This window comes from Dipodomys spectabilis, unplaced genomic scaffold (assembly GCF_019054845.1).
Source record: "Dipodomys spectabilis isolate Male_0828 unplaced genomic scaffold, ASM1905484v1 ptg000077l, whole genome shotgun sequence".
Classification (NCBI taxonomy): domain Eukaryota; kingdom Metazoa; phylum Chordata; class Mammalia; order Rodentia; family Heteromyidae; genus Dipodomys; species Dipodomys spectabilis.
In genome coordinates, this window is record NW_024870754.1 from 671,838 (window position 1) to 797,913 (window position 126,076).

The 126,076-nt window shown below is 37.9% G+C and overlaps 1 protein-coding gene and 1 non-coding gene across 2 annotated transcripts; one reads left to right on the top strand and one right to left on the bottom strand.

The window, feature by feature from the left end:
- Window positions 1–23,320: 23,320 nt before the first annotated feature.
- On the top strand, window positions 23,321–91,208 carry Pcdh19 (protocadherin 19; the record flags this gene model as incomplete). The annotated part of the gene is made up of 5 exons (XM_042683062.1): window positions 23,321–25,467; window positions 28,277–28,417; window positions 29,143–29,470; window positions 82,594–82,652; window positions 91,036–91,208. Coding segments are annotated over exons 1-5 (2,848 nt in total), but the record flags the coding sequence as incomplete, so codon positions are not given.
- A 14,436-nt stretch (window positions 91,209–105,644) lies between these two features.
- On the bottom strand, window positions 105,645–105,748 carry LOC122110457. Its single transcript, XR_006147868.1, has one exon. It is a non-coding gene; the product is annotated as a small nucleolar RNA U13 (small nucleolar RNA).
- Between the last annotated feature and the right edge of the window lie 20,328 nt (window positions 105,749–126,076).

The following is a 126,076-nucleotide window of genomic DNA, read 5'->3' on the forward strand; positions in this document are numbered from 1 at the left end:
TAAATCCTTTGTTGAAACTTCTGCATAATTGGCACTCTCAAGTGTTAACTTCTGGGGTCATGGGGAAATGGGAAAAAAAAGTGGTAACTGGCTATTGAGGGGAAAATCCCCCAGTAGTTGCAAAGCTTAGCCTCTCAACCGATCAAACCATCAAGCAAACTTGAATCCACAGTTAAGAAATAAAGAAACACTAAAAGTGTTACCATAACAAGCTTCAGCTAATATTTAAAAGTAATCTCTTGGCCACGTGCTGGTAATCATAGCCTGTAATCCTAACTATTCAGGATGCTGAGGTTTGAGGATCATGGTTCAAAGCCACACCAGCTAGGAAAGTCTGTAAGACTATTATTTCCAATTAACCAACATATCTCAAAGTAGAGCTGCGGTCAAGTGGTAGAGCTACAGCCTTGAGTGAAAAAGCTCAGGGACAGCGTTCAGGCTCTGAGTTCAAGCACCAGTGCTGTAACCCACTCGAAATAGGTAATCTCTTCCTTGGAAACTGAGATTCTGGTCACAGAACTTCTGTAGGAGGCTCTCTGGTTCTTGAGTGAGGGGATAAGAGAAGGAAGCAATTTCCAAAGTAGTTCCTGGTGCAGGAGGAGGCAGATATAGGAAGGATATAGGTGGAGAGAAAATGGCATGACATATATCCCAGAGTCTTCAGGCAGTAGTGTGCTGAGGCTTTGGCACTCAGAAAAGCCAGACAGTGATTACCTCCTTTGTAATAATAGACAAGAGACATGAAGCCTGCTATTGTGCTGCTGCTGCTCTGAAACTTTGTGAATTCATTGATCTGACTTCAATAAACCATAATACTATTGATTTGGTGTCAGATCACTGGTAGGCACTTGAGTCACAGCGTGAGTGGATGTGATGTTACATTTAAATTGTCCTTTTGTTTGCTTTCTAGTTGTCAAACTCTCTTGATAGAATGGGTGCTGCCAAGTGCCTGTACAGTCTTTATTAGAGTTAAAGTGCCAAGAGCATGTGCTTCGTCATTAAACAAAATGAGTGGCTTTTCCCCAAATTCTATTGGTTAAAAATTTATAATATTTGGTCAACTTGATGTCTCTGATAAGCTCTGAAGGGCATCACATTATGCCCTCTTAATTTGAAGGTTAGAAGTAAGCCATCCTTTACTCTCCCTTCTTCTTGTAACTGGACTCATGCTATCCCAGCCACATTCCTGGAGATACTGGGATTGAGAATATGTTTCATTGACAAGAAAATCCAACAGATTGGGAAGGATCTTAGGCTATCACAAATAAAGAAAGAACTAGCAGAATATGTGTGACATATTATTCACAGGTTAAGGTTACAAACAAGACCTCATATTGGTCAAAATGTAGTAAGTATTTCCCCAGTGAGGATGAGGGGGCAAAAATTGAGAATATGTGAACACTTAAAGGATTTCAGTTAGATAGTTTTATTCTGTAATTATGCATTGAAAACCTGGCAACTAACAGACAACATATTTAGTCCTAGGGATATAATAGTGGATCAAAGAAATAAGATGCCTATGCTCAAATCATAGTTTAGGTTGGCTAGAAGAACCAAAAAGTCTAATGAAGAACCCTAGATATAATGATTGATAAGGGGGAAGTACTATAATATGGTTGGAAGTTGTGAACTTTGTAGTGTGGTAGATCTGCAAGTGAATATAATTAGCTGCTTGTTGCCAAAGTACTTCTGTTCTTTGAGCCTTAATTTACTGTCTATAAATGGTGATAATGATGGCACATATCTCAAAGGGTTGTTGCTAGACTGCAATAAGAATGAATGTGCATGTTGAATGTGCATATTAGTGTCAGTGCCTGACACTAGTGGAAATGACTAGTGGTGGCCCAGAAAGTACAGCTACAAGTACATGGAGTGAATGAAGGATGATGAATACAGGTCCGGATCCAGTACCAGTTTGGACATTGTTATAGTAAAAGTGAGAAATGATGGCATCCAAGACTAGAGTGGTAGTAGCAGAGATAGTGAGGTAGAAACAAAGGCTGATGTTAGAGGTTGACTGGATAAAAATAGGAGTAACTGAGAGTATAATCTCTGTGTTTCTTACTATATTATTGTTTCTCTTTGTAAATTAAGGGATAAAAGGGCTTGAGATAAATTAAATATGAAATATCCATAGAACATTCAAGTGTGTATGAGATGCCCAGAAAGTATGCCATTGAATATACAAGAACAGATATCAGTCAAGAGTTCAGGACCAGAAATACAGAATTGGAAGGCATCAACATAACGACTAAAACATTTTAACCATGAGCTCTCTCAGTGGCTTAATATAAGATACTTTAGACCATGTAATTTATAAACAACAGATATTTATTGCTCATAGTTCTAGAAGATGGGAAGTCTATGTTCAAGGTGCCAGCACAATTGGTATCAATCAACTAAGGGTTTTTTCTCATAACTGGTGATTTCTTGCTTGTATGGCAGAATGCACAAGCAGCCATTCTTGGATCTCTTTTATAAGAACATTAATTCTGCTCTTGCCCAGACAATACCAAGCACAGAACTCCTTCTTGTCCACCTGGCAATGCCTTCTTCATATCCCTTTATGAAATGGAGCTATCCAATCATTTGAGTTGGATTTTGGCACTGTAAAATACAAATGTCTTGATGTCCTCATGTATAATAACATGAGTTGTTATTTAGGGATGTTCATGCTGAGAGGGGTGGGCAAAAGGTAGGGAATGGGAGAACTCTATTTTTGAGTATGAATTGTCACTGGAGACAGAATGAACAAAATGAAATTTTTGGGAAACAATGACATTGTGAATTGGGAAGCAACGAAAGAGGAGTAGAAGAAAGGAGAGCTAAAAGAACTGTCTGTGTTATTGGAGTAGAAAAGCCCCAAGGCAAATACTGTTCAAAGAACCCATGATGAATCAAAAATCCCAGGAGGTAAGAGAAAAAGTCAGAAAAGAAAGTAGAGAAGGTTAGAAGTACCTGTATACCCAGCAAGAAGCTTATTTCCTCTCCAGTTTGTAAATGAAGGCCAAGCAGCAGGAGACAAAACAGTCCATTTAGGAATGACAAGGACCACTAATCCAGGATTTACCTATAGTTGCTGGAGGTGAAAGCCCCTGTCACTAAATTATTTCAAGTGAATGCCCTGGCTCCCCTGGCTCAAGTAAGGATGAGTATCTGGCTGGGCCAACTCGTTGAGTTCACACTCCAGGCCCAGACAGTGGAACTAAAATCCTGAAGTATATTTCCATATTTGTCTAATATGGACTCAGGCAAGAGCCTGGGGTGAAAATTGAAGCCTCTGTTTGTTTAAGGTAGCTTGCAGAATTTCAATGAGGTTCATTTTCATGACTGAGTGGCTGAAATGAGACCCCCTAATCACTCTGTGAGTTTGAATGCAGCTTTGTACTAGCTGTTCTCAGGGGGGTGAACTTTAACCTTTTTGTCATTAGTGTGTATAGTACTTATGCCTTACTTGGTCTGCACTTTTCCCATCATTCCCAGTGAATCAAAAAAAGTTCAACTCTGAGCAACGGGAGGTTAAATACTGGTTGATGGGAATGTTTGTTTGCTTGGTTTCTCTCCTAATCTCAATGCTGGGAGCCGGTGCCTGCCTGGCAATTTTGGAGCCTTGGACCATCTCAAAACAGCTATAGTCACAAGTCTCCAACCTACAGCCTCTCTCCAGGGTTTTTCTGCTTGGGAGACCTGCCATTGCTTGGTAAACAGGGCTCACCAGCTAGCATCTGCTCTCTGGAAACTAGTCTGAGTCTTGCCTCAGTTCACCAACTAATCTGCTTTAGACAGGCATATGATCTTGTAGGATCCATGAGAAATGGTCTTTGTTAAAAGACCACCAGATTTTATGTCCTCTTCCTCCACCATGGTGTGAAGCATCTCTTTAATATATACTCCAGACCTGGACAAATTAACACCTAGAATTTCTTTTTTTTTTTTTTTTGTTCGGTCGTGGGGCTTGAACTCTGGGCCTGGGCGCTGTCCCTCTGTCCCTCAGCTCTTCAGCCCGAGGTGAGCGCTCTACCACTTGAGCTACAGCGCCACTTCCAACACCTAGAATTTCTAAACACTGAAAAATTATGGTATTTTCTCTATGTAACTAAAAAGCAAAGAGTATACTAAATTGTAAAATAAGTGTATGAAGCCCAAAAATTATTTTTATTTTTAAATAGCAAACATGAAATGATTTCAAAAACCTTTTGGTGAGTTCAAATAATTAGTGTATACTTCCATGGTGACACTAACAGCATCAGAGGAGAGGGGCCATTTCTGAAGAAAGACTGCTTGAATTGTACATGCAGGGATTCCATATTGTAAAGCTCACATGCTCTTTCAATGTATTTTAGATGCTGTCCCAAGCAAATATCTTCTTTTCCAGTGCTATTGTGATCCTCTTCTAGGACTATTCTAGACAATAACTCACTAGCTATGTACATATCACCATATAGGTTTACTATGATCAGACTGGAGTGAAATAAACTCCAAGATATGGAAATGAGTTTTTTTAACGTACTATATGAAGTTATTTCTTCTTTCAATCATTCTTTTTTTCCTATAGTTTATCCCCTGTTGTCACTGTATTTGATTTTGGTACCCTGGGTATTGTATATACATTTATCTGAATTAGGGAAGTAAAGTGGAACAACAAAATGGTGAGACAAAGGACAAAAGACACACCAATGCAATAGCAATATTCACAAGATGATATGTTGGAAATGAACTTTACAACTTGGCTGGGGGGGGGCGGGTAGGGAAGGGGGATTGGAGGAAGGGAAAGTGGGAGAAAAACGAGACAGGGTACAAGAAATGTACTTATTACCTTATGCATGTGACTAACTCCTCTGTACATCACCTTGACAATAAAATTAAGTTAAAAATATTATTCTACAAAAAAAGAACCAGAGAAATCCCAATTGCAGAGGGTGATCCAAATGGATGAGCTACCCAATTCCCTCTTAATGCTTAATTGGAGAAATCAATCTGGTTAACAAAGAAAATGATCATTCTGACATTCCAAAGTCATCAAATTTAAAATTTTCCTGGAAGGTATGGTTAGCACCCAGATTTTCTCTTTTTGGAGAGCTTGGATGACAATTTTTACTTTGCTGCTTAATTTTAATATGAAACAAGATTCTGTTTCCTTTGAACAAAGCTATTACTGAAGTGTAGGTGGTTTGGTCTGAAAGGGAGGATGGATTTACTCAGCCCTGTAGTGTGGCAGAGTAATCCATCATTAAGTTCACAGAGGGCCCAAATGAAACTACTCAAGGATTAGCCCAAAGGGATATTTCTTGATTTGTTCTCTATGTTGCTTTTCTTTTCATTTTAGTGAAGGTAATAGTATTGCTAATGGGCAATATACTTCTTCCCACATGAGCATGTGGAACACCAATAATCAACTTCACCCAAAGAAGGATATAAAGCCTCCAAAAGAGGAAGCTATAATCCAGAGCATTCACATTTATTCAAGTTAATTTAAACCTCATTTTTTATTGGTCTTAAATAAGATAAATTTATTGGTGTACTTTTCCTTCTATGTATGATTCTGGGAAATTGAACAAGATTCACTATACTGTGTATTCAGTTGTTAAATGAGTTTTGAATACACAAACAGTTACTTGAAGTGGTGAGAGCCTTAGGTTTCTGTTTATGATATGGAGACTAAAGGGAGAGGGGTGGATGGAAAAGCCCTCAAAGTCTATGTTTTACTATTGTGGTTCAGTAAGGTTATTTCTATTTAAAGGACAGCACATTTTATTTTTCAAAAGTGATTACCTCTGAACCATCTATTATTTGTATTAAATAATGTAATATACAAGTTGGATTGGTGTTTTGAAACCTAACCTATAGTTTTGTAGCATGTAATATTTTTACTTCCTTTTAACTCTCCATCCTACACAGCAAGCAAGCAGCCAACCACAAATACCATTAGTGATTAGGGGGAAATAAACTACTATTCCATTTTTCAAACTAGTTCTAGAATCAGGTGCACAATTCAACAAATACACAGTGCTTCCCAAAGTTATATTTTATAATTGTGTAATACACGTGGCCAAAGAAAAGATTGTCAGTTTACCAATAGGGAAAATGAAGCATGGGTAAATTAAATGACATTCCCTGGTGTAGCAAGTTGAGCATTACTGTCTGAAACAAAATTTATGTCCATCCATAATACTCCTGCACATGTAATCAAGTTAGTCATATATGAGAATGGAGCATACCTTAAATCCAATGACTAGTGTCTTTGCAAGGAGGATGGTGTTAGAGACGCAAAGAGATTATGTGATGGGAAGAAGTCCATGTGATGGCAGAAGCAGAGATTGGAATGATGCAGCTACCACCTAAGGAACAGGAAGGACGACTGGCAACTACCAGAAGAGAGGAGGAACAAATGTATAGATATTTCTCTAGAATCATTAGAGGGACAGGGCCTTCAGACAACTTCATGTCAGGCTTCTACTTTCTTGAACTGTGAAGGAACACTTTTTTGTTGTTTTAAGATACCTAGTTTGTAGTAGAAACCAGAGTTTCTTCACACATAGTGAGCTCATAGATTCAAACTGGTATTTCTGAACTCTAGTGCCACAATTGTCTTTCCATGATACCTTAATGCTTCTCTGTGAGTGGCCTTTCTTCCTGTACTTTCACTCTTGTCATTATCTTAGAGACATGTTATTTCATGTTTTATGGCATTATAGCTATGAGGAAGTAGGTGGTAGATTAGAATGTTAAGAGGACAAGAGCAAAATCCCATCCATTTGTCCAGAAGCAAAACTTGCTGTATTGTGTAACATATTATATATGAAGAACACATTATTCCTTTCTGGTTTTTCCCAGTGAGACAGTCTCAAAACAGAGCTGTAATGAGCAGTAGCTATCTCTGTGGTCAAGCTTGGATGCAATTATGGTAATGATGATGATAAATGTTTATTGTGTCCACAGTGCAAGGCATAACTTGTTTAAAATACATAAAAGACTTGGCCCTCACTATCATAGTGTCTAACATAGTATTGGCACAGTGTGGCAATTGGCCTTTAATGGTCAGTTAATACTGTGAATTGATCTACTTGGACAACAGAGCATAATCCTATGTACTTCTGAATTTCTTGGTGAATTTTTCTACTATGCTAGTCTCCATGCTTATGCTGTGCTTGGAGACTAAAAATGATACAGACTCAGGTATTTTGTTATAGTAGTATAAATGGATTAAGATAAAGACCTATTCATTCTGAGCTATGTTTATTTAATTTTAAAAAAGGTTATCCCTATACTTTTCTTGAGCAGAAAGAATGCAGCAGAATGTAAATTCCTTTTAGCTTTTTGCTAAGACCCATAACCAAATTCTACCATGATGATAAGTTAAGGTGACCCTAAACTAGGTAACAAGGCCTCAGCACAGGATGCCAGAGCAGTCAGTTTCCCTAGGTTTTCTACATCTTTCTACATCTTCCTATCACTGAATGGGCTTCTGATATAATTAACAAGGAATTCTCAGTCTCTCTTGATATCAACATGCTATAAGATGAGAGGTTAACAAAAAGAGCTGAAGTATAGTACAAGATTAATCATGTTATAGCACTGGTCAGAACTAGGATACTAATACAGAATAATTGTGACTAGTAAGAACAAGAAAGCTTGTTTAAAGATTTATTACTAACAACCTTGTACATTTCATTCAGTAACCCAGAAACCAAAACCATTTCCACAGTCAACTGTCTTCCAAAATATTAGAAAGCTTTCAAATAAAACGAGTTTTCTCAGACAAGAGAATTAATTTACTGTCAGTGGCTGGCTGACAGAAGTGAAACAAAGATAATCCCTGCTAAAATATACCCTACCCCAGGTGTGTGTGTGGGGGGGGGGGCACAGCTTTATTTTCAGAAGTTGAGGCTAACTTCTAAGCTTGGATACAGCTCAGCAGTTACAAATATGAGATCACAGGAGCAATGAAAAGTCACTAAATCAGACTTGGTGCTGTAACTGAGATTCCATCAAGCTTATCCCAAAGGTTGTCTAGTACAACTCCATCAAGGCCCTTTGACGCACTGGCAGGAGGGTTCTGGACAATTTTTAATGGTACCTAGACCAAGTCAGTATCAGAAAGTTTTTATGCCACTAAGAATACCGGAGATGGATCTAGTCTGTTCTTTTGTGAGATCTTGTTTCAAAAATGTATATCTGAGCTGGGCACCAGCCTTAAGGTGAAGAGTTACAGCTCCCTGGTCCAAAGTTCAAGCCCAATGACCTGGAAAAATAATATATATCTGGAAGAGAGTGGGAAAATGAGGAAGGAGAAATATGTGAGAGATAAGAATAGTACTTCTCTTTGGCTTGACTCTATTTTTCCATATGTAGTTCTCAGCTGAGCGAATGAATAGTATAAATCCTCTCCGTATGGCTTTGACAAACTCAAAGTTGTGGAGTGCAGAAAAACCCTCAGAAGAGCTGGAATGCCATCTTTTCCTTTTCATCATTCAAAGTTGTCAATATTCTAGAAATTAATATTATATTATTGTAAATTGAAGATAGTATCATACCAATAACAATGGTAAAGAAAAATGAACAGAAAGATCACAGGCAAAGTTGACATAGGAAGTAGTAAGGACAAAAACAAATTGCCTATGACATTCATCATAGACAAATAACAATGATTTCTTTCTAGTACTAAGTTCCTAGATAATATTATATTTTACAAACTATTCTCACATTTGCTAATGCCAAAGAGACTCCCAACAACACTGGAACATGAGTTAGAGAAAAAGCACTTTCTGCAAGTTTTAGTTACTATAGAATCTATTTAGAACAAAATGCTTCCAGAGTCTGACAAATGGACTATTTTATTTCATGGAAGATTTTTCTATAAAAAAATGCCAGGGCAACACACTCTAGTTTTCCAAGTCAACCCTTTCTTTTTATAATTAACTTTTCCATCTCCAGCTATTTCTAGCCAGATTTTTCTAATGTGAATCTTTCTAGACCTGGACCCAGAGCTCAAGTCAATCATCCAAGCTATAACTAAGGCAGGTTGAATGGGGATTTAGAGTGTAAAAATTATGAAGAGACAAACACATTAAGTAAATTAATTAAGTGTGTTGTACTAACTATAAGGACTCACTCTAGCCCAAAGTGTGTTAGAATGAACCCTGGGTGTTCTGATGATCTCAAAGTCAAACATCTTGCTCACTATACTCTATTGTCCTCTTGTCAAAGGTGGCCTCCTGATCTGCTGGTTCAAAGTTCACATGTTCAGCGGGGCGCTGGTGGCTCACACCTGTAATCCTAGCTACTCAGGAGGCTGAGATCTGAGGATCGAGGTTCAAAGCCAGCCCGGGCAGGAAAGACCGTGAGACTTCTATCTCCAATAAACCACCAGAAAACCGGAAGTGGCGCTGTAGCTCAAGTGGTAGAGGGCTCGCCTTGAGCTGAAGAGCTGAGGGACAGCGCCCAAGCCCAGAGTTCAAGCCCCACAACCGACCAAAACAAAACAAAGTTCACATGTTCAAAGTCTACCTGTTCCTATGACATGGCATATTTTGTGGACACATCATTTTCCCTGCTTCCATGAAACATTTTGGAATTGAATTACTTGTACACAATACTTTAAATATCCAGCTACCATGGCTGGTTCTACCTCTTACAATACCTTACAATATCTGGGTTTCATTGCTGCTATTCAATCTCACCAGCCCTTGTTCCTGAGCTCACAGGAGTTGAGATGTTTTGGTGTATGGTATACTAGAATTTGATTTTTTTTTTTTTTTTGTCGGTCGTGGGGCTTGAACTCTGGGCCTGGGCGCTGTCCCTCAGCTCTTCAGCTCAAGGCGAGCTCTCTACCACTTCAGCTACAGCGCCACTTCCGGTTTTCTGCTGGTTTATTGGAGATCGGAGTCTCACGGTCTCTCCTGCCCGGGCTGGCTTTGAACCGCGATCCTCAGATCTCAGCCTTCTGAGTAGCTAGGAGTACAGGCGTGAGCCACCAGCGCCCGGCTAGAATTTGATTTTTGATTGAATCAGTGAGTTAGCCTAAAATGTAGGCAAAGTGGATCAAGTTCGAGACAGCCAACTTTATAATTTTTTCCATCCTTATAATTTTGAAGGAAACCACAATTCATAAACATGGTATTTATTTTGCAGCACAAAAGCTTTTGTTCACTCCATTGGCCTTCAGTTAAAGGTTCTAACCACCAAGGCTCAGCATTTACAACCACAGCTCCCAATATGCTTCTATATAAAACACTACAGTCAACATGTAAAATATGAAGTGCTGTATAGATAGTATCTCACTTTACAGGTATCATTTGATGGAGTCTCACAATCTTATGAAATAGATACCATATTAATATGCTAAGGGTTATTCAACTCGTAAAGACTTTCCCACAGATTCTAGGTCAATAGTCACCAACCTTTAATTGGTTTATTTCAGTGTTGAGTATTGCTGCTCTGTAAATACATTCTTATATTTATAGTTCTCCCTGCCCTGCTTTTTTTTGTTGTTGTTGTTGGTGGTAACGTGGGGCTTGAATCTGGGCTTGGGCGCAGTCCCTCAGCTCTTCAGCTCAAGGCAAGTCCTTTTACCCCTTGAGCCACAGCGCCACTTCTGGTTTTCTAGTGCTTTATTGGAGATAAGAGTCTCACGGACTTTCCTGCCCAGGCTGGCTTTGAACTGCAATCTCCAGATCTCAGCCTCCTGAGTAGCTAGGATTACAGGTGTGAGCCACCGACGCCTGGCTCGCCCTGCTTTGTTTTTTAATAATGTGTTTTTTATTTTTATTGTGAAAATACCCTACAGAGGGGTTACAATTACATGAGCAAGGTAATGAGTACATTTCTTATCAAGCATTGTTGCCTCCTCCTTTGTTTCCCCTTACCATCCCTGCCCTCCCATCTCACGCCCCCACCCGCCCCCAAAGTTGCAAAGTTTGTGTTTCCACATAACATCTTGTACATCTCATTGTTGCAATGGGTCCACCTGTATCCCTATTTAAACAATTTGTTTTTTCCCTTCCCCTCCCCAAATTATACCAACATCAAATACAGTGAAAACAGGGGTTATACCATGGGGGGGGGGGGGACATACGAAGTAACAAAGAAATATCTTATAAATATGTTAGAAACAATCGCAAGAAAGAAAAAAAACATTTGAATCCTTATCTTGGGGTTCATTTCGCCTAACATCAACTTATCTGACCATTTCTGCTTGTCTCAGACATATACTAGCTATTACAAATACGGGAAACCATGGGACCCATGTTTCTTTGGGCCTGGCTTAACTCACTTAATATAATTGTTTCCAAGCCTTTCCATATGCTTTTTTGAGACAAAGTCTTGCTGTGGAGGTTGGCCTTGAATTCATAATCCTCCTGCCTCAGCCTATTGAGTGCTATGATTACAGGTGTGCACCACCCAAGCCTGGCTTATTCTTTTGTAATATTTACAACTAGTTAGGTTCCATGTCTTCCATTAGATATTCTCAGTCTTAATCATCAAGTGTAAGTATTCACTTAATAATTCCTGATGATATTGGCTTGCTTAAAATGGAGATTATGCCCAGTACTGATAGCTCATACCTATAATACTAGTTACCCACGAGGCTGAGATCTGAGTATTGCCGTTCAAAGCCAGCCTGGGCAATAACGTAATGAGACTCTAATCTCCCACTAAAACACTAAAACACTCCCAGCAAAACACTGGAAGTGGAGCTGTGGCTCAAGTGATAGAATGCTAGCCTTGAATTAAAAAACTAAGGGACAGCAACCAGGCCTTGAGTTCAAGCCCCAGCACTGGCAAAAAAATGAATTTATATCCATAAGTAATTATGCTTGATAGACTTATCAATCATATATTTCACAGAATAATGTATCAAAACATGAAAGATTTTTATGTGCAAGTATTAGTTAGTAGAATGTAAAATTAAGGAAGTAAGAAAGAAATAGTCTTCACCATAACCCCTTTTCTTTCAAATAAATCTGCTTCAGAGGTTGAGTTATCCTTTTATGTCTATCACTTTATTTTAGACCAATAATTTATGGGCACTTGCAAAAAACATGTATTAGTAGCAAAGGCTGAATATAATTATTTCATACTTATATAGTAATTTACATTCATAAAGCTGCATTACAACAACTGTAATGTCCACTGAGATTAAAGAAGACCTAAACAGGAAACCTGGGAGAGTCTTCAAAGGCTTCCTGATGACCAGGAACTGCCTCTGGTAGGAAATCTTAGGTTAAACTCTATGGTAGAACTTTTTTTTTTATCTTTATTTATTTATTTTTATAATTTTTATTTTTTATTGTGAAAATACTGTACAGAGGGGTTACAATTACATGGGCAAGATAATGAGTACATTTCTTATCAAGCATTGTAGCCTCCTCCTTTGTTCCGCCTTCCCATCCTCCCCCCTAGTCCTCCACCCAATCCTCCTCCCCCCCACCAAAGTTGTAAAGTTCGTTTTCGACATAACGACTTGTACTTCTCATTGTTGCAATGGGTCCACCTGTATCCCTATTTAAACGACTTGTTTTTCCTCTTCTCCTCCACAAATTATACCAACATCAAATACAGTGAAAGCAGGGGTTATATACTGTGGGTGAGGGGCATACAAAGCAACAAAGAAATAATCTTACAAATGTGTTAAAAACAATCACATGAAAGAAAAAAAAACATTTGAATACATATCTTAGGGTTCATTTCCCTAACATCAACTTATCTGACCTTTTCTGCTTGACTCAGACATATACTAGATATTGCACATAAGGGAAACCATGGGACTTATGTTTCTTTGGGCCTGGCTTACTTCACTTAATATAATTTTTTCCAAGCCTTTCCATTTCCTAACAAATGGGGCAATGTCATTCTTTCTGATGGAGGCATAGAATTCCATGGCTCCGCCTAGCACTGTCTGGTAGAACTTCTTTTGGATCAGATTTCATGGATCTCCATATTCCAAAGCTATGTATGAACTCTGCTGTTTTAGATGTGTGACAGCATTTATTTCTCAGGGAAAAGAGAACTAAATTAAACATCTTATTTTACTCTACTTGGTTAGGAAAATCTAATGCTGTGTTAAAACAGGTTAATGGTCTACTAAGTAATATTTAGAGCCTTCAGTTATAAAAGCAGGATGACATGTGCATAAATTTCCTGTAATGTACAAGAAAATATGTGAAATTAGATATTTTGAATTCTCTTTTGACTATTGTAGGTGATTAAGTCTGTTGGGGTTAAATCTGGCAGGTTCACAGACTATGACATCAAGTATGATGCTCCATTAAAAATAAAAATTCCATATATATATATATATATATATATAGGCATAACTTCTATCTTTGCTACATCAACAAGTATGGGGGAAGATGTTTTCATTTATATTGAATAGAAGAAAAACCCTCTCCTTTTTTTCAGATTGCCTGATCTCTGCTATAGAGCATACAATTTGATTACCTTGCTAGTACTCACTTATACTGCATGACTAACAAAATTATTAATAGCTATAAAATTATTCAGGTCCTTAAAGAGGCAGCCACTATCTTCCCATCTATGTTCTCCCACATCAGTGATTTCTAAGATCATTAGAAGTTGCACACTGATTTTAATTTTAGGTGTCTTTTCCATTAATTTAATTAAGCCAACTCTTGCTCTCCTGCAGTGGCACACAGAGTCTGAAGGGTTTGCCTGTAAGTTCCATCACCTCCTCCACGGATGGAACAAATCAGGTCTAAGCTATTCTCACTTTTCAACTTCAGGCTGAGTCTGTCTTTTCCACTTTACTGTTTCTTCCTGAATGACCCTGCTCTTGACCCTGGGCATGCAATCTGAGAGCTGAATGGGGGTGGAGTGCGGGGAGGATGTGATTGAGCTCAGCAGATGGATCCCAAGAGCACAATGGTTTACCAGCTCTCCTATGATTGTTGCCAAAACGCCTTCCTGTTTTCAAAAATGTCTCGCCCCCTGCTCCTTTGTTTTGCTCTGCTAGGAGACTGCAGTTCTGATTTTGCTAGGAACCAAAACTGCTGTTTCAAGGAAATGCAGCTGCTTGCTTTGGTGGGTGGCTCGGAAAAGGGATTTTTTTTTCTACCCTATCTCCCCATTCTCCTTCCCATCCTACCCCCAATGTGAACTCTACTGGCTGGCTCATCATCTCCCAAAGCATTGATTTTAAAAGCTGACTATTTTCTTTTGATTGTTTGGCTGGGGTTGCTACGAAGTCGTTGATGGATCTCATTTTGAGCGATCATCCTGTCCACTCTTTTTGGTCAGCCTTCCAGAACTGATTGCTGTTCCTTGCCCTGCCCCCCACAATGAAACTGCACAGCCAGACCACAATCCTTTCTGAAGTTCCACTGTTTCCCAGGGCAGAGAACATGCAGAGCTTCACGGGCCTCAAGCTGGGCCCACTCCCCAATAAGACAGTTACTTCTCCTACCAACCCATCATTAGGCACTGCCTGCTACTGATGTCTCTGCATTTTGTGATCTTTGCTGAAAGTGAAGAGCCAAGCTAAGTTGAGCTGGTGTCTCCTGTGATACTGGACACTCTCCCTGCACCTCACAATTTGAAGCTTTTGAAAGAAAGATCATTGGCCCTGTATAGTCATTTGGGACCCAGCTGTAAGCAACAGACACAAATTAATATGCTTTCCCCCCAAGTCCAATGCACTGATATGTAAACTCTTGGACCTCAAATTGGAATGCCTTCCCAGCTGGCAAGCCATTGTTTTTTTTCCATATTCAAAAAAGGCACATAACTTCCTTGCTGCTAAAATGATTCTTCTGTCACTTCTGCTCTATGTGTCCCCTTTGAGGTGCTCTTTCTGCTTCCTTATGGGATCTCTCTCTTTTAGTTTACTCGCCACTGCCCCAGGGCTTGTCAGCTTGAACAGATACTATGCATTGTGCTGTTAGTGCTATACGTGACATGCCTTTGGTACTTACATTGCTAGTCCAGGTAATGTAACTGCAGCTGTCAAACTGGCAGTTCTTCATGTTTATTAGTTTTCCTTCTTTCCTTCTCAAGTTGACATTAGTCAACTAGTAAGTTTCCTAGTTCTGTGAAAAATCAGTTGTAGGAGCCATTGGCACTCCCAGAGAGCTACACAAAGCCTTTCCTGTGTTCTGGGGGAAATTCTGTATAGGAACCAAGAGCAAATAGGCCCAGCCTGGCCACTTAGGATTAAAATTATGCAATTATTTGGCTGTTATCATTCACTCGAGATTAATGTAATACCCACCGAGTTTATCCACCCACCCCAGCTCCAACACCATATATTTCAAGGTTTTAAAAGATCCAGTTTGTTTTCTCTAGCCCTGTGGGCATCTTAAAAAACAACTCAGCCATAAGACCTGACAACCAGATTGATTTTTAATTTTTTTCTTGGGAAACTGATCGTCAAGTCCCATCTTCAAGGGAATACATTTTGTCAGGGGTCTTTCAGTAACTTCAACTGTAAGGAAACAGAATCATTAGGGTATCAGAATAATGAAAGGGCAGAAAGTGAACTCAAAAGACCAACAGGCTTTATTTGGGAGTGAAGCCTGAGAAGGGCAAACAAGTCTCTTTCAGCCCAGCTGATGGGGGAGTAGTCTAGTTTTACAACTAGTCTAGTTTTAATGTTAGGCAGAAAGAGTGAAGTCGGGCTGGGGGGTGGGGGAGGAGGAGCAGTTGGAAGCAGGGTGAGATGTGAGATGTGAGATGGTGAGCAATGTTATTGTGATTGAGGCATTTCAAGGTCTCAATAGCATCTGTGTTTATCAGGGATATCAGCATCAGATGTGGTACATTTCTTCAGGGGTATGTGGAGGGGAGATGATTTCACCTGGGGTCTGCAGCAAGCACATCTCTAAGATATGGCTGTGAGGTGGGAAAGTGAATGTTTTCAGTTGAAATCATTTGCTATCATCAACCATTCTTTTCAGTGATATTTGTCTTCTTTCCTGTCCCATTCAAACCACTCCAAAAGCAGCAGAAAAGACTATGTGATAAATCTAGGCTGAGAAACAAAAGCTCAACTCTCATCAGGAGCTCTAATCTGAGGGAGTTGCCCAAGTTATAAGATCCCCAATATCCTAGTATTAGGCTGCAACATTACAAGGGGTTGGGGGCAGTAATAAAAGATGAATGAGTAAATAAATAAATAAATAAAGGACTGACCTAATTGAAAAAAATGGATTCGCTTAATAGGGGGCATCCTTAGCCTACTTATTGGCAACTATTTCCTTTTTTGGCATTGTGATTTCTATTTTAACTGGTTTTCAAGGTCTCTGATTTGAGGATTTTAATTTTTCAAGCTGTCAAAAGGCATTGCCTCTGAGGACCTGTGGAATGTTAGCCTTACTCTTCCCCTTGGAAGGAGAGAGGCTGCAGCTGTGGGAAAGGTTGGGCATGAACTGATCAGAGGGCCTTTGAAGGGAGAGCTATCTGTTTTCAAAAGTGCTGCTGCTGGTGGGAATAATAACAGTGGGCATCAGGTTGCACCTAGGAAACTGGTGTTTGGGATCTACTCAGAGAGGAGAGATTTCACATGAAAAGGCCGAGGCAATAATGCTGAGAGCCCAAATGGTGCTGTCAAAACATCACAGGTGATCACTGCAGGGTAGTACAAGTGTTAGAGACAAGTGTCATTTATTGAAATGTATCTGCTGATGTAGCCTTTGGCAATTAAATGGTCCTGGTGATGTGTGTTTATTTAGGGATCATTATGACTTTGGCAGCAGCAGGGGTTTAGTGGGAGGGGGGGTCTAGGGAGGGAGGAAAATAGCATTCCTAAAGAAAAGGAGAAGTCATGGAGGTGGGTTGGACAGAACTTGCTCAGGGATGTTGGCCTTGTCAAAACAAGAAGACATCGAGTGATTAATAGCTTTCTTCTCAGTTTCTTTCCCTCCACTGCTCCCAACCTCTTTTGTGTTTCTTGGAAAAGGCAGGGGTAGGGGCCACAGTGAACATTTTTAGCACTTTAATGAACACTTTCTCTACTTTGTTTATCTGCTGCACCTCCTGCTGTCACTGTTTTCTTCTGCCAGAGTGGGAATGGGGGGTAGGGCTTGGCTGGAAGGGAGAAGAAAAAGTACAAGGGACCTCAAAGACTTTTTTGGCTCCCTTCTCTAGTGTTCTTGATGTTTCAGGAGGGTCAGAAACAGCATCCAATATAGTGGGAAGTGCACGCCACCCATGCCCAGCAGGTCCACATTCCTACTTGCTGCTCTTTGTGGCCCTGAAGGTGCTTCTAGGGTCAGTGAGGGAAGGGGAAGGGGAACTAACTAGAAATAGGGAACACATTTGGGATGGAAAATATTTGAATTTCAGCAAGTTATCAACAGGCTATGCCTTAACTTAGTTCCTTTTCAAGACACATTTATAGTTTGTAGAATTATATTATTATTAAATTAATCAACTGAATTTTAATCTTCAGAAGGGCAAGGCCCACCTTTAGAAAACTTCTAGGTCCCTAAAACAATATTGGGCACACAGCAAGAACTTGTTGATTTCACAATGGAAATGGTTAAGTCTTATGTAATGAAATCATATTGGCAAAACTTTGAACTTCACTTCTACATCTGCAAAGATTCTACCTCCCAGGGATATTGTAAAGATTAAATAAGATGACATTAATAATGATACATTCCAGTTTTGTCCCGTGCCCTTCATTTTCATTTTCTGTACTCTAGGCATTTTAACCTAAGGGGGGAAATCAGATACTCAAGTAGGGGAAATGTGATTGACTTTGGTTAGTTTTAAAATCAAGCTTTGGGGCTGGGAAGGTGGCTCAGTGGTAGAGGGCTTGCCTTGTATGCCTGAGGCCCTGGGTTCGATTCCTCAGCACCACATAAGCAAAAACAAAAAAGCCAGAAGTGGCGCTGTGGCTCAAGTGGTAGAGTGCTAGCCTTGAACTGAATAGCTGAGGGACAGTGACCAGGCCCAGAGTTCAGGCCCCACGACCGGACCCCCCCAAAAATAAATAAATAAAAAATAAAATCAAGTTTTGTTTTATAAGAGAATGTTGCCAGGCACCTAGACTAATTATTTGGGTGGAAAGGGATGCTCATGAGACACAATAGGCAAGGCAGAGGGAGGATCCCTTTTTCTGCAGCAAGAGTACAGAGAGGTAGAAGAGGAAAAAGAAGAGGAGAGGGAGAAAAGAGGAAGGGGAGGAGAAGGAAGGAAAGGAAGAAGAGGGGAGAGAGAGGGAAAAAGGAGTTATTCGGAGGTAATTCTTTTTGAAGATTCAAACACTTCTGAAAACACATCTCAGAACACTCCCTTAGATTCATGAGAACAGTCTCTCATCATGGTATCTGAGTTCCTACCATCAATTTTATTTTTTTCTGAACATGCTTACCATTCTTGGGCCAGCAAGAATTACTGATATATTGCCTTGATTTAAATATAAGGACTTCCTAATTTTGTTTTTTCCTATTGCCTTTCAGCATTATTGAAGTGATATAGAGAAAATTCTAAAGACAAAAAATAATCTTTGTCAACTTTGATCCTGGCCACTGTAGTCTAAGAAGTGCCTTGGCCTAGAAAGCCACAAAGGGCGGTATAACACCATAGTTGGTACCTAGAGTCCAGTGTTTCTCAAAAGGTTAAAAAAATACTAAGTTTGGTCACTAGATGTCCCTCTTGTGTCTCTAAAGAGGCTGAAGAGGCGGGGCTCCCTTCAGGATTGAAATAAATGGAAGCTAAAATGAAGAGAACTTTCTTTTTGTTTTTATTAACTACATGCAGGATGCTTTTATTCGGTTAGCTAATAAATTTGTGATCACGAAGGTGTTTTTTGCCACTTTAGTGGTATTGTTGGAGTTTAATAAGTATGCTTATTAGAAATAGATTATGAGAGGAAGGATGTTAGGATTATCTAACTGGGGGGTAGAAGAACCATCTTTGGGGGGGTGTACTGTCATTTTGAGCTTGGAGATGTGAGAGGTAAAGGGAGAAAAGGAAAGGAGAGATGTATGCTTTCTGCCTTCCTCAGTATTGGGGCTTCTGTAAAAGCTGTTTGGTGGCTGGAAGTACTTGGGTTCTCTCCTTGGAAAAGAGGGGTGCTTGGAGTGTGAGCAGCGAGCAGGAAAGTGGGAAAACGATGCAATCGCCTTAATGAAGAATGTTTGTCTCTGCAAATGCAGAACATGCCTTTACAATGTGATTGCAATTACAATGGTAATGACATTCTACATGAATTGAATTCTCCTATTTATCTGTAAAAGACAGCAGAATATAGACATTCTATTAGCACTCCCTAAGGTAAAAGGTCTGCCGTCTTCTTACCTTGTTGTGTGCATCTTTTCAGATGCCACGGCAATGTTAATCATTTTACCTGAGTAATTCTTCCATTTCTTGTTACCTGGGGGATTGTTAATGGCCGAGACGACTCAGACTCTTTGCTCCCGCTCAATCAAGCCGTGGAGGCGCCAGTTTAGTTTTATTGATCAGCGGGTTCCTGACAGCCTTCGCCACAAGGAAGCAGCATCATCCTTTTTTAACTTAAAGGGGAACAGATCGCCTTAAAGTTTACAGCTAAAAGCTTCTAAGCATAGAACACAAACATTTTAGCATGCTGCTAATTGTTCTGCTTAAATAGTCCAAGCAATATTTTAGAAAGCTGCCAAATGCCGAACTCACATCCCATGATCAGATTGCAAAACTATTTCAAATGCCTTTTTAGGCCTTTTTAATTAGACCAAGATGCATTTCATTCCCATTCGCAAACATTAAAGGTAAATAACTGTGATAAATCAAATGGAACCTTTCCTTTAGCGGAGCCTGTGAGGTGCGCCCGCCTGCCATGTTGTCATTCTCCTCCACTTACTTGCCCATTTCTTCAATGCTGTCTGCAGAAAACTGGGCGGGCGATGAGACTCTCTGGAGCCACCGTCTCAGTAGTCCACCTGCAGCTCTAAATGATCAAAATGAAACAATTCTCAATGCAAACGCCCGAATTTTCACCCTGATGTTCTGGGCTGAATTGCATTCAAACATGAGAGAGTGAAATGACCCCCACGCGGAAAGCAAATCAGGCTTCCAGAGCTCTTCCCTTGGCCTCTGCTGCATGTTTAGAGGGGTTGCAACCCCACTCTCGAAATAATTCCTTTTCGTTGGAGGAAGCTGTCTTTCTCCCCTCCCACTGCCCAGGTAAAGGCTGCTAAACTAGATCCTTTCAGAAGATTTTTTTAAGCAACTAGGTTGCTTTTTGCAAGACGATTATAGTTTTGAGAAAATCCACGATGTGTCCAAATTTCTTTCTCCTTTTCGTATTTAATGTCTTTTAAAGGGCAAAAGCGAGTCTCATTTTAAGCTCTCAGGCTCTGGCCAATGTCACTGTGATAATAATGAGTTTGCTCACCCAAGACTTTCAAAATAGCAGAGACGACTTAACTCAGAAGAGAGCTTTACACGTTCCTTCAAGAATTGTTAATTCAGAATCTGCTTCCCCACCCCCAATCTATTATATAAAAAGAGAGAGAAGAAAATGTATTAAGCGGAGGTGTCTGTGCCCTCGACCTTAAGAGTCTTAGATTGGGGCAAAGGGAGTGGGAGTGTCCTGGTGTTTTCTGGGAGCCTTCGGTCTCGGCCGTGCCTGTCTCCCTCTTCCCAGATTAGCACGCTTCACAACCGCAACTGCCGTGGGAGCAGAGCTGACAATACTTGCGGACCCAGGCTCCTAGGGAAGGTTGGGGCACCCAGCACACCACCAGCTCAGGCTTCCAGCTACCTGGGACCTACGCGCGGTGGGGTTGGAGCTCCCAACCCACGGCTTCTGCCTGGATCTGGGCTTTTCTGGCTCTGAACTGGGAGGTGCAGCTCAGTGGCATCTTCTCCACTAGCTTTTCTTAAAAGCACAATTTATTGATGAAGAGCCCAATTCTCCAACAGGGTTGGGTGAAGGGCAACAAAATGTGTTCAGACCCCCTCGAGCCTCAGTCCTTATGCCACATACCCAAGCAATCAGCAAGAACGAAGCAACCCACCAGAGGCTCTGTGGGGGTGGGGGCGGGGTGGGGAAGTGCTGCTTCTGCCCAGAGACAGGGATGGGAAAGTTATGTCTGGGTGGATGGCGGCCGTAGCTTTTGGCTAAAGTGAATACTCTCCGTCAAAAGCCCCTTTAATGACCACTCCGGGAGCATTTTATTCTTGGCTTTCTGCTTTCCACTACCCGAAGAAAACAGAGAAATAGAGAAATCCAGAGCTATGAGACAGAGAGGGAGAGAGAGAGAGAGAAAGAGAATATTACATTCGAGATATGAAGATATGTGAGGGAGATAAACATGGCAAGAGAATCTAATCCTCCTCATTTTTTTTTTCTGCAATCTCGACAAACCAGAGGCGAGAGGAGAGCAGTTCCCAGGAAGGATGAACCACAGTGTCGGCGTACCCCTTCCACCCTTCCATCTTTCCCATTCCTGTTCCACCAGCCTTGTCTCCCCCGACTCCCCAAAGGGTTTGGCGGGCGGGGGTACTACTCTATCACGAACGTGAGTAAGTTTCCGCCTGGCTCCGCCCCTCCCCGCCCTCCCCCTCCCCGTGATCCCGCCTCTAGACCGGAGCCCGCTGGGCAGCGCGCTGATTGGCCAGCGCCTGGCGTAGCTGGGCTCGGCAGCCCGAGCTCTCCCTGCTCTCTCCAGACTCCACCACCAGTAGTTTGCGGCAACGGGAGGAAGCAGCAGCAGCAGTAGCGTCGGCGGCTGGTGCAGAGGGAAGGCGGACGAGCGGGCGCAGACGGCAGCCCAGCTCCCGCACACCATGCTTAGCTTGCACCAGAGGGTGTTAGCATCCGCGTCCTTAGCCTGGCGCCGGCCTTTGATGCGTTGTCCTTCGAGGCATTCCAGCTGAGCGGATTCAACTGAGATCCGAAACCTCCCACCCTATCTCTTCTTGCTCTCTCGTACTCCACACTCTTAATTAGCATATACCACACACTCACTCTTCCTCTCTCGCAAACATTCACACACAGCTGGATACTGAGAGCCAGACAGACGTTCCGCGCACGATCGCCCTGGAGAGGAAACCCGAGGTTGGGCGGCCAGCGCCTCTCCAGAAGAATGAAATCAAGACGCTCCTGCAAGTAACTTTGGCGGCGAAATAACCGTTGACTGTGGCAGCTACTGAAGCGGACCCCAGAGATATGTGACTGAGCTAGGGGGGGCTTTGCCCGCGGCAGCGGCGGCGGCGGCGGCGACGGCAGCAGCAGCGGCTCTGGGAGCGACACTTCAGCCCAGACCCCGGGAGAAGAAGTCCCCGGTTCCCGCAGCGGCAGCCGCCTCTCCTGGCCGGTACTGTTGTCGGTTCCCTCCCTTCCCTCCCCATTCCTTCACCCCTCCACGGGTCCTTGGAAAGACTGAGACTTTGATTTTCCTGGACAAATTGACATCTGCCCCATTTCCACAAACTTGACGTGGAAGCCCGGGTTTGTGGTTGGTAACTTTGGTTTCCGAGACGCAAACGCCAGCTATCCCTCAATCGTTCTGGGGGAGGGGATTCCGCGCCCACCTCAAATTCTGTACAGACGTCCCCCTCCCAAGCCCTCTGCCGCCTACCTCACCGCCACCGCAAGGGATTGCGCTCTTGATTTGGCAGCCTGTCTCCCCTCCCCCTTCCTGTGTCACCCCCTCGGACTGCCGCCATCCGGCTCTGCCAGATCCCCTGACGTTCTGGGCACTTGCTAGCAACTCAAGCTTCCGCCTGCAAACCCCTTCTTTCCCCAATAGGCCTCGAAGAACCCACTGTGCACCCCCCCCCCCCCGACCCGGGAGGGAGCGTGCCAGGCGGGTCCTCTCTCTGCAGTGAGCTGGGAGCGCTGGGGGGAGGTCTTTGCGCATGCCAGGTGCACCGACACGGCACTCGCCAGCCTCAGTGCTTGTGCGCTGCGGCGGGTCGGTCTGTGTCTGAAAGGTTGCGTCCCCACTGCCTTCCGCAGCTTTGCCCCATAAGCTCTTTGGACTCAGCCGCTGTTCCTCTGGGAGGTGCAGACGCCATCCGACCTGCAGCCCTGCGCAGCTGCAGTCAATCGCGCCCAGCTATCTTTGAAGGGGGAAAACTGAGTAGCCGGGCTGGAGGGAGGGGGCTCGGGGCCGCGCGGTGCTCCCTCGGGCCCTCGGAGTCCCCGGGCCCCCAGCAAGCCCCAGCCGAGTCCACTGCAACCTCAGCATTGGAGCCGGCCCGGGTATTTTCCCCGCGCCGCCGGGCCGCCCTTGGCGGGACTCCTCCCGCGGCCTACGGGGCCACGGGGCGCACGCAACAGGCGGCCCGAGCCAGCGGGAAGCTGGAGCGCCGGCGGCGTCGGCCTCGGAGGGGTGTGGAGCGGCGAGGCCAAGCAGAGCCCCGCGCAGCTATGGAATCACTCCTGCTGCCGGTGCTGCTGCTGTTGGCAGTACTGTGGACCCAGGCGGCCGCCCTCATTAACCTCAAGTACTCAGTAGAAGAGGAGCAGCGCGCTGGGACAGTGATCGCTAACGTGGCCAAGGACGCGCGAGAGGCGGGCTTCGCGCTAGACCCCCGCCAGGCTTCTGCCTTTCGCGTAGTGTCCAACTCTGCTCCGCACCTGGTGGATATCAACCCCAGCTCCGGCCTGTTGGTCACGAAGCAAAAGATCGACCGTGACCTACTGTGCCGCCAGAGCCCCAAGTGCATCATCTCGCTGGAGGTCATGTCCAGCTCAATGGAGATCTGTGTGATTAAGGTGGAGATCAAGGACCTGAACGATAACGCACCCAGTTTCCCGGCTGCGCAGATAGAGCTAGAGATCTCGGAAGCCGCCAGTCCGGGCACTCGCATTCCGTTGGACAGCGCCTATGATCCAGACTCGGGCAGCTTTGGTGTGCAGACTTACGAGCTCACGCCCAATGAGCTGTTCGGCCTGGAGATCAAGACTCGCGGCGACGGGTCACGCTTTGCTGAACTCGTGGTGGAGAAGAGCCTGGATCGTGAGACACAGTCGCACTATAGCTTTCGAATCACTGCGCTGGACGGCGGCGACCCACCACATCTAGGCACAGTTGGCCTCAGCATCAAGGTGACAGACTCCAATGATAATAACCCGGTGTTTGGCGAGTCCACCTACGCGGTGAGTGTCCCTGAGAACTCACCTCCCAACACACCCGTCATTCGCCTCAATGCCAGTGACCCAGACGAGGGCACCAACGGCCAAGTTGTCTATTCCTTCTATGGCTATGTCAACGACCGCACAAGAGAACTCTTCCAAATCGACCCACACAGCGGCTTGGTAACAGTCACCGGTGCCCTAGACTACGAAGAGGGCCACGTGTATGAACTGGACGTTCAAGCCAAGGACCTGGGACCCAATTCTATCCCAGCACACTGCAAGGTCACCGTCAGCGTGCTGGACACCAATGACAATCCACCGGTTATCAACTTGTTGTCGGTCAATAGCGAGCTTGTGGAGGTAAGCGAGAGCGCCCCCCCAGGCTACGTAATCGCCCTGGTTCGAGTATCTGATCGCGATTCCGGTCTCAATGGACGTGTGCAGTGCCGTTTGCTGGGCAATGTGCCCTTTCGGCTACAGGAGTATGAGAGCTTCTCCACTATCCTGGTGGATGGAAGGCTGGACCGTGAGCAACACGACCAGTACAATCTTACAATCCAAGCCCGAGACGGCGGTGTCCCCATGCTGCAAAGTGCCAAATCCTTTACTGTGCGCATCACTGATGAGAACGACAACCACCCCCACTTCTCTAAACCCTATTATCAGGTCATTGTGCAGGAGAACAACACACCCGGCGCTTATCTGCTCTCTGTGTCAGCCCGAGACCCAGACCTGGGGCTCAATGGTAGTGTCTCCTATCAGATCGTGCCTTCTCAGGTACGGGACATGCCTGTATTCACTTATGTCTCCATCAACCCCAACTCTGGAGATATCTACGCGCTGCGGTCTTTCAACCATGAACAGACCAAGGCATTCGAATTTAAGGTGCTGGCAAAGGATGGTGGCCTGCCCTCGTTACAGAGCAACGCCACAGTGCGGGTCATCATCCTGGATGTGAATGACAATACCCCGGTTATCACGGCCCCGCCCCTAATCAACGGCACTGCGGAGGTCTACATTCCCCGAAACTCCGGCATAGGCTACTTGGTGACCATAGTTAAGGCAGATGACTATGATGAGGGAGAAAATGGCCGAGTCACCTACGACATGACCGAGGGCGACCGCGGCTACTTTGAAATAGACCAGGTCAACGGTGAAGTCAGAACCACCCGTACCTTCAGCGAAAGCTCCAAGGCTTCCTATGAGCTTATTGTGGTGGCACATGACCACGGCAAGACATCTCTTTCTGCCTCTGCGCTCGTCCTAATCTACCTGTCCCCAGCTCTTGATGCTCAAGAGTCAATGGGTTCGGTAAACCTGTCCCTGATCTTCATTATTGCTCTGGGCTCCATCGCAGGCATCCTTTTTGTCACCATGATCTTTGTTGCAATCAAGTGCAAGCGAGACAACAAAGAGATACGGACCTACAATTGCAGGTAGAGCTAACTTTTCTCTTTCCTTCCCTGTCTTGGATGAGACAGGTGTGTGTGTTTATGTTGGTGTGAAACCACCAGTGCTTTTGTTTTCTACTTAAATGCATGCAGCATATTCACAGTGCTTCTCTGTGAAAGGTGAAAATTTTGTGACAGTCTAAGTTGATCAATTCTTTTGATCTGACAATTTGCTGGAAGACAATCATTTACTGTTTGAATGGTTCTGTCACATAATGATGATGAGCAGAAAAGCAATTAGCACTGTAAAATTTACACAGGTGTCTCCACTGAACTTGCAGTAGAAAAAATTAGGGAGGGAGAAGAGGAAGAAGAAAGGGAGAGAAGAGAAAAATAAGTGAAAGACAGAGTGTCAGAGTCATATTTTCAACAAAACCACTAAGCACCATAATTTAATTTGCAGGGGCACAATGATGTTTTGGTAACTGGTGTTGACATTACAGCTACCCTGTCCTGCTGTATGGATAGACTCTAGAGAAAGCTTGATAATCAAAGTCTAAGATGAGAAAGAGTAGGGGAGAGAGAGCAGGAGTGTGTTGGAAAGCATGTGATTAGTGTTTTGTAGCCTATTCTTGGCTTGTTTTGTAACCAGTCCCCAAACATCTGGCTATATAAAGTGAGATTTTGTCAAGCATCTGTATGTTTTCAAATATCTCTTTGGTTGGTTGTTGTGTGGAGATCAAACATCCCAATGAGGGACAAGACTTTGCATCCAGATGTTTCAGTTAAAATAGCAATCTTTGTGATTTGGTAGGGCTTTCCTCTAATGTGGGACTGTGCTGTGGCATTAAGATCTGGTTGCTACCAGTGGATGTCACTATGGGCTATTGTGTTACATTTTCCCTTGAAGCATGTGCAGGATGTACGTATAGGAGGGAATTAGAAAAGAGGAGAAGACAGGGTAGAAGAGAAGAGGAATGTGGAAACTTAAATGTTGTGTAGTTTTTTTTTAAATCCTCCTTAGAGCATCAGAGGCTTTTGCTGAAATCTTTTCTTACAATTTAGTAGAACAAATCAGTCTAAGAATTTCTGGAATCCAACTTCAGATAATACAGTTAACAATTTTTCCAGCAGTGTCTCATCGAAATGGTTGAAAAAAAGTTGTTTCTTTACTTTGCTGAAAATGAATGATGTTGTTATTTCCATTCAAGGTGTGTGTGTGTGTGTGTGTGTGTGTGTGTGTGTGTGTGTGTGTGCGTGTGTGTGTGCGCGTTTTCTGTACACCTACACATCCAGTGTGTCTTTTGTGCCATCTGTGCTTGCATGTTAATCAATCAAAATACGTTCCTGTAGGTCCGATTTGTATTTGACACCATCTGAAATACACACTTCTGTGAATCAGAGCCCCCTGAATATGTAAGAGCCATGCAATTATTGTTTCCCTTTTACTATTCTCTGCATTACACAAGTTAGTAGACAAATGCTAACCACACATGAATATCAATCAGGTGCCATAAAAGAGCAGCTGCAATGCCTCATAAATGCTTTAATCCTGTTACTAGTGAAATGGCCATGACTTTTCTTTCCTTCAGCATCGAGTCATTTCAAATAGGAGAAATGGAAATTAATATTGCTCTTACCTTTGAAACCTGTGACTGCCAGTGGTGCTTTTTATAGGAGAAAAATGCAGGGTCAATAAAATTTTATTTATATAGACATAATAATAGAAGGAACAGTTTTTAAGCTATTTTCGCAGCATAGAGTAAATGCATAAGATCTCTTCCTTGAAGAAAAAGAAACTAGCTTGAAATAAAGATATTGAAGGCTTTGCCACCCCTTGGTGATGTATCACTATAAATAAGAGTTCTTTCTGAGAGCTTGGCAGGGAGATCATTAAACAGGGAGGAAAGCTTTTGAATTAGGAAAAGAGTGCAACTTTACCTAAATGTATATTTTGTAAAGCACTCTCTTCCCTGTGATTGTTTGGGATTAATGAAGTACAGTTTATTTAAATAATTGGTCAGTACAGAAAGGGCTGTGCAATGAACGCCTCAACTGAATAATTGAGTGGGGCATTGCCAAACTTAGCAATCGCTGGTAAAAAAAAAATGAATAGAACTTTCCATTGATTGCCTAAACAGATTAGAAAATAAAATCAACCCTAGTCATTGGGTTTTGGAGACTTTATCTGCTCCCAAGTCTCAGTAGCATTAGTTTGCCATCATTACAAGTGGGCCTGGGCACAGAATGAAAGGATGAGGGGACCTCAGTTACTGAGCTCTAGGTAGATCCTGAGGACAGCAAGAATTTGCCTCTGAAAATATACACTTTCCCCATCTGCTCACAAACCTAAAGTTCAAGAGCTTTTCTTTCTATGTGATTAGGTAGAGGTTTCTTGATCTCAGCTTCTACAGAGCTTCTTTCTGAAATCCATTCATTTATGAGACTTGTGAGATGATCTGAAATTGCTGCTTGAGTTGAGCTTGCTTTTTGTACTCAATTAGCTTTGCCATGCGAGAGTATAGGAACAATCTTTCCCTTGTAAAGACCACCCTGTATTATTTATTAATACTATTGTTTAGCTGATCATTGCCCAGAAATTGAATTTTCAAATAATAAACCAAAGTCATTATATGCTATGCAAAGTAATACATGGCATTGAGAATCTAGCTACATTTTAATGTATTTCTTTTGACAAGTCTCTTAATGCTTGGTGTCTTTCGTGCACATTGCTGAGTCTGTGTCAGTGTTAATTAAATTGAGCTCTTTATGTTCCAGTTGCTGCACAGCTGCTTGTAGGTACACCTGAATGGAGAAGGATGCGGAATGCACTAACCTTTAAATTCCTTTGCAGTAATTGTTTAACCATCACTTGTCTCCTCGGCTGTTTTATAAAAGGACAAAACAGCAAGTGTCTGCATTGCATCTCAGTTTCTCCCATTAGCGAGCAGCAAGACAAAAAGGCAGAGGAGAAAGTGAGCCTTAGGGGAAAGAGGTAAAAAGGCATTTCCCCTCATTCAAATGGGTTTGGTTATCACGTTTCTGTAGGAGAGGAGGGGGAAGGGTGGAGAGTAGAAGAGAACTGGGCTAGGGTAGGGAGGAGGATTTGGAAGGAAGGAGCTGATGAGGCTTTAAAGGACTGGAGCAAATCTATCCCAGTCCAAAAACTGATCAGGTCACTTTAAAGAGGAAGCTGATGGAGGGTGGGTTTTTTTTTTAATTTTTATTTTTGAGTGTTTTGTTTTGCCACTTGACAAATGCCTGGAGGAAATGGCAAGGGGATTACATTTTTATTTTCTTCGATTTCTTCTTCTGTTAAATTGGGACTTGCTTTTTATTTCACCCAGGAGCTCCTTCGGGTTCCAGGGAAGTTCCAGATTTGAGCATTTTCGTGCTTTCTCTCCCATAGGCTCAACTTTTTCCCATCCCTTACGCCACCTAACTGGCCACTCCTAATGAAAAAATCCAGATCCAATGTATAGGAAGTTTTTTCTTTTCAGGGGGTGGTGGTGGGAGGTTACTATGTTTAATTTGAGAACTTCATGGCCCTCAGCTTGTTTTCACATGTAAAAAGCACAGGGAGAAACCCGATGATGTAATGCACCAGAATAAGGAGCTGGAGCTGAGATGGGGTGCAACCTCTTGGGTGCTTAATGTTTATTAATCAGTGAATGGTTTGGGAGGGTGTTATCGATTCATGCTCCCTTTTCTGTCACATAGAATTGCTGAGTACTCCTATGGGCATCAAAAGAAATCAAGCAAGAAGAAAAAAATCAGCAAGAATGACATCCGTCTGGTACCCAGGGATGTGGAGGAGACAGACAAGATGAATGTTGTCAGTTGCTCCTCCCTGACCTCCTCTCTCAACTATTTTGACTACCACCAACAAACGCTGCCCCTAGGCTGCCGCCGCTCTGAGAGCACTTTCCTGAACGTGGAGAACCAGAATACTCGAAATACTAGTGCCAACCACATCTACCATCACTCTTTCAATAGCCAGGGTCCCCAGCAGCCAGATCTGATCATCAATGGTGTGCCCCTGCCTGAGGTAAGTGCAGCTACATGCTCTTTGAGGTTCAGAAGGTGCTTGGTAGACCATCACCACTCTCTTGGCACATCCCCTGGCAGGTATAGGGAGAACTTCTCTGCCTGAGCCCATTTCTGTGCACTGGGTTTGTTATCAGTGCTTCTTAGGGCAACAAGTATCCCTACATAGAGGTCTTTTGTGTAGGGGTGGGAATTAAGAGCTCAATACTAAGGAATATGAGCCCTTGAAATCTCTCTGTAGTGTCCTATCATAAGAACTTTGTTCCACCTGTTGAAAATATGCCATATTTGGCATCCAGTGTTACCAATATGCTAGTTGAAGTAGCTTAGAATGAGTCACCAAATAACGATGAAAATGAATGAAGCCCTCTAATGCTTGGAGGCCAGTTTTCCCTCTTGTGAGTGATTTAGCTTCCTATATCTCCCTCTTGCCTTTTCTTCTTCACACTACTGTTCTCTAGCATCTTGCCAAGAATATGGATGGTCTGGTTAGTGGGAGACAAGCAAAAAAAAAAAAAAATAAAAAGCAGCTTTGCTATCTCATAGCAGTTCTGGTAATAATGTTTGACAGATGAGGAGATTGAAGCTGTCACTGATACGAATATTTTAAGAATTTGCTATTCATTTGAGTTAACTGTTTCCTTTTACTGTGAGTGTTTTTAAATGGATGCACTAAAAACACAATATGGTCAGGTGTTTGTTGGCTATTGAAGTATTTCAGAGTAATAAAGTGATAACGTGAATGATAGTGAGTGGGTGACTCAGTAGAAGGTTATAAATAAATTTCTAAAATGATTTCATTTTTCTGAAAATTCCTTAAGTTCCTCTTTAGCTGGAAATTTGATGCACTGGGAAGTGATGCCCTCGTCCAGTCCACTAATTAAGGGAATACTGTGTAATTGGAGAGTACCTTCACAAGCATTGTTTCATTTGGAACTTGAAATCAGGTATCTTGGCATATTCCCATTTAGTAGATGATGAAACAAAGGCCCAGATATGTTAAGACTCTAGAGCTGGTCATCAAGGGAGTGAGGAATCAGTCACAACACTCTACAGTCCCTGAAAAGTGCTGTTTTGTTGGTACCTTCCTGCCTCAGAAACAACTCCTTCCTATACCCAGAGTATTAGGCATCGACAAAATGGCTTCATAGTGTTTATATAAACTTTTTAGGACAAAGGGGTCCTAAGACAACTCATATTGGTTGCTTCTAGTTTCTGAAAAAAATAATATCTACCAGAATTATTGATAGAAAAAGCAGTCCTTTTAATGAACAACTGATTGTATGCTGCTACTAGCAATGAAAGCACCAGCGTTTTTATCCAGTCATCTCTTGCTATGAAACCTCTCAGAGTATTTCCTCATCTACAAAATAGGTGCATCTACCATGAAAGAGTTTTCCATAGATAAATATGACTTTATGCACTGCAACACAAAATCCTTTGCAGATGCCTCAAAAATGTTAAATATTTTTACTAGCCACAACTGGAGAATCATGATTGGCAGTGGCCTCTTTACCTGAGATTGTCTTCCCAGATGGTTTTAACCAAAGAGATATTTACACTGGTTATATATAGATATGGTCTACAAAGTTATATGCACAGATGACTTATACTGACCATTAAACATTTGAGGTAAAAGATACCAAGGTTGTGGGTTCAGTTGCTGATACTACTATTGCTTGGGAAGATGGAATAAAGCATTGAATCCTGAGGACATGACGATCACTTTGCAATCAATTCAAGGCTCCATGGAAATGTGAGCCTTGATAAAATATATGGCAGAGGCAAGAGACACAGGACTGTGATTACATGTTTTACCCAAGATTTCAGTATCTTGAAACAAAGATGAAACAAAGGTAATATCTCAGTTTTGATGCTGTACTTGACTCCAAAGCCCCTTGTTTAATAAAAATCACACAGATCTGGTTGTGCAAGGCTAGGTGGGTCCAAGCTAGCATGTACCATGAGGTTAAAAGTGATTTCTGCAATGCGGTTCTAAAGAATTCATAACTGAGCACAGAATAGGCCATTTAGCTTGCATCTTTCACATAGTCTTGCAGAGGAAAAATGACATTTCTCCTTTCCTCCCTTAAAAGAAGTTCCTGAACATAGGCTGGATAGAATAGGATAATAGGAATGCCTGATTCATTTATTCACTCACCTGGTATTTGTAGGGTGCCTGCTTTTTGTCAAATGTTCTAGCAATGGATGCATATTCTAATGGGGAGACAGGCAAGGAAAATCATTTCTAATCTCCTATTATTTTGTAGGTGAGATGCATTGAGATTCCTAGGATAATAATATTATGGTATATTTCCTACTGTCTCCTTATATTTTTCACATTAATTAATCCATCTAAGAAATATTTATTAAGCAATTATAGCTTTGGACAATGACTACTATGATGTGATAAGTATAAATTCTATAGTAATATCTCTATTGCATTGTATATGTCACTTCCATTGTCCTTTATTTCATTTGTTCTGTAATTCAACCCACTAGCATTTATTACATATATAGAATGTGGCAGTCACAGTTCTTACCATTTTCTTGGAATACAAAAATAAAATACTTGATTTTTGATCCAGGGAGCTTAAGGGAATTGAACATGTAAACAGAAAATTTCAATTCAGGGTAATATCTCATTCCTGAGCACATTATAATTCTTCAGATAGGGACCCAAAGTCACTACCCAAAGTCACTAGCATTCAGATCCTCTACCTGGACACTTTTTGTGATAAATATCCATCCTTCATTAGAGCTGTGCAGACAGGAATAAGGCTTACTTGAAATGGCATTGTAGATCAATAGTCAGAACTGCCGTTCTCATCTTGTGCTTCGTCCACTCCATCATAACTGTGAAATGTATTATCATGACATTAGATCAGATCGGTAGGCATATCAGAACATCCACTGTGCTCAGCTACACAGCAACTGAGGGAGTTGTCAGTATAGTTGTGGAGTTGAGATCATCCATATGATTCACTGTGCAAGAAGTACAAGGTTAGTTTCTAATTGTGTTAGTTTGGAGGTTCTTTGGGACTCTCTTCCTCTAAGACAATGCTGCTATTATTTCTATGTGAATTAAGTGTTGACTTGTCAGGGTTTGGTTGAGAATGACTTTTTCTAGTGGTGGGGATGAACCCAGGGCCTTTTGTATGCTAGGCATTCTAGGCAAGTGCTATAATACTGAGCTATGGCCCCAGTCCATAGAGTGACTCATGTCACTGTGTCCATGTACAAACACATTAATCACATTATTTGCACTAATCTATTATTTTGAAGGTGAGTTGCAAGGAGATTCCTAGGGTCATAATATTATGGTATATAATCACATCTGAATATTGTCAGCTCTAGAAACAATGTAACATGACTTTGAACATAGGTAAGTAAGTAAAAAAGAGTGAAAGTTTCTCATATTGCAGAGATAATCTTGCATAGAATTGTATATTGTTATTTACCTGTCCTCTGGTGTTGTTTGGGAAGTCAGCTATGTGGGTTTGGTGGTTTTGCACATAAATTTGAGGAGGCAAAAGTGGAAGATTCCTTTGTTTATATATATATACATATATATATATTATTGTAAAGATACTGTACAGAGGGGCTACAGTTACATGCGTAAGGTAATGAATATATATCCTATCAAGCATTATTACCCCCTCCTTTGTTTTTCCCCTATCATCCCTTCCCTCCCTCCCTCCCTATCTCCTCCCTCCCCCCCTCCCCCACAAAGTTGTAAAGTTCGTTTTCAACATAGTGTCTTGTACATCTCATTGTTACAATGGGTTAACCTGTATCCTTATTTCAGCATTTTGTTATTTCCCTTCCCCTCCTCAAATTAGAAAAATGTATATACAAGATGCAGGGCACCAGAATCAAATATAGTTAAAACGGGTTATACCATGTGGGAAGAACATAAAAGAGAAACAAAAAAATACATAGTACATTATAAGTACATGAAAAACATCAGCAGCAAAGAGAAAACCTCTTTTGTCCCTATCTTGGGGTTCATTTTGCTGAGAAGACTTTTGTAGAATTAGTGATGCCAGGTATTTAAAATGTTTTAAACTGGAGGGTGAGATTTGCATTCTTGGCATCCTTTATTTAGTTTATAGGATCTGTGTGTGTGTATGTGTGTGCGCACACGTGTGCGTGCATGAGCACATGCACAATGTGCGCATGGATGAGGGAAAAGAGTCAAAGAAGAAGAAATAAGGTTGAAAAGGGAGAATGAAGACAGTTTTTTTTGTCGGGTTGCTTAAATCTTTTTTGAAAATATTAAATTTGTTTTTTTTTATTGTGAAAATACTGTACAGAGGGGTTACAATTACATGGGCAAGATGAGTACATTTCTTATCAAGCATTGTAGCCTCCTCCTTTGTTTCCCCTTCCCATCCCTTCCTTTGAGAGCTCGTTAGTATGCTTATATTTTTCTTATGATCTTAAGGAATAGAAGTATGCCTACATAGTGCATCTGGATGCTGGAAAGTGTTATTCCTCTGTAGTTAGCATTTCTGTATACCTTTGTCATGGTTAGCTGAAGCAAATGTGACTAGTTTCTTCTGGGAATGGGGACTTGGGGGAAATATGTATCATTCTGCCTTCAGGAGGGGGTGAAATTGTTTCCTTTGAGAGGCATTTAAAACTAGTTTCCAATTCTGAATAACTTTGAGATGATAACTCTAAGGGAGTGAGTAATTGTGGCTAAGAGGTCCCAGAATTTTAGTTATATGCTCCTAAGCATTTAGCTTGAATTTTCTCTTTGTATTTTCCACCCTTCACTGGCTAATTGTAACATCTTTGATATGAGGCATCCTAAAGGCATGTGTGTGCTTTGCTATATAGTCACTCATGCAACAACTTTACAAGTAGTAGTGCAATAGCTATGTCAGAGTATCTAGGGCAAAAACGTGTGGCAGGCAGAATTTAATGCTTCTAGTTATCCTGCAAAAAAGTTGAATGAACAGTAATTTTAGTGCAAATAACAAAAACAAAGCATCAGTTAGACTTTGAAGAAAAGTAAGAAAAGAAATAGCTTATTCAGATAGGTTCTTAAAACTACAGGTTAAGAACAGCCACAAACCTATCTGATGGGAGGGTCACAAAGCACTAGACAACTAACAAAACTGGTTTGGATAGTATGGAAATGACACAAAGCATCATTTTCAATTAGAATAAACCAATGATTTTTTCAATAAGCATGATTAAAAATGATTTTCTTATTATGATGGGCTCTTAGGATCATTTAAGTCTTATCCCTAAAGGTCAAAAGCAATCTTTTACTGCAATAAGAAGCAATGAAACTCACATCTTTCCAAGAGAGCTCATTTCAGTTTTTATCAAAAGATCAAGGGTTCCACTTCTACCCACACATTCTAGAGCTACACATTGCCTGCATTATATTTATTGGTCTGTTTCATATCTGGCTAAGGCAGTACATATCCCAGTAGACATCAGCTTGCAAGATGTGTTCCAGAATAAACTGTTCAGCTGTTGTCTCCATGCAACTGATGCAGAACTGAGTTAGTTTACATTAGTATTTGCTAATTTATTATTATCATTCCTTATTGGCAATTAACTGGTTACCTTAGAGATCTTCCTTCTCCCAGTACACCTTCACTAAAGTTGAGCTCAGCCAGAGTACTTGCTAATGATCCTGAGATTTCTTTCCCTCGGAGGCTGGAGGCAGGACATTTTCCAGAGAGGCCTCTGGGGCACTGGAATTCCTCTTATCACAGGACCAATAGTTTTGGGTCCTAGAGGCCCCACCTGTTTTTTTCCATTGTCTGTGTGTTAGAGTTATCATGTAGGAGGAAATAAAGATCCCTCCCTAACAATGCCTCAGTCTCCAATGGCGTATCTGTGTCCAGAGGCTGAAGCTAGTGGCTCCAGAGTATTGCTGGTTAGGGATTAGAGGAATAAAAAATGATGAAGTCACCTCCTGGAAAAGCTGGAGTCTCATTTATGGTGCTGCAGTAGATCTGAGGTGTCTACATGGAGCTTCAGAGGCTGAAACCACTGCAGATGTGCCTCAGCTTTCAGGGCTTGGAGGAAACCAAGCTTTGCTGGATCAAGTGACTCAGACGTGGGTAAATCCAATGCTGAGCACTGAGAGGCTAGTTCTGGAGGGGCTTACCGCCCTGCAGGCTTGATTTCTTGATGTGTGAGCCTCATTTACTTCGAACAATTGAGAGGCTTGAAGTGAAAGTCCCAGAGGATCAGTTGTTTGCAGAGGGAAATGCTCTTCAAGTTACATTTCCTCTTTGGCTCTTGTGTAGTTAGGAGTGGTTTTTTGTGTGGGCTGCGTAGTGGGGTTATTCATCTTCCAGTGGGTGTGCCCAGTCGGCTAGTGCCAACCTGAGTCCTCCATCCCCAGGGGGCTGCTAGAAGAGCAGCTCTACCTTTTCTTGGAGCTTGGGCTCTCCTGCAGAAAACTTTTTTGCTTTCAATCAGCATTTTGCTTAAAATATTGGCTAGTACCATACACCTTCAATAATATTCTTGGAAGAATTATTAGAAGGGACTGGTGTTTCTATTCAATGGTCATGAAAATGGAAGAGGCAAATGACTTGCCAAGGCACACATTTGCCTTAGAAGTGGAATGTTGCTTGATGGTTGTTTCTCTCTGATGCAGTTTCCAAGCTGCTTCTCTTTATGCAACTAAACAAAGAAGCAAATAAAACAACAACATCAACTAGGGATTATATAGGAGGATCTACCCTCAGGTCTTTAGAGGTAGTTGTGTTCCTAAGAAACTGTGCACTTAGGCAGTATTTGTTTTGTGAATTAGACTCCAAGTTAACCACAATGGTGGCCATTTTATATTTAAATAAATCTTGTAGTACATTCTTTCTTGTAAGATTCAAGTAATGGGAATATTCAACTCTTAACTTTTTCTGTGTCTAAATTTTCATGTCTTTTGTTTGCTTAAAGTGAGGTTTTATTAACAAAACCTTTGAAAGGTGGGCTAATTTGTTATTCCCTTGGCAGATAATTGGCCTTTGAATTCTCACTAGTTAACTCCTGGTTGAATTTCTGTTAATTAAAAAATTCAGTTATATAACAGATAAAATATATAGGGTCTAGAAAATAAAACAAGATACATGTCATCCAGATTCTTTTTAAAGGGTCCCACTATGTAGCCTAGACTGGTCTGGAAATCACCTGGGTCTTCAGCCCAGGCAGGGCTTGAACTCATTTTGTCTCAGCTTCCTGAGTACTGAGATTACAGGCATGAGTCATCAGGGTTCAGATTTAACAATTATTAACATTTCCTATTTGCTTCAGATTTTAGAAATCATAACAAAGTATGACAGCTTCTCTCTTTCTATCACATTCCTCCTCTTCCACCCTTTGTAAACTTGTGACTGTAAAAAGCAGAAGCTTACCATGAATGTTTTAAGAATTTTTTTATCTTCTCTTCTTGAACTCCTTTCTGAAAAGATATGGCTTTGCTACCCTTTATTTTAAAAGTTCCCCAAGTCAATGAGGGTTTTCTGTATTGATCAGAATCTAAGAATTACTTTTGAAAATCACTGGGATATCTTGAAACTTTCCTTTTTTAATTCTTTTATTGAGAATGGAGAAAATTAATTTTGAGAAAAAAATGAAAGTAAGATAGAGAGATTGATAGGCAGGTGTTTGGATCTAGAGTTTTAAGCATTTAGGAGAATCAGGAAAAAAATTTACATGTGAAGCTTATGTTTTCCTTGAACTCCCTGTTCATGGACTAGCACCAGGCCATCTTAATGTCAGATGCTTAAGCACTGCCTTCATGTGCATAGTCTTCTGATGCTCCATTAAGTTTCTGAGTTCCAGGGTGGCCAGTTTTCAGTGTCTCCCACTGGGCCCCATCTGGTCTGTTCTGTGGCAAGCTGCTCTCGCTCATTGCCACCAGCCAGTCTGGCCTTGGCGGGCTCTGATTTCTGGATTATGTTTGCTCCTAAATCTGATTTCCAGAGCATGAAAGATACCTCTTCTCAGATTGTGTAGTTTGCTCTTTTGAACAAAATAGATTCCCTGTGTAATCTGGCAGGGAGAAAGTTTAATTCAAAGGTTAGTTCCATAGTGTGTGTGTGTGTGTGTGTGTGTGTGTGTGTGTGTGTGTGTGTGTGTGTGTGTGAGAGAGAGAGAGAGAGAGAGAGAGAGGCAGACAAAGAGGGATGAGAGAAGGAGAGATAGAGACAGAGACAGAGAGATGAGAGAGTATACAAACAGATGTTATCAGTTTCTTTCAGTCACTTATCTACCTTTGTGATGATTAAGTTTTTCTGACTGGACCAATCACACACATGTCTATGATCTTTGATCCTCAGAGTACCTTCTTCTTTTGACCCTCAGCTGGTTGATTCTCTGAGCAAATGTTCATAAACCCAATTATAGCTAAGTTATGTCCCCAAATGTGAGGCCAGGGAAACCCAATATGGTGTAACACAAGGTTAGATTTCTTTGGGAATATTTTTATTTATTTTTTTTATTTTTGCCGGTCCTGGACCTGAACTCTGGGCCTAGGCGCTGTCTCTCAGCTCTTCAGCTCAAGGCAAGTGCTCTACCGCTTGAGCCACAGCGCCACTTCTGGCTTTTTCTGTTTATGTGGTGCTGAGGAATCGAACCCAGGGCCTCATGCATGCAAGGCAAGCACTCTACCACTGAGCCACCTTCCCAGCCCATCTTTGGGAATATTTTTAATTGAACGCTCTGGGTAAGAAACTGTCAGATAGTCATTGCTGGACTTAAACCCCAGTTTAAGAATATCATATAGTGAATATTTTCAATTTCCTGAAAATTGTTTTTTGAGGCTTAGATTTTCTTTTTATTTCTTTCAGGCTTAAGTTTGTTTCAAGTCCACTTCCTCTTTATTTCACTTGGCTTAAAAAAGTCTAGTTTGGACTTTCAAGATGAATAGCTTCTTAGCAAGTCATTTCTACATGAGATTTCTGAATAAGAAGACTAAGTCAGACTGTAGCAGTAGGTATCAGTTTAACCTTTGAGCAATTTTTTAATAACTATAAAACCTCTAATAGAGCATTCATATTTGAAACCTGACATACATGAAGGAAGCAGAGCTCTGAAAATGGAGAGACAATTAGGTATATTTGGATATGAGTAACAGGTAATGATTATTTGGGAGACTAAATTCCGATTCTGTATTGCCTGGAACAGAGGCCATGGTGTAACATAGATGCATCTCACTCATACAACAGGCACTGACTATGATCTTAACTGTAATAATTGTTTCTTTAATTGGTATGTTTCTGTTTTCTCAAGTATAGACTTTCAAGTGATAGAGTATGTTAATGGTAGTGTTTATTCTTAAGAGCTAGGGGACAGAACATGAGGATATTAATATTAAATAATATTTTTTCCATAGTGAGACTTTGCTTAGTTTTTCAATTATAAAACAATTTATAGTAGTCATGACTCTTTAGAAATCTACATATGAAATACTGGTTTTTGATGTGGCTTGTGAATTTGCTACTGAGATGTGTGTCCTTACACCTCTAGATCACTCTTTCTAATTTTGCCTCTACTGATCATTCAAGGGTGTGCTTTATTGCACCAAAAATATCATAAGGAAATGCAAGAAATGGTAAGAATACTAAGCTATCTTTGCACAAACTCTAGATAGTGATTGCTGTAACAAAGTTGTATAAAGCTGGTAAGCTAACAATATCATGGTACTGGGAAGCGTTGGAATCACATGTAAGAGCTTGGTCTTTTCACATCTGATACATCAGGTACCCCCAAGAAAGAGCATGGAAAATGGAGGAAAATCCAGAACTGAAAAGGTTTGTAGTTGTACATGGTGTCATATTTAGAAAGATGGGGTAAAAACATATATGTGATGCTTGTAACACTTTGAGCCTACCAAAGTGTAGCAGGAATTTTCTTTTTCATGTGCTGCTGACCTGGAGTCATTTTATCCCCAATGAGAACAATTCTGAAGTAGAGGAGAAGGTTGATAACAATAACAAAAACCAATGAAATAAAATTGAAAACTTCATAAAAAGGAGCTTTACCTTATGGAAACCTGTATTACTAAGAATCTAAGACATTGAGAATTCTTAAAAAAAATCCAAACAAATGACAAACTGCACTAAATGTGCAACAACAATATGTGAAGAGATAAGATCAGCGTATCTCCAAATTCTCTTCTACCTTGGAGAGTAATGCTGTGAATTTTTGCAGCGGTTTGAAAGGCTGACTGCTGCTTTTGAGTCCATTGGTGATAATAGATGCTCTGTAGGTGGTATTGAGGGCAACCGAATTGGCTTGAGGAGTGACACAGCAACTTTAGCTTTTAAATGAGGACAACATATTAAGTGTGTAATTTCATTACTGTGAGTATATGTGTCAAAACTCAACAATCTCTTCATTCAAAAATGTCTTCTTAGCTGGATGCCTGTGGTTCATACCCTTAATCCAACTACTCAGGAGGAGAGGATGTGGAGGATTGCAGCTCTAAGCTAGTTTACACAGAAAAGTCTCTAAGATTCCATCTCTGTAACCAGTACAGAACTGGCTAGGGGCATGACTCAAGAGGTAGAACACAAGCTTTACAAACAAGCCTGCTTACATAAACTCAAAGTTTGAGTTCAAACTCAAGTAATAGCAAAAAAAAAGTCTTGTCCAAAGTGAGTTTTGTCATAAGACAGCAGTGAGTATCCTAACCTTGTTTCAATTGGTCTGTACTTGTTCTAGGGATAAATAGAAGATACAATGCTCTTGTCTGGCAAACTAGACCTTTCTAGTGAACAGAAATTCGCTTAAATGTAAATTATGTTGATTATCATACTACCCAAAAATGCACAGAGCTAAAAGTCACCAAGATGTCTGTTTTTAAGCTAAGTATTCTTGAGAACTGTTTTATGTATCATGATAAATTATCTAACCTTTTATATCAATGAAGACCAACATTATGGAAATAAGCAACTTTTTATTCCATTCTAAGGTCAGTCTAACAAAATTATGCAACTTCTAATGCAATTGCTTGAAGCTTCCACTTTGAAAGTTTCCTCATTTTAATATCTTCCAACAGAGATAAATATTTTAGTGGCAATTCATGCTTAACAATACATTTCACTGATTTTCATTCTCTTTGTGGGATTTGTTGGCATGAGAGGAAGTTTTAACATGGTTTTGCTCATAGTGTTATTCCCTATAGATTATCAGCAAAGAGCCAGAATTCAATAAAAATGTATTTTTATTGTTATTTTAATTTAATTCTATAGGAGGAGGATTACTGTGCTTTACAGAGTCAATATGGGGCACTTGGGGTTTTATTTGAGAGCCAAAAAATTAGGTAGATTTTCTTTTTTTTTTATTGTGAAAATACCATACAGAGGGGTTACAATTACATGGGCAAGGTAGTGAGTACATTTCTTTTGTCTTTTTTATTTTTGTGAAAATACTGTACAGAGGGATTACAATTACATGGGCAAGATAAGGAGTACATTTATTATCAAGCATTGTTGCCTCCTCCTTTGTTTCCCCTTCCCAACCCTTCCCATTCCCCCCTCCCGCCCCCAGCCAAAGTTGTCAAGTTCGTTTTTCCACGTAAAGTCTTGTACATCTCATTGTTGCAATGGGTCCACCTGTATCCCTGTTTAAACAATTTGTTTTTCCTCTTCCCCTCCACAAATTATACCAACATCAAGTACAGTGAAACAGGGGTTATACCGTGGGGGAAGGTCATAAAAAGCAACAAAGAAATCATCTTATAAATATGTTAGAAACAATCGCAAGAAAAAAAAACATTTGAATCTTTATCTTGGGGTTCATTTAGCTTAACATCAACTTACCTTACCATTTCTACTTGTCTCAGACATATACCAGTAATTGAAAATAAGGTAAACCATGGGACTTATGTTTCTTTGGGCCTGGCTTACTTCACTTAATATAATTTTTTCCAAGTCTTTCCAGTTCCTAACAAATGGGGCAATGCCATTCCTTCTGATGGAGGCACAGAATTCCATTGTGTATATATACCACATTTTCTTGATCCATTCATCTATTGAGGGGCATCTGGATTTGTTCCATATCTTAGCTATGGAAAATAATGCTGCAATAAACATAGTTGTGCTGATAGCTTTTAGTATGGTTTTGTTTGTGATCATATGGGTAAATGCCCAAAAGTAGGGTTGCTGGGTCATAGGGGAGCTCTATGTGGAGTCTTTTGAGGAACCTCCATAGTACTTTCCAAAGTGGTTGAACAAGTTTACACTCCCACCAACAATGCAATAGATTTTCTTTTCTTTTCTTTTCTTTTTTTTTTTTGGTCGGTCGTGGGGCCTGAACTCTGGGCCTGGGCGCTGTCCCTCAGCTTTCAGCTCAAGGCTAGCACTCTACCACTTGAGTGTCAGCCCCACTTCCGGCTTTTTCTGCTTATGTGGTGCTGAGGAATTGAACCTGGGGCCTCACGCATACAAGTCAAGCACTCTACCACTGAGCCACCTTCCTAGCCCCAGTAGATTTTCTTTTAAACTGATTGGATTCCATAATTATTAAACCCAAGGCATGTTGGAGGCTGGCGAGTTGCATTCAGCAGGGCGTTGTCTACATCAAAGCAATCCATTTATTTCATGGAATCATGTGCAGTGTTGGAGGGAAGGAGAAATCAGTAGACACAACTGTGAGAAACTCTGGTCTACAAGAAAAGCCCTGAAGGATTGTTTGTAGGAGTTACTTGAGGGCAGGGCTAATTGCATATGTATTAAAATTTTGTTTTGTGCTTAAATTCAGGGTGTGTATTAAGTATTTTTGTTACTGATGAGTTTAGCTCATCAGTACCATAATTTACACCCAGAATTTAGTGATTGGACTTACTATTGAATAAGGATGTTTTCAAGAAAAATATTTTGATTTGAAAACATCTATCCATTCATCCAGCCATCAACTATATATAGATCGTCTTTTACTGATCATCCTTGTTCTCATTCCTGAGCAATTCAGAGGAAGTATAATCAGTGTCTAAGCCCATGGCTTAGATTGTCACTGAGGAGACAAGAGGGCAAGTATATTTTCTTTAAGTCAATGGAAGACAGCACGGTATATTCATTAAATAGTACCTGGTAATTAGCTAACAATTAGAAAAACATTTTGTTTTTCATTATGTGACAAAATAAGTTCTACACAGTTTAATGACTTAAAGAGAAAAACTTGATGATATGATCTGAAGAAAACAAATGCCTGATTTTGAAAAGGAATTCAGGAGCCTCACAGCAGCAAAAATGAACAGAAAGAAAAACACCAGTAGCTCCGAATAAATAAAACTTAGTAATGTCTGTATGTCTCCTAACTTTATAAGTGAAATAAAAATTATACTGCAGTTTGATATCTGTATTAATTTTGAAATAATCATCACAGTCAAACTAATTAATATACATAATCTCATATAGTTGCCATTTTTAAGTAAGTGGTTATAATGTTGACAATTAAAAATAAAAAAACGTTATCTATTGTGGCCACTGTGCTGAATATTAGATTTCCAGAATTTATCTGCATGGCTGGAACTTGGTATCTTTGATCAATGTATTCCAATTTTTCTAACCTACAAGTCCTGACAACTACCATTCCATTGCATTCTAAACAAGAATCTTATGTTTTGAATTCATCAATTATCTCTATAAATATTTGTAGAGTGCTTATAATATTCTAGTCACTATTCAAAGTACTAGGGACAACAGTGAACAAAACAAAGCATCTGTTCCCAATGAGTTTACATTATTATAGGTGGGGACAAATAAATAGATAAAATGTTAGTGATATGAAAAATAAATTAGCAAGTATAAGGAATACTTATTCTGCCAAGAATTAAGATTGCTGAAGGAAAATCAGGAAAAGCATTTCAAATAAGGGACATTTATATCTTTTTTAAAAAATATGTTTTTTATTGTAAAAATACTGTACAGAGGGGTTACAATTACATGAGCAAGGTAATGACTACATATCCTATCAAACATTGTTACTTCCTCCTTTGTTTTTCCCCTACCGTCCCTTCCTTCCCACCTCCAAAACTACACTCCCCCACTCCCTGCTTAAATTGTAAAGTTCGTTTTTCAACTTAGTGTCTTGTACATCTCATTGTTACAATGGGTCAACCTGTATCCCTATTTAAGCATTTTGTTTTTTTTTCTCTTCCCCTCCACAAGTTAGAGAAGTGTATATACAAGATGCAGGGCACCGACATCAAAAACAGTGAAAACAGGCGTTATACCATGGGGGAGGAACATACAAAGAAACAAAAAAATCACGTGGTACATTATAAGTAGGTTAGGAACAATAGCAAGCAAGAAAAAAAACACTTGTATCCCTATCGTGGGGTATATTTCACTTAACTTCATCTTATCTGCTCATATGTACATAGTTTTTGATGTTTTCTGCTTGTCCCAGACATATACTACTTACTGCAAATAAGGGAAACCATAGGGCCTGGCTTACTTCACTTAATATAATTTTTTCCAAGTCTTTCCATTTCCTAACAAATGGGGTGATGTCATTCTTTCTGATGGAGGCAAAGAATTCCATTATATATATATATATATATATAATATATATATACACATATACATACATATATCTTAACATATAAAGAATAATTGAAAATCAACAAAGAAAAAAACCAAAAAATCAACAAAAAGAAAAACACCACAAATAGGTAATTCACAGAGGAGCCATACAATGGTCAATGGACATGAAATTTCAGTTTTAGTAATTAAATGAAATGCCATTATTAATTTCTAATTCCCCAAACTATGATACTTTTTCTTTTTTTTCAGCACTCAGGTTTAAACTTAAGGATTTATGCTGATAGATACTCTACTACTTGAGCCACATCCCCTATCTCTAAACTATGTATACTTATTTTTAAAATGTGAAGCAACACAGAAGTGTACAAAAGAAAAGCTAAAGTCTTTACAATTTTGTCCTAAACAATCCATCACCTCACATTAAGGGAGTCACAGACATTATTTTTTAATTTATCTAATTACCAAAGATTAAAAAGTACATAGTGGTGGCAAAGGCATGATTATGATATACCACTACATGGCATATAGTTGATGAATTAATGAAATCTTTCTTGAGAGAAATTTAACAACACATTAAAGGCCCTAAAACATTTACCTTTTCTAAGAAACTTCTGAAATACATGCTAAAGAAATTACTTTAGATCTGTTTTTTTTTTTTTTTTTTGGTTGTGGGGCTTGAACTATGGGCTTAGGCGCTGTGCCTCAGCTCTTCAACTCAAGGCGAGTGTGCTACCACTTGAGCCACCGTGCCACTTCTAGTTTTCTAGTGGTTTATTGGAGATAAGAGTATCACAGACTTTCCTGCCAGGCTGGCTTTGAACCATGATCCTCAGATCTCCGCCTCCTGAGTAGCTAGGATTCCAGGCATGAGCCATGCATAGGAACTTATGTACAGTGTTGTTAGTATCTATATGATTTATAAAAATATGTCATCAAGAACATGTAAATGTCATTATGTGGATGGTTAAATATGTTAAATACAAATAAGCTGCAAAGCCATTAAAACAATATCTTGAGCCAGATGCCAGTGGCTCATACCTGTAATCCTAGTTACTCAGGAGTCTGAGATATGAAGAACATGGCAGAGAAATTTATGAGACTCTAATCACCAATTAAGCTGTGGCTGAAGTGGTAGCCTGCTAGCTTTGAACTAAAAAGTTTAGGGTCAGTGCTCAGACCCTGAGTTCAAGCCCTAAGACTGGCATATACACAATCATAATAATATTCTGTTGAAGCAAATTAAATAACAAATTAAAATTCTCAGAGTACACATTAATTGCAAAAGAGCAAATCACACATACAGATTCACTTCAATAAAATATACTCACATTTACTCATACCCCTTCCCCAAAGACATTAAAGAGAATTACCAAGCATTAAATAATCTCAGGTTTTAGAAACTAGGAAATGTTTACTTTTTATATATACCCTTCTAATTTCCAATTATTTTACACATAGCATATATTTTTTGAAGTTATGAAAATAATTGTTTAAAACATTAACTAGAGTACTACACAGTAAGTATTAAAGGCTAAAGAGATGATGTAGACTGGATGTATAAGTTATTTTAAAGAGGAATAGAATAGATATGTTCCTTATTTTCACTTTTTAATTGGATCATATCAGTTTTCTTTTTTCTTTCTTTTTTATGTGAAAATACCATACAGAGGGGTTACAATTACATGGGCCAGTTTTCTTTTTTTCTTTTTGAGTTCTCTCTCAATTGATAACAGGTATGAAAGTTTATATTTTAAAACTAACTCTTGTATCTTACTTTTAAAATGTGAGAAATAATGTTAAGAAAAATATTTTCCTCCTTCATTCTTCTTGCTTATATGCATACCCAAATTAGCTTTATCTCATCAGCATTAGACAGCTTGTTTACAACTTTTTAGTTTTTATTTTATTTTTTGGTCATGGGGCCTGAACTCTGGGCCAGGGCACAGTCCCTCAACTCTTCAGCTCAAGGCTAGTGCTCTACCACTTGAGCCACAGCACCACTTCTGGCTTTTTCTGCTTATGTGGTACTGAGGAATTGCATCCAGGGCCTCATGCATGCAAGGCAAGCACTCTGCCACTGAGCCACCTTCCCAGCCCAATTCACTCTTATTTTATTTTATTTTTTTACAACTTTTATTTTTAGGATGAGATATTTAAAAATAGTGACAGTTAACTGCAACCTGTACACAATTTGAGTACTACAAAGATATATAGACTTTATTTAAGGGCCACTTTTGGTAAAATATTTTTTCAGTACCAAGTGGGACAATTTGATGGGAGATCATTATAATATCCTCTAATATTGAGTTCATGTTCCTGATCTATGGTTCTGATGCATATATCATGCATGGACATGATAGTCTGAACAATTTGCAATAAAAGGTACAATTTGCAATAAAAGGTACAAAAACGTGGTCATTAAGATGCTAAAAATTTCAAATTCAATCTTGATTAAGTGTACTCTTTTTCTAATGGAGTGGATTCAATACTTTGAAGAAAGGCAAATTAATTCTATTGTTTCCTCTTCTACTTTTGAACACACATATATCCTTTGGAACATTTCTTTAAAATCTCTCATATTAAGCACTGCATTTACGTTTAAAATGTTAAATTTCATAAAACAAAAAACAACACAGAAACGTAACACCCCTACCCCATAGCTAGTAGAAGAGAGGGTGGTACAACATCACCCTGATAGTGGGTAAAGTGTTTGCCTGCTACAGGAAGCCCTTTGTGGCCTGTGTAGTCACTCCTTTGGATTAGTGGAGACCATGGCCTTCAGTAAGACTGCATTTGTTTTATACTCAGTCATTTATCTAGATCATTTTAGATTCAAATGATAAGTTTGCTCATGATAAAAGGAAGAATTTGATAAGAATAATTATTGCATTTTTTGTGTGTGAGTGGGGCCATCTGAAGGGACTAAAAATGGAAGAGAATCTTCCCTATCTTTTAATTCTTTAATGCAAAAGGAATTAAGTCCCTTCACCCATTACACTGTATGATGGTGTTGCCTAGAACCTAGGAAGAGAATTGGATATTGTGGCTGAAATGTTTTTATTTAGCAGTGCCAGTCTGAGGGAGATTGAACCATGAAGGGAAATATAGATATACAATGTCTTTGCAACAAATACTAGTCTCAATGGGTTGATGCCTTTAAAGACACATCTGTTAAGGTTATGAACTTGTAAATATAGTATATAGTATTTGGTTCTCACTTGCTTTTTATTTAAAAATAATCTGTCCATCTCTGGGGGAAAGAAGTCTGGGTTGCAGTATCTTTTATCTTTTATCATTGTTTTATTAATTACTTACAAAATCAATTTGTATCCATTGAGGGATAAAATATAAAGTACAGAAATATTTAAGGAAGTTGGAAAATCATCCATATTTTACCATTCTTGGTTAACCACAATTAACTTTCTGTCAGTGCCTGGCTCAAAATAAATTCTCCACAAATATTTGATTAACTAATGAGAAGAAACTGTCATAGTTTTAATGTTTTAAAATTTGGTTGGCTTTAGTATGGTCTTGTTTGTGATCATTTGGGTAATGTATATTGCAGCATTATGGAACCAACCCAGATGCCCCTCAGTAGATGGATGGATCAAGAAAATGTGGTATATGTATGCAATGGAATTCTATGCCTCCATCAGAAAGAATGACATCACCCTATTTGTTGGGAAATGGAAAGACTTAGAAAAAATTATATTAAGTGAAGTAAGCCAGGTCCAAAGAAACATAGACCCTATGATTTACCTTATTTGCAATAACTAGTATATGTCAGGGACAAACAGAAAACATCAAAAGCTATGTACATATGACCAGATAAGATGAAGTTAAGGGAAATGAATCCCAAGATAGGGACACAAGTGTTTTTTTTTTTCTTCTTGCTATTGTTTCTAACGTATTTATAAGGTACCACGTGATTTTTTTTTGTTTCTTTGTATGTTTCTCCTCCATGGTATAACCCGTTTTCACTGTATTTGATGTTGGTATAATTTGGGGAGGGGAAGGAAAAAACAAAAGGTTTAAATAGGGATACAGGTTGACCCATTATAACAATGAGATGTACAAGACACTATGTTGAAAAACGAACTTTACATTTAGGCGGGGGAGGGGAGACGGGGGGTTGGTGGGGTGGGGAGGTTAGTTGTGGAGGTGGGAGGGAAGGTATGGTAAGGGGAAAAACAAAGGAGGAGGCAACAATGCTTGATAAGAAATGGACTCATTACCTTGCTCATGTAACTGTAACCCTTCTGTACAGTATTTTCACAATAAAAACTTTATAAAAATAAAATTGTGGTTGGAATTATTCTACTCTTTTCAATGTTTATATCATGACTTTTTATTTGTCATTAGAAAATATGTATAAGCAAGATATTTTTAGTTGTTAAATTGTTTTCTGTTCCACTGATAGAGAATACATTTACTCAGCCCCTAACACTAAATTTGGAGGTCGTTTAAGTTTTTGTATCATATAAATAAAGCTATGACAGATATCCTTTTACAATAATTCTGTGTTTTAATTGTTTTCTTAGAACACTCTAGAAATGAAATCACTTCTTCTGAGGATTTATATGCTTAAAAGATTTGTAGTGTTTTGACCAGAAAAGTTGTACCATTGTACCTGTCTACTAACAGTGTATACAAACTTATTTTACTATACTCATAAAGCATATTATCATCTCTCTTGTGAATTACTTGGAGGTGGACTTAGGGCATTAATCACACAAGGCCAGCTCTCTATCACTGAGCTACACCTCTAGCCCCATTATTATAATTTTAAATATCATTGCCAGTAGGTAATACTTTGGAGAAACAGGCAGTCTCATACATTCTTGGTGGCAGTATAAATTGGTACATGTCCCAGTGGAAGGCAATTTTTCAATCTCTCTCAAAATTGTAAACACTTATTTGCTTTAACCCAGCAATTTCTCTTTTAGGAAATTCATCATTTGGATATACTTAACCACATGAGAAAACACAGACCACAAACTCACTCTCTCTCTCTCTCTCACTCACCCCCCCCACGCAATACACACACACACACACACACACACACACACACACACACACACACACACACACACACGTTTACAGTATCTGGGATTAGATCTGTGATCACCACTTCAAACTGAAATGTTTTAAAAACAGTTTTATATATTATATGCAAAGATCTGTAAGTATATTGCTAATGAAATAGAAGGAAGACTCAAATGGCTTCATCATTTGTATGAGAAAAGGATGGAAATAAAAATCACATATTTTATTTGCTTATATATGTATGAAATTGTATGGAAGGATAAACAGGAAATTAATTAGAATATGTACTTGTTGGGAGAATGACAAATGAGAGAACAGGAGAGAGGGAGGGAGGGAGAATGGTTAGTTTTATAGATGCAAATGGATATCTAATTTTAGCTTTAATTTTCATTTCTTTACTGAGAAATTTGCTTTCATTATTTGTTGTTTCAAATAATACAGCAACGAATAACCATATATCTATCCCTTCTTGCATTTATTTTGTTCAGTTCATTGTATATTTTTTGTGTGGTGCTAGAGATTAAACTCATAGAATTTAGCATACTAGGCAAGCACACTACCACTGAGCTACTCCAAATTTCTATTATATGACTTTTACTTGTATACACTTATTTTAGAATGTTAATCTGTGATTTCTTTGGCTATTTTTAAATTGTGAAACTCTCAAAATCCAGAGATTTTATACATATTAACTTTCTTCCAGTATTTTTATGAATGTTTTGTTAAAATTTTAATTCATTTGGAATTTATTTTAGCATATAGTTGGAGGTAGTAATTTAAAAATATTTTCTAACTAATTAGTTGGTTGACTTCATAGTAATTATTGTTTATATTTCCTCTTTCCCCACTGTTTCCTGGTATTTTTAAAAACATTACTTGGTAAGTTTTAATGTAGGCTGGGGACTTTTCTAATCTACTCTTGCATTTTTACGCTGATCTGTCTACTCTGTTACTACTACAACTGATTTAATTATTGATGCTTTATAAACAATTTTTAATAGGTCATGGGGATACCTTGTCCTTATTCTTTGCTTTTTGAACTATATTTTAGTTTTTTGTTTATTCTTTCAGATGAATTTTAGAATCCTGTTAAATTAGAAAGATTACTGTTATTGAGATTTTGGAAATATGTGAGAGTATGATTTTTAGCTAGATGTATGGCATCTTTTCACTTAGTCTATATTATTCTAATCTAGCCAGTATGTTTATATTTTCTTTATATTTCTTGTTCAGATTATTTCTGACTTTCTTATTGTCTTTTTCTTTTATTTTTAATATGCTTTTCCTGCCTTCCATTTTCTAATCAGATAAAATGAGTATGTAAAAGAACTCCTCACCTGTTCATCTATACTTTGTCTCAAACCCTTCTTGCTTTTGGACATGGCTTGTCACTTGAGTGTTTATGTACTAGTTGTTTTGATTTATTGAATCTTTGTTTTTAGAACTCAGGTTCCCTAGCTTATTGTCTTTAGAAAAGCTACCTTCACTTTGTCCTTCTTATACCCCATTTACAAAATAGGAGGAATAATATCAACCTTACAGTTTCTTTAGTGAGCATTCATATGAGTGTTTTAGCTCAGGCACCTGGGAAACTTTCAATAAATGTTGAGTAGTTCATCATTTTTCTCTTTTTACCTAGGAAGATATTTAATTCTTATCTTTCAATCTGGAAAGAGGTAAACAAATTCTTTTTTTTTTTTTTTAAATTTTATTTTATTTTATTTGAGAACATACTGTACAGAGGGGTTACAGTTACATGGGCAGGATAATGCATACATTTCTTACCAAGCATTGCAGCCTCCTCCTTTGTTTACCCTTCACCTCCCTTCCCAGCCTCCCCCCTCCCTCCCACCCAATCATACCCCCCCACCCCCCCCCCCCCCCACCGACATTGTAAAGCTGGTTTTGACATGACATTTTGTACTTCTCATTGTTGCAACAGGTCCACCTGAATCCTTAAACGACTTGTTTGTCCCCATCTCCTCCACAGGTTATACTAACATCAAATATAGTGAAAGCGGGGGTTACACTGTGGGGGAGGGACATACAAAGCAACAAAGAAATAATCTTATAAATGCGTTAGAAATACATGCATGAAAGAAACAAAAACATTAAAATACATATTAAAGGGTTCATTTTCCTAACATCACATTATCTGACTTTTTCCGCTTGACTCATACCTATACTAGATATTGCAAATAAGGGAAACCATGGGACCTATGTTTCTTTGGGCCTGGCTTACTTCACTTAATATAATTTTTTCCAAGCCTTTCCATTTCCTAACAAATGGGGCAATGTCATTCTTTCTGATGGAGGCATAGAATTCCATTGTGTATATATACCACATCTTCTTGATCCATTCATCTACTGAGGGGCATCTGGGTTGGTTCCATGTCTTAGCTATGGTAAATAATGCTGCAATAAACATAGTTGTGCAGGTAGCTTTAGTGTGGCCTTGTTTGTGATCATTTGGGTAAATGCCCAAAAGTGGGATTGCTGGGTCATTGGGGAGCTCTATGTGGAGTCTTTTGAGGAACCTCCATACTGCTTTCCAAAGTGGTTGAACAAGTTTACATTCCCACCAACAATGAAGTAAGGTTCCTTTCTGTCCACATCCCCTCCAGCATCTGTTGTTGTTAGAGTTCTTGATTTTTGCTGTTCTAACTGGAGTGAGGTGATATCTCAATGTTGTTTTGATTTGCATTTCTTTTATGGCTAGGGATGTTGAACATTTCTTCATGTGTCTATTGGCCATCCTTCTTTCTTCTTCAGAGAAGCTTCTCTTTAAGTCTTTCGCCCACTTACTTATTGGGCAGTTGTTTCTTTGAGGATTTGTTGTTGGGTGGTTTAATTTTTTGAGTTCCAAGTATATTTTAGATATGAGACCCTTGTCCGTTGTATGGCTAGTAAAGATCTTCTCCCAGTCCGTGGGCTTTCTATTGATCTTGCTAGCTATGTCATTTGCCCTGCAGAAGCTCTGCAACCTTATACAATCCCATTTGTCCAGCCTTTCTTTGATTTGTTGTGTTTCCGGGTCTCTATTCAGAAAATTTCGGCCTGAGCCAAGGAGACCCAGGGTTTCTCCTATTCCATCCTGTAATGTTTTCAGAGTGTCTGCTTTGAGTTCAAGGTCTTTGATCCATTTGGAGTTGATTCTGGTGCAGGGTGATATATAAGGATCTAGCTTTAGTTTTCTACATGTAGTTAACCAGTTTTGCCAGCACCATTTACTGAAGAGGCTGTCTGTCTTCCATTCTATTGTTTTAGCTCCCTTATCAAAGATTAGATGGCTATAGGTCTGTAGGTTCATTTCTGGGTTTTCAATTCTATTCCATTGGTCCTGAGGTCTGTTCTTATGCCAATACCAAGCTGTTTTGATTACTATGGCTTTATAGTAGAGTTTGAAATTTGGCATTGATATTCCTCCAGCAGTGTTCTTTCCGTTGAGGAGCGTTTTTGCTATTCGGGGTCTTTTATTGTTCCATATGAATTTTTGGATGAGGTAAACAAATTCTTATCACCCCTGCTGATGTACTACAAGAGGTCAACCCAATCCAATCATGAAATTAAGAAAACTTCCAATTGGCTCCCTTCAATAATGCAAATACATTCCACTTCAGCATACTTTTCTGCTTCTTAGTAATACAAGATTATTCCATGACAATATTTATTCTCCCCACTAATTGATTCTTCAAGATTTTGTAATTGTTCTTTACTGTAACACCTATCTCCAGTTAAAGTGTGAAGCTGGAGGTAGTCCTTCATGAACCAGTTAGCTGGATGTGCTGTCAAGAGAGCCCAAACCCATTTCTGATGTTATCTTTAGTGCTTTCGTACCAGAGTCAGTGGGTATCAATTTAGGCCTTAATCTGGCATTTTCAACCTTTCTCCTGTGTGACTCTGTGCTGGGCATCTCCATTAGGTAGGAAACTTGGGAGATGGCAATTTCATGGACCACAGGCTTGAGGTTGTGACCTGCACTTTAATAAATACTAACTGACCCTTTCTTCTCTTGTGACCTGCTTCTTCCACAGACCTAGACTCTATTTCAGAGCCACTGGCTTTTCTTTTTGCTTTCATGCAAGTGACTTACAAATGAATTTTAAATATCCAGTTCATGGTGAAGAATATATGAGCTTGTGTTCTCAGGACTGTGCTTTGTCCCACATAAACCTTCTTTCCACCCAAAAAAGTAGCTCTTGCTATCTGTTGTATACGCTTATTTTATACTTCCTTCTCAATCTGGGGATGAAATACAGGGGCTTTGAGAAGGGATTTGCCTTCCCCTTTGACTATTTGGGGACCAATTTATATTTTTGGATGGCTTTAGGGAAGGGTTTGGAGGCTTGGGAAAGGAAAGAGAACAAAAACTAAATTTCACTATAGTATTTAACCTTAATGGCATGTGTGAATGCTGTCAAATGCCTACTTACTGTAAGTGAATTGCCAACAAAATAATAGGTAGCTGGTTTCAGCTACTTCCCAATCAGGTTGTATGTAGCCCTGGTACACCAGTTTACCCTTTTAAATGACTAGATATTGTTCTTTGTAGAGTTAGTAGTTGAGTACCAACTGCTTTCTTTTCATTTAAATATAGGTTGATTTTTTCCCCTAATTTTATAGAGCTGTACTCTATGCACACATAATTAAAATGATATCCAGATGCAGCTCAGGGTTTCCTTGAATTTGTATTGTGTGTGGCGAAGGTTGTTACTTTGCTTGAAACCACAGACCTAGAGTAAACCTCAGCTGTGCTGTAGCTATTTTGGATGACAACTTTCTAGTTGCTCATGTGTAATTGCACATATTACATCATCCTAAGTATTGTGAAATGTGCAAAATACAAAGCTGATCTAATGATTCATGTCAGGTGGATAGTTCCTTTTAAAGTAATTTTAGAAGCAGTTCTGTTTTGTGCAGCGAAACAGATTTCCCTTGTTTTCTCGTTCAAGTGAAAAGTAATTCAGTGATTGATAATGATGTAGCAGCGAGAAGTGGATCATATACACTGTGCTCCCTAACCTTGACAGTTCACCTAAAAAACTCTATGGGATGTGAGCCAAGAAGAGAAAACTTCACAGCAAATCAAGTAAACATTAGCCCCAAATGAAATTTAATTTCACTGTCTTGAGTAGCAGAGAAAAATAATCTATTTTCAATGACCAGAAGAGGTTTGTTCTTACTGAAGTTTCAGTTTGTCCAATGATGTGCTTAATGATAGTAGATATGTACTCTAGGGAAGACTTTAGCTCTCTTTGTTGGTGGATTGATTATATTAACCCATTTTACAATAAGGAATATGAGATTCCACTAAGCTAAAACCTTCTAGCTTTTTCTTCCTAATGTTAAACATTTGTTGTTTGGTAATATTACATATTTGCTCATCTACTAATAAGAAGAGGATTTAAAAATGATAAACATTTGTTTTAGGCCTCAGCCTTTATATATTGTATAGTGAGTGCAATTTAACCAAGTGCTTTATTTTAAAGTAGAGCAAGAAAAAGACTTCTTAGAACCTGAAACAGATCTGATAATTCTGAGTGTTTTATTTCTGAACAATGGACTTTGTAAATACTATATATGACTGTAAGACCAAATGAGACTACATAGAGCTCAATATTAATTGGTTCAGTAACAACCTATGGACTATTTATAGGATATAATGGAATTATGTTATCAATATAGTGTTTTATTGATTCCTTGTTTTGCAAAATTAAATAATCATAGCATAAGTACTTGCAGTGATAAGTTGTAGCAGGAAAAACTATTGATTTTGAATTTGAAAATAGTATTAAAGGTGATTGGAAAAAAGCAGGTGATGGTATAAGATTTCTGTCAGCATTTCTCAAAGTGCCTAAGTATATCTGGATATTTGGGAGGAATAACAACCAGAGAACAGAAATTTTAGGGGAAATATTTCAAAATGTTTTTAAGGGATGTTCAATATTATACATTCCTTTTTTGAGTAGATTTGTTTGCTTTGGAGTGAATATTGTATATATATATATATATATATACACACACACATACATAATAAGTATATACATTCACTTTACTACTAGCCCTGCTCTTAGTATTCTAGCTACTAGTTAAACAGTGGTCATAGGTCCTACCTTCATGGAATGAGGAGACAAAACACTACTGATATGAAACTACAGTGCCGTGAAAGTAAAGAGCACTTTTTTTTACGAAAGAGAAAAATAGAGGAAGCCCACCAATTTTGGGAGACTCAGGAGGTAATATTTAAGCTCACCTTTCAAGGGTGAGCAGGATTATATCACCACATGGATAGTAGCAGTGTGGCTGTTGAGGTAGGTGTCTGGAATTACATTCTTGGCCTGATCTCAGAAGCTGTCCTCCTTTCCCCAACAAAAGATAGTCTGCAGCCGAAGTTTTGAATCCAACGCACAGCTATTGGTTAAAAATGTGGAAAAGAGGCTTAGCAGGATGGTAGTGATAGTAATGCAAGAATCTAATATGAATTCTGGAGAAAGCAAATTCACTTCAGAAAAGCAGCTGTGGAAATAATCTATTTCAATGTAAAGGTAGAAGCAGCCTGCAGCCAGATTCAGATGGATGGTTTGCAGTTCAAATCCATTGTCCTGGTCTCTCTGCTCAATGGCCTTTGATATAGATGTCTCTCTGCCCCCTTCTGTGTTTGTGGGCCATATGCAGATATAGCTCAGTAAGGTGACATTTGTAAGTCATACAAGCCTTAACTAGTCACATTTACAGCTAGGAATGAAAGAAGGATCAAAGCAATATTTGTGATTCCATCTTTTTTATGGCTGTTCTTGATAGATAGTAAAACCAGGAATTGTTCTTCATTATCCTTCTAGATTCAAAGACAGCAGATTTTCCCCAGAGAAGAAATGGCACTTTCCTTTCTGTTTTTTTCCAGTTTCTTTTCTCTCTTTACTTGCTGTTTTTTTTGTGAAGTTCTGCCTGATAGTCAGCAGAGGGCGCACAGATGCACCAAAATCTAGCTCTTTTTTCCTCTGGCCACAGTAATTTCATTGTCTTTATCTCATCTTTACATTCCTCAGAGACAGAGATGCATTCTGGCGTTTTTCTCTTTGTAATATTCACATCAAGCACAGCCATTCTCCACCTATTTTGTAAAGGTGGGAAAAGGCTACTGTTTAGATAAGGAGAGAAAAAAAAAGATTGTGTTCCAGAGATCTGGGAGGAAACTCTGTGTGTGTGTGTGTGTGTGTGTGTGTGTGTGTGTGTGTGTGTGTGTGATCTCAGAGTTGCTGGTACCCTACGTGACTCGTTTGGAAAGGACTCATTTTGCCAATAGCAAAGCAGACAGTCTGGGCTCCTTTTCAATGCTTTCCCCAGGCTGTTGTCCTGCTAGCAGCTGCCCGGCTTCCTGACGTGTCCTAATAATGAAGATGATGTGGCCACGGGGGAGATACAGCTTTTTCCAAATCTGACTTTTTCACTGAATATGCCCCTTGCTGAAGTCCAAAGAAGACTGTCTTCTCTTAACTGTGTGCCCTCTTCACTCTGGCCAAGGTCAGAAGATCCAGCTGCGCCTTGTCTGCCTCCGATATCTCTGGCCGCAGAGAACAATTCACATATGTCTTTGACAGTTCTGTGGATGGTGTGTGAGAGGCAAAGGAGAGCTAGTTTAAGCTTCTCCAAAGATGTCTTGGCATCGCATTGCTGACGAAAGTGGAGGCTTGTTTTTGTCAATGACATAATCAGAGAAGACATCCAGGGCCCAGCTGCAGGGAGTAAGGAAGTGTGCAGCTTAGTAGTTTTCTGACAAAAGCCCACAGACGTCACATTCATCTGCTTCTAGTGCCTATCTCCTTCTGATGTCTTAACCTAACTTTTGTTCCAGTGTATGTAAACAATTCTGGTGCCATAAAGAATTTCCTGGCTGCTAGGGGTTTTACTGGCTAGCATGTTAACACAATTTGAGGCTGCTTTATAACCAGCCAGTCTTACAAGCATAGCTATATATGAAGAATGGAAAAGCTTTAGTTTATTATATTCTGCCTATTATAAAGCATCAGGCATAGTTGTACCTCCTCATAAATTATAGTAATGGCTCCTAAAGGCTATTTTTTATGCAAATTTCCTTACTGTTTACAAGTTTGGAAAAGAGTTGCACAGAACAGGTTATTTAAAACTACAGAATAATTTTCTACTAAAATGCTTTCTCAACTTTTCTCTTTAGGGCTCTGGGGTGTCACCCTTGTCTCAAAGATCCACGTGGGCACCTTGCATGTTAGCTTAAAAATCCAATACAAGCATTGCCTTCTGTGCCAGAAAAGCCCTAATAATCTAAACACAAAGGACATTTAACACAGTAACTGTTTTTGATGGAGCAAGAGACTTTGCCAGCTTGCTTGCTTTTGGATGGCTTCTATACAGTGGGAGCAGGATTGGGAGTTGGGCCCAGGCTACTCCTTGGTTTGTGTGGTATAAATGAAGAACTTCAGAAAAGTGTTTGTGTAGTCAGGGTCATTTCTGCCCTTTCTGAAAAGACTTGCAATCCTGGACTGAATACTTATCCAGCTTGATCTGTGTTTTTAGAACAAAGGAAAACTTCCAGTGACCAATCTGGTTAATCACCAAAGCTCATTCCCTCTTCACTACTAGTTTATATTGGGTTTCCTTCTACTTCAGAACATTGCATTTCCAATCTCATCAAACCTTATTAGGCTGCCTTCCATTCATAGTAGATTAGATTCCCTTACACCTCACTGCCTAGCAGTGTATAGAGTATTAGGTTCTCTACACAATGTGTAGAGTATTAGGTTCTCTTACACGGGTTGCTGCTTGTTAAGTTGTGTTTGTTGCTGCGTAATATCAAATTCTCTTTCTCCTCTGTAGTCACTACACACTCAGAACTTCACTTTTCTTACACATTCTCTTATGCACAGCTCGCTACAAACCCTGATCTCAGATTTCAGATCCTTAGACAGCCATACTTCCTTACAGATCCAGTTTACTTCAGCTATGTGGAATGTACACTAGAGTTTGGGCTATGTCTACTAGGGTTTACAAAAATGCATGCTGATTAATCTTTGTCTTCAAGTACTTTACTGCCTCCTCAGATGGGCCCAGAGCAGAGTAGTGCATAACAAGAAAGCCTATGTACATGAAGGATAAGTGCTGGTTTTACTCCTTGTCGAAAACCAGTGTGGTGTTTGGCATAAAGCACCTTAGAAGACAATCTGTTAAAATGGCATTTCTCTGTTCCAGAATGAAAAAAAAATAGAAGCACAACTGAAACAATGTTTATTGAGTTCCACTGCAGTTATTGGTAGAGTAGTGTCTTAAACTTTAACAGTATTGCTGTCCTGTGGCCCAGACATGGTATGAAAAAATCATGATTCTAATAGATAGCTTTACTAGGTGCAGAAAAATATTCATATGTACACTATTCTCTGACACTAACATTGCATATCAACTAATGTTTTATCTCAGTTTTTGACACCAGCATATTGTATTATTCTATTTTTGGAAGAGAGGCGCCAACAGTAATACTAAGTGGAGTGAGTCATGGTTTCCCAAAGGCATCGACATTGGGGGGGGCGGCGTTACCAGTTGTGATTTCAAGACTCTCAACCTATGGGTTAATTCACAATCTTGCGTCTCATGATAGTAAAAATATTGCCTAATTCCTTGTTCAGACAGTTTCACATTCCTTAACTCTTACCATGTGCCAGGCATCATTCCAGGTGCTGTACTGTAGCATCTCAGTAATTACTTACCATAAATGAACCTTCCATGTCTGCATTTGCTGTAGATTTAAAAAATCTGAGTTGACTGGCAACAAAGGGACATGTTTTGTATCTCTTTCTGCCAGCTCAACCAGAGTGCTTCATTAATGCCAAATTTCTAATTTGATGTGAACGATACTCATATTGTACTGTGAAGCTTGAAATGACAAATTTTGGATTTCAAAAGAAATAGTCTAGCAAACATTCTAATAAGTGAAAATGTAGGCTTTGGTTAATTTTTTTTATTGACACCAAAATCTTGCTCCACTTAAAAAATCCCTGGAAAAAAGGAAACTAAAAGTAAGGCAATGTAGAAAGAAGTGGTAGGAACAATACTTTCACAATCTACTCAAGTTTTGCTAACTAGTAAAGTGTACCATGTGCCTAATATACAGAGCATAATATTTACATTTCCTAATGTAATTACACAGTTTAAAGAGATATTGCTAGAAAGGGAAAGTTACAGGAACATCCAGATTTCATTTTTCCAAAGGTATGTGACTATTTGAGGCACTTGGACTATATCACTGTTTCATTAGAGTAACACATGGATCTTCAACTGAAATATACTGCTACTTATTTGGCTACAATCATCACTATAGATGACAAGGTTTTCTTTTCCTGATGCTTGTCCTTTTTTTTTGCAAAAGGCTTAACATGCACATGTGGATATAAACTTTATTCATCCCTAGCACCATCTCCAAGCCTTCAATAAGATCTTTCTGTGTAATGATGTATGCTCCTACCCTCACAAATCCTCTTTCCAAGGCCAGTACATTCATCACTCACATATTTCATATTTCACCCTTTTGAATATAAGACTTGTGATTATAACTTATGAATGTAAAAAGCAATGTGTTACAGGGTTATACTGGATGTGCTTTAACAGTGATATTTTTACTTTATCATTTTGACTATGAAAGACTGTAGAGTCAGTCACTGTCTCAAATAGAACTACCCTCTTTCATATTAATAGCATAATGGTGAACATTCTGTACATTGGCTGTGACTCACATAATCACCATGCAAAATGCATCATTCATAAATGATTTAGTGCAACCTTTTGCACAGGAGCACTAATTATTATTATCACAGAAGCCCAGTAAACTACACTGGTAATTATCAGGGATTTATTTGAATGAACAGCTAAGCTATTCTTGGCAAGTTAGTCAAAGCAGTTGTCATGACAGCCATACAAATATGTCTATTGGGTTAATTAGGGTAATTAATAACTGATTTTGGTTCCTTTTTCCCAAGGTATTGCTTGAACATTATCAAAAGGAAAGAGGTAACGTTTAAATGAAAGTTTAGGTCCTTTATCTAAGAAAGCTACTTTTGAAATCAGTGAAAACTACTGACTCTCCAAAGGTGGATCCCCTAGAAAAATCCTTATTTTTATTGGATTTTCTCCTACTTTTGGATATTTCAGTCATGAAGCACAAGCTGTACTGAAAAAAAGGGAGTTAAGAAGAGAAACTAAATAGTCAGTTCCCTGAGGCTGTGCTTTTCCTTTTAGTCGCCTGTGAAAGCTCCCAAGGGACTGTCCCTCAGGCTTCCACTTTTATCAGCCTTGTTTTTTTTCTCATCTAGAACTTTCTTGCCTTACTTTAAAGCCTATTCACTCATCAGTTTTCTCTTCCTGTTTTTGAAGGAAATGTAGAGTTTTTCTCATTGGAGTTTCTGCTCCTCTGAGGTTTTCTGAGTTTTAATTTTGTGGAGGCCTTTAAAAAAATTAATGCTTTAGGGATCATCTAACATTGCCTGATAGTAGTTTTGCTCTTTATTCAAAGAAAGGAAAAGGGGATATCTACCACTGAGCCACCTTCCCAGGCCCCTGGAAAAGGGGATATCTATGAATATGTTTTGCTTTTTCTGCCTAAGAGGTAGTGTAAACTCCAACTTGCTTTTCCATGCTCCTCAGTGTATTGTTTTCCTAATTTTATTTTTGTTCCAGTCCTGGGCTTGGACTTAGGGCCTGGACTTCTTTTTTTTCCCTGAGCTTTTTATGCTCAAGGCTAGTGCCTTTACCCCTTGAGCATTACTTCTGGCTGTTTTGGTGCTTAATTAGAGATGAGAGTCTTGTGGACTTTCCTGCTGAGGCTGGCTTTGCAACGTGATCCTCAGATCTCAGCCTCCTGAGTAGCTAGGATTGCAGACATGAGCCACCATCACCCAGCTTAATTTACTTATTGTAATGTGAAGAAGAGGGAAAAGGAAAGATTAAATGTGAACTGTTTTCTCCAATGATATAATAGTTTTAGATAATACTATTGTTTTTTGTTTTTTTTTAATACTATTGTTGAATAAAATAATTTGAGACATATTTGATTGTTTTAATAGTAAATTATTTTCTCTCTCTTACCTAAAATAAGGAGAAAGTATATGGAAAGGGATCATAACTAGGGAAATTTACTGAACCTCTAATCAATATATTTTTCTGGGCTTGGTTCATTCTATGCATTAATTAATCCTCACAATAACCCTGTGAGACTGGAAATGATATTATCTTAGTTTCACAGAAAAGGAAACTAAGATATATATGCATAATATATTTTTCTGAAATTGTACATGACAGAATTTGAATTCAAGGTTGATTCAGAGTCCTGTCTAAAACAGAATTTCTCCACACTAAAAGTCTTCTAGGAATTCATAAAATCCAGATACCTTGTTCACAACCTTAACTCCCATTGAATAGAAATTCCCATTCTCTCTTGTTTCTCTTCCTTTGGCAATTATATCTTCTAGATAAGGGGCCAGCAATTCAAATTTTGAGGCAGTTCTGCTGAAAAGCTTTTAACAGAGGGCTTTAGGTTAATACCTTAGAAATGGGCCAAAACATTTTCAATATCTTACTAAAGTTTCATGATTATAATGAAAGCGTTTTCTTTAGATTTTATGTAGTTGCCATATTGAGAAAGAGAAGCTGTATGTTGCCAGAAGTGGCTTAATGGTGCTTAAAGTCTGCCAAGGTATAAGGGAGTTGGTGGTATTACTGTCCCAGTAAGCAAGTGACCAAACCCTGTTCTAACATCCTGGAAAGCTGAAGACTGGCTATTTCTCTGATATGTCATTGATAAAATTAAATTTGGCCATGGTATCATACCTACATCATTAAATATTTTCAGCTAGCATACCTATAACAGACATTTGCTCACTTTATAAATATTTATTGTATGCCTACATTTTATATAAGGACTTATTTTTCAGGGTTTTAGGAACAGCAGTAGACTCACTAAAAAAAAATTCCTAATATCACAGACTTTTTAGTGGAGGAGACAGATAAATAAAATCAGTAAGTAAAATATGTGGTATTACAGAAGTTAAAGCTATGAAGAAAAACAAAGCAGAGTATTGGAGAAAATTATATATTTAAATAGGTTGGAACTGGGTACTGGTGGCAAATGACTGTAATACTAGCTACTCAGGAGGCTGATACCTGGAGGATGGTAGTTCAAAGCCAACCCAGGCAAAAAAGTCCTCAAGACTCCATCTCCAATTAATATCCACCCACCAAAAAAGCCAGGCTCAAGGCATGGCTCCAATAGTAGAGCCAAGTAGAGTAAGCTAGTCTGATGGTTCATTCGCATTATTTTTTCTACTATGGTGTACAAAGTACAATATAGGAGGACATATTAAAAATTACTATGTCAATGATGACTTGCATTCATGAAAATGGTATGAAAATACGTTCCAGATCTGTATATAGCTACCAATTCTGGTAGGTAAAAAGTCACAGAACGACCACCAAACATTTGGGGGCATACAGAATTCTAGAGGAAGGACCATGATGATGTAATTACAAAACAGCAGGTTTCATATGGATTATTGAACTAAATTGTGTCTAGGAGTACATGAATTTGTGGCTTTAGTTGTCTGATTGCCATAATTGCAATTGCATGTAGGTAACTTTGTTTTCTATTCTAGATAATTACTGGCATTTGATTTTTAATCCATGCATACACACACAGATTCTTGCCACAGGTTTTTTTTAAAAACACAAATGAATGATCTTTTGATGTGAATTTTGTACCTGGTAGAAAACAGACTTAGGAGAGAAAGCATTAATGAAGATAATGGTTAATTTTCACACTAGAATTCCTATTTGTTTTTTCTTGTCTTTTCATTGTGCCTCCAAAGCTCCAAAAGTGTCTTAAAAATCAAAGAGTGTAAAACAAAAATGCATCTTTAATATTTTTTGAAACTGTGGAGAGCAAAATATTTTAATGAGGAAATACATTATTCTGCTCCTAATCAAAGTCTAATAGTCTGGAACTGGTATTTTGGCTCCCTAAAATGTTCAACAAGACAGGTCAATTATGGACTCTGAAACATTTTTATTTTTAGTTTATTGTAATAGCAATTCATTCTCTTTTATGGTTCATTAACTGAGAAGCCAGTTGAAATGACAGTGCTGGCACCTTAAGAATAATTGACTGTATTTACCAAATTCTTAATAGTGCAGGTCTCTGTTTGAGGGAGAGATGTAAGAACAAAAGGGACCAATCTTTCTAGGGGAGTCTGACTTTCAATAAAGTCAGCCTAATGAACAGCTGATGAATACAGTTTATTTGATGTTTATCCTTTCAGTTTAAGTAGAAAAAGTTTGGTTATTTTGCGTATGTCTGCCCTTAGTTTGATGTGGCATTACTTTATTGAGCAAGAGTAATTTGTTGTTTAAAAATGAATGTAGTAGGCACAGCTGTGATAACCTCTATACCATTAAAATGTCAGTCTCACATTGTCAACTATGTATCTGGCCATGTTGGCAACACCTTTCACTGGCCTGTTTACCTTACAGTAGCATTTATTTTGGTCCACTCTCCCTTCTGGGACATTGCTTACCTGTCTGGTGGTCTTAACATTTCTAACCTGCTGCTAATGTGGAGTTGAGATGTTGATGGCAAATACGATGGAATTTTGGGAAAGGTTAGATATGTTATACGATAATCAAATGGAGACTAGAGAGGCTGCTAAAATAAATTGTATCTTACATCTCATTAACAAAAGCTTAGTTTTGTGATTGTGGGAATTATTATAAGAACCCCCTGTTTTTGTTGCTCATAATACATCTGGAGAGTTCTTTAATATTACCTCATTTGAAGTATTTTTTTTTATTTTTTAAATTTTATTTTATTTTATTTGAGAACATACTGTACAGAGGGGTTACAATTACATGGGCAGGATAATGCATACATTTCTTACCAAGCATTGCAGCCTCCTCCTTTGTTTACCCTTCACCTCCCTTCCCAGCCTCCCCCCTCCCCCCCACCAAATCATACTCCCCCTTCCTCTCCCCCCCCAACACCGACATTGTAAAGCTGGTTTTGACATGACATTTTATACTTCTCATTGTTGCAACAGGTCCACCTGAATCCTTAAACGACTTGTTTGTCCCCATCTCCTCCACATGTTATACTGACATCAAATATAGTGAAAGCGGGGGTTTCACTGTGGGGGAGGGACATACAAAGCAACAAAGAAATAATCTTATAAATGCGTTAGAAACACATGCATGAAAGAAACAAAAACATTAAAATACATATTTGAGGGTTCGTTTTCCTAACATCACATTATCTGACTTTTTCCGCTTGACTCATACCTATACTAGATATTGCAAATAAGGGAAACCATGGGACCTATGTTTCTTTGGGCCTGGCTTACTTCACTTAATATAATTTTTTCCAAGCCTTTCCATTTCCTAACAAATGGGGAAATGTCATTCTTTCTGATGGAGGCACAGAATTCCATTGTGTATATATACCACATTTTCTTGATCCATTCATCTACTGAGGGGCATCTGGGTTGGTTCCATATCTTAGCTATGGTAAATAATGCTGCAATAAACATAGTTGACATTTGAAGTATTTTGTAATAGTATCATATTAAAAGACAATCCCCTCCATAGGTCTGTAGTGGTGTGATTTTAATGGGGTTAAGAAGGAATTAATGTCTTGGAAAAAACTTAGGTTTGGCCTTTCCCCCACACCTCAGGAATAGTGAGAATGCCATTTTCCACAGAGGGGAATAATTTAAGATTTCTAGGTTGTTATAGTCTGTTTTACAAGAAGCATTTTCAGTAATAATGATAATAAGCCCAAATACAGAATAAATATTAACCTATGAAAATAAAATTTCAAGACATATTTCACAAAATTGATGACAGTTATAGAGTTCTTACTTATTTTAGAAACACACAGAGTGTGATCATTCATACTTCTAGCTATTCACTCTCTTCTCATGTCTTTTTAAAGCATAGCAGAGGCGACTCTAGAGAGGAAGGGATGAAAGTAATACCTGTTTTCAGAGCAACACAGTATATGCAATGTTGGCTTAAGGTCTGCACAGACAGAAATAATCTGGCTTCAGAGGTTCTGTACCCTGATCTTCAGGAAGTAAAGGCACAGAAACATGCTCAAAGTAGATAACTGTGTTTCTTTGCCTTGTTTCTTCTTACGATTTTTCTCTTGTTTTGGGGGCACTGTATGTGAGTGATCAGGCCTTTAGGGATGCCTTGCACTTAGCTAGTGAGAGACAGAGATGACTAGAGCTCAACCAGAATCTGGAGTGTGGGAGGGTGATCCCACAGCTTTTCAGCTTCTTTTGGAGAAAAAGAACTGAACAGACAACCAAGAGAGAAAGAAAACAAATATAAAATACACATCCTTAAACTTCATGTGAGAGAGAGAGAGAGAGAGAGAGAGAGAGAGATACAGACAGACACAGAGACACAGAGACAGACAGGCACAGAGACAGAGAGACAGAGACAGAGACAGAGAGACACACACAGAGATAGAGGGAAACAAAGACAGATAGGACCGCTCAGTTTGCTCCCTACCAAATGTCCAAATGTTGTGTCAATGTTTATTTGTAGATCTGAGAGTGAGTCTAACATGATGAGGAAGTGAAGGTTTCCACGTATAGTCAGCTGCCATAAAGAACTCAACCTCCTTTCCTAGAGCAAGTTTTTAGAGTCTATCCAAAGCTAGGATCAACTTGTCTCAGGGCTCATCCTTATGCAAAGACTGCAAAAAGAATTTGAAAGTCATGAACATCTGAATACTAGAGAAAACCTTTATTAGTTCAAGAATAAGCCTCTGTGGTTTAATTAGCTACCCCTTCGGACATTGATTCTTTTTTTACCCCTGGCACTAGTATAGAATATAATGAATCTTCCAAATCTTATAGAAGATCTTACCCAAATCCAGCTGGATTTGTGGCTATAGAGAAGTTGCTTGATTTTGTTAAGCATGGCTTATATTCTTTCTTTTTCCTCCCTGACATATTCATGTAAGTGGCAAAATTGCTTGAGAGTATATATACTATTCTTCTAAACCAAAGGTTATTTTTCCCAGCTTAATCTTCCAATAGGTCACATGTCTGTCTCAAGGCAGTTCTGACCACATGTGTTAGCTTAGAGGAAGGGCTTAGTTTCCTTCTTTCTGTTTCCATAGTAGACTTCACATACCCTGTCTATGATATTAATGTATGTCTCCCCACAATTCATGTATTCAAACACAAGATCTAATATGACAGTATCAGGAGGTGAGGTCTTTAGGAGGTAATTCAGTTATTAGGGCTTTGACTTTATAACAAGGCTCAGTGGGTTATCTACTTCCTTTTTGCCCTTCTACTTTCTGCCATGTGAGGATACAATATGCATTCCCTTTGGAGGATGCAACAGTAAGGGACCATTTTGGAAGCAGAGAGCAACTTTTACCAGACGCCAGTTTTCTGATACCTTGATCTTAAATTTCCTGATGCTTAGAACTATAAGAAATATGTTTCTGTTATTTGTGTTACTCAACCATAGGTATTTTGTTTACCAGCACACACAGATACCATTGTAGTAGCATTTAAACATTACAGTATACTTGTCTCTTCACTTATCCCCAAACACTAGAAATGTGAGCTCATTGAGAGCAAGAGCAGAAAAGGATTCATGTCCATATTCCTATCACCTAGCATAGAATCTCTACCTCATCTTAACACTGTCTTTGGAATTCTATTGGAATTTTTTTAATTTTTTTTTTCTGATTCTTTTTTTCTTTTTTCTTTTTTAATTGTGAAAATACCATACAGAGGGGTTACAATTACATGGGCAAGATAATGAGTGAATTTCTTATCAAGCATTGTTGCCGCCTCCTTTGTTTCCCCTTCCCATCCCTTCCCATCCACCCCCCCTACCCCCGAGCTCTGCTAGCTGCCATATGTTCTACAAAAGCCAGTCTAAGACAGCCAGGGAACACAAGGCAAATCTTTTCAATTTTGAAGAGGCTTGTGAAAATGTTTTTTTTTAACTCCACTTCCCCTCATTGATCTTAATTTTTTTCATTAGTGGTTGCTTGCAGTTTGTGAAAAAGAAGATTTTACACATGGTGCAGGATCTCTGTGACTTCATGTCTTTTGATCTAGAGCTGAGGCCTTAGTCATTTTACTTAGCCTTTATATAATACAATCAAATCTTGATTAATTGAGACTAACTTGGAGAAAGGCCAGTCAGAATTATAGATATAAAAGAAATGCAATTTATTACTTTCAAGTTCATAGAGTAATAAGTAGACTAAGAAAGCTCTTGCCAGAAAATTTTGCCAGGTAGAGGTATGATGTGTAATTAACATATTTATTGTTTGTAAATTGCTTCTAAAGTACATAAAACAATTTATTCTCTTAATTTAAACGCTTGTTTTGTAATCCTGTTTACTATATCATTTGCCTAGTAAAGCTTTTAAAAAATAGATATAGCAGTCTAGCTCTCAGTTATCACCAAATATGAATGAGTGAAGTTTGAATGGCAAAGGTATGTATATCTTCAGCATAGTGATGCAAGAAAGCCGAAGATGGATACTTTTTGGAAATAGGCAGAACAGATTCTTCCTTTCTTAGTTGTTGTTAGTTGCAGAGGTAGAGGCTTAGAGATAGTTGCTCAGTGCTATTCAGAGAACCAAAGAACTTCCTTGCTAGGAATTGTCATCATTCCAATCCCCCCACCCCCAGTGGTCTAATGCCAGAGAGTTTCCAGTAGGGCAATAAAATGAGAAAATTCACCTTTTGGATAATTTCACTATGATCAAGCAATCCCCAGTGGGCAAAACTAATAGATGATACTGTATTTTGATTGCAGTTTATCTCTAGCAATTATAGATGAGCAATTTAAGTGGCAACAAAGCAAGTCATTTGCTAGAATGAGGCTCTATTTTACTAAGCTTTATCATTCGACATTCTCCTGATCACACAGCTACAGACAGTCTTTTTCCTTGAGTGTATCATACATCGTCTTTTTCTAGTATCCTTAGGAACATTTACCCTTTCTTAATGATAGAATATAGACAAACTGGTTTATAAGCATCAGTTGCACTAAATTTCACTTTTTAATTTTTATTAGAAATTTGGATAATAAGACTTTTGGTATTAGGTTTTCTATTTTTGGGACTTCTTAGAAAAAATAATAGGAATGAGTTGGGTAAGTAAAGAGGGATGAACTAGGATTTGTGTCCTAAACCCAGGCCTGGATTTCTGATAATTAGCTGTGCTGCTTTGGGATAGTTTTAAGATTCTCTAGTTTTTATTGGGTTAAAAATGTGTGTCTTTATATGTGAGTATGTGTGTAAGACATACACACATGCACATACACACAGGTCCTCTAGAGTTGTATTGAATTCCAATACTCTATGAGTATATGGTTTCCTGGTGGTTAGAGCTCAAAGCCTGCAGTGGACAGCAGAGCATTGTTAGGTTTCAGTAATAATTTTCACAACCTCTGTAAATAACCACATTTGGAAGCAAAACAACTGAAGGCTCTATTGTGATGAAGAAATAATTAATATTGAATAAAAATTGCATTTTTAACTTTATGTAGGATAGATCTCAGAAAAGACTACAGAGTGAAAGCAAAAGCAATAAATCTGCCAACTGGTCTTCCATTTTCTATTCTTAGTTGGAGTGGAAGGTCCTTGGTTGGGAAACAAGAGTCTTTCAATAATTGAGTATTCAATCATGAATTCAGAAACTTCTTTGGCCTTGGTTTCTTTTGTTTATTTAAAATAGAAAATAAAACCTTGACTGTGCACATCTTAAGATTTATAGTTATTGGACGAGAACACAGGTCAAGGTTCTGTTAAGAGTTGTTATATCAATTCAAAGTGCTATTTTAATAATTGGGCTAATGAGATCCATAGCCCAACAGATGCTTTTCATTGTGTTAAATTACAAACTAAAACCTTGAAAGGATAAATATCATGCTCAATATTATATATATTACATACTGGAATTTTTGAATAAACAAAAGGTTCCAAACTTTAAGTTCATTTATTTTTCATTAACATATATTAAATGGTACATGATGTTATTTTTAAGTTGATAAATAATACTTTAGATGAATGAAGAAATGGGAGCATGGGTACTGGTGGTGGCTCACACTTATAATCCTAGCTACCCAGGGGGCTGAGATATAAGGATCATAGTTGAAAGCCAGCTCAGGCAGGAGAAGTCAGTGAGACTTTTATCCCCAATTAACTAGCAAAAAGCTATAAGTGGAGCTGTGGCTCAAGTGATAGAATGCTACCCTCAAGCAAAAAAAAAAAGTGCTAAGGGATAGTGCATAGGCTCTGAATTCAAGCCCTAGTACCTGCACAAAGAAAAAGAAAGAACGAAATGAGAATAGGGGATGGCATGACAGAAAATTTGTTTTGTTGAGTTATGCCAGTGTTCCCACTGTTTAAATTTTAGAGAAATACTGAAACATACATACATGTTAGAAGTACTGCAATTTATCTTAAAAGAGCCTATCAAACTTTACATTTCTGGTTCAGTCTATGAAAGAAACAAGTGAGAGATAGTTCTGTCTCCAGTGGGTGTAGAATCAGCTGTTAATCAGTTGATACAAGTGAGTGAGCACCTGCTGTGTGTCAGTTATAGTGACAAGCACTGAAGATACTGACACTAAAGTTGTAGTCTTTGCTGTAAGAAGTGCCTGGCTCAGTGGGGATGATAAATAAGCAATACAATGTGGTATGTGATGGGAAACAGGTAAGTATTCTCCTTACATGTCCTTAGGCCATTCTGTGTGGCACATTTCAGTACTAGAGAATGCTGAGTCACAGGCCAATAGTCTTTCTTTAAGGCACTTTTGCCAGTAGAATTTTCTGTGATGATGGAAATGATCTATTATCTGCATTGTTCAGGATGGGAAGCTGCTGGCTACATGTGGCTGTTGAGAATTTGAAATGTGGCTACTCTGAGTGAGGAGTTAAAATTTTAAATTGAATTGTGTTTTTGTTCTGAACCCACAGTCAGGCTTTAAGGCAGGCTCAAGTGGACTCTGGTACAGTTGCCCCAGTCCTTCAATCCTATTTTCCTGCCCACAGACTACAGTAGCCCAGGAATGGCTCATTTCCAGCTGACAGCTCTGAATTATGCATGCTAATGTGCTTTACTTAACCCTGGGATGAGTTTTTTTTTAAAGAAACGATATTCTGTGACAGTTCAATCATAACAAAGGAAGGAAATGGGGCGAAAGAAAACTAGTTTATAAAGGCTTTTAAAATGCTCAAATCTTGCTTTTCACATAATTACAGATGGTGTGGGGTCATTTCAGCTCTTTCTAAGCTAGCTCTATTTCTCCATATGTATTCTTTTTTCTGATAGGAGAGATAAGGCCAGAATAGGATAAAATATCTCAGCAAGGAAAATAGAAAGCAAATTATTTACAACCTTCAGTAGAAATTAAGTTGGAAATAAAAGTGAATATTCAAGGGAAATCAAGTTCATGACCTGAAAATAATAAGACTTGTCACATACATTATTCTGTTTGACTCTAAAACAACCCTGTAAAATACATAGGGCAGGCATTGTTTCCAATTCAGGGATTAAGAAATTGAGAGAGAGAATGGGTGTGAGAATGCAGTCAAAATATTCAATGTATTAATGTGAAAATGGAACTAGGAAAATTGAGGGGCTGTGTGGGGTTGGGAGAGATGAAGGAGAATAATGAGAGGGATGAAATTGATCAAGATGCATTGTATTCATAAACTGACATATTGAATTGAAACTCCCTTGGATAACTACTTAAAGATAATAAAAAAGACCAAAAAAAAAAAAAAACCCAAAGACAAAGGCCATAGAAGTTCCATGGTATCTCTAAGGTCGCATGACTAGTAAGAACCAGGCACGTTTTCTGTTTTTAACTTGAAGGCTCTGTTTTTGAAGCTTTCTGGAATTTTTATTTTAATATTCTGTAATCTTATCTAAGTTTATAATGATTTCAAAAGTAACCACTTTTAGAAATGAGCAATAAGGATAACTTTTGGTCCTATCAACAGCTGGGCATACCAGAAACAAGCAATTTTAAATATCTAAACACAAAGATACACCGTTCTTTCCCACAAAGTAATTGTGTGTGTGTGTGTGTGTGTGTGTGTGCGTGTGTGTGCGCGCGCGCGCGTGTATTAGAGAGAGAGAGAGAGAGAGAGAGAGAGAGGATTAAGAAATGACTGCCAACATCTGTCTGTAGTTGTTTAGACCCAAACAAAATGTTTGTTTTCAAGTAGACAGGGTACTAAGCTGCCCAGTATGAAGAGTGAGTATAACAGTTGCTTTGAAAGAAGGGTGTGTTCATACAAAAATTAATGAAGGGAAAAGTGTTTCTGAAGCTGTTTGAAAGATTGGCCTGGAAAGAGGTGGGGAGGGAAGAGGTTGAAGGCAGTGTGGGGAAAAGAAGGGAGACATCAACCATATAGATTGGAGGGATATTCTGTCTGACACAGTGTGCTGTTATGCTTTTGACAGTGTTCATCTTTTTTTGACAGTTAAGTCTGAAATTGTTCCTGGTTTTTGCTGCTGGGAATCTGATGGTAGAGGGAAAGTGAGGAGTTCCCCCTCATTATTTCTTAATCTTCCTGCAGGAGGAAATTGCGGTGGCTGTGTTCACTGCCTTTGGACCTGTCATGTTTAAGGAGGCTGGGGATTTTTTTTCTTTCTCCCAAACAGTATACTCAGTCAGCCAGTCCTAATTATTTCCATTTCATTGCATTTTTCAAGCATCTTAATGAGGTGTGGAGTGGTGGTATAAGCACAGGACCTGGTATGTGGAGTCTCAAATTCTAGTTGTGGATACCTAATACCTTTTTCTAGTAGAGAGCAAATCTCTTAACTTCTTCTATAGTGCCATTAATAGAGTTAATAACATTTATTCAGCCCATAATGGCAGCAGGAGGATTAACTAGTTCATGTTGGGCTAAAAGGATTTGAGAAAAAGAAAAGGCAAGATTTTGTGCAGTTTGTCAGTTTTCAAGTGTTAATTTTTATTATTAGGAGGCATCAGCTCTATTATAGCCACTAAGCACCTCACAAAGTCTGGATAAGAAATAAAAATTTTAACTTTGTGACATGAACCCTGTAGAAAATGTAGCTGCTGTCAGCCCTAGTTTCCAATTTTGGTATCTGTTTTCTGCTCATCTAAAATAATTCATTTCCTCTATGATTTCACTAAGGTTTAGTAATTTCTCTCTCTCTCTCTCTCTGTCTCTCTGTCTCCTATGACTTTATAATTACTGCTACTGCTGCAGAATAACTATTCTGTTTCACATGTTATGGGGAAATAGTCCCATTTTTAAACAGCCTGTTAAACTTTCTGAAAATTGTTACAATAAAAGGTTTTCTAAAAATGCAAGGTACTTCAGTAATTGTTGTCCAGTTGGTATTTTAGGTAACTGCATTATAGACTGATAATAACTTTGACAATTTTAAGCTGCTGATAATATTAGCCATATTGTGAGGGGCAACTGTAGCTTTCTTGTTCATGGCTACCAGAACTCTATGACAGACAGTGGCTTTTTGGTTAATCTCAAATCTTTAAAATCTATCTAATTTGAATCTGCCCTCTGCACTACCCAATCTTTCCACCTTGCATAAAATAGAAAGCCAAACAGAATTTGAGAGTTCAGGTAGGGGGTTGTAGTGAATCATGAAACCTTTCCATTCCATCTCTGCATCCTTTTATTGCTTTTCCTTTATGGTTCTCCAAGTGATGCTAAAGTGTAAGCTCCATCTTGCCTCCAACAATGATTAATTGAAATACTTGTTTTTTTTTTCCCTGAGAAACTAGAGGCCACTGTGAGTTTCTACAGAGCCAACTTTTATTTAAAATACAGTCATAATTAGAGGGTTACCAATATTAAGCAATCAAGGAATCTAATTTTTAGAAATGTTTATTGTTCCCCATTAAGTATGAAATTAGTACTTAAAAGGTCAGAAATAGTCTCTCTTTGTCTCTCTGTCTCTGTCTGTCTATCTATATCTATCAATCTATCTATCTATCTATAATGCCAGTCATAGTACTTGAACTCAGGACCTGGGCACTGTCTCTGAGCCTCTTTTGCTTAAAGCTAGCATTCTACCACTTGAGCCACAGATGTCACTTCCAGCTTTTTTTTCTTTTTCTTTTTGTCAGTCATGGGGCTTGACTTCTGGGCCTGAGCACTATCCCTCAGCTCTTCACCTCAAGGCTAGCATTCTACCACTTGAGCCACAGTGCCACTTCCAGTTTTCTGAGTGGTTTATTGGAGATGAGTCTCATGGACTTTCCCGCCCAGGCTGGCTTTGAACTGCGACCCTCAGATCTCAGCCTACTGAGTTGCTAGGATTACAGGTGTGAGCCACCAGCGTATGGCTAAATTGTCTGTCTCTATCTCTATCTCTGTCTGTCTGTCTGTCTGTCTATCTGTCTGTCTGTCTGTCTCTCAATATATAGTCTCTCTCTCTCTCTATCCAGATAGATAGATAGATAGATAGATGAGACAGAAAATTCAAGTGGATACTGTGTGTGTACATCCTTAACTCTACCCATTCCAGCAGATTGAGATATCCCTCTGTTTGTAATGGCTATAATCAAAATATCAGCCACAAAAGAGAACTGTGGAGGATTTCATTGACCACAAACATGAAAATTATCTATTATATTGTATCTAATTAGAAAACATCAATACCAGAAGCTAATGTATCCATTATTTCTATGATGAAATACTGTACCATTGTTTCTTACCAGTATGATCACATACTATAGGCTTGAGCAACAAGCTGGTACAATGAATTTAGACTGATATGCCAAAGGTTATTACTCTTTCGCTTAAATAGTGGAGGCAACTGGGTTTTAAGTGATATATAATATAAATAATAGGATTGGGGTTGGAACTGAATTTGGAGGTGTTCTTTTGCCTACAGGCACAGGGTCACCTACTAATTCTCCTCCAAATATTTTGAAAGTCTTTGCAGCTGGAAAGATTTACTCAATAGAAGTTACACTCTGCACCTCACAAAGTCTGGATAAGAAATAAAAATTTGGTAGCTGCCAAGCAGCAGAGAATTGAAGCACTGATGAAAAGGAATTTAGCAGAAAAGAATGGATGAGCTCAAGTTCTGAGAGTGTTGTCTTCTTTGAGCCACTCCAAAACTGTTTGGATCAAGCAGAGTTCACTTTGTGAGCCTTGGATCCCATTGATTGCAGGGAGTCTTAAACAGATTATGAAATTCTTCTTTTTTTCTAATTTCAGGGATCAAATCATGTTCTTATTATCAGTTGGTCTAACTCTATCAAGTCATAGCTTCTGACATTGAAGCAACCTCATAAATCATTACTACTTATATTAGGTTATATTCTCAAGGTGGTTGACACTGCCTCTAAAGGACAACTGAAATGGTTACAGATAGTCCAAGGGAAATGATGCCTATGGATCTGTTGGGCCTTGTGATAGGTAGTACAGCTAGGTCTAGAGAACAGCCTTCAATAGCTATGTACCAGTTTGCTTTCTTTTTCTTTACCTAATTGTTGGATTATGTTTTCCTGACCCATTCACTGAAATTAGCCAAAAATATCAGCCAGTCTGAAAAATAAGTTTAAAGCAGCCTGGTCACTTTTTGATGTGGCTGTTTTATAGTCTCTTTCCATCTCAGTAGTAGGTAATGCCAAGAAGTAGTGCTCCTGAGGGTTTTCTTGTCATCCTTCTTGTTGTGGCATGTTCTAACTGAGTCAGTATTTAATGTGGCTGTTGCACTTAAACTGTGTGTTTGTTTTCTTGGCTACAAGGGAGTGGGGAATGACAGTTGGCCCTTGCTTGTAAAAAGCTTTGATATTTGGAGATGAAAGGCACTTTGTGCCTGCAAAATACCTTTAATGTGTTGTAGCTACATATTTGGGATGGTGATTGGACCCTAGGATTTGTTCCACTGGTAAGTGTGGTTGATAGGTATTTAGGCCCTGGGTTAAATTTTTATGATATAGTTTGATTTAAATAACTACATTCTTCATTTTATTTATTCTTATGTTACTTTTACTCACACTAAAACCTTGTTGGTTTTGTATTTGTGTATACAATGGTCATTAACTTACTCTAGAGAGCTTTTTATTAGTAGACACTATTTCAGTAGATACTGTGGCACACAAAAGACTTAGAAAAGGGTCTAAAAGCCTTATTCCAAAACTTGTAGTTGTTTTTTCTGTAATGGTATGATGTTTAATCTTTCAGCAAACTCTTTACCTCTGAATTGCATGGATTCCTGCAGAAAAGCTGCTAGGTTTCTCAAGGAGGCTTTTGTACTCATATTTGTAGTTGAGTTGCTCTTCTAAAGGCACAACTTTGGACCAAAGATGAGAACAAAGAAACATATATTTCCTATGCCATCTCTGCCACTTTTAGCGACTGATCCTATCAATGGTGCCAGTGAAACTTTAAGACTGATGATGAAAGGCCACCAAGACTGGAGCTCTTTGAACTTAACGTTTTGGAAGTTAAGTACATGGCCTCTGTTTCCCATTGATAGCCCTGTCCTGAAACCGACTGGAATCCTAGAGTTTTTTACTTCATGTTGAAAAGTAGCTGCTACATTGGCAGTGTCTCAGAGGTCTACAATCTGATGAATACGTACCTTCTCACAGAATTTTTATCTCGCCTCATTTAGAAATACTATAAAGTGTTACCCATTCCATTCCTAGAAATGTGGAAAGGATGATGGAGTTAGATGGGCAGAAGGCACTTAAGTATGTCATCTTACTCAGAAAGTAATATCCAGTGTGTTGGGTATTTATTAGGATGTAGTTGAGTGTGATAACAAATAATGAATTGTAACTACAGAAGACGGTTGGCAGTTAATGTTTTCTGAAGAAATAGGACCATCTTGTTCTAGCAAAATTTGTTGTCTAACTTAATTGAGATAAGTTCCTTCATTCTTAATTTTTCTGTTATTTTCTCTGGTCTTTCATCAGTGCATCAAATGAATGCTTGTTAAGTGTCCAGGAATGTGGCAGATGGCATAGGGATCTCAAAAAAGAACTTTCAGTCCAGTTGGAATATGAACTGATATACTACATATGAATAATCATAGAACTTAAGGAAATGAATATTTACATGCATAATCTGTATACAAAGAGCTGGAATTATGTTAAGCAATATGAGATGATCAATGATTAGACATGAGAGAAATTAGATATGAGGAAGAAGAGGGCTTGTATTGGATGACTGCTTATCTAAGGGTATCATTTAGATTTAATGTTAAGTCACAACCTGGAGCCATTGAAGGTTTTGAAAAGTGTTGGGATGAAAATAATGGTCAAGAAAGACTATTCAAGTAGCATTTTACAAAATGAACTGAAGCAAAAGGCAAGTGGAAATGAAGAAACAGTGGGAGAAGATTATGGAGGCTCTGAAAATAGAAGCAATGGGACAAGTTCCTGAGCTATCTAAGAGCTGTAAAAAATTTTTATGTTTGATAGGAGAGGGAGATTTCTCACACTTAGGATGTGGGTTATGTACATGTGACAGGTAGGAAGGCCAAATTCACCTGTGTGAGTCACCTACCCTCCTTAAGTTATTTAGTTCTATAAAATATCAACATAATTCTGTAGATTGCATTATCGAAGTCTATAAACAAATATGTGCATGTATCTTCAAGTAGTTTTGTGCTGGGTTGTATATGTGTATTTATCTAAATGGCTGACATATTGACTGTCCTTTGTGAGAAACCCATTAGTGAGCTCCTTGAGGGCATAGGCTCCGTTTTTAAAATTCCTAGTATTTGGTGAATGTTTATTGATAGATGTATAAATTAATAAATTAGAAGGAATTGCTTTGTTTCTGAAGTCTTAAGATTTTTTAGATCTTGAAGAGAAATGTTGAGAACATTTTTTAGTCTCATTTTAAAGATGGATAAGTTAAAGTTTCAAGATAGATAAGGCGAACCAGCTGTGGTGGTAAACATCTAATCCCAGCATTGAGGAGGCTGCGACAGAGGATCTCAAGTTCAAAGCCAGCTTGACCTATATAGCAAGACCCTATCTCAGAAACAAGAAAGGAGGGATAAAATGATTTATCCAAAATTATCTATGAGTCAGTGACAACTAGAGGGAGGGATTTCAGGTTTCTCTACTACAAATACATTATTCTCTGTAGTCAAACTATGTGTTTATGTATGTGAATACATGAAATACATGTGTTTGTGTATTAGAATTATGGGTGAGAAATGTAGAGAAGACATGATTGACAAAATGTGGTTAGTAGGATCTTAGCCAGTTTTCTAGTTCAGGGCAAATATGAGCTTTCTTGTGATGGTAACTCTGGGGACGGTGCCTTTTATTCCACCTTCACTAATTCCTACTTCAGCTGCTGCTGTCTAGATGGATGAGACTTTGAATGTATATTCTAGCTGGAGGCATGTTGGCTTTATCTTTATATAGAATTTACAACTTTATTCAAATGTATTAGGCATAAGAAATAGCAAAAAGTAATTTGTTAGTTTGCTTCCGAAAACAAAAACAACACTATTGTGAGAAGGTCATTTGAACATCTAAAACAACACTTTTGGAAAAAGTTATGGGTAATTTCATCATTGATCAATAGGCACATTAGTAATTGGAAGTTATCAGTTAAAATAATAGCTACTTCAAAAAAACTTGGCTGTGTATCTGATTTGATATTTTACTTTTGTTGTTCATATTGCTAAAATAGTTTAAGGGTTAAAAAATTATGTGGTACAGAAAATTGCAGCTATAATGCCTTTCAGATTGATGACAGTTTTAAGTATAATTTCACAATTCATTTTCAAATGAATACTGTAAGGTCTGAGAAATCTCTGCTTTAATCCTGCAATCTGCAGCATCCTGCCCCCACTTTTTCTTTTTTTAGCTTGGTGTGGTGATGTGAGGATTTGTGCCACTGGGCAGAGTCTAGTCCTGGATATCTGCATTTATTGGGCTTATTTCTCCTTAGGGTTGAAGTCTCTCCTGGTGATAAATGTGGTGCTGAGAAAGCTGCACTCACTCTCCCAGAGACTAGGGCACAATTCAGTGAACTGTAAAAGTAATGCAAAATGACAATTAAACTAGGGCATTCTCTGGTACCTTGGGGGCCTGACAAAGTGGAAGCATTTGACTTCTGATGTGCCACACTTATTAACACAGAAACCTAATAACATTTCACCCACTCCAAAGTCTCACTGAAAACCTTAGCCATTGTAAGGGAGCTGAGAACAGAAAGCAATAAGACTCCTAAACAGATAAAAAAAAAAGCATGCAAAGAACAAAACCCAAAACATTGCACTAACGTTCATGCATTGAAGACCATATAATTTCTCTCTTAGAACAATATCCCAGCTTTTGACTCCAAACTCATTTTCTAGACTATTTTTACAAATATAGTTATGTAATTTCCAAAACACAGTAGAGAAATGGAAGAGGAATTGCTTTTACTTATACTAACAGCACTGAGAAGTAACAGCACTGAGTTGCAAGTTGATTGAGATGTATATGTTGAAAATTAAAGATAAGTACCCCAAAGAACAAAATATGGGGATTATTGAAGGTATAGACAAAGTCTATGTGGTACAATGACATGTTCAGAAGCATATATACTTCTTTGTTGTATTTAAGAAGGGTATCTACGTGATACATTTAAGAAATAAGGCAGAATGCTTAGGGTTTTAAATTAAAGTTTCGGTTCTTAAAGGGGAAAGCCCTAAGCTATCTGGAAAACTGAACTATCCAGAAATATTTCTTCTTTGAGGGTTTTAGACAAGTCAATGATTTTAGTAAACCTAGGCCAAGTCAGAATCTTGCTTCCAATTAATTTGTAGGAAAAACAAAATGGAACATAATTTCTAACTAGAGAAATGATTTGCAAGAATTATGCTAAGTTATAGAAGTGCAATGTTTATTTGCCATCAAGAATAGAAATAAAAGTTTGTTTTAGTTTCATTTTCAGTGTCAAAATTAAGTTTTCCAGAAACAAATGTTGTTCATGTCTTTTTGCTGTGTTTCTGTGTTAACCTGGTTTGTCTTATTAAAGACAAAGACATTTCCCAGTGAAATTAATGTGACATTTAAAGAAAATTTCCTCTCTCGAATGTTTCATGTTATTTGCCATTTAGAATACTTAGAGATGGGATTGGAATAATGTCAAGCAAATTTTGATTAAATAAGGCTAACCATGAGCCAATACATTCATGAAAAAAAAGAACTTTTACTTTTTCCAGAAAAATGCATTTTTCTGTAGTTCTTTATCTTATATTAAGATGACTTCCATAGATAATATAGTAGAAAGTATCATTTTCTACAAATCTATGTTAAAAATCTATGACCAGTTCTCTGTTTATGACTTTATTCTTTTGCCCTGGAGAAATGTAACAATTACCTGAGAAACTTAAAAAAGAAAAAAAAATTAGTGCCTGGGCCCAAATCCATGTCAATTTTCTCAGAACTTCTTCAAGTGGATCCTGTCACCAGTACATTTTAAGAATGCCCCTCAGATAATTGTAATGTGCTGAGAACCACTTGCCTAAGACATGTTAACTGTTCATTAAGATAAGCTTGTTTCCATTTTTATGGTGGTTTGAATGTCTCTTTTTTTTTGGTCGATCATGGGGCTTGAACTCTGGGCTTGAGAGCTGTCCCTGCGCTCTTCAGCTCAAGGCTAGCGCTCTACCACTTGAGCCGTAGTGCCACTTCTGGTTTTCGAGTAGTTTATTGGAGATAAGAGTCTCACGGACTTTCCTGCCCAGGCTGGCTTTGAACCGCGATCCTCAGCTCTCAGCCTCCTGAATAGCTAGGATTACAGGCTTGAGCCACCAGCGCCCGGCTGAATGTCTCTCTTTGCTCCACCCAAAGTGAGAAAAATTTATTCTTTCAGTACACAAGATTGAGTTTGAGTACTTGGCCCCAGTATGAGATGGAATACTTGATGCCAGAAAATATAAACCCAGAATATATTAAGCCATCACTGGCTAGTTAGCTCAGTGGTTTGAAATGTAGTATTGTTGCATAGGTTGTATGATCACTGCAACCAAGCTGTTTCATAAAGAGACTTGAGACTAATTTTAAAGGCAAAAGACAATGTGTGGAGCAGCATAGTCATATTCACTCTGAGAAAGTTGGTTCTAGGGAACTGCCTCACTGACTGCTCCTATCAATTCCATTAGGGTGCAGTATGGAACACCAGTTTGTGATAGTTTGTGTTGAATTTGGGAGTGGACTATTTGCATTTGAAGTTCAGCACAAGAGCAAGCTTTTACAGTAAAGAGAAAGGAAGGTGATAAATTTGAATGTTACTCTTAAAACCAGTAGAAGATCATGCCTGGTGCTAGGGTTATCCAATTTATAAACCTTTGGGAGTGGGGTAATTGTTAAGGTCATCATAATCAAGCCCTCTAGGCCTGTCTCTCTTCTTAACTCATTATCTGGGAGTGGCTAACGTCATGGAGAGATACATTATTCCACTAGGATCAAAAAGTGGTAGTCATCAGAGTTCAAATTTGCATTCTTTTTCTTTGTGGAAATGTGATTCTGGCAGCTGTTGAGGTCAGGTCTCCACAGAGCTCCCTATGTGATTCATAGTGCCCACAGGTTGGTTGCCCTCATATGCAAAGCTATGTCAAATTTTATACCTGAAAATTAGCTTTTCTTAACATGATAACAGCTTGGGGAGTTGCTTGCACTTTTCCTACAAAGCCAATATCATCTAGCTCACTTTCTTCTCCTTTTTGACATGTCTACTTACCATCCTCCTTCAAAAATTATTTGGTAAGTTTTGAGTCTGTGATGGACATGAATGCCTTATTGTTTTATTACCTGAACCAGGTCAGATTCCTGTCCTACTTAGGATTTCAAATTCTACAAAAAGCAAGTAATAAGGATTCTCTAACTTAACCTGTGAACATGGATGAAGTACTTTAGATTCCTGTTTCTATTGTCTGTATTCCACAGGGGAGAAAACTGAGGTACATAAAGGTTAAGAAATGTACCATACAAAGGAAACAAGAAAATCACAGAGTACAGTAAAAACAACAACAACAAAGAAAGACCTTTTGTGTCCATATATTGGGGTTCATTTCACTTAGCATCATCTTATATGGCCATATGCACATAGATTTTGAGCTTTTCTGCTCATCTAATAAAATTATCCTAGACATATACTAATTATTGAAAATGAGGGAAACCAGGAGGCCTATATTTCTTTGGGTCTGGCTTACTTTTTTAATTTTCTTTTTAATACTCTCTCCTTTCTTTATTTATCCACCTGCTGCTTTCTATCTACCCTAGGTGTTTAGGATCCTTAACCTGACTGTTGGCTGTTTAGTGTCCGTGTCTTAGCTGGATTTGCTATTACTGGTCTCATTTTCTCCTCTATCAAACTGTGAACTCCTTGAAAGCAAGGAACTACATCTTAGAGCCTAGTGCAGTTAATGTCTGACAGGTAGTCATCTGAAAGGAATCTGCTGTTTTGTTCAAAAGACAGCTATTGTGCTTTCTTCTCCAGGCACTTTCAGTTGAAATGATTGCAGAAGGCCCCTGTGGAATGATGGGTATAGTGGAGGCTTGCTGGTGGAATGGCAGGAGAGTGGAGAGGATGTGTTTGGGAATTTTTCTTTTCATACAATGGTTTGAGAAGAGTTGTACTTCACTATTGGATGTAAGGTCCACTTTATTAGTACATTGACTTACTTCGGTGTAGACTCTTCCCTGGCTTCCACTTCTCTTAAAACTAACACACACCCCCACCATTAATCCACCTAGCCTCTGGGTGCTCATAAGCTGTTTTCCCATCTCTTTTATCTGGCAGGTATTCTGCATTTGTTTCTGTAATGCCATTGCTCCAGCAGTCTACTGTAACCAGATTAGACAGTGGTATTTTAATGATAGGAGCTGAGACAGGGGTTTGCTTGCAAACTTCATGTTTCACATGAAAGGCTTTGGCATCCCCTGTGGACTGCCCTTCACCCTGTTGTAGACATAATACTTGTTTGCCTTTATATCTGTGATAAAATGAAAGCTTTCCTGCATAACTAGTACTGAGAAAATGTCTTAAAACAAAGGAAAGTGCAGAGTTTAAGTCCACAGTAGGGGATTACCTTGCTTGAATTTCCATATCTTTGGAATAAATACTTTAACATGTTAATTATCTATTACTAATAAGAATACCTTTGAACTCCAATCAATTTGATGGGCATAGAATAGTCTTCACTGGGGAATGGTGAAGCAATTAGTTTCTGTAAGTATTTTGAGTTATATTGTCTCCTCCATAAATGGCTACATGGTCAGAAGCCAGCCATATTCTAGGGAATGTTTGTGTCCGGTCCTCTCTGGTCTGCAGGGGTGAGGTGCTGCCTTCATAGAGCATCCAGGGAACCAAAGAAGACATTGCTCAGGCAACTGGTTTCCAATCCATTTATTGCTTCTTACCTAGTTAAAATTTTTCTTTTAAGTAACATATTTGTATTGTTCTTTTGAATCATCCATATAACCTCTCCCATCTTTTTATTCCTCATTACAGACTGAAAACTATTCTTTTGACTCCAACTATGTGAATAGCCGAGCTCATTTAATCAAAAGGTATGTCATTTTACTTTCCTGTTTCTTTTTGTTTATTTAATTTAAACTTTTATTTTTGAGTTAACGTACATTTGTAATGAAATATTTCCACACATGGACACGGTGTACTTTGAACAAATTTTCCTAATATATCTACCATGTTCCCATTTTGCTTGCATATTTCTATGGCTGTTTAATTTAATATATAAAGAAAAGCTAATTTGAACTGCTTTTTGGATTTTAAGGAGAACGTTTATATGCTTATTACAGAATTTTAGGAAAATTCAAGAAAAGTATAAAAAGTAAGTAAATATAACTGATAATTCCATCACTTTTGGCATATTTTTCCATAAAAATGGGGGATCTAATGGAGGTGTGGCTCAAGTGATAGAAGAGAACTGGCCATGAACAAAAACCCAACTGAGATCTCTAAGCTTTGAGTTCAAGTCCTAGTACTAGCATACACACAATATTTATGTAAGTATTCACAAAAGCAATATAAATTTAGGATATATTAAGATGTGGCTTTGTTGAAAATTTAAAATTCAATATTAGAAACAGCAATATATTATAAAATTTTCAAAATCATATTGACAGAAAAATTTTGGTTGCTACTCACATACTTTAAAAGCTCTCCCTCATCTGGAACTTCCAGGGAATTCAGAGATTGCTGTTATTTATTCGCTACTTTGACATTTTAAGGATAATTTTAATGATAAACTTTCCTTCTAGAGGAGAGTAAAATGAATTTTCCTGACCCAATACTTATTAAGATATTTTGTAGTGTTTAGAAGAGAAATTTGAAGTAGAAATTTGTATCATCAGTTGCTCTTAATTTAGCTATCCATTGAGTTACAATTCATACAAGTACAGAGCTGAGCTGCCTACTAATAAAGAAGTTTCCACCCAGTTCTCCAAGCCTTAAAGTCATCCAATGGGAAAAGGACAAGGGTTTAGGAAGTCCTCTAAGAAAGAAGAACTGAGACAAGGAGAGAATTTTTGTGCACCTTTCTAAGCAAATCAAAGCAAAGCAAAACAAAACAGTGTTTGGCCATTCATATGATCCACTTATTACTGTTTCATGTAAATAGCCTCTCGAATGATTCAGTGGTTATTCTGCAGTTAAAATTGAGCACTGAATATGTTTGTTAAAATAATAGAAATAAAATGAAGAGGCAAGCAGGGTATATTAGAAATGGGGTAGAGAAGACCTGAAAATTCGATTATTATTCTGGCTCTAAATCCATAAGTTTACATCACTAGAAGAGTAAAATTCTAGGGATAAACTATCCTGCTATAAAAAAAACTTGAAATTGTATCTAATTTAATCTATGATCTGGCAGTAACTCTTAAAATAACTTTAGGTTTACTTGTATTGGTCTGGGAAAGCTTGTAACCTTAAGTGATGATCATTAGTCAACTGAAAAAGACTATCCTTGTATATTACCAGTCTTAACATACTTTGAAATTTTTCTGAGGTGTAGGGGACAAGCCATTTAGAATATTTTCTTGGCCTGAAGAATAAATCAAAAGGTACCTAATTCAAAATTATATGACCATCTTGTTTTAAGAAGAAAGAAAAACTGTCTTTACATGCATTAATTAGAGTGGCTTTGTAGGAGAAATTGGCTTTGTTTTGTACTTCAGGATTATGATTTTCAAAGCTTCTTTTTAAACATACAGTAAAAATAGTGACTTGTTTTATCCTTTTGGGCTCTTTAAGCGAGCTTTTTCTAGGTACTTAGGAATTCTATGACCAGGTTACACTGATAACATGAGGCTATCTTTTTCATAGTCTGGTGGAAAGCTAAGATTTCTGGGGACTCTCATAATTAGGTCAGCCCTGAATAGCCAATTTACAAGGCAGACTGATGAGAGAAAAAACTTATGTTCAAACATTTAGCTTTGGGATGCATGTATTTCCAAAGCAGCTTTGAGACTCATTGGGAAACTGATTTACATGTGCGCACATGTGTGCGCGCACACACACACACAAAGTAATAAATACACACATGTGCATGTATGTGTGAGTGTGCGCACACAGACAGATACATGATACAATATGAGTTTAATGGGCTCTTGATGGAAATGTTTTCTTTCTTTTTTTGGGGGGGGGGTCCAGTCGTGGGGCCTGAACTCTGGGCCTGGGCGCTGTCCCTCAGCTCTTCCGCTCAAGGCTAGCGCTCTACCCTTGAGCCACAGCGCCACTTCCAGCTTTTTTCTTTTTGCTTATGTGATGTTGAGGAATCGAACCCAGGGCCTCAGGCATGCAAGGCAAGCGCTCTACCACTGAGTCACCTTCCCAGCCCCAATGGAAATGTTTTCTGATACTACCTGAAATCAAAGTTTGTATGTTTTTCTTTAGCCAGGGATCATCCTAATTAAGGGAAACATCTGAAAGTTCAGGGACACCTCCATTTTTGCCAGTTTCTATTTATGGAATTTCAAGGGCTTTGACAAACCAGGAAGACCTTGGAATTTATGGAACAAATTGAGTTTAGACATGGGATACCTTGTAAGCTATATTTATCTGGGGAGTAATTATTATAAATGTAAAATGTGAGGAAACTATTAAAAGAAAGTGCTGCGTAAAACTAGGGTGATAAAACCATGTAAAGTTTGTTAAAGTAGCTCACAGCTGTGTTTAAGAGGGGTTCACTCTGTGTGGTTTCTTAAAGATTCACTCCTAAACATGGAAAAAAGCTTCTGTACAGAAACTTCTGAATCTGATTGCCAGTTTTAATTTTATTATCAAACTAATTTCAGCCCAACTTTGAGGGTGTGTTTCCTACCTCTTTTATTAACCTCTATTCAAGTTTTACTCTTCTAAGAGCATATCTTGGACTTTCACTTTTGACTTTTTTGGCTAGACTGTTTAAACACAGTTGTCTTTCACTAGTTGAATAACAGCAGTCACTTACTACCTCTAGTTCTTTCCTGTTTTAATCAGGGAAAGTATCTGACACTCAAACTAGAATGACACAAAGAAAGCTTGTTCATAATGGGATTGTTTATAAATATTTCCCATGGACACTACTTATTTTGGTACTAGAACTAGCAGAGGAGTTGGAAATAGTTGTGAAATGATAAGGAGGAAAGTATGGGGGGAACATTGACTTCACAGTGCTAACAACTTCTGGAGGTGAAGGATGCTGTCATTATTAAGTGGGCCTTGCAGAGGAGGAGAGGAGACAATCAATATCCTAACATCGGTCTTCTCTCATGATCTTATTTCCTGCTATTGTCCTCTTTGGGCTAATCCCAATGGAAAGCTAAAGGGAAAAGGGGTTTTCATAGGCATAAATCAAGGGTGACATAGGTGAACAATGTATCTGGAAGGGAAAAATAAAAATAAATGGCACATTCTCCATAATTTTCTGCAGTGAGGAATCTAGCATTATATCTCGGTAGCTTTAATTTTTCCATAACATCACCTGTGATGTTATGTATACCCAAGGAGAGGAGTTCCAGATTGACAAGCCAAGACAATATGAAATTCTCTCTGGATGTGTTTATTTCCTGCTTCACTTCCTTGCTTTCAGAAAGCCAGCAGTACTTTGCCCCTGCTGAAATATTCTTTCCTCAAGTCTGCTCTCTAGGCTACTGTCTGGTCCTGTAGCGATTTTGATGCATTCTCAAGCAAGGCATGAAGCTGTAGCCAAAAAAGGAAATGAGTAAGGTGCTAAAGGAATGTGGAAAGAAAAATGAGCACTAGCTCCTTACCATGAACAGTGCTTGTCTTTACTACTAAAATTATCTTGGAGTTTTGTAGCATCAGGTATGGTACTTTGTATATAGTAAGTGCTAGCTACTTGTTTGTTGAAAGAACAGAGGAAAATGAACACTAAACTTTTCTTTAAGCCAGGAATTTCTGAGCTTTAATGTACATTGGAATAATCTGAGAGACTTAAAGGAAGTCTCTAGCTCAAATACTAGAGAGCCTCTAGTTTTTACCTGATTCCAAAATAAATTGTGGCACAAATAGTTCAAAAATACTCTAGAATCTTCCTTAGGTTCCTGAACAGTTTCAATACTCTTTTGACTTTCACTACCCTCTTAGTGTCAAATAGGGTTTCTTGAGTGTGTGGTGTCACAGATTAGGAAGAAATGACCTATTTTTTTCATAGTCTTCTGTCTTTTGTAAAAAAGTTCTAGTGTTTTAAAGGGTAAATACAGGTCACAATTTGTGTAATATTTCTATATCAAACATTTTTGAGTAACTCTTGTGTACCCTGCTCTGGGTATTTTCAAATGAACCTATCTCTCAGTTTGCTACCAGAGCAGTAATAGAAACATTTGCAGTTACAATAGCATTGCAAGCAGGTACCCCTAATTTATTGCCCCACAAAAGTTGTTTTACAAGTCTTTCATCTCCCAAGAGGTGCACAGGTAATAAAGCAAGTGAAATAAGCATTTTTATGTCTGGCATAAATTGTTATTTGTTTGAGGCGAATAACCATTTGCCAGGTTGTTTTACAATTTGTGGCATCTTGCTCACTGGGTCTTAAACTGCCTTACACAAATTCAGTCATTAATCCACTAAATGTCCTTACAAGATCAGAGTAAGTGGTACTTGGTTTGTCAAATGGGCAAACTGATCTCTAAATGAGTTAACTGTCCCAAGGTTTGAGGTAATAATGGTATATACATTTTTCTTTTTTTCTGAGAATACTAATTTCTTGTGTCCACACTAACTGTGTTGTTTCCTTAGTATTTAATCCTAAGTGATTTATTTCTGTTCTTTCTGTCACCACCCAAAAAAGACTCTGAGGTAGTTTATAACATTCAGATGCATGTAAAATGAATAATCAAAAATTTAAAAGGCAGATCTAAAGCCAATTAAGAGAAGAGATAGAGATCCCTGGCATCCAGGGAGGTAACTCAGTGCAATTAAACATTACGTTTCCCTCAAAGTTTCTGAGAAGCCAAGACAAAATGAAAAGCACATTGGGTCACATAGTTCTCATTACTCAATAATAGAAGAATACATATTTGACAGGAAAACTATTCTTTCTGTTCCTGAATTTTAGGAGAAATAACATAATGGACAATATTTGATTTGTTTACAGAAAATACAAAAACATTTTAAGTATAAAATTCTTATACAAAGCAATCCTATAAAAGACTATGGCCATCTCATTTTATTTATTTATTTTTTTGCTCACAATGCTTTACAGATTTTATTTTTAAATTTTATTTTATTTTTTGTAAAGTGATTTAAAAGAGGTTACAGTTACATAAGTAAGGTAATGATTACATTTCGTGTCAAAAATTGTTATACCTTCCCTAATTTTCTCCCACTGTCCTTCTCCCCCTTCCCGACTCCCCTTCCCTTCAAGTTATAAGGGTCATTTACAACATAGTGTCTTGTGAGTATGGCTGTTGCATTCGTTCACCATTTGTCCTTTTTCTCAACATACTGTTATTCCCCTTTCCTTCCCCAAATCAAATAAATAAATAAATCAAATAAGACATAAGGTACCAAAATAAAAAGCAGTGACAACAGGGGTAAATGAAAGGAACAAAAAGAAAAAGAAAAAAATAACTTCACATAGTACATTAAAAAAACAACAAAAAACCCTTTTGTTTCCATATCTTATTTCAGTTAGCATCATTTTATATGGTCATATGTACATAGCTATTGAAGTGTTGTGATCCTCTGCTAGGATGAGTCCAAATATAAACTAATTATTACAAATGAGGGAAACCATGGAGCCTATTTTTCTTTGGGTCTGTCTTACTCCACTTAATACGATTTTTTCCAAATCTTTCCATTTCCTTATGAATGGGACAGTGTCATTCTTTCTGATGGAAGCACAGAATTCCATTGTGTATATATACCACATTTTCTTGATCCATTCATCTACTGAGGGGCATCTGGGTTGATTCCATATCTTAGCTATGGTAAATAATGCTGCAATGTACATAGCTGTGCTGGAAGTTTTGTAGCCTTGTTTGTTTGTGATCATTTGGGTAAATGCCCTGGATCATAGGGGAGCTCTATGTTTAGTCTTTTGAGGAATCTCCATATTGCTTTCCAGAATAGTTGAACCAGTTTACATTCCCACCTACAGTGCAGTAGCATTCCTTTTAGGCCATCTTATTTTAATTGTAGCTCAATGAAGGTATTACCATATAGAATAATGATATATTAAACAATAATCACTTATTTACCATGTATTTGTATCTGATAATTCATGTACAATGTCTTATTGAATTCTCAAAGTGGGCATGTGAAGATTTTAACAAATTCATTTTATAGATAAGAAAATTGGGGGGGGGGATGGGAAGAGATGGGAAGAAGAAACAAAGGAGGAAGCTACAATGCTTGATAAGAAATGTACTCATTATCTTGCCCATGTAATTGTAACCCCTCTGTACAGCATTTTCACAATAAAAAAAGAAAATTGAGATACAAAAATATTAGACATCAAGCCCCAGGTTATGGGTTATCGTTTGTTCTAATGACTTCAAGGTTAGTACTATTTTTTTTTTTACTATAGTATACTATAGGAAAATAGTTTAAAGACTCTAGCACAGTTGTTCTCAACTAGGTGTGAGTTGGCAATGCTTTGCTGAAGATGTTTTCGGTTGTTACTTTGATGCTCAGAACAGACACAACCAAGTGTTATGTGGCCCCAAATATCAGTAATGCCCAAGTTAAAAAGCCTTACTCTAAGGGATGGCTAATCACCTTGCTTTTAGCCATTATGTATCTCAAACATGATTTGGAAACTGTTGTAATGCAGTTAATTCAGCATTGAATTTTCTGGTTTAAAGTGGCAGTTTTGTGTTGGTGATTAAATAATATTTCATTATGTTTCAGATACTAGATAATATAGGTTGAAAATTAATCTATTAAAAATGGAGAAGCCTATGAAATTATTTCTTTTTTCTTGCCAGGCACTGGTAGCTCATTCCTGTAATCCTAGCTACTCAGGAGGCTGATTTCTGAGGCTTGTGGATTGAATCCAGCTTAGGCAGGAAAGTTCATGAGACTCTTATCTCCAATTAACTCCAGAAGTGAAGCTGTGTCTCAAGTAGTAGAGCACTTGCCTTGAAAAAGCTCAAGGACAGTGCTCAGACCCTGAGTTCAAGCTCCAGGACTGGCACATGCACCTGCACAAGCGCTCGTGCACATGAGCACACACACACAGACACACATGCACACACACACACACAGACACACACTCACACACAGACACAGTGTTTTTCAGCAGGGCCACATTTTTTTTTCTAAAATAAGACTGAATCTGTTTAAATTGTGAGATTAGTATTTATGGTATGCCATCAAGCTATAAATGGTGAGACACTTTAAATCATGTGTTTCTAGTTCAAGTATGACTTTTTAAATAGAACTATATCTTCATGGGTTCATAAGGCTGAGTTAGTGATGTGACATCATTTGGAGAATCAAATGAGCTGGCCTATTGAGTGACTTCAGTTTTAGTGAAGTTGATGTTCAGTTATCCTTTCTGAAAATAATTAACAAATGGTCAATGCTTCACCCCATCATACTCTTTTTTCTCATAATTACTACTTTTCAGATACTGCCCTCTTGATGTTTTCCTTTTTATATTTCAGTCAACAAGTATTCTACATCTAGGTTGGTCATATGTTAAAAATATGCTGTGATTCTTCTTGGCTTGGTGTGGAAAGTGACAGTGTATACTTTGTGTCCACAGCATAACTCCTCATCATATGCTCTGAATGTTTTTATTAAAATCTTAGAGAGGCAGACAAGTGAATGTTCACGGTTGAACAGATCAATAGAACTTGTAATGTCATCTTTATAACTTTCCCTTTGTGGAGACACAGAAGGACTGTTGGGACTTGTCCCAGTTCAAGCCATGGCATTCTCCTTTGTTTGGACAACAGCACATTTGCTGGAGTGTGTCTTTGCTATAACTTCACTGTCTCAGGAATGCAGTATGTCCTTGGCAAGTTGTTTACCTTCTATGTATCTGTTACTGCACCTATAATGGGAATGCTGGTAGCACCTCTCTTTTATAGAGTTGTGATGATTTAATAAACATAAAACAGTGACTCATGAATAGTAATTATTTAGTAAACATCAGCTATTACTATTTTACTTTGATTGTATAAAACAAAGCTTAAAATGATGACATTCATTAGAGGTGGTTGTTTTAGATTTGTGTTTTACTCCACCTCTCTATAGTAATTCATTGAAAATAAGTGAACGAATATATTAGCTGCATCAGTATCTGATAGTGGGAACGTCTTTGCAATATTAAGCTTCATTATATTTAAACAGCAATTTCTCTTCCTCCTATTTCACTCTGTTGGATAATTCAGCCACTCTTGGCTGCATCATCCTGGCTCAGGAAAAATTTAAAAATCTGTTCTATCATAATTGTAAATTAACATTCTTTCTTCAACCCAGCAGCTCTACCTTCAAGGACCTAGAGGGTAACAGCCTGAAGGATAGTGGACATGAGGAGAGTGACCAGACTGACAGTGAGCATGATGTCCAGAGGAGCCTGTACTGTGATACTGCTGTCAATGATGTGCTGAATACCAGTGTGACCTCCATGGGATCTCAGATGCCAGACCATGGTAAGGGATAGCAAATTTTAAGTTGTAGTAGCAGACTCCAAAGCACCAAGAATGTTTGTAGGCACAACATAACATTACGGAAATGAATCTGTTCTCAAGGTATCTACTGAGCTCACAGTTTAGTAGCAGCTACGGTTATTGAAATGTCATTACACCTAACCAAATTCTTCCTCTCTCCTTCCCAGATCAGATCCTTTAAGATGGTGATAGTGTAGATGTTAGTGTTTGGGCGTTTTACAAGTGGACTCAATATACATATTGATTTTTCTTCAACAATAACTGCAACAAGCACAAAGGAAATGAGCAGATGCTCCCTCACCTATTTTGCTTTAGTTCATGAATTCAGCTGATCAGTTAAGTTGCACAGAACACAGTTCCAATGAGATCAGAGGCGTGAGTTTATTTCCCAATGGTTACCTAGAGAGAGACTGTGTTTTCTGACCACAGATTATCTACTCTTTACTTAGGATAAAAAGTAAGCATCTGAATTTGTCTACAGGACTACTGTTCCAAAATCATCTAACTACCATATAAAATCCGTGTCATTGGTCACAGGAGAGACCAGAGTAAGCAAATGTATGTTAGTCAATGTAAAACATTCTTCTAATGTGAAAAGCAACTCAAAGCATATGTTGAGAAATCAGTGATGTCCTCATGTTATGAAGAAAAGTCTATTTTCGTGAACTCAGCTATACATGCTTTGGCATAAGATGCTATTTAAAAATGGTAGGCAAAAACATTAGTGGAGTTCAGTGAAAGCAGAATGTTCAGATGGTCTTGGGCACAAATGTCATTTTCAATATTTTACTGATGCAAACATGTTATGCAAACTGCCCGTCTTTTTCAATTATGAAGTATGAATTCAATTTGGTATTTAAGCTCAGTGAAGCTTCAGAATGCTTGGCTATGTCTTGAGAGAAGTTAAACTCATGCTCAGCTGGAAACCCTAGTGCTAAAAGTCTTAAAGACGAGAAAACAAAATCTGGTGATTATGTACTGGTCTTTAGCTGTTTCATTTCTCTGTAAACATCATTAATTGCTTTTGTTTGGGGTTGGTAAATGGATAAAATATGCAGATTTATAAAACAAAATGTTTTCTATGCAAAGAAATTAGTGACTGAAGATTCTAATACATTACTTAATCTACTCCCTCTCCAGCAGACCAAAGTGTCAAAGTCCATAATGTAGAGAAGTCACTACCAATTGGGCATTGCTGTCTTCCTTAATTGCTGAATGGTGACATCTGCAGGGGTAATATACTTTCAGAAAACTTTACTAAGGATGAAAGAATTAAACATTTATAAAATTGAAATAGAGACAATTTAATTCTCAGAAGATTAGCAGTATGTTACAGGATGCAGATCGGTATATATCATTTACTAGTGGAATATGTCCCAAAGAAACAGGTTTTTACTTATATCAGAAGAGCTTTTAGCTAGATGCTTTCTAAAATGAAATGCCTTCAGGAAACGTAATTGTCATAATTGATTTTCACTTCATATGTGGCTAAAACAACATATGTTTTCATTTTTTGTCATGTTTATCTAGGGAAACAGTATCAGTAGACTGCAGCTAGATTTTTCTGAGTGTTTCTTAAAAATGGGATGTATTATATACTGTTAGATAGGATAATAATGAAAGTATTCTAAAACAAATGTGTGACAGTGTTTCAAGACTCTCTTGCATATAAGATAATGATCTCTCTCCTCTCCCTGTCCCTCTCCTTCCCTCTCTGTCTCTCTGTCTCTCTGTCTGTCTGTCTCTTTCTCTCTCTCTCTCCTTCTCTCCTCCCCCCTTTGCTTCCTCTCTCTCACACACAAACATTTTGCTGTTTTTGGCAACATTTTTATATTTTGTTTTTCATTATTTTACTTTTATCTTTTTTTTTTTGTATAATGAGCATTTATTTATTCTTTTCATTTTTAATATCTTTAAGTAATTGTACAAAGGGTTTCAACCTATCAATTTATGAGCACAATGAATCTATGCCAATATTACCCCTTCCATTACCCCTTCCCACCTCTCCCAATCCCACACATCTGCTCAAGTTACCTAGTTCCATTTTTTCCCTTATGTACAGAAAACATATATAAGGTCATATGCATATATTCATAAACATAATGTCTAACATATAATATACACATGGGAGGTTTGCAATGTGTAATTCCTGTGAATAATTAACACATAGTTTAACAAAAATGAATATAAAGAATCTCATATGTGTTGGTGGGAGGGGAGAGATTAAGGTGAGTCAGACATATGGATATAGAAAGGGTGGGCAAATACAGTCTTTTTCCATTATTTTAGCAGTGGATACTCCTTGAGTCATCCCTTGGGTTGGACTTTTTCAGTTTGAGTAAGTGACTAAAGTTTATGTACCAAGGGAATTCAGGTCTTTTTTACAGCTCAGGCTCTACCTTGTAATGTCCCATTACTTTTGAAGCTTTCTATAATTAGACTTAATTGTATGTCCAAATCAACTCCAAGATTGCCACAGAGATTGTGTCATCAGTTAACTTGGGTTGATTATTTCTACCTCAAAAATATAGCAGCTATTCCAACAATTAACATATTATAGCATTACTATCTTAAACCTGCATTCCCATAATAAGTGTATCTCAATTTATTCTAAGACACAGTGGTTGAAAGGTATTCAGTGCGTGAATTCAACATGGATGCCTGATCTTGTACTTCTCAGGCTAATCTTTGATCCCAATATTTCTTTTGTTTCTGTAAGAATAACTTCAATGCCAGGTCAAATGTATGCAAAATAATGTACCTTATACTATGGTACTGGAGGTTTAGTTTACCCTGGATTTCTTGCCTGAGGATCTCTCTATAATATTCTAGTTTGAATATTAGTAGTGTATCTTTTTTGCACATGTTTGAGTACATGATTTGTAATGAATGCTAGGATTTTCAAAATAAAGATATATTCATCCATTTTTCAATGATTTGTTCAATGATCTATTTTGACCAGATTAAACAGATGTTCCGCTATTTGAGAAAAGGGTACAAACTGTCTTTGTTCCTCCCTTTCTGATAGACACCTGGGCTCTTTTGCTTCTACACACTGCCAGTTTCTTCAGGGTTTGTTATTTTTTAATTTTTATTGTAAAAATAGTGTACAGAGGGGTTACAGTTACATGAGTAAGGGAATGAGTACATTTCCTATCGAGCCTTGTTACCTCCTCCTTTGTTTATCCCCTTTAGCACAAGAATTCTTAGTGTGCATGACAACAGTGCTTCCTTATGACCCAAATATCTTAATTTTCAAGCACTCTTCTCTAAGAACCTCTCTAGACATGCAAATCAAGAATCACTAAATTAACTGAGGGAAGGAGAATATGTTAAAAAAAAAAAAACAAAATCTTTGTACTCAAAGGACAAAAGTCAAGTGTTCAATCCCTGGCAAATTTGGGTGTTGTTTACCCTTGAGCTGGGTTAGGGTGAGGAGGACTAAGGTGGAGAGAGAATAACAGGAATCTTTGCTTTCTGGATTACTATCAATCTTAGTATCTCTATTAATGAGTCTAAAACCAGGTCAGTAGGTAGATGAACTTGATGAGCCAAATTACCTGTGACTGATTTACAAATTAATTTGTCATCCATCATGCCCATAAATTAAGTCTCAGTTGTTCCCTGTGTTGTAGCTCTTGAGTTCTCAGAAAAGAAATGATAGAGAATTCTTGAACCTGTCCTTTTTCCTCGCATATGGTACTGTTTGGGATGCTGCTATCACTCAATAGCTCTTAAGAGTGTCATGAGAACAAGATAAGTGCTGCTGTTTTGGGACTGTTTATCATCTGATTTGATTTCTTTAGTGATTTGGTGCTTGGATCGGCTCTCTTAACCAATGCCTTTCGTTCATGAATTTATTTGCTAATTTTACCACTTCCTGTTGGGGATGAGACTATTGCTTTATCTAATTCTGACAGTCTCCAAAAAGCAATTGACATTGTTGAGAGCTGCCAGAAGCTCATGATTTTGTTGCATGATTGGAGTTGTTACTAGGTTTGGATCTCTTTCTATCTGGGTTATCTTGATTGAGTTAATAGGCTTCTGGCTTTTCCTCAATTCTTTCTATGACCATTTGTGATAACATAGTTATCCCACTATGCTCACTTAAGTATATAATCTTAATATGAATTTGGGCTTTATTTATGGAGATCTTATCAAAAAACTCGTACACTAGTCCCAAGCCCAACCAAGTTTTTTCAAATCCCTGTCTTTTCAGTCTCTTTCCTTGTGATTTTAATTATTGATTGTAAGTTCATCTGCTATAAAAATGATTTGAATAACTCTAATATGCACCCAGTTTGGAGTTCACTATAACACTGAATTGGTTTCCCTTTCAGGCTAATTGATACCAAATGCAGGCAATGTACAGAAATCTGCAATAATATTTATCTGCTTTTCATATCCAAATGCATCCAAATGCAATATAATCATTGCTTTATTTCTGGAAGTGTAGATGCTTTTACATTTTTCCAAAGTTGTTTACTTATTAGATTCATCACCTAAGTATCATTCAGTAAATTTTCTGTGTAAAACATGGGATTTCAAGAACTCTGTCTGTAACTAGTGTAACTGTTGCTACAAATTAGTCACGAAATGTTCTGTAGTCTGCATTGTATACATAGTGGAGTGTCACCCACCAGTGTATTAAGATGTCTACACTTTCAACACTCTACCAACAATGTGTAATTTCAGTTTCTCTAGGCTTTTAATGAAATTGTGATTCAGGGACTGAACATCCTTTCCTTATCTTCTTACATATCCCCCTGACTCACCTCTCACCTCACTAAATTTTCAAACATTCATTTCAATTAATCTCTTGGCAAAACAGGGAGTTCTCAATGGAGACTATTTTGTGACATTACAAAGCAGTGTGCTTCTAGGCTCCAGAAATGGTAGCAAATACCAGATGTTCATAGAGTAATTGAAAATTCCATTTTATCAGAATAACACTTGCTGTCCAAAACTTTTATCTTTACTTCAACAAAGAGATTGATTAGATCCTCCTAGACCTGAATTTGCATCTTTGAGTATGGATATACTGTTTTGCAATTCATGTTGTTATTTCTTCCTTAGTTTTTCTTATATAGAATCTTTTTAAAATGTCTCATCCTCTTGCAAATGTATCTAGTGAAGTGTTTAATTAGTTGAACCTAGAAAACGGTATGCAATGCTTCTATTATGTGATTTGAGCATCTTTCATTGTGTCTCAGGTATTCCACCATTCTAATATCAGGCAACAATACTTTTGACAATCTACTATGTGCCTTATTCTATAAATTTAATGTGTTGAATATTGCTGACATTTATTGAATATGAAAGTTATCATTTTAATTTACTTTAGTTTATCCTAGGTTTGCTGAGGTGATCAAGGTTACTTAAATGATAAAATAATTCTTTCTAATGTAAAAACCATCTAAAATTCTTGTTAATATTATGCCAATAAAGAAACAAGTGAAAGTATTCTAATCAATCTTATTTTCAAAGAATATTATGAAAATTCTTCCATAATGTTCTAATTGCAACAATATAACTTTTTTTCCTAATGTACCTGCTGAGGAGAATTTCTGCTGACCTTTGAGCAGGTAGCATGATAGGTTTAATCTTTGACGTGCTTAGTTATCTGGTTGGTTTAGAGACACTCAATGCCTAATCTTTTTTCTGATGCTAAGAAACTTTTATAATATCTGCTGTTCTAACAATAGTTTAGTAGGTAGCAAGAGAGGTGAGAGGTGGAGCTTTTCTTTTGATTATTTCATACACATTGCTGAACCAGATAATTAGATTGATTCCATAGTGTTATTTACAGTTTATTGACAAAATAGTTGCTGGAATAAAAAGTTGCTCTTAACTAATGGAAACATTCATGCTGTTAGCAGTTATCATTAGCATTATGTTGGTATGGGCCTTTTCTCTATACAGGACCTTAGGAGTAATAGCAACTGTCTATCTGCTTTCAAATAGAAATCCCATCACACACACACACACACACACACACACACACACACACACACACACACACACACACACACACACACACACACACACACACACACCTTTTTCTGATCCACTTAGAACTTTTAAGTTATCTTATTCTTGTCATTTCAAAACTTACTGTTTCTAAACATTACTGTAAAAGAGATACATTATTCACCAAGAGAATAAATGCCACATGCTTTATTGACTAGTTTACACTAAGAATTTCTATGTTTCTAGGTATTTAGAAATCATCGGAGGATGGAGGTTATATAAAGGGAGTACACTGTTCAATTAAAATTTCCCTCTGTAGCAGCTTCTCATCCAGTACCAAAACAGTTCAGGATGGAATAGACTACATAGAATTAGTAAAGAAATTAGTTAAGATTGAGTTGAACAGAAAAATGTTCTTAAAAGAGCACTTTGGTATAATGGGATTGCATTGAAAGAGTAGGGGAAGCCAGTTCCTAACATGGTATGGTAGATACAATTATGCTCCTTTAGGGATTTTCTAGATGAGCATTTTCCAGGTTTTTTTTTTTTTTGGTTGTTTCTGGAGCTTGAATTCAGGGACTGGACACTGTTTCTGAGCTCTTTGTTTTGCTCAAGGTGAGCGCTCTACCACTTTGAGCCACAGCACCACTTCCAGTTTTCTGGAGGTAATTTAGACAAGAGTCTCACAGACTTTCCTGCCCAGTCTGGCTTTGAACCACAATCCTCAGATCTCAGTCTCCTGTGTATATAGGATTTCAGGCATGAGCTCCCAGTGCTGAGATTCCAATTGTTTTATAGTCCATGATAAATAGAGGAAAGAAGGAATCAAGTTGTTTTATGGGACCAATTTATAGGGATTGCTTCACAAATTCAAAAAGCTCATTGAAATAGCAAAATCATTATCTTCTGTGGGTTTTTCTTTCAAAGAACTATTATTTCTGTCCTAGATTAAGATGGCTAAGAATCATAAATAAACTCCATCAGTATGGGGAAATATAAATTTAAACAGGACATTTTAATATTTATAGTGTTTTTCTGGTTATTTTTCCTCTTCTTTATTATAAAATAAATGTGGGACACTAAGTCCAGTCACAGTTTTGGGGAAGCAATTTAAAAAATATTAGAAGTATATGTCATTTGAAATTGTGTGGCCAAAATATTTGTGAGATGCTGTTTCTCTTTTCACACAGATGCTTTTTGTCATCTAGGGTCAGGCTTTACCTCAGTTACTTTTAATCTCTGTCTTCATCAGATTGTTTCATAGCCAGTACATTTTGGGCCAGGAAAAGCTTAATTGATACATCTATTTTGGAAATGTGGCTTTTTCACAGGGAATCTTCAATTTCTCTTGTTGTAAGACTGCTTCAATAAAACTGTAGCTTGGAAAAATCCCTCCAAGCCCAAGATAAAAGAAGTTTGAGCTCGCATTTAGCGTCATAAAGAAAGGTGTTTTAGTACATGTACTCATTACCTTAGTCATGTAACTGTAACCCCTCTGTACAGTGTCTTTACAATAATATATATATATAACAGATATGTTAAATCAGATAGTTATAAATACATTTAAGACATAAATCATAGTATAATAAATATATCTAATAATTAAATACCGAAAAAGAAAGATGTTTTATATGGACTTACATACAGGTTCTTATGGAAATATTTTAAAAGGTCTCAGTGGTCTTAGATGGGCCCACTGTTGGTGGCTCATAATCCTAGTTACTCAGGAGGCTGAGATATAGAAGATTACGGTTCAAGGTCAGTCCAGACAAAAAGTCTTCAAACCCTATTTCTAAAATAACTAATAAAAAAGCAGGAATTGGGATATGGTTCAAGTGGTAGAGAGCTACTGGAGCAAGCAAATAGAGCAAGTGTGACATTTTGAGTTCAAATTCTTACTAGCAAAAAACACCCACACAGAAAATACATCACAAACCAACAACAAAAGAATACAAAACAAAACAAAACAAAACTCAAGGTAGATGAACAAAACAGAATATAACCCCATAAACCAAACATTCTGCCATGTAAAGACAATACAGATTAGTTCCTCTGAGTTAGTGCTAAAGAGATTATCAATGAGGTAGTTTCCAGAGTTGTTTTGAGAAAAATGTTTGGGGATAAACATGTGTGAATAGTTAACAAAGCTAAAAAGGCATTGTAGGATTTTAGGTTTTATGGTGAACAGTGGGCTTTACTTAGAAATATATAGGACAAAATCTACTGTGTGACTGAAGGTTTGTGCAAGATGTTGTGTAGCAGAGGTGATTTGAGGAGTTTATCAGAGGATCAACTATTTGTGGCTTTTAGACTATCATATTAAGGAGGCCTCTCAGGAGACTGTCTGCCTTTTAGGAGTCCTGGTAATAATGGTTCAGTTCCGTTATCTTTTACAATTGCGTAGACAGCAACCATGCAAAGTTGCTAAGAGGAAATAATAATATTATGTTATGGTAAGCTTGGTTTCTTTTAACTTAGCAATGTCCCACATTCCTGTCTAATGAGCTGTCTTATATTCCTGCCATAATTTAACAGAAAACATTTTGACCTGGATGAAGTTAAACTCAAAACCATAGCACCAGAGTTGGCTAAACTCTAGAATCTTTCCAAATGTGGTCAATTGTCTAGTCTCTAGGTTTTGAGTGTAACTAATCTGGTTTGAACAAAATCATAATTTCTAATATTTCTTTTTAAGTAGAAATCTTCCAGTATACACTTCTTTTATCACCTGGAAAAATTTGGTAGCTCTAATTGACTCTACCTAAGACAACTTCCTAGTTTTGCAAACTCAAATTCAGTTCCAGACATGTATTTTCCAACTTTCAGGGGCCACTTTGTACACCAAAGTGCATATACTCCCTTCTTTTAATAGATCTTTCTTCTTTCATTTTGTATAGGGTTTCAAACCTGTGTGAACAACAAGATCTTTTCCTGTTAGCACATAGACAAGGAATGATGTAGGTTCCAAGATATTTAGACAGGTCAAATTGTTCCAAGGCATAGCCCCCTGCTGTTTTTAATCATTAATGAGGCTGTCAGTTACTCTAATCTGGGAAGTGAACCAAAAGAATGGGTTTGATTTTAATTTAATTTAAAAATCAGCTTATTGAAACAAAAATGCCTTCAGCTTTTAAGTCAGGTTGAACACTGTTGATAAAAAAAGCAAATCAGATGCAGAAGCTGAACTATTCATATGCAAAAGTAAACTATTTTATTAAAGTTGAGGGATTTTTATTACCATAACTAGCAAGAAATTTAGTCTTTTTAATTCAAGCAATCAATATACACTAGACAATGCTGCATATAAATATCTATTCCATTTTTTCTGGAAGAGAAACTGATGCAAATAAGGCTTAGAAACCTTATTAGTGTCAAGACATAAATTAAGGGCAAAGTAAAGAGTAAATCCCAAAGTGCAAATTGTATTGCTCAATTCAATGCTTATCAAACTGTTTGTATATTTTAGAAATGATGAGTTCTTTATTATGAGTTTTTGTATATTGGGTGAACTTTCTTAGTGGTAAGATGAGAATTCAGAAATATAGTATCTGGGCACAAAAGGAGGTTTTCCTTCCTTCCTTCCTTCCTTCCTTCCTTCCTTCCTTCCTTCCTTCCTTCCTTCCTTCCCTTCCCTTCCCTTCCCTTCCCTTCCCTTCCCTTCACATCCCTTCCCTTCCCTCCCTCCCTCCCTCCCTCCCTTCTTCCTTCCTTCCTTCCTTCCCTCCCTCCCTCCCTCCCTCCCTCCCTCCCTCCTTCCTTCCTTCCTTCCTTCCTTCCTTCCTTCCTTCCTTCCTTCCTTCCTTCCTTCCTTCCTTCCTTCCTTCCTTCCTTCCTTCCTTCCTTCTTTCACTGGTCTTGGGGCTTGAACTCTGGGCCTGGGCACTGTCAAAGCTCTACAACTTGAGCCACCATGCCACTTCTGGCTTTTTTGAGTAGTTTATTGGAGATAAGAGTCTCATGGAGTTTCCTGCCCAGGCTGGTTTCAAACCATGATCTTCAGATCTCAGCCTCCTGTATAGCTAGGATTACAGGCATGAGCCACTGATACCCAGCTCACAAAGGGAGTTTTAAAGATCTAAAGCAGACCTTTGTTCTGTGCCAACTGTCAATCTAGAAGGCTTTGTTATTCTTCTGAGCTTCACCACTTTCAGATTTGTGATTGATGTCAGCTGAAATTGAAGGCAAAGCACACCTCCCCCAAATATTTTATTAGCCTCAATTAGCTGTAAAAAGGGGAGAGGGTTCACTTTGAAGTGACCATATTTACATACAGTATACCTTGATCATATTTACTCCCTCTGTCATCCTTTGTCATTCTCCCCCTTCTCTTTCTAAACCAATCTCAACAAGTTTCATTGCTCCACTTTCACACATGTACACAAAGTATTTTGACTATATTCACCCTCATTCACCCTATTTGTATTTTCCCCATGCCATTAGTACAAATCTTCATTTTTGATTGTAGAAAACATTACCTTACTGTGGGCCCCAGTTAGCTGAATGGAAGGTAAATGAACTCACACTAGCCTTCTGCTAACATAGCAAGTGAACACTTTCTGAATTCAGCTGATAATCTATGTAGCTAATGAGTACAAACAGACTGAGCTGCTGGAGCTGACACCAGGTCACTACCATTCCAAACTAACAATCTCTTATTAGCCTTTTGGTGTTGTCTTTGTGATGATAGAGATCCATAAAACTATTTTACACTTGATCTCTGGTTTAAAATATAAATCCCAGAGAAACACAGTTCACTTTAAGGCTTCTGTTAATATAGTGTTTTCCCTCATGATGGAAAATGACTGACTTGTTATATAAGTAAAGTTTAGATGATTAATCTGAAATGTTCTGATAATTAAAATGACAGAAAATTACTTTAAAGCCACTTTTGGTAAGATTTAGAATGTTCTCCAGATTCTGGTGGTACTGAAGTGGGTGGCAGATGTTTCCACCAATGTTGTGTGTTGATGATTTGAAGCTATCCATTTCTAAACTGGAGCTGTAGCCCTGTCTGCCAACTGCTTATTTGCCTTCTGTTTTGGACTAAATTCCTCTTGATTGCTTGAGAGGGGTAGAGGTGTGTTTTGCTTCCTTTCCGTGGGATGATGAGCTGAGGAATGAGTATGGTACATTTAGGAGGAGGAAATGTCTCTTAAAGTCTAGAGCTGTTTAGCTGAAAATGATAGGTTATCAAATGGACTCACCCAACATTCAAACTACTATTATTTGAATGATGAAGATGGATGCAGCATTCTTGGCTGCTGCTTCTTGTTCCCCATCCCACTCCCTCTTTGATATTTCAAGTACTTAGAAATGTGTCATTAAACAAAGAGGATGATACATGATTGCAGCATGTTGGATCCATGTGTTTAGTCTGTCCTTTTTGTTTATCTGACTACAGCACTTATTGTGCCTTTCTTCTTTTTCATTTATTTGAAACAAAAATTGCCTAATATAAATTATTTCCATGATCCTAGAAGACAGAATCTCTAGATGAAGAAGTGGGTGTCTATTAAATAAGCAAGATTCGCAAAGTTAGACAGTGTTTTATTTGATTTAGAAAGGGATATATTCTCCAGAGATGTATTATTAATCATATAGGATCATTTAGAGAATAAAGTACCTGTGAGAAATTCAAGCACAATACCTAATATTCTACTTGTAGCATTACTGAAAACCTCTTCCATATCTTAGCTTTCCACTGTTATCAGTATAGAATAGTTAAAGTCCTGAAAAGTACTTGAAATTTTATAATAGGGAATGCGTGTTATATTGTTTATCCCTTACAGCACCCAAATTGGGAAAAAAGCACAGAATTTGTAAAAATATCAACAAAAATGAATGGCAGCTGTTTAAACTGAGGGTTCATTTCAGAATCTTAGCAGATTGAGAAGTGCTCACAAAATTAGAAAAAGGTAGTAAGAGAAATGATGTAAAATACAAATATTTATGGTTGAAGCTAACATTGGCAGGAACACTGGAGTATAACCCAAACTTCCTTTAATATATACTTTGTTGCTAATCCTCATAGTTACACCTGAGAGAATTTTACTTTTCAGTGGAGTCCTCTAGATACTGTTCTATCAGTTTAGGCTCCAACTAATATGAACCAATTCTAATGAACCAGTACAATGATTCTCACGTTACTGTATTATTTTCTGGAGTGGCATTGTTAGTCTTCCTGTAAACAAAAAGGCAAGAAGAACATCATAGTGGCCAAGAATAGAAACTTGGGCCAGGTGCTGGTGGCTCACGCCTGTAATCCTAGCTCCTCAGGAGGCTGAGATCTGAGGATCACGGTTCAAAGCCAGCCTGGACAGGAAAGACTGTGAGACTCCTATCTCCAATAAACCACCAGAAAACCGGCGCTGTAGCTCAAGTGGTAGAGTGCTCGCCTTGAGCCGAAGAGCTGTGGGACAGCGCCCAGGCCCAGAGTTCAAGCCCCATGAGCAACCAAAAAAAAAAAAAAAGAAAGAAAGAAAGAATAGAAACTTGGAAATTGACAAATTTAGATTCCACGTTCACTTTTATCATTAAATGACTATTGACTTCAGTAAAATCGCTTATTTTTTGGAACTCTGTATTTTATCATTTGCAAATGTCACGATGGTTGTGAGATGACCCAGGTAAATTTCCTGGTACATATTAACTGTTCAAAACAGAAAGTAGATGGGGTCAGTGATATGTACATTTTGAATGATTTTAGGGTCCTCACCACTCAAAGCCACTCATCTGCTGTGGTTATCTGATCCCATTAACAGAAGATAAGACATTTCATTAAATGGTTATAGTTCACACTCCCAGCATCTCATGAAGAAAAGCAATGCATTTATGCAGATTCCAAGTTGTAAATGGTTGTTGTTGGATTGTTTCCAAGTTTGGAATTTGGTGGAGATTTGGAAGTCATCCACAGAAAGGGCATGTCCAAGCAACTGAGTAAATTTTCCCAGTGCTATTAATGTCCAAAGCAACATAGGGGTAATTCTCATTTGATTTATTCATTGTGTGATGTTTTTAGAAAGTTGCCTTCACTATCAAATATAATTTTTGTGTCAGCCCAGATTCTGGTTTGAAAAATCATAGGATGTTCACAAAACATTTGAAGAGTGGTGTATTGTCCTCTAAATAGTGAAATGCACATATTCTTAAGCACTTCGGAGGTAGACGATATTGTGGTTCTTTTCTGATAATGTTGACTCTATTTTACTTTCCTCATATCATGAAATGCACACCACAAGTCTAAGGGTGTATAGTATAGCTCTTTGCTGTTCTCCCTGCCTTGTGTCATTGCTCTTAAATTGATAATGGGTGGCAGACATCACTTGATTATTTTGATGTTGTTCTCACCTTATGCTTAGGCTTTGATTAAAAATAAATAAGAAAATGGTATTTTTTAGTTCTAGTTTTCCTCTAAAAAGTCACCCTGAGGAGGAAATATTCTATTCTTTCCTAACAATAGACTGAAAAATTCCCAGCTCTTACCTGAAAGGTTTCATCTCTTTGTTATATGAATGAGCTTGAGGAAGGTCCATGGGGACATTGTCATCTGAAAAATGATGGGAATTTGTGTGCCTTTGGACTTTTGTCTCTTTTGTGGTGAAAAAAACCTGAATTTATTAATGACTGAAAAAAAACCTTCAAGCACAACCCCTTGCAAAATGTTCTCTATATAAATCCCAGAAGAGAGCTACTCCGATACACAGTGGATAAATGGGAAACTTTTTTTTTTACCCCTGCCTTGCTTTAGAGCTTTCTGCCTTGTATTAATGCACATTAGATGGCTCACTTTGAATCTACCTTACAGGCTATGTTTTTGTGGCACAAAATGTTTGAGAAGGACCTTGTAACATCTTTGTGTTTGTGAACATCCAAATGGCAAGAAGAGGGGGAAGGATGGAGGCAAATGAAAATGTGTGAAATCAGACGTAGGAAAAGAACTCCGAGTACAAAGTTTTAGGAAAAAATCAGATTCATTGTGAAAATAAAATTTCTTTCATAGTTTGAACATAGCATTCTATGATCAATGTAACCAGAAGTATATAACTTTTGCCTTCCTAAAAATCCAAATCCAATGCAAAATAGTGAAAATATAGTCCTTAACACATGTTAATCTACATGGCTCAGAGGGAACTGAGAGCTGTAACATTTGCTATATAATTAATTAATTTAGCATGCATCCTTGCATAAGTCACTAACGTCTCAAAATCTCAGTTTTTATATTTGTAGATGGGATGATGAACAATGCTTCTTGGATCAGTAACTGAAAGTGAAATTTCTTTTTCCTATTCATATTTTTATTAGTATATATTCATTGTCAGTGTGAAGGGATTCATTGTGATATTTCCATATATATATATATATTACTTTGCCTATCTTTACCTTCTTTATTACTTTTATCCCTACTCTGCCACTACATTTTTAATCTTTCTGTATTTTTTATTTATTTCACATCAGATGGGTAATATGTCAACGTCATAACAGGGTTTGAGGGAGGCACATGTCACACAAGTGGATGAGGACCCAATCATCATACTTATGAATTGGAAAAGGATCTGTGCTTTTTATTTATTTATTTATTTTTTATTGTGAAAATACAGTACAGAGGGGTTACAATTACATGGGCAAGGTAATGAGTACATTTCTTATCAAGCATTGTTGCCTCCTCCTTTGTTTCCCCTTCCCACCCTTCCCATCTCCCTCTTCATTCCCCCCCCCCCCCCCCCCCCCCCCCCCCCCCGCCAAAGTTGTAAAGTTCGTTTTTCGATATAATGTCTTGTACATCTCATTGTTGCAATGGGTCCACCTGTATCCCTATTTAAACAATTTGTTTTTTCTCTTCCTCTCCACAAATTATACCAACATCAAATACAGTGAAAACAGGGGTTATACCGTGGGGGAGGAACATACAAAGCAACAAAGAAATCATAAGTATGTTAAAAACAATCACAAGAAAGAAAAACATTTGAGTCCTTATCTTAGGGTTCATTTCGCCTAACATCAACTTATCTGACCATTTCTGCTTGTCTCAGACATATGCTAGTAATTGCAAATAAGGAAAACCATGGGACCTATGTTTCTTTGGGCCTGTCTTCACTTAGGAGAAGATCTTTACTAGCCATACAAAGGACAAGGGTCTCATATCTAAAATATACCTGGAACTCAAAAAATTAAATCCCCCAACAACAAGTCTTGAAAGAAACAACTGTCCAATAAATAAGTGGGCTAAAGATGTAAAGAGAAGCTTCTCTGAAGAGGAAAAAAGGATGGCCAATAGACACATGAAGAAATGCTCAACCTCTCTAGCCATAAAAGAAATGCAAATCAAAACAACATTGAGATACCACCTCACCCCAGTTAGAATGGCTATAATCAAGAACTCTAATGACAACAGATGCGGGAGGGGATGTGGACAGAAAGGAACCTTACTACATTGTTGGTATAAACTTGTTCAACCACTTTGGAAAGTAGTATGGAGGTTCCTCAAAAGACTCCACATAGAGCTCCCCTATAACCCAGCAATCCCACTTTTGGGCATTTACCCAAATGATCACAAACAAGACCATACTAAAGCTACCAGCACAACTATGTTTATTTCAGCATTATTTATCATAGCTAAGATATGGAACCACCCAGATGCCCCTTAGTAGATTAATGTACTTTTTATTTTATAAAAATTATATTAAAATTTTAAGTTAACATACACATTTGTAATATGAAGGATTGTATCATGATATTCTAATTGCTCTATTTGTTAAATAGTGTTTGGTGGGTTTTATTATCATATAAATACACACATACATGATGTATACATAACATCTTTTTGTATATTTTTTATTGTAAATACATATAACATCTTTTGATTGCCATCACTCCTCAGTTCTCCTTTCTTTCCTCCCTCCCCTTTCTTCAAATCCCTCTTTTATGTTCACATCCCATTATATTTCTATTTGAATCTCACCTTTTCTTAGGACAATATAATTCTGAATCTGTTCTTCCCCTGTGACCTTTTCCTTCTTGGCTTGTTGAGTTGAGCACTGTCATGGTAGAATGATCTCATTTAGCCACAAGAGCACTTATCTGAGTTTGGAGCTCAGGTCAGTGAAGTTCTCATTGCATTACACACATTAAGAGCTTTGGGACTATAAGCAAATTACTCCCCTGTTCTGTCTCTGGGCTTCTCTTCTCCAAAATGGGAGATATTGGTAATATTTGCTCTGCAAGCAGGTTGTAAGGATTAAATGAAACAAAACATAAAACACTTAGTATTGTGAATATTCTAGAGTAGGTCTTCAAAATGGAATTTGCACAATGATGTCTTTCCTCACCACATTTCTTTCTCACTTTGAAATTATAGACCAAGTTTAAGTTCTATAAATACTCTTTTACGATTAATACTCTGTTTGTCCTGATCTCTTTTTCTTATTTGGCTCTTTTCAACACCTTATATGCATGGCTTATACCATGTGAATTTAATTTTTGTCTGTTTTTGAATGCAGAATGAGTGAGTTGGTAATTTGACTTCTAAGTTTCTTTTATTTTAATGTTGGTTTCTTGGCATAACCTTTTCAAAGTCCTAAGCACATAGCCATTTGCCAATGGATCTGTAATGAGTGCCATATTCAAGTTAACAGATGGTATGGTTTGCTTACTTTGAAGGGTAATTGCTCTTTCATCTTAATTTCCTCCCTTTGGCTTTCCATCCTTGGAAGCTGCTCAGTGGTAATGTCATAAAGCTTGGGGTGAAAAACTGAAGGTGCATGTCACTTGTCTATCTAAAAATTACAGTTATCCATTATAAAGACAATTTGCCCCATGAAGGTTAGAATGTGTTTGTGACTTCAACAAAGTATCACTATTCTACAATACTGTGAAATTTGTGAAATTTATGTAATCACTTAATCACAATAAAAATTGCAAAAAAATAAATAAAAATTACAGTTAGACTAAGACTTATTGAATTCTATCAAGGGAGGGGCTTTTTACCCTAGTATTAGGGACCAAATAAGTCTTATGGACATGATGGACTTAATCATTTATTCTTTCTTTCTTGAATAAGATGGCTATTTCTAGTTCATAAGAGTCTCCATTTCCCTTAAACAATTCAATAGCGATAGTTACAAGACAATATGTTGGAAATGAACTTTACAACTTGGGGGATTGTAGGTGGAGAAAACATGAGAGAAAAATGAGGGAAGGGGTAAAAAATTCCACAATTAATCTACTCACTACCTTACGTATGTAACTGTAACCCTTTGTATACCACCTTGACAATAAAATTAAATTTAGAAAAAATCAAGGAGACTCCTTCTTAGCCTAATGGGTTATACTACTTTCAGTTAATCTGTTCTTAAACACTAACCCTCTAAGCCATATCTCATGTCCTTTCTTCAATGGGGCCAGTTGTCAAGTGATAATTTTATTGTAATCTCTCCTCTCTTCCTTCCTCTCCTGTGTACATACTTTTTCTGTGCTTCTTATTTATTTCTTCCTTCAAACCTGCCCTTTTCAACTTAATTCTACCCTCATTACTTCTAGGGACAAATTCTCATCATTATTATTATTATTATTTTACAGAGAATGGAGGTGGTTTCAATTGAAAATGAAAAATTTCAATATCAAGATTTTTTTTTTTTTGCAGGAGTGGTACTGAGGATTAAACACAGAGTCTTGCACATGATAGACAAGCAGTCTTATCACTTGAACTGTCTACCCGTGTTTTTAAAATTTATTTTTATTTATTTATTTTATTTGTTTTTATGCCTGGGACAGTGTGGACTGAGGTCTTCCTATTTATACTTCCCCTCTTGCTGTGATGACAAGTATGCACAATCTGCCTAGCAATTGGTTGAAATGGACTTCCATGAACTATTTTTTTGCCTCGGGTGGCCTTGGACTGAGATCTCGCAGTCATGGTGATTCTGCTTCTCCAGAAGCTAGCATGTCATACTTGATCCACTTTGCTCACTTTCCCATAGTGAATATTTTATAACTTAAAAAAAATTGGATACAGTTACCTTCTTTACTACTTTACTTCTCTTCCCATATGTGTCTTAGCATGCTACTGAGTGAATAAGATACGTAGTGAGCAAGTATTGATAAATTAATTTTTCTAAACACTACCAAATAACAGATCCACCCCATTCTATGGATGCTGGGAGTAAAATGATTTACTCTTAGACAATGCATGGATCCAAAGACAGTATTTCCTTGATACATTATATGAAAGCTAAAGGCTAATTGACTAGCAACAAGTTTTCACTGATGGTATGGAAAGGCTACCTCAAGTTTGGAAGAGATGCTTCTTAGGGAAAGTATTGCAGAAAATAGCAATGACACCAGAAAGATCAGATAGTCAGAAGAATTACTATGAGATAGATGGAAACAACTGATGTACCTAAGTAGCCCAAGGGGCATGGGAAATCTGATTCTTAGTCACAGGCTTTGAGTTGTAAAACTCCTTCCATCATGGCAAGGGAAATGAGAATGAAAAACTGGCAAAGCTAGCTTGAGTTAAACATTCAGAGCTTCTTCTTTCCTTTTGACTTTTACTTGCATATATTTAGCTCAACTTTGTTTTCAAGTGTGTATTTTTGTGGTAGTGGTCCTCTTTGTCTTGTACACCCAATTCAAGTTCTCCTTTTCCTTTTCCCTCACTGAACCATCTATTTCTGAATAGTTTGAAATTTCAACTTAATTAGGTCTTTCCCCTAAGTGAAGAACACAGCTGTTTCCCCTCTGATGCTTTGGTAGCTGCTTTTCCTTTTCCCAAATGGAATGATTGGCCCTTTCCTTTGATTTTTTAACTGGCCATTAGTTCAGGACTACTAGTCTATTTCCTGTGTGATAGAACTATCAAATCCCATAGCAAGAGTAGTTTCGGTTTGCTTTTGGGCCTTTCACATTTTGGGAGACTTAATTTATATGAAGTATGGGATTTATCAATCTTTCAGAGCCTCATTTGCCTTGTCACTAGTGATTTGATTGTTCAGCCTTTTGAGATGCTGATCTATGAAGAGAATCTAGTCTGATGTCCCTGTTGTGGTTTTGGTGGAAAAATAGAGGATAAAAAGCCTAAAATGTATTTTTCCCTGAATTAAGTGGCCCTCATTTGTCATAAATTCTTATCTTTGATTTCTAAATGGCCCTCTTGACTATCTTTCTGATTTAGTTGTATGTAACTGTATTTAATAAACTGTAGTTTCTTTTCTCTAGGTGCTTTGATTTTATCTACCTCTCTGACCTCTAATTTTATAATTCTACTTTCTTTTTCACTCTAATTCTCCTTTCACATTATTCTCCCTGTTAATCAATCAAAAGCATTTTGTGCTGTCAGTTTAACACTGCCTTTCCAAATGTGTATGGTGCAGCTTCTTTTTGCTTCCTCACACCAAGTGGGGAATTCAATTTAATTCCATATACTTAGCATATTAGGCATCTTGTCAATATTTCTTGTCTGAAGCCTATTTTTTAAGAATTTGAATTCATTATGCATGTGTGGTTTTGTTTCCCCTTAAGTGATGAAATCTGTAACAGAGTTACAATTAGCTTTGTGCCTAGGAGGAAATCAAAGCACAGAGACAGCATTTCTCACCTTCTCAGAAGGGTATGTAAGGACTAGCCCTTGGCACAATTATGTACACAGTGCTTTTGTATCTATCTGCATGCATCTTCCCTTACCCAGAGCTCAAACATCCAGTGCCATCTTTGGGTTTTCATAGTTTCCTTCCATTCAGGTCTCCATGTTCCCAGTTTTTCTTTGCTATTTCCTACTTTATACATAAAATTTATGAGTTCCATGTGTGTTTCTCCAAGGTCCCAATTATTTCAAGGAACCAGTTAAACAAACACTTCTTGCTTTCCTTGTAGCATTTGCATCTTAATGTAGAAATAATCCAAAAGACTAATGTTGGTATTTAGGTTACCCATGTAGCCTGATGGGGTGGTATTTTTTTTTAAAGACAAGTGTTTCCTATGTTATTTTCTTTTATATATTTCATGGTCTAAGGATAATGTAAGCTTGGACTCCATCTATCCCAAAGTGTTAGAGCTGTTTGATAGATAAGAATAGCTAATGTGTTTTGAATTCTTCATTTGTATCAGGCATTTTAAGCTCCATTTACATGCATTTCTTCTTCAATCATTCCTACAAGACCATGAGGGCCATCCTATTAGTCTTGTCTTATGGATGGGGGAACAAAACAGAGCCTGGTTACTTTAAGTACCTTCTACAGGACAAGGCTACGATGTGTTGGAGCTGGAGAGGCAGTTTTTCTCCATGGTCCACAGTCTTAGGACCTTTGCTATACTACTTTGGGGAATGGACTGATACCCTTGCACATGTGTACTTTACTGAGGAGCTTGCTCCAGATAGGCTGTTAAGAGAGTGTGGAGCAGATTCAGTTTTAAATTGCTCCACTAAATGTGATCGATACCTCATTCTTTCTTGAAAGAAGTTTGCCTTGAACTGAGTGCTATAGCTGACAAGTTTGCACCCCAAAAGTTAGTAATGTTAAAATGTTCTTCACTAGTCCATATAACTTTAGGCTCTCAGTACAGTTGATTGTCAAATACTTTGGCCTAAGCATAAACTCTATCTTTTCCTTACTTCAGTCCCTCATGGGGCTCCAGGGAGAATTTTTTGTTGGTGTGGTGGTGAGCAGGAATATGACAGACTCAAGGCAGGAGTTCTTTGGAAAATCAGGCTCACTCATACTCTAGGGTAAGACTGACTAGAAATCTGCCTTGCTTAAGAAGTGTCAATATCTTCACTATGTCACTTTTGAAGGTAACAATACTCTAAATTGCATTTTGAAGGGTATGGTTATGTTTCCCATTAGTACTGTTTTCCCCTTGGGACTAAGTTTTTATTGCCTTCTTTTATACTATTAGTTAGAAAGCTTCACACTTGTGGGCTGTTGCAATCATGGTAATAAACATTTTGTTCAGAAGGAGAGCTTTTGCTCTCTTTCCCAGTAGCCCTTACCCCAGCACTGGGAATTTAATACATTTATTCTTCATTGAATAAATAAGATTAAATTCAGATTGGAGCAGGGAGAAGTCATAATATTCTTTGCATGATTTTCAGGGACTGCATAGTTCCAGCTGTGTAAACATGATTGCAGAACTTAGGTATTGTCCAGTGGGGGAGGATTGCAATTTGGGAGAGGCACACTGTGGCTGGGATGGAGCCAGACATTTTTCCACCCACTGTAGTCCACACCCTGCGGGGTCGGCTTGCTCAGCTTTTAGAGTCAGAAGTGAAGGTGGGGCAGCTGGAGTTAATTACACTGTTTTATAGCTTCTTATCAGGAGGGAATGAGAACTACAGGAGGTTTAGGGATATCTAAAATCATATCGTCATGATCTCCAGTTGTGGCAGTAAGGAAACAAATGAAAGAATTAGGCAAAAAAGCAACACAAAATATTAAATATGACAAGAAGAGATTCAACAAAACTACTTTTAAAACTTGGAAATGCATTTATAATTCATTTGATTATGTGGTTAGTGGAAGTAAGGATGTACTAATATATATTTTTTAATTGTGAAAATACAGCACAGAAGGGTTACAATTACATGGGCAAGGTAATGAGTACATTTCTTATCAAGCATTGTTGCCTCCTCTTTTGTTTCTCTTTCCAATCCCTTCCCATCTCTCCCCCCATCCAGCTCCCCCCTCCCCCTCAACCTCCACCCCCAAACTCCCACCCCCCAAAGATGTAAAGTTCATTTTTTGACGTAACATCTTGTACATCTCATTGTTGCAATGGGTCCACCTGTATCCCTATTTAAACAATTTGTTTTTTTCCCTTCCCCTTCACAAAGTATACTAACATCAAATACAGTGAAAACAGGGGTTATACCATGGGGAAGGGACATACAAAGCAACAAAGAAATCATCTTATAAATATGTTAGAAACAATTGCAAGAAAGAAAAAAAAAACATTTGAATTGGAGAAAACTGCATTGATTGGAGAAAACTTCAGTTCTACCTCATACTTCAGCTAAGTTTTGTTCTTGAGATTTGTCTAACTGATAAGTAGCTAAGTAGTGTGAAGGATATATGTGCATTATTATTAAAGTGAAGGTGATTTTTACACAATAAATATAAATATAAATATTGTGGGTGTCCCTACCCTCACCCACAATTACAGTCAAAGTTGGCTTGGGATCCAATAACTGTTTTGTCATTAAGAAAAAATACATGGACTTTCATATTTCTGAGTCCTGAAATAGGAGATTCGTGATGAGACAGCTGGTTTATTTCATGCCTCAGATTTTCCAGGTTACTCTTGGAGGAGAGTAATTTACAGTTACTCAGAGATAGATGACTTCCTACTGGATGTGAATGTCAGGACAAGGTCACAGACAAGAAGAAAACATTGCCTTTTTATGCACTGAGATGCTACTTCTGCTTCTAAGAATGATGTTTATTTCTTATACGACTGGGTATTGAAAAGCCACTTTCCTGAATAGAGCACTTCAAAGCAAATTTCTAAAACAGAGCAGTTTTATAGCATGAGAAACTCTGGATTGAGGAGAAAAGCTAGGATAATAGAGCATTGAGTTTGAATCATATTAAAAATACTCAAATTCAATAAATTATTGTCAATGCAGTATTGCAGTTTCAGTAAAGCTATGACTTACTAGAGTTCCATGATATAATGCTTACATGTGCATTGCTTTTTCTCTTCAGCTCTAGAAGTCTGAAGAGGCCGAAACATGCCTCCATAGTACCAGCATGGCATATAGGAACTCCTCCTTCTTCCATCATAATCATCCAAATTGGAGTTCTGTCAATATTGCCTATATGGTGACCCTGGAACTCTAGGAATGGGACTCCTGTTAGTACTGTTCTGAAAGCTGTAATTGTAGCATCTTCAGAACATCCTATAACATTTAGCTTATGAATGCTTGTCTAAATAATTAGGTGTGAGTATTATGGGTGCCATAATAGCATTGGAATTCCTGCAACTATAAAGGAACCACACTTGGCTTGAACTTCATCCACAATCACTTACACTTAAGTTATTGATAGTTGATTGGAATCTGTAAACTACTGGGGCTGTGCCATGGGACTTCTAAGCATATTTAATGGGTGGATCAGTGAGACTGTAGATTTTGGCAAGCTATGGTTCCCATTAGTCAGGCTCTATATCTGACATTAGGGATTCCAATTCATTAAAATTAAGCTTATTTCTTTAAACCATGGCTCATGGCCCAATGATCTTTACATGAACAAGAGAGGACCAGTATTGTATCAGGCTGTGAGTTTCCAATAAGCAAATACTTGGTTGAGTGGTTTACAGAACATCCTGTTGATTTTTTTTTTTTTCAGGGAGAGACACTAACTTTATGACAGCATTTTAGAATTTGGAGGAATTGTGTAAGATTTAAATTTTAGTTTTATTGTAAAAGTTAGCCATTTTTCTTGTAGGGAAATGTGGGCTTTTTTATAGGTTACAAAGACTATAAATAAACAGTTAATATTCCTTCCCTCAAGTTTTTTTTTCCTTGTAACGGTTGCTGGTTCCATATCCTACTAAGGACATCTCAGACACAGCTGTTTCTAATAATAGGCAGGGTCCATGGAACAGTCAAGATTACTCTTTTGTTGGGAAGGAGGAAATGCCTTTGAGAACAGGCCTTTTCTATGTTGGTGAGTTTTCTGGAAGAGACTTGGACACTGCTATTGCCTCTGATTGCCTCCATAGTTTCCTTGGGAGAATGAGTTTCTAAACAGAAAGGTTTTCTTTTCTTTTCTTTTTGGGTCTGGTCATGGGGTCTGAATTCTAGGCCTGGGCGCTGTCCCTCAGCTTTTAGCTCAAGGTGAGCGCTCTACCACTTGAGCCACAGCACCACTTCTGGCTTTTTTTCTTTTTGCTTATGTGGTGCTGAGGAATAGAACCCAGGGCCTCAGGCATGCAAGGCAAGCACTCTACCACTGAGCCACCTTCCCAGCCCCAGAAAGGTTTTTTTTTTTTTTTTTTTTTTACATCCCATTAAAACTTTATTCACAACAGGCCACAATCCAAATTTGGCTTATGGGTTATCCATGATTTCTCAATCCCTGATCTAAGAGATTTAAGAGAGCTTTCAGCTAATGAAACATTTTTTTTAAAAATACTATATTCTTTTGGGGCTGGTCCTGGGGCTTGAACTCATAGCCTAGGTCCTGTCCCTGAGTTTTTTTGCTCAAGATTAGTGCTCTACCACTTGAGCCACAGCTCCACTTCCGGCTTTTGGGTGGCTCACTAAAGATAAGACTCTCATGGACTTTCCTGCCTGGGATGGCTTTGAACTGAAATCCTCAGATCTCAGTTTTCTTTTTTTTTTTTTTTTTTAATTTTATTTTATTGTAAAGCTACTATACAGAGGGTTACAGTTACATGAGTGAGGTAATGAGTACACTTCCTCTTGAACATTGTTACCCCCTCCATTGTTTTCCCCCTACCATCCCCTCCCTCCCTCCCTTCCCCGAGGTTCTTTTTTTTTTTTGATTGTGATTAAATGATTACATAATTTCAAAGTCACAAGTTCATTCTAACTTCCCCAGAAAGGTTTTCTATGATGAAGAAAGATCATAAAGTTGAAGGAAGAGAGATGAGGTCTGTTATAGAACAGTAAGATGAGAGAATATTTTGGTCATGGCAGAGATGAGCTGAACACAACAGAATGAAGACAAGAGAGATGAGATGAGAAGAGAAATGGGAATTAATATGAGAAAGAACTTATTATTTATGGATTTGCAATAGAAAGGTCATTGAAGAGAGGAAGCTTCCTTTATATAATGTCTGTGAATATGTTGAATTTTTAAACAGGTAATTCCATCTTAAACACACTGGGGAAGCTGACAATGTGCCATACATGTTTTGCTCTATTTAGTGAATAATCAGTTCACCATCCTCCCACCCTTGACAATCTGTTGGGTGTGTTCTGAAGAAAGTAAATAGAGCAGATAGAAAATTTCCTCTGAGGATAGTTCAAGAGAGTGTAAGGGATAGCTAAGATATGGACCCAACCCAGATGCCCCTCAGTAGTTGAATGGATCAAGAAAATATGGTATATATACACAATGGAATTCTATGCCTCCATCAGAAAGAATGTCACCACCCATTTTTTAGGAAATAGAGACTTGGAAACAATTATATTAAGTGAAGTAAGCCAGGCCCAAAGAAATACAGGTCCTATGGTTTCCCTCATTTGCAATAACTAGTATATGTCTAGGGCAAGTAGAAAAGGTAAAAAGCTATGTACATATGACCTTATAAGATGATGCTGGTCTACTGACCTTTAGATCTTTTTTTTCCTTTCCTACTCATTATTTTCACTTTTTCTTCTCTTTTGTTCTTCTTTTTTTTAATTTTTATTTTTTGTATTGTGAAAATACTGTACAGAGGGGTTACAATTACATGGGCAAGAGAGTGAGTACATTTCTTATCAAGCATTGTAGCCTCCTCCTTTGTTTACCCTTCCCATCCCTTCCCATCCTCCCTCCCCCCCACCAAAGCCCCCCCCCAAGTTGTAAAGTTCGTTTTCTACATGACAACTTGTACTTCTCATTGTTGCAACTGGTCCACCTGTATCCTTATTTAAACGACTTGTTTTTCCCCTTTCCCTCCACAAATTATACCTACATCAAATACAGTGAAAGCAGGGGTTATACTGTGGGGGAGGGACATACAAAGCAATAAAGAAATAATCTTATAATTGCGTTAGAAACAAATGGATGAAAGAAAAAAACATTTAAAATACATATCTTAGGGTTCATTTTCCTAACATCACCTTATCTGACCTTTTCTGCTTGACTCATACATATACTAGAAATTGCAAATAAGGGAAATCATGGGACCTATATTTCTTTGGGCTTGACTTACTTAATATAATTTTTTCCAAGTCTTTCCATTTTCTAACAAATGGAACAATGTCATTCTTTCTGATGGAGGCATAGAATTCCATTGTGTATATATACCACATTTTCTTGATCCATTCATCTACTGAGGGGCATCTGGGTTGGTTCCAGATCTTAGCTATGGTAAATAAAGCTGTAATAAACATAGTTGTGCTGGTAGCTTTAGTATGGTCTTGTTTGTAAACATTTGGGTAAATGCCCAAAAGTGGGACTGCTGGGTCATAGGGGAGCTCTATGTGGAGGCTTTTGAGGAACCTCCATACTACTTTCCAAAGTGGTTGAACAAGTTTATACCAACAATGTAGTAAGGTTCCTTTCTGTCCACATCCCCTCCAGCATCTGTTGTTATTAGAGTTCTTGATTATAGCCATTCTAACTGGGGTGAGGTGGTATCTCAATGTTGTTTTGATTTGCATTTCTTTTATGGCTAGAGAGGTTGAGCATTTCTTCATGTGTCTATTGGCGATCCGTCTTTCTTCTTCAGAGAAGTTTCTTAACCTCATTCTTCAAGGAAATAGAAGAGGCAATCCAAAAATTCATATGGAACAATAAAAGTCCCTGAATAGCAAAAACCATCCTCAACAGAAAGAACAGTGCTGGAGGAATATCAATACCAAATTTCAAACTCTACTATAAAGCCATAGTAATCTAAACAGCTTGGTACTGGCACAAGAACAGATGTCAGGACCAGTGGAATAAAATTGAAAACCCAGAAATGAACCTACAGACCTATAGACATCTAGTCTTTGATAAGGGAGCTAAAAAAATAGAATGGAAGAAAGACAGCCTCTTCAGTAAATGGTGCTAGTAAAATTGGTTAACTACTTGTAGAAAACTAAAGGTAGATCTTTATATGTAACCCTGCACCAGAATCAACTCCAAATGGATCAAAGACCTCAGAGTCAAAGCAGACACTCTGAAAACATTACATGTTGGAATAAGAGAAATCCTAGATCTCCTTGGCACAGGCCGGAATTTTCTTAATAAAGACCCAGAAACACAACAAATCAAAGAAAGGTTGGACAAATGGGATTGCATGAAATTGCAGAGCTTCTGCATGGCAAAGGACATAATTAGCAAGATCAATAGAAAGCCCACGGATTGGGAGAAAATCTTCACTAGCCATACAATGGACAAGGGTCTCTTATCTAAAATATACCTGGAACTCAAAAAATTAAATCCCCCAACAACAAATCTTGAAAGAAACAACTGTCCAATAAATAAGTGGGCTAAAGATGTAAAGAGAAGCTTCTCTGAAGAGGAAAGAAGGATGGCCAATAGACACATGAAGAAATGCTCAACCTCTCTAGCCATAAAAGAAATGCAAATCAAAACAACATTGAGATATCACCTCACCCCAGTTAGAATGGCTATAATCAAGAACTCTAATAACAACAGATGTTGGAGGGGATGTGGGCAGGAGGGAACCTTACTACATTGTTGGTGGGAGTGTAAACTTGTTCAACTGCTTTGGAAAGCAGTATGGAGGTTCCTCAAAAGACTCCACATAGAGCTCCCCTATGACCCTATGATTACACTTTTGGGCATTTACCCAAATGTTTACAAACAAGACCACACTAAAGCTACCAGCACGACTCTGTTTATTGCAGCACTATTTACCATAGCTAAGATATGGAACCAACCCAGATGCCACTCAGTAGATGAATGGATCAAGAAAATGTGGTATATATACAGAATGGAATTCTATGCCTCCATCAGAAAGAATGACATTGCCCCATTTGTTAGGAAATGGAAAGAGTTGGAAAAAATTATATTAAGTGAAGTAAGCCAGGCCCAAAGAAACATAGGTCCCATGGTTTCCCTTATTTGCAATATCTAGTATATGTATGAGTCAAGCAGAAAAGGTCAGATAAGTTGATTTTTGGAAATGAACCCTAAGATATGTATTCAAATGTTTTTTTTTCTTTCATGAGATTGTTTCTAACACATTTATAAGATTATTTCTTTGTTGCTTTGTATGTCCATCCCCCACGGTATGACCTCTGCTTTCACTGTATTTGATGTTGGCATAATTTGTGGAAGGGAAGGGAAAAAACCAATCGTTTAAATAGGGATACCGGTGTACCATTGCAACAGTGAGATGTACAAGTCGTTATATCGAAAACGAACTCTATTATTTTGTTTGTGGGGGGAGGAGGATTGGTTGGAGGGGTGGGGGGAGAATGGGAAAGGATGGGAAGGGGAAACAAAAGAGGAGGCTACAATGCTTGAAAAGAAATGTACTCATTATCCTTCCCATGTAATTGTAACCCCTCTTTACAGTATTTTCACAATAAAAAAAGAAAAGAAATTATGATGCTATGTGACATGAACCCCAAGATTGGGACACAAGAGGATTTTATCTTCCTTGCTGTTGTTTTTAATGTATTTATAATGTACTATGTGATTTTTTTTGTTTCTTTTGTATGTTCTTCCCCGATAGTATTACCCATGTTTCACTCTGATTTGGGTGCCCTGCATCTTTTTTATACATTTTTCTAATTTGTGGAGGGGAAGGGAAATAACAAAATGCTGAACTAAGGATGCAGATTGGCCCATTGTAACAATGAGATATACTAGACACTATGTTGAAAAGGAACTTTACAACTTTGGTGGGGGGAGGAGTTGGGGAGTTGAGGAGGGAAGGCATGGTAGGGGAAAAACAAAGTACAAGGTAACAATGCTCTATAGGAAATGTACTCATTACCTCACTCATGTAACTGTAACCCCTCTGTAAGAATCTTAACAATAAAAATATATATTAAAAAAAAGAAAGGGTAAGGGGGTGGGCACATAAATAGCAGGACAAAGGTTGAACCAATGCAGCAGTGATACTCACTAGACACTATTAAAATACACTATACAACTTATGGGTGGAGACAGGAAGGAAAAACTAGAGGAGAGTGAGGGAAGGGGTGTCCTTGTTAAAAAAAAGAAATTACTCTTTATCTGACTTATGTAACTGCAACCCCTCTGTACATCACCTTTATAATAATAATAACAGGAATGCTTTAAAAAGAAGAGCATGCTTAAACAAAGGTGAAATGTGAGGATCCCCTCTTACTTTCTGAACAACCTTTCTGAGAGCTACCTTGACAATTTTCTGGCTTTTTCACAGCTCCTGTGTAATTTCTGAAAAATTTAGAGACATGATTAGATTTACTTTTTAAAACTCAAGTTGGTTGGTGCTAAAAGAAATCATCTGGTCAGTCTCTGGATATTTGGATGTTATAGAAAAAAGTCAGCTCTTGTATCAATCTTTATTCCCTCTGGAAATACATATGATGAGAAGGAAGGCTGTTTTGAATGGTAATGGAGAGCAGAAAAAAGGCATTATTTTCAGTCTGTTAAACAGCACAAAAATGCTTCTCAAGCACTGTGTTCAGATGTTTCTTTTTATTAGCCATCACACAAGGAATTAGACTTATTTCAAACAGTTCATTTCCCTGCTCTTCTCTCTGTAAAATTATAACTCATGAGTGGTTTCTTTGTTGAACTACCACTTATTTCCTATATTGGAACGGACAATGGGGTGTTAAAAATATAAACTTTTCAGTTTGCATAAACTGTAGAAGAAGGGTGGCAAAGATTCCCCAGGAGAAGAAAACTATTTGTCAATGTCCTGATTTGTTAGTATCTTGCAAGTATCTTAGCCAGGTCTCCAAGGTAACAACAATTCTGTGTGTGTGTGTGTGTGTGTGTGTGTGTGTGTGTGTGTGTGTTTGTGTGTGTATGTGTGCATCTGCACATGCAATTAACAGCAGATAACTTTATGAATGACTGCAGGAGGTTTTAAAATACCATTGTACATCCGGGGCTGGGAAGGTGGCTCAGTGGTAGAGTGCTTGCCTCACATGCATGAGGCCCTCAGTTCAATTCCTCAGCACCACATAAGCAGAAAAAAAAATCCGGAAGTGGCACTGTGGCTCAAGTGGTAGGGCGCTAGCCATGAGCTGAAGAGCTGAAGGATAGCACCCAGGCTCAGAGTTCAGCCCCGATGACCAACAACAACAAGAAAATCTTGTACATCTGGCCCATTCTTTTCAATACTCTACCCTCACCCTCCACTCACCAGTCCAAGGCCATTAGGATGGATAAAGGATTTACTTGTGCCATATCTTCATATATGAGCAAATGATCTTGAGCTCCTCAGCTAGGCACCATTTACATTTTGCCAAAACTAATCTTTTATCTGCAGTTTTAATAAGTCAGATTATTTGCTGTTCACTAACTGATAAGGACAAATAAAAAAGATTTCAAAGTGGAATTAAGAGGATAAAAAGGCTCTAGGTCCAGAGAAGTCTTTTTCTTTAATTAATATTTCCAATTTACTTCTTGAATATTTTTATACTAGAATCCATCCTCTTATGCTATTCAAATCTCCACCTTCATTTTAATAGCTAAATTGGAATCTCAGAGAATGGAAATCATTCAGACTTGAATGTAGCATCACATTCTCTGCGTCCAGTGCTGTCTTGTTTTCTGTGCACAGAACTGGATTCCTCAGGGTTTCTGCTGCCACAGCATGGAATTCATTCATTAGCTTCATGTTTCACAGACCCAGTCATAAAAGATTAGCATTTTATCAAACAAGACGCAAATTCAAGAAAACTGGAGTTCTGGAGATACAATGTTTTAGAAAAATAGATTTTTCCAAGGGTGTACAGATACATGATTTACAAATGGATAGAGCATTTCAGTTTATCATTGTGGTTTTCAGTAATGTTTTTATTTGTTCCAGTATTTCAGTTTGTGAATAGCAATGAGTTCTAAGGCTGATGAGGATTAGTGTTAATGGTAGTGGTGATGAATGTGCAAGTGTGTATGTGTAGTGTGTGTAATTATTTTGTAGCCATGATCCAGGCTTACTATGCATTGATTCCTACGTAGATTTTTCCAGAACTGTGTTAGAGTATGTTAACTCAGATTAGCTTAACCTTAGAGCCTTCTACTACTCCTATAAGCAAAATCTAAACAACTCACAAGCTGAGCCTCAAACTCTGTGGCCCAAATAGATTCCAAGACTTTTCCTGATGCTTCAGATGAATAAAGAGGTGTAAAAAGAGGTGTTGGGCAAGCTTCAGGCCAGAAGTCCACAACAGAATATCCATGTGCTACAGGTATAAAGGGCTTTTTCTTCCTACTAAAGACACTGGTCAAATATAAGGCAATTTCATATTATTCCATCTTAAAAGAATATGTTAATTGGTCTCACTTATAAATTTGTGCAATTGGTTTTGAGGCAATACTCTGGGGAAAAAACATAGCTTCCTTTCTCTTATTGGAATGATTATGTGGGCAGCCAAAAAAGAAAAAGAATATTTCTACGTCATTTAAGGGAAAGTGCAAAAGAATGAAACTGAGGATTGTCCATGAAAGATAGATAATGACAAGTAAACATAGAAGGTGGCATTTGATCCTTTCAATTTTAGTATTCATTATTCATAGTTATTATTCATAAATTCCAACACAAATGTTAGCCCTGCACCCCAGTGACACATTTGCATTTTATTTTAAGTTGATTCCCACCTGGTTTTGCAAACAAGGATTTAATGGGTTGAATTTTCTGTCCCTTACTCTCCCTTGCAATAGCTTGTCATTTTTATACCTTTCACATTCTTTATCTCCACCACCTATCCACTATTTCATCCAAGACCCCCTCCCCTCAAAGATTCCTAACATGAAAAAGTGATATTTGAATAGGTTCCCCTAAGGGAATCAATTTACTTTTAATTTGTCTGGAACTAAGCTTTTCTTTGTTGCAATGAAGAAGGATAGAAACTGCCATAAATTTTTTACCTTGCAGGAATATATTTGAAATTAATTTTTTAAATGATTGGGCTGTTTACCCAGAAATTATATCATCTCACTACAATATTCCAGATGGATGAAGTTGGGCTGAAACGTCAAGAAATGCTAGACTTTTCTGCCCAAGTTTTATTAGTAAAAAATACTTCATCCTGGTAGTGAACATACCATCCAATTTGCTTCTAGTGATCATTTCTAGTGATTGCTACTCAGTTGATAACATGTCAAGTATTCCTTTGGATCATTGCACAAGACAGTGATTGGTTTACTGACAAGTTTGGTTTTCAAATGTGAAAGAAGTGATTGGAGAGCTGTCAGTTTCTTAGCTTCACCACCCAGTCCCAAGATGATTTTGGGATTCAAGAAGTTTTAAGGAATTTCAAATGTACAGTTACATTTTTGTTTGACTTATGAGAACCATTGTGTGTGTTACAAATGGAATGATTTAAAAAACAAACAAACAAACAACAAATGGAATGATATGGGGCCTAGCTGATAGAAGTATCCATTCCTGTAAAGGAAAACAACAATTACTGGGTGCTGTTCCCTCCAACATTAAATTTTCATTAACAAGGGAAACTTTTTCTCCTGATCAAGCTACCAGTCTCATCTGGCATTCTGTACTGGCATTGTTTAGGTCATCATCACTGTGTTCTCTCAGACACCTGGAAGCTTATAACCATTATCCACATGATTTTCTCACAAGCTGATAGGCTAAAAGTTTTTCCCTTATTCTCAGGAAAGAATAAAACCAAGTTGCAAAGAAGTGTAGATTCAGACCTACTTGTATGCATAACCTAAAAACTGTCTTTTTTGCAGTTTAACTGCCTATAGAATCTGTGAAATGATCTGTCTGATTTTAATGTACATAAATTCAAAACAAGTGATGTGAACCTCAGAGAACTGACCAGGTATTGTAGGTGTCTTGTTAGTATGGGCTCAAAGAATTACTTCTATGAGCATCTTAGGATAAAATTCTTTAAAACACCATCTTGTTCAGGATTGCAGTGTCTCAGTGATCCTTCTTTTAACAAATAGATGAATGTTCTCCTGTGTCATCTCATATTTTACTTATAAAGATGCATTTTCAGATGGGTTGTAAACACCTAGATGAAGTTCAGCACTTTGTCGCATATTTTTCTCCATCACAGAAGCCAAAATATAAATATTCCAGTCTAGTCAATCTTTTCTCATCTCAGTCACTGTCAGTACCTCTTATTTCTGTCTCAATTTTCCAGGCAGCCTTTTGCTTCCTTTCCTTGCTCCCCATGCATTAGCACAAATGATTTATACTTATACACATCTTGAAATCTCTTCTTTATGGATTGAATTGAATTGAACTCCAGTACAAAAATGAAAACTCCAGGAACTATTGTGATTGCCCAAATTGTAACTTAGATTTTATGACTGTACATGGCACATTATCATCTATCATAAATATTGAATTCTCAAGCATTTATACTTCAATATGTTTTAACTTTGTGTCTCCGACCAGCTCAGCACTAAAGATTCCATTGAAGATAATTCAATTGCTTTAAATTCTGAAAGGGGCATCTTTTTAATCTATTTTCATGTTGCACTTGAGTAAGTGAATTTCAGATGCATAGACTGTCAATGAGAAGAGAGACCTATGTGCCGTTTGGTTGAATATTGGGTGGCATTTGCTAACTGATACTGCTCTGTCAAACGGTCTGGGACAAGGTTGGGATTCATTTATCTTTTCAGTCATCCTCCCTATCTCAAACTAATTCTAAAGTTTAAAGAATTCCTGCTGTTTAGTTAGGCATTCGGATTGGCATTTTTCTGCCCAGTGTCTTGTCTTTTGGCAACATTCTTTTGCCATTTTCAGGAACTTCTTTTTTTTTTAATCTTAATTTTTATTATTAAGGTGATATACAAAGGGGTTGCAGTTACATAAGTTAGGTAGTGAGTACATTTCTTTTTGAACACTATCACCTATTCCCTCATTTTCTCCCAGTTTTTTTCCTCCCAATCCCCTCTCGCCCACAAATTGTATAGTTCATTTTCAACATAGTGTCTAGTGAGTATCACTCCTCCATTTGTTCACCCTTTGTCCCACCATTTCTTGTGCTTCCCCTTCCCCTCCCCAAATCAGATAAACTTACATGCAAGACAAAAAGTAACTAAATCAAAAACAGTGACAAAAGGGGAAAAACAGGGGAAAACCCCCAAAAAGTAAAATAGAAAACCCCTTGTTTCCACTTCTTGGAGTTCATTTCAATAAGCATCATTTAGTAACCTCACTTGTATATCCCATTGCTACCCATTGTTATTTCTGAAGCATTTACATCATGAAAGATTCATTTTTATTACCCCATTTAACTCTCCTATTTGGGTTCCCTTTATTCAGGACTATGTCAAATAACCAAAGAAAAGAAACTATCTCAGTTTGGAAATTGATACTATTACCAAGATAGGCATTTCTTAATGTGTGTTTTCCCCAAAAATGAAAATGGGAAAATGTTCTCCAGTTTCCAAGGACCAGTCTTTAAATAATACTTTGGGCCATCTGTCAAATGACAACAGGTGTTTTGAATGCCTGTCACAGCTCTGGTATCTTATTTCTAGCCAGATTTCATAGTATAGTAGTATAGGAATGACCGTTAAGAGTACAAGTTTAAGAATCAGAGAACAATGTTTTGTAGAAGAGCATAAAATGACAAAAATTCTGAAACAAAAAGAATGGAGTGAGAAAGAGGCAATTGTTTGTAAATGCAATTTGTGATGTTCTTTTAATCATAACTAGATTGGCTAGAGGATAGCTTGGTGTCATTGGTTCATAATTCTCCAAAATTGTCTCAGTCTTTGCCAATGTTCCTTTGAACATTTTACAAATGCAACCTCATCTAAAATTTTATCTTACAAAGTGATTGTAAATTTGCCCAGCACCACAGTCTAGGCGAGATCTGGGAAGCTGTCATTAAGCCTTTATTAAATTTTTGCTCCATGATTAACAGATACTTTCCAAATGGTACTTGGGCATTCAAGAGAAGCTGAGTGATTAAGATATCAGGCAGACCAAAGCCAATGTGGAATGTCTGAAGCTTAGTGCTTGTTGCTCTTCTCCTTTCTTCTATATTCCCCTGCTCTTTCCCCCTTTCCTTTTTCCATTGAGTCTGTAGCTGCTCTGATTGCCTGGTT